This window comes from Adelges cooleyi, unplaced genomic scaffold (genome assembly GCF_023614345.1).
Source record: "Adelges cooleyi isolate 19-005CV unplaced genomic scaffold, UGA_ACOO_1.1 ACOO_flye_CR_arks_rails_tigmint_CR_PRNA_247, whole genome shotgun sequence".
In the NCBI taxonomy this organism is placed as follows: Eukaryota; Metazoa; Arthropoda; class Insecta; order Hemiptera; family Adelgidae; genus Adelges; species Adelges cooleyi.
Window position 1 is genome coordinate 6,452,561 of NW_026095912.1, and position 144,179 is coordinate 6,596,739.

General features: G+C 30.3%; 9 protein-coding genes and 1 long non-coding RNA gene across 14 annotated transcripts in view; 5 read left to right on the forward strand and 5 right to left on the reverse strand.

Moving 5' to 3' along the window:
- Nucleotides 1-21,791: 21,791 nt before the first annotated feature.
- Nucleotides 21,792-28,061, reverse strand: LOC126836613 (protein penguin). Its single transcript, XM_050570177.1, has 12 exons — nt 27,863-28,061; nt 25,743-26,051; nt 25,446-25,657; nt 25,122-25,352; nt 24,831-25,039; nt 24,562-24,745; nt 24,366-24,494; nt 24,149-24,303; nt 23,819-23,964; nt 22,423-22,590; nt 22,249-22,339; nt 21,792-22,161 (listed from the first exon to the last, which is right to left on the reverse strand). Exons 2-12 carry the CDS (start codon nt 26,023-26,025, stop codon nt 22,026-22,028), a joined length of 1,944 nt encoding a protein of 647 aa, XP_050426134.1. The 5' UTR covers nt 26,026-26,051; nt 27,863-28,061; the 3' UTR covers nt 21,792-22,025.
- A 124-nt stretch (nt 28,062-28,185) lies between these two features.
- LOC126836614 (small glutamine-rich tetratricopeptide repeat-containing protein beta-like) lies at nt 28,186-34,226 on the forward strand. Its single transcript, XM_050570178.1, has 7 exons — nt 28,186-28,363; nt 31,165-31,395; nt 31,482-31,609; nt 31,684-31,833; nt 32,265-32,495; nt 32,815-32,880; nt 32,942-34,226. The coding sequence occupies exons 2-7, from the start codon at nt 31,165-31,167 to the stop codon at nt 33,078-33,080; spliced, it is 945 nt and encodes a 314-aa protein (XP_050426135.1). The 5' UTR covers nt 28,186-28,363; the 3' UTR covers nt 33,081-34,226.
- A 6,745-nt stretch (nt 34,227-40,971) lies between these two features.
- Nucleotides 40,972-45,802, reverse strand: LOC126836683 (leucine-rich repeat-containing protein 49). The gene is made up of 10 exons (XM_050570288.1): nt 45,746-45,802; nt 45,492-45,637; nt 45,269-45,400; nt 44,299-44,508; nt 43,935-44,213; nt 43,514-43,878; nt 42,520-43,077; nt 42,067-42,440; nt 41,541-41,765; nt 40,972-41,172 (listed from the first exon to the last, which is right to left on the reverse strand). The coding sequence occupies exons 1-10, from the start codon at nt 45,800-45,802 to the stop codon at nt 40,972-40,974; spliced, it is 2,547 nt and encodes an 848-aa protein (XP_050426245.1).
- A 21,368-nt stretch (nt 45,803-67,170) lies between these two features.
- On the reverse strand, nt 67,171-70,246 carry LOC126836567 (uncharacterized). 3 transcript variants are annotated; one of them, XR_007685343.1, is made up of 3 exons: nt 70,051-70,246; nt 69,386-69,453; nt 67,171-68,258 (listed from the first exon to the last, which is right to left on the reverse strand). It is a non-coding gene; the product is annotated as an uncharacterized LOC126836567 (long non-coding RNA). The 3 variants fall into 3 exon arrangements; XR_007685342.1 differs by having other exon boundaries at nt 70,046-70,246; XR_007685344.1 differs by having other exon boundaries at nt 69,386-69,697; nt 70,046-70,246.
- A 2,893-nt stretch (nt 70,247-73,139) lies between these two features.
- Nucleotides 73,140-83,584, forward strand: LOC126837010 (sodium channel protein Nach-like). The gene is made up of 10 exons (XM_050570734.1): nt 73,140-73,234; nt 73,808-74,008; nt 79,922-80,081; nt 80,291-80,433; nt 80,809-80,962; nt 81,445-81,745; nt 82,330-82,383; nt 82,669-82,804; nt 82,891-83,015; nt 83,147-83,584. The coding sequence occupies exons 1-10, from the start codon at nt 73,140-73,142 to the stop codon at nt 83,395-83,397; spliced, it is 1,620 nt and encodes a 539-aa protein (XP_050426691.1). The 3' UTR covers nt 83,398-83,584.
- A 1,615-nt stretch (nt 83,585-85,199) lies between these two features.
- On the forward strand, nt 85,200-93,227 carry LOC126837011 (pickpocket protein 11-like). The gene is made up of 7 exons (XM_050570735.1): nt 85,200-85,330; nt 85,856-86,056; nt 90,178-90,331; nt 91,368-91,605; nt 92,643-92,781; nt 92,855-92,973; nt 93,061-93,227. The coding sequence occupies exons 1-7, from the start codon at nt 85,200-85,202 to the stop codon at nt 93,225-93,227; spliced, it is 1,149 nt and encodes a 382-aa protein (XP_050426692.1).
- A 183-nt stretch (nt 93,228-93,410) lies between these two features.
- Nucleotides 93,411-98,403, reverse strand: LOC126836532 (dentin sialophosphoprotein). Its single transcript, XM_050570030.1, has 15 exons — nt 98,119-98,403; nt 96,657-96,840; nt 96,546-96,591; nt 96,099-96,298; nt 95,953-96,040; nt 95,783-95,874; nt 95,538-95,677; nt 95,095-95,275; nt 94,814-95,013; nt 94,584-94,752; nt 94,374-94,463; nt 94,152-94,247; nt 93,982-94,076; nt 93,767-93,915; nt 93,411-93,708 (listed from the first exon to the last, which is right to left on the reverse strand). The coding sequence occupies exons 2-15, from the start codon at nt 96,822-96,824 to the stop codon at nt 93,662-93,664; spliced, it is 1,761 nt and encodes a 586-aa protein (XP_050425987.1). The 5' UTR covers nt 96,825-96,840; nt 98,119-98,403; the 3' UTR covers nt 93,411-93,661.
- A 287-nt stretch (nt 98,404-98,690) lies between these two features.
- LOC126836809 (transcription elongation factor SPT5) lies at nt 98,691-104,178 on the forward strand. Its single transcript, XM_050570457.1, has 14 exons — nt 98,691-99,263; nt 99,370-99,473; nt 99,545-99,602; nt 99,662-99,894; nt 100,003-100,140; nt 100,202-100,527; nt 100,596-100,717; nt 100,799-101,209; nt 101,271-101,524; nt 101,725-101,920; nt 101,984-102,115; nt 102,194-102,857; nt 103,426-103,560; nt 103,618-104,178. The coding sequence occupies exons 1-14, from the start codon at nt 99,210-99,212 to the stop codon at nt 103,941-103,943; spliced, it is 3,153 nt and encodes a 1,050-aa protein (XP_050426414.1). The 5' UTR covers nt 98,691-99,209; the 3' UTR covers nt 103,944-104,178.
- A 24,652-nt stretch (nt 104,179-128,830) lies between these two features.
- Nucleotides 128,831-142,844, forward strand: LOC126837147 (uncharacterized). 3 transcript variants are annotated; one of them, XM_050570976.1, is made up of 8 exons: nt 128,831-129,297; nt 138,083-138,171; nt 138,655-138,817; nt 138,902-138,950; nt 139,822-140,020; nt 140,096-140,261; nt 141,303-141,430; nt 142,284-142,836. In XM_050570976.1, exons 1-8 carry the CDS (start codon nt 129,240-129,242, stop codon nt 142,437-142,439), a joined length of 1,008 nt encoding a protein of 335 aa, XP_050426933.1. In that variant the 5' UTR covers nt 128,831-129,239; the 3' UTR covers nt 142,440-142,836. The 3 variants fall into 3 exon arrangements, with proteins under 3 accessions (XP_050426933.1, XP_050426932.1, XP_050426934.1); XM_050570975.1 differs by lacking the exon at nt 128,831-129,297 and adding an exon at nt 131,942-132,230 and having other exon boundaries at nt 142,284-142,844; XM_050570977.1 differs by lacking the exon at nt 128,831-129,297 and adding an exon at nt 136,836-136,993.
- Nucleotides 142,845-143,552: 708 nt separating this feature from the next.
- Nucleotides 143,553-144,179, reverse strand: part of LOC126837149 (heat shock factor-binding protein 1) — a 2,632-nt gene continuing 2,005 nt past the window's right edge. The window contains exon 3 of the mRNA XM_050570979.1: nt 143,553-144,140. Within this exon, the coding sequence (XP_050426936.1) occupies nt 144,052-144,140 (89 nt within the window). The 3' untranslated portion in view covers nt 143,553-144,051. The remainder of the gene's footprint in view (nt 144,141-144,179) is intronic.

Here is a 144,179-nt window from a genome sequence, read left to right on the forward strand (position 1 = left end):
TTTATTTATGCATTTTACACCTATTTAATATTTTTAATTTTAATTGTTTTTGAGTGACACATTTTAGGAAATTCCGTCCACAAGTGTTACAAAATATGTGACTATTTCTTCATTAGAACAATAGAAAAGTTTTTTTAAAGATGTATAATTATAGATATTAACTATTTAGGTAGGTATACATGTACGATTCAATGCATTAAATTGTGATAATTTTATGTTAAAACGTTGTTTTTAATTTTATTTATTCTAACATCACACGAAATTAAACAATTTTTATTGTAAAAGTTGTTTTTTTGTGGAAACTCAACAGACCGGAATAATTATTGTGTACACGATGCATGTACGGGCATGGTTATTTGTTTTGTAGGTTTACGTAATAACAATGGCAAATTATTTAATGAGATTTAACTCTTATATAAGTAGATACTTATATAGTTCCACACCATATGTGTCACGTGTACATGATGATTTATTAACAACGATAACAAATTATTCCTACAACTCTACATAATGTATAATTACACTATTTCTAATCGTAATTTGTATCTATTATAGTAAACGACTATAGGACATACAATTCTACAAAGATGTTTTATTAAATTGTGTGAAAACATCTAAGTTGATTAAAGCGTTTTAATTTCCAAATGAGAGATTACATATTTAAGTATTTTATAAATATCACTTTAAAAAAAATGTAAATACCTACCCTCTTATTATATTAATTATTATTGAAACATTTTTGCGCTGTTAATGATTGAAAATATCTTTAAAATATGCTTTTGCTTTTACTATGAGAGAATGAATAAAATAAAATATATTCTTAGTGTTATATTGAAAATAAAAGATGAACTTTTTTTGTATATGTAATCAATGATTACATATTATTTATTCTTTATTTAGGTATTGGGTATATTTTTTAGGAAATCCAACACTAAGGATGTCCGGGGTGGACAAGCGTTTTTGTGTAGAATTCTCTCACAGAAATTGAAAGTGAGGGGGTGAGAGGATTTTTTTTTAATACACAATACCACATAACATTGAAATCCGGGTAGCCCGATTTTTTTTTTTGCATTAAACCTACAAAACTGAGAATCATAAAAAAAAAAGAGGGCGGAACAGATATTGCGGACAGTACAGGCGGTCGTATTTGATTTCACTATAAAATTACTGCAGCTGAGTCCGTTTGTTTAGTTATTGCTAAAAAGAAACCCAATAGTTATTTTTTATAACCTTTCTTTCACCTTGATGGAAAAAAAAATCGCTTATGCATAAGCAGAATTGGGATTGTACCTGATAATCAATCGTATTGTGTTCTGTATAGACACAGGTAACCACGGCCACACGGCAATATAATGACGTTATTCATAACACTTCAAATTATTTTACTCACAACATGAACAGCTACTACTTGTTAATATATACTTTTTTATTAATTTAGAAAACGTGTTATCCTAAGTATGGCTATCACGAAAATAATAATTGCTTTAATAAAAGTTACATAAAATTAATTAATACCAATTTAGTCTGACATAATATTATAGTAGTTATGATTATTTTTTTTTACAAAATTTAGAGTTTTAATGAATTAGGTATTATAATAACAAATTTCCTGTTATTTAACTATAATGAGTCATTTTTATTATTTATTGTAAATGTCGTCTGTTTAGTTCTAAAATGTTGGTTAAACTCAAAGAAAAATAATGTAAAATACTAGTAAGTGGTTTCCTTATATTTTATATGTTGACAAATATTATACTGTTTGAATATTGATCAACAAAAGCCTAATTGGATACAATCTCCGAGATCAATCAAAGAGCTCTATGGTAGAATCATAATCAATCTACCTAAAATAGCATTATAATATCTTGTGTATCAAAATAAGTCATTGTCGTACTAAAATGGAACGATACTAAATTATTTGATACAACTCCATTCCTGAGAATTTCCAAAATTTGTCACCAAAAAATACAGATACAAATACTGGACATGATATCTTTAAGTATAAGAAGCTTACATAGATAATCCTCAATTTTAATGTTCACGAAATTGGCAAACAACTTGAAAAAAAAATCTAGACAAATTAGCAGATAATACATTAATGCCGTCTCTTACAGATAAGAGATGGTATAATCATTTGGTAATTACTATAACTTACTAATACAAAATGAAAAAAATTGTCTTCATTATTTTTTTTTTTTTACAAAACGAAATTATCAATAAAAAGCTTACATATTACTTTGGTAAACATTACACTGAATACAGTAATTAGTACCCAAAGAATACCATTAAATGTACATTATATATACATTTCTAATACGCATTTGGTCTTGACTGTTGCTTATAGTCGTAATCGATTCGTGTTAGCGGTTTCAGAAAATCATTGTATTACTATTAATTATATTATAATACCAATTCGGCTCATTTCGTTTGCTTCCTGATTAAAGCATTATGTAAAGTGTTCATTAAGTCTTGTGGTTACTAATATGTTATCATCGTATAGATAGGAAGACTAATAATTTAATAACTATTTGCACTAAATCAGATTTCAATGGGAAAAAAAATCTCTGTAAAAACGAGTTAAATTTTGAAATGTAATGAAAAATCCTAAACACTGGCAACATATTTAATTTTGTATTTCATTTCTGAGCCGCTTAAGGGTTGTTGAATTATGGCGGACCCTTTTTCTCTTTTTTTATTATTTCACCGCATTTCTGTTAACATGATGTTTTGTTGCCAACAGCTGCGATGGCTCATATGAATCCTATAATGACGGGCAGTACTAGGCAGTAATAGGTTATAATAACGAGTTGCTAATCGATGGCCATTAAGTTTTGTTTAGGTGCTTGTTGTCCATGTGAACTCGAAGTCCTATTGATGATTCATACGGTATTTAAGAATACTCTTATCTTAATTTGTTTTCAATAGCATTGTCATGACCTATAAGTTGAACACGGATCAATTAATATGAATTTAGTTTTGTGTAAAAACAAAAAAATAATATTTAACTCCGTGTTCATAATTATTACAATGAAACATTATATTAGATATTTTATTTCTCATCTCGTATATTATAGTATGGAGTTGAATATTGTTTCGTTACAAAATTTGGAATAATACATTGTTTATATGGGTTTTGACATGACCCATCAACAGTCTAAGTGTAGCTGTTATAAACATGTTTTTATCCAACTCATAATAGCATTGAAAAAATGTAATCCAAACCGGTATGTTCTTTATGTTACTATATTATTTATCTATGATTATGAGTAAAATAAGGTGGACACGTGTCTTGTCCAGGGTCCTATTACCGGTCTATAGGCCTGTGGGCAGACCAATTTGGTTGTATCTTTCCCAGCGAAAATACCTACTGACATTTAATAACTAGTGAACTATCCAGATGTTTTCATATCAGCTACTGCCCTCCAACTGTCCGATTGAAAATCACAGCTACAACGGATATCGCGTTAATTGCCAAGTGGTCTAGGTAATTACCGGTCGTCGACCGATAGCCGTCGCTGTCGCAGCTGTTAAAAAACGCACATACTAAGAAAAAAGTACTGAACTAATTTTATTATGATATTTTTATCTACTTCTGTTATTTGGTGCACTCGTCGTTTGAAGTGGCTCAAATCCTATTGAAACTTTCGAAGAATTATAAAATATATTCCAGTGTCATTTGACTATTGTTCTTTGGAATCCAAGTCCGTAACATAACCAAGTCATGTGTTTGGATTCAAGCTTAGCGGCCCTACACAATTTATTTAACGACCAAGAAAATAAACTCTCAATCGTTGTTAACTCAACAGGTTCACATCAATGCGAAATTTTCTTAAGATAACGTCATGTAGCCAATTTTCCAACGTTAAAATATACCTACGCAGAATGTGTTTTACTCGCTCCATGATGTTATAATATGATTGATGTATGCAATGTTTGACACAAAACAAATCGTTGTAAAACCATATTCATATCAAAGTAAAAATTTTCCAAAGATGTACGATCATATTGCAATTTGCACGGGATGTGTTTTGTAAAGAAATACTTTTCATTGCCGAATAGTGTAGGCATGTAATTTGAGTTGCTGGCTTTCAAGATTCCAGATGCTAAGATTTTGGTCTTTTTATTTTGATGTTCGCCAGTTGCAATCCTTTTTTACTAAAAACCCGTTCGCGATCACTGAATGGTTGCTAAAAAAAAAAAAAAAACTGGGCTAAATAAACTACACAATAAAAACTTATTCACATAAGTCCTTACTCCTTATTCATTTAAGAAAAGAAAATCCATAGATTTTAACCGAATCGTATCGAATGACGACTAGGGTTCGTAAAAGGTGCAAAAGGTGTGTTGGTCTTAAAGTTTAAGAAATCTATAAAATTACACGTAATGTAGGTATTTATACTTATAAAGTAATTTTTTTTTATATCTTCTACCATTAAAGTGAGACTGAATTCGGTTAATCAGTAATGTTGTGTTTTTAATTCGATGTATTAAATTTATTACAGTTGATTTCGGGAAATGTGTGATCAGTTTTCTTGGCGGCAGCCTGACCGTTTGTAAATACTAAGTAAATATTGAGAAATCATATTATGATTTGACCACATCGTATAATAACATTATATGATAGAACCCGTATTAATTGTTGTTATGAGCAGTTTATTTGAATTTAAATCTCTGTGTAAAGATCTTAATGTGTCTATTGGATCACTACGATTGTTGTCGACTCTTTTTAACATTTAAACCCTATTGATTGCACCCTATCCTAAAATATGGCATCGGCAAATACGTTTAAGGCGTATGGACTACGTCTTCCTAAGCCGATTGATCGATGAAGATACAAACAAAAAGATAATAAAAAGGTTTTTCGCTTACCAGGTGGCGATTTTTTCCTTAATCGCAATCCTTTATTTTTGCATCGAACCCATTCGAACAAAAAATTAATAGGCGTGTTTCGGCGAGGTGAAAAGACCGTCTGCCGCGCGAATAGTAATGTAATATATAATAAATAAAAAAATTCTACACCCAATATCTCGATCATTAAGGGCTGCACTATAAGATGTATCCCTTATGCTGTTATCATCACTTTCGATATATTATTATATATATTTTTTTTCGCTGTCGATAGCCAGATGTTCTCGAGGTGTATGGGCCAGCAGTTTTTGCCCGAGACGATGCGAACCCTTTAAGGCAATACACCATCGGCGCGTTGTATATTGTAACAAGTAAAAATATTATGTGCTCGATGGGAAAGCGTAGGAGTCAGGTAGCCGGTTCCCATGGTCCTTGGCCGGGTGTTGCGGCCAATATTGTAAGTGTGATGATGCCACCACCACCACCACCGACCCTTCGCCCAAGATGCCCCCGCATCCCTTGTTCCTTGATTTTCGCATATAATAAGGTACTATATGTATACCACGGTTATTACTGTATATAGGACGAGGTCGAATTACGGTTCCACACACACACACACACACGGAATAGAACCTCGGAAAGCGATTAAAAAATCGTTACCTAAGATAATTAAAAGAAGTAAAAATAAAAAATGGGGTAATCGTTTACGGAACGGGATGACGAAAAAAAGATGCATTTTCATTCCCACACACTCTGTCTCTGTCTTTTATGAGAGATTGTTTTTTTTTTAACTCTTCGATGCATAGATAGTTTTCAATACGATTCGCAGGAAAGGTTAATGGTTTTGATTATCAACAATATCGCATTATGCGATTGATGCTGATCAACAGATATAAAAACGCGGTGGTACACTTTATAACAGCTAATCGTTTGTACGTTAGTTTGCAATTATTGTTGTGAAGCAAAGTAAAAATATGCAGTATTTAATACCGTACCCGTCTCTCAACCTAAGGAGAAGATCTAGGGTAGATTTACTTATTCTGGATAATCGGCCTTCGTCAGATTTCAAATTGACAACGGCCGTTAATCTGCAATGTAATCTTGGCTGGTGGTCTTTTAATCAGATCGAGTTAATGACTATAGGAACTTAATGACTATATACTATAGGAAAACTTACAGCACAGTTACGATCAACGCTTACCAGAGCCGTCCCTTGTTTTTTTAGTTGACATCAACGGGTATAAAAAATATATACTATTCTCGGTCTTCCTACACAGCCATTAAAATATATGATACTTTTCGTCATGAATTATTAGACACACCGAATTGTCCGGACTTCCGACTAAAGCAATCGACTTTTTGTTTTTTAATCTACAGTTGCGCTGTAAATTTTTACCACCCAAATTATATACCTGGCACCGTTAGTGCTTGTGTGTTCCGTGTACCGACTACCAATAGTAGTAAATTCTCAAATAGCGTGCCTCGAGGTTGAGATATACTATTATTTCCCGACGCGGTATTTTTCTTTCATGTTATTATAGTTCCTAGTATTTTCGTTTTACGTGAAACTCGCAAGTAATAAGATGACTCTTCGGCGATTGTCTTAGGAAATGTACACGGTTAGGTACTATGGAAACTTCACGATAATATTTTTGTAGGGTTTGAAAATCTACGACGTCGGATATTATTTATATTATTGCCCGTGTCCTTTGGCCGGAACTCCGTGAGCATGACATCATTATTATGATATATCCAACCGCGACCGCTGAACAATACAACATATAATCAAATTCCTTCTGGCGTACTTGTACATGTACTTATATACATATATATATATATATATATATATATATATACCCATTAATAGATAGGGTCCCATTAGTCCCTGACATCGATAATGGCTCAAACACAGCAATGGTTCTATCTTAATATTGTTGTATACATCACAGTAGGTACTGATCTCTTGACTTATATCGGACCACGGCAACTCGACTGTTTGTTTGCTATGACGAAGCAGTACAAAATAATAATGCAATAATACAATAATAATGCAAATTACCTAATGTATAGCGTAAGTCATATTTTGAACACCACAACGCGTACTGGCTATAAAGCCGTTTAGAGGTGGCTTGTGTGCATAGAATAAACAACATTTTGTATAATACAAGTCAAAACATTACATTTAAGTATTCGAAGCCACGCGCACAATAAATTGTTATTATAATCATAATAATATATATGCGAAACTTATCCAAGTTAATTAATCTCGCGATTCGATAGCCAAGTATTCCGGAAGAGTATTTGTTATCATTACAATAATAATTTAATAAAATATACAATGTACCCATCTACTCTGTCTGAATAATAGAAAACTGTCAATTGCCTTTACCAATAATAGCTGTTGTAACTATATAATGTATAAATTAAAATGGGTAATGGATAAAAAATGAAAAAGATGAAACAAAAATGTCAATACGAAAAAACCATTCAATTTATTAGATTCATTCACATGTAAAATAACGATAAATTAGTTTAGAGAAAAACTTGAGAAATTCGGCAAACATGCGCATTAAGGTACGTTAAAAAAAAGAAGGTCACGAAATAATGCAAGGCGCCTAATTAAAAAGAAGTAAAAAAAAAAAAAAGAAAACTTAGAAGTTTTTAATTGAGACAAAGAGAAAGGTAAAATATCATAAGAGATAAACAAATGCCTGGTTAATGAGATAAAGTAGAGAAGAATTAATTTCAATACATAAATCAAATTTTAAACAGATTCCTTGTCGTTAGTTTCTTCTTCGGCTACATATCCTTTACATCCCTCTATTACAATACAAACCACAGTACAGTAAAAAATTGGCATTTTATTTTTATTTGAAAATGTTAATAAATCAGTACATATAATCAGTTTTACTGGTGTCGGCTTATTCAATTACACTTTGTCAATACTAATTCGGTCATATTGTATACATTTTAGTAAAAAGTATTGACAAATAAACATTGTAAACTAGCTTGTCTGTGGGAAATATAGAAACGATGTGAATGAACAACGCGCTATATGTTTATATTTTATTAACGGTAAAAAGGCAATTATTTATCCGTCAACGGTATAAATAAGTCGCCAATTAATTGATGATTTCCATCAAAATATAATTAGTATAGAATTTCACATCATCAATATGACATAGAAACGAGGATTTTTCTGTTGTAATAATATAAAGAAGAACGTCACGTCATATCTAACGCCCAGTTCAGACTAAAATTCAACAGAAAGAGTTTTTGAATTTTTTTGGTGACTTCTGATGACTTCTAAAGCAAAGCGATTGAATCCGTTAATAAAAATAGATAATATTTTCATTTAGGCGCTTATTGAGGGACACCGTCAATAATAACAGCACATAGGTGTATTATCCTTTTTCTAAGAGGATATGTGTGTCGGTGTAAACGGTAGTGTGGGAATCTTCGAAGGCGGAACGGGTTCATCCGTTTTTTTTGCCATCCTGTGCACCACCTTTTGCGACAATTTCGGCTACAACAATAAAAGCGGTATACCACCGCAAACACTGAACCTGGATATTAAAACGGGGCAACCCTATACACGACAAACCGATTTCAGAAAAGAGAACAGCTATCGGGTGTCCCACGCATATACATGCACACATTGCTGACAAAATACCGATGGAATAATATTCTCACAGAATACTTACATATTTTTGGTGCCCTTATTCGCGCGACGATGAAAAGGTTAAATCCTGTGCAAACCGTTTTGTGTTTGTCTACTGTAAGCGAGCACAAATATAATATATACCTGCTGGCGCCGTGGGAATTCGCATCAGGTGAAATATACATTTCAATAACCGCTGAATTATTGTTGTCTGTACTTGTTTATTGTAGCTGATTAACGTTTTGGGAAGATACTAAAAAAAATATAATTCGCATTATATTACGATTAAAAATTAATTACCACGCTATTCTCCAAATAACTTTCAAACAATTTCCCTATGGTTTAAATTTAAAAAACGTACTTAGTCGTAGCTGCAAATGCATTGAAAAATTGGCGGTGTTTCTCTTGGTTTGTTTTTTTTAATTTTTTTACTCTTCACCGAAGGTTGTGTAAAAGCAATTGTAAAGTCAGACCGAATTATCATGCGTAATCGCTGATTACTCGACCATGGTAGATGTGTTCAATAAAACTGATTTCACTAAACCAAAAACTATTGACTAAGAATTTGGAATTTTAGATGAGACTATGTTCCAATTGTCCTAGTTTAGGGTATATGTTTTAAATGTTTTATAAAATATGTTAAACCAAAGGTTGTATTTGAAATTGAACAGTGTAGACATTAAAAACGCAACGTTTAAAATATGTATTATCGTACAAATATTATACAAGTACTCCCTAAAAAATAAAGTAATTAAGTAATTGTTTTTTTAGATTTCAGCACATTTCGTATTTATGATTAAAATATAATACTTTTGTATTTGAATGTTTTTTTTTCAACTTCTTATTTTCGCTATTTAAAACAAAATATTAATTTGCACTTTTAATAATTATCTTATACATTTATGACGGTCGGGGTACATTGAACTTAGTTTAAAAAATAACCAAGGTCTACGAATAATTTCATTCGGTCATTATCATTATCACATATTTGTGCGCCCTTCAAAAATGTTAAAACTCGGAGAGTTATAAGTGTATAATTTATAACATTTTACGCATTATTGTACAGTCAAACCAGTCCGGTTAATAGTAATTAGAATTTACAGTTTCATATGAAATAAGTACTGTTCAATAATTAAAATAGTTGAACAAAGATACACGGGCCAATTCAAAGTTTTCTTTATCTCTAAATTCCTCTACACTTATCTATTTTATCCACTCAAAAGTCAAATGTATTATCGAAAAATTGATATTTTATATAATGAGTACCAAACAACTTGGTCTATGTAGCACATAAAAAATATACTTAAAATATTAAAGAAATTTTTTGGTCAAATTTTTTTTTAAATTTAAATATATTTTTAAAATGTTAATACTTAATTTTATGCTTACTTAATTATTGTTTGAGTAGTTTTGTGGAATTTGTATTTTAAACGGGTAAGCAAGAGAAAGAGCTTGCCGTGGCTTAAGTTGTGAATATATAATATAAATAGATTATATTTTTTTATAAAAAAAAAATTGAAACGAATGAAATAGCAGAATTGTAAAAGACATTAATAAGAACAAGGCCAATATTTTTTTTGGACCCTTGTAAGCGTCATAATTTCAAGATAGTAATGTATTAAAAAAAAATATATTATTCTAGCCATACTTTAATCTTCTAAATACTAGTTTTGGATTTATATGACAAACCCTATAATATTATCAGCTGCAATTGTAAAATGTTTTTACTGTAATACCTACCTTCATGTGTCGGAATTATTAGGAACATAAAAAAATGAGAAAATAGAATTGAGTAATCCGTAGTTCAGTAATATTCATAATAAAATAATATTATATAGGTAATGTAATAATAAAATACTAAGAAAAATGGTATTAAAGAAATGGTAGAGAACGCACATAAAATTGTTCAGGTCTTAGTCCTAAATTAAATACACTCACTAAATACTGAATGTGTATAAAAACCTGATAAAAACATAGTACATTTAATTTTTTGTATATAAAATGGTATAAAAAACAAGATTTGTTGTTAATAGTCGGATTAAGAACTTGAAATATGATACAGCTGTACTAAAGTTGGTCTTGTAATTACAACACATTTTTTTACAATACTCGATAACGCAGATGTGCATATTAGGACTCTAAATTTAAACTTTAATACTTGATATAAGTTACAGTTACTAAATAACTAAAAATGTCAATAAGTATAAACAAATTAACCGGAAAAAAAATACATCTAACGTATTGTTTCCCTTCACAGCAATCAGTATAGACTAAGCAAATTGAATAAATAAACTTATAAACAACTCTAGTTGGCGGCCTAAACTTTTTTTTGAAAACAAGTTTTTCTATATGCTTTTTTTTATGCTGGTGACGATTGTGTTTTTCAATATTTCTTTTCAACTTTCCGGATCTCACTTTACAAAGAGTTCTAACTTAACTAAAGTAGCGTACCTATATTGAAATAGTTTTAATATCGAAATTGGGTTATTATAAGTACACCTACTTGTTACTTTTAAGTAACAATATTGATTAAAAATCGAAGAAAAAAAACACTTAACACCTAATAGATAATATTGGGCAAATTTTATTACTAGTAATTTTTACCTGCCAATAAGTAACGAATAAACTTTTTATGTTTCGCTCACTTCCCGTTTAAGTAATACACATTAACAAATAATTTATTGGTATTTCAGTAATTCAGATAACATCTTTCATCTTTATAAACTACAATAATCAGCCAAGTACATCGCGGCTCGCGAGCTAGAATAGTATTTGCAATTCAGTCGGCATAATTTTTTTACAAACGTTTTTCTTTTTTATGCTTATACATATTAATAGAGATACCGAAATCACGGTTGAAGGGTAATGGTTTATAGCATAGTGAAATTCTCATGACTTTCTCCTGAGCCGATTATCCAACAGTCAGCTCCAGTGTCCAGTGACCTCGAAAATTGGGGATATAAACATACTCATTTTGTATACCTGCATATTCATTTTTATCCTTACTAAAATTACAGAACATCATTGTTTCTGGGTTCAAGTTTATGTTGTTTGTACGGCTGAAGTGATTAGGAGGTACCAGCGTGATTCGAGTTTCGTTAAAAGTATAACTTACTTTAGCTCAATAAAAATCGACGACAAACATAAGACATAGTTATTTTGCATAAAACGCTGAGCTAAAAAAATATTCTCTGATGTGGGTTTTTCATCTATTATATTTATATTATCTGTAACAGACAAACGGTGTTATTCAAACATTATATCAACCTAACCTTCTGTTAATAGATCATAAATGTAACAAGTCTATAAATTAAAATCATACCTAAAAGGTACTGTTTTTGGCTATATATTTTAAAAAAACCAGTACAGTGGGGTCGGGGCATAGTGGGAACGGAGCATAGTTGGGTTGGGGCATAGTGGGGACGGGGAGGTCACAAGTTTACAGGAATTTTTAAATCTGAAAGTGATAAAATCACTTTCGAAAAAACGCTTCGATGCAAATCGCTAGTTAGTATTTTCAAGCCAGTACAGTCCAAACCAAGCACAGTATAAACCAGTTAAGTTAGAAAGTTTTAAATTAAGGTTCTGTATTTACAAATGAGCATCAAAGCGTTAATTTGAAAGTGATTTTATCCGAAAGGACTAGTACAGTAGAGTATAGGCATAATGTAATCAAAGCAATGAGGAAACAGAGAGGTCACAGGTCTACAGGAATTATTATAAATACAAGTGATAAAATTGAATGCTCCGTCCCCACTATGCCACTACCCCACTGTACTGGTTTTTTTTTTTTGCAAAAACATAGTGGACCAAATATCACATATACAATGTCTTGTTATATTTTGTTAGAATGGTCGACGATTCATGTTTCAATCGTTTGTACCCCATTTTTTAATAATAGCATAGGAGCAGTATCATGATGTTAAATGTTCACGATATTTGATCTAGTCATAAAATAAATTATTATCATTTATGACTTAATTATTATTAAAATTTATCTTAATTTGTACATAGTAATAAAATAATGAAATATTTTATACAAAATTAGAGCTACAAGTTGATAAAATAAAAAATTTAAATTAGTACGAAGCAGATTATCTAATATTAGACAATTTAAACAATCAAGCTTGAATCTCTTTAAATGAATAACAGTATAACAATATGCAAAACATTAGTTTTCCTTTAAAAAAATTGTGTAATAAAAAATACATTTTGAGGCGGTATTCTGCATAAAAACCAACACTTAATCTGAATCCAAAAAACAACAGTCCTCTCCTTCGGTAAGGTTATATAACGCAGGCTATAAAATAACGAGATAACGACAGTGGTTTTGTCGTATCAGAATCATTAAGTGTCTTAATAAGTAAACGGATAGGTTTTTTTCCCAATAAATCGAGTGTCTACTAGAATCAGTTACACGATTTAGTCGTCTGTGATATCATGTAATAAACCCAATATTATGATACCGACATTATTGGGCCCTAACCTAATCTAACACGGATAGACGTTACCAACTGATAGTTTTTAGTGTCTGTTCGTTTCTCCCATCTGGTACACCGGGTTGTTAAAAAAAAAAAAAAATTGAATTTGTGTAAACTTAAAGTCAAAATTGGTACTTGAGCACAAAACTTAATAGTATCATTCTGCATAGATATACATACAATTGTTTTAATGGTTTAATCAATTTTTTTTAAAGATTTTAGGTGTTTTTATTAAAATATACGAAATCTGCGAAAACACAGTTTACCGGCAATTAAAAAAAAAATGTTGTGCCGAATTTTTTTCCCGTTTAATATGTTATGGATACATATGAGTTCCAACTACTGGCAAATTTTCAACCCAAAAGTTTTAAAATTACGGCTAAAAACCCCGAAAAACAAAAAACTTGTACCCCCCCTAGGGGGGTGGGAAATGGGTATAGTTTAAATTTGACACAATTGACGTGTGCGGGCATACCAAATAATTATTTCTTATGCATTTCAACTCGATCCGACTCTTTTTCTCGAAATTATAGCCAGTAAAAGTTCTAACTTTAAAACTCGTACGGTTTTTTTTTTGTTTTTTTCAAATTTCGTCTGTGAAGAATTAAACTTTTTCAACATTTACCCCCTTCAAAGTACAAACTAGATAAAATTTGTGATTTATAGAGTTGCTATTCGAAGGAATTGGTCTAGTATTAAAAAAGTTATGGTGTATACAGCTAAAAAAAAAGCCCATATCAGAGTAAAACCAATTCTCGCTTTGCATCGAAGCTAAAAATTCACCACTTCCCATTAAAATTAAGAAAACACTAGCAATAATTTCTATTGATTGAAAAAAGTAAACTAAAACTTCAACTTAAAATTGCCATGCGCTATAACTTTTTTTTTAATATTTGAATTAGTTCCAAATATGTATGGAATATTCTTTAAATATAGCTAGATAATTAATTATTGGTAATCAATTTATCAGTTTAAAAAGAAAATTAATTACTTATGTTGCTAACGAGGTGTGTTATACTTAAATTTTTGAAATGTGATACCAAGGTTCAAAAAAAAATCAATATAGTTATTAAAACAAATTTTTAATTTAGGTATCTAACATTTTTAAATTGTGTGTACTCAATTGTAAAATTAAAAAATCTGTTCTTCTTTTATCAACGAAAATGTAAAATATCAGATTTCATAATTTAACACATTTATTGTTTATAAAATAATTCAGATTATGTTATGTAATAGATTTTACTGTTTGCAGAATATTAATAATTGATTGCCATCAATGCTTTTTTTTAGTAGTTTTATTAATTTTAGTAATTATAATAATTCCCAAATATCTGTGTCCTGAATAGTTTTTTGTTTAGCTCACTATAGATTTGCATATTTTATTAGATAACTGTTTATCTATTCATTAAACGCATAACATCCAATCTGCAATTTTTTATTTATTTTAGTTTGTCATTTTTATAGTTGATGAAGAAGATTCATTACTCGTGAGTCAGTAATAATGACCCTGATTATTGTTTTTTTTTAACTGTTCAACAACCTTACTAACGAGGAAGTCGTAAAACAACCATTATTTTTAATTCATGTGTCTACCTACGAATTATAATCATACCGGGTACGTTTTAGAATACACATTAAAGTAGCAATCATAAAATTGTAGTTATAAGTTAATTTTATAATTGTGGGAATCTAAGTGAAAAGGCGAATTTTCAATAACTTAAATTAAGTTATTTCCAAGGATGAAAACATTTTGCTTGCTTATACATTAGTCTGGTTAAAACAGAGGTCAGCCACGGCCCACGTTTTTCGCAAACTTGCTGCTAACTCACGTGCAACATGTTTTTTTTTCAAAACAAATATTACCGAAAGAAACTCTTCAATTTATGAGGTTTATATTTGAATTTACGAAACTCAATAGTCTATTATAACATATGTACTTAATCGAATAAAAAACGAACTTAGCGATTTTGAAAATAAATTAATAAATATTGTTTTAGATAATTTGCTAAAAGTTATAATAATTATTAGGGCCCCAACTTTGTTATACTTACACATTTTCATGCACCATAACGTACTTTGTAATGGGTACATCTAATCAAATTTGAATTAACCTTTGGGTTTAATACAATAATCATTTCTCTTAAATAAATATATTTAAGACTATATAATATTATGGAATAGTGGCTAGAACAAACCTATATTAATTTACTAAAAAATTTTTAAATGGTGGATTTTTAATTCTTTAATAGTAATGATAGTTTTAATTATATTTTGGAATTTAAAACAAAAATCATTTTTGTGTGTAATTCACATAATTTAGTGAACTATCAAATTGCCAAATTGATGAAATACGGTAAAAAATAGTTGTTTTTCATATAGCTAAAACGTTTTAATAATTGTTTTAGCTATTAACCACTCTTTTCTCCACCTCCTTTCAACATTTCTGCAAAAACATTCCTTCTACCTACCTATACGGCCAAGTATAGGTACCTATTTAAAAGTATAACAATGATTAATGATTCCAAAAATAAATATTATTTTCAAACAAACCACTTTTATTCTACATATTGGATAATACTGTTGTAGCACGATCACGTCATCAATATATTTAAATCGAAAAAAATATGGATAACTCAAACTAAACAATTTTTTTTTTTTTTTTAATGACAGAACGATTAATTTTTAAAATCATAGTAATATAGAAAGACACAACATTTCAATATTCATCGTTAGTCGATTTCGGTATACCGCATGTCATCAGTCAAGAGTATTTAACTATCGCTGTCCGTTTTCAAGGTTTAAGTTCAAGAGTTTGTTGATTCAACATCTTGTGCTACCCGTGTCTTGCACATTAGTTCACACAGTGTGTGCACCTATTTCCTTAGGCACTCATTTCTATGTATTGCTATTCGGTCGCATCTTGTATCTATCTATCCTACATTCTTTATCTCTCTCTCTATTTAGTTCACTGTAACGTCAGCTCTTCGACATTCGCTAGCCGTAACACCGCCGGCAAATTAATCAAGATGGGACATCTCTATCCAGAGCGAGTTTCTCTCTAATTTTCCAATAAAGCAAACATTGATTTCAACAGCGTTTTAGCATAAACTTAGAGAAAAAGGAAAGAAAAACAATTTTTTTGAATAGGGTAATGATGGTTAGGGTGACGTATAAAGTGTGTTATTGCAATTATGATTAATAACTTGACCCGGGTATTATGATGATATTAAGAAATATGAATATTACAATAAGTTTACCTACTATAGTTCAAACAACTGTTAAGTATTAAATTATGCCTATGTAATAACACCAATTGAATTTAGACAGTCAAAATATGGGGAAATAATTTTTGTAGTGTTAATGAAAAAAAACCAAAACTTTGGAAAAATTCCAAGTATAAATTGAAACTTTTGTGTCGATTTCAGGAAGGTAAGTTTTTTAAACACAAAGCGGCCGTTCCTAGGGTAACCCAAGTGTTCAACACGGACGGGCTAAGTTAGGCTGTATTAAAAAAACACACGTTTTCCATAAAACGTGACCAGTTATAATTTGGTGGTGGAACTGTGTACACAATACCGACATTGTTATGTAATGAGAATCGCTAAAAAGTCCAGATAACTATTTACTCGAGAGTTGCATAATATATAAATGGCATAAAAAAAAATGTCATTATAAAGGCGGACGGATGATATCGGCTTCATAAACAAACAGAAACGCTTCTGATGAAAACCGATTTTTCCGATTTACGTAATATAAATTGCCCAAAGACAAACACGAAATTCCTTGGTTTTTTTTTTATACCTCTGCCATTTACATTATACCTATCAATACAATATATTATATTATACTGTAATCATTTTATTTGTATTCAACCTTGACTTAGCACGTCAATCGGACACGCGTTTCAAAGCGATAGAGGTATAACACTATATTATTATGGTTTAGAATTTAAACGAATTCCATCTGGTCATCTCCGGTTAAATAACACAATATTATGATCGATTAGTATTACATCATAGTGCAATGCACATAGTCGGACATTTTAACCATAAATATATACCTAATAATTTATATATGATTACAAACTACGACTAAGGTGGTTTAAAACGGCTAGGATTTTTTTTTGAGGGGCAATTTTATTGGCGCAATTTCAATTATTAACTTGGGGGGGGCTGGAATTTTTTCAAATTATATATATAAGTAAATATATTTTTGTATTTTAAAATTGTATGCATAAACTAATTTTTTTGACGGGGCTATGTGTAGCATTGGGGGGGGGGGGCTAAGCTCACCCTATCCCCCCGTATTTGCGCCTATGGAGGGGGGATAAAGTTATGCTCATTCTTTAAATAATGGTTCTTGATAGTATAAACATAATGATATGGAAAAATAATAAAACGATGTAGTCTAACTTACTTATTTAATTACAACAGTATTCACAAATTAATAATATGTACTGTAATAGTAAACTACCCTTTAAAGTTATTCAGTGTAACTATATTTAAGCTATAGGAAAATAACTTTAAGGTTAGTGGATAAAAGATATTTTCTATTCAATTTTACATTTTTTTTTCAATGTTTTGTTTACTAAACAGGTAAATTTGTTGACTGGGGATACTTTAAAAATATTTTTATTGTGCTATAAAAAATAAATAAAAAATAATGCATAATGTTTATAAATGACATTTCCAAAAAGAAAACTTAACTTTTGTAAGTTTTTTGTTTTTGACATTAAGTGTTGGCGCTAAGTAGACACTAATTATTTTGTATTAAATTTGGGCAGTAGATGATGATGTTTTATTGGTGAAATTCTCCCCAAACGTTTGCACTAATGACAACTAATTAAAAAAAGAAATAAAATCGTTTTCTTAGATACAAACGACATTATAAGTATATCATTGTAATATGGTTTCGTTATTTGATTAAAATATGTTAATAAAAAAATATTCAAATATTTGTAAACAAAACATCTGTATTTGTAATTATAGGTTTTTTCTCTTGGTTATTTAGATAAGTCCTAAAAATATAATTCAAAACGTACAAGTGAAAATTTTACAACACTACTCGATAAGTATAATACCTACCTACTATTATAAGTTGTAATATTACTATGATGTCATTTTTTTCTTTTAAATATGTTTACTGTTACAATAATAATAATCATATATATGTTATAACTTATAAGATATAAAACGAATGATACTTAATGATACCTACTTGATATTTTATACATTCGTTTCTTTGTAACAAAATGAAAACAGTAAAATTCAATGGGAGTTTTGACTTGATCCGTTTGCCCAAGAGAAAAGTACAATAAATGTGAGAGTGCAATTTTTTTAAATAGCAAAAGAAAAAATAACGTACCTATCGTGATTTTTCAACCATTCCAAATGCCTCCAGGCCTACAGCTAAACCTGGATTATCAGTACATGTACAATATAATGTATAAACGTTTCTATATATAATATGGTCCAATGTTTATTAGTTATGATTGTAAATTGTATGGTTCATTGTTCTTTTGTTAGAACAATAGAGTCATTCTGTATAAATTATCCACAGAGTCCGCACTCTAAGAATGTAAAATATTAAAAAAAATTAAATTACAGTTGGGTGTGGTCAGTTTTACGAAGAAATGTTTGCTAATTCGTTGACGGAGATTTATCTGTTTTTTGTCATTTGTGGGTACAACAGGTGACAGGTCCGTAGTGAGAGTAAGAATGGATGGGTTGTTTTTTTGTTTAGAAATAAGCTTTTAAGTCAAGACATCTAGACAACGAAATTCCGAAAAGATATTACTTGCCACTTGAGGCATGATTCCATATACAAGTTTAATTAGGTCAGGTTAAGAGGTTAACCGGGTTTAAAAAATCTTAAGCAAACTTAAACTTTTAAGGATTTTTTTTCTTCTAACACAATTTTAAAGTTTACATAGGTACAGATTTTACACAAAACATGTTTAAAAATAATAATTTTGTCAAAGTTGTAGGTATACCTATGTGTATAAACCATAATCATATAAATGCTTCGTCAACGACTTTTCTATCTGCAGGCATTGAGGAACATCAAATTATTGATTGGAAAAATGTAATCAAAAATTGTATTCCTTATAGTATACTTGATTTGGTAAACAAATACTTTTTTTTCTTTTTTCCCGCAATTTTAAAAAATACACGATTTTGAGAAAACCATAAAAAATATTATTTAGATTACAAAATATACTGATTTTAGTGACCGTCGTGTAAGCAATAACACCTCTGTAATATGCATATAAATATTTTAAATTTCGATTTAAAAGTAAATGTGTGTATTCACAAAAAAGTTTTAGTCTATCATTAAAAAACAAATCTAAAATTTTGAATTTGTTAGGTAGAATTCCCGCTTAAGTAATATTAACCCAAAAGCACAGCATCAATAAGACATCCATATGAAAGAAAAAAAAAATAAGATATCCGATTCAAACACAAATTTAATATTTCTATTTACTTTAAAAATAATATTTAGACAACTATTAAAATAACCTATTATAACAGAAGTTGTATAGTTTATCTAATTTATATTTATTTGTATACACATATTTTTGAGAATAAAATAAAGGAATCTTACCAATGTATTATGTTAGTTGTTACCTTTACTAACGAATATAGGGAGAATTTTCTCAAATGTATTATAGATACATAGACTATAGTGTTAGTAGCACGATGACCTAACCTATAGCGGACGTGTCAGGCGCGGATTCAGGGGGGGCGGTAGGGGCGGCCGTCCCCCCCGTTGGCTATATCATAGTATTTGCTATTTTAATTTTGGGGCAAAACTTTTGTTTTTTATTGTTCATAAATCAATTTTATGTAATATTACAAATAAAATCTCTATCAGAGTGAACGCAGACTAATATTCACACCGGCGGCCGAGGACTGCCATGTGTCTTCTTTTTTTTTTGTCGAAAATAGAATCTGATTTTATATTGTTTGGTCTACAAATATTATCTTGTACCTATCGCTAGCTGCACAACCCGTGCCGTTCATATTGACCGCAGGGTTCAATACTTCAATAGGTCCTAATGTCTTATTGGATACGTTGTATATATATATATATATACTTATAAATGCATTACTAAACCGCCCCTCCCGTTAACACAAGCTGGATCCTCGCCTGGGACGTGTAGTTAAAACTACTGCTGTACTAACTACAAAGTACAAACTACACTGTTTGAACTTCGTTATTGGTATTGTTGTTTATGTTATGAAGTATGAACTCTCGCTAGCGTTTCTTTCTCCCCCTTCATTGTGCCGGGTTGCGCGTATTAAGCATAAAGGCCAAGGTTTACTTTCACGATGAAAAGGAAACCGATTGCGCTCTAAAGATTTTTTCCGATTTCCGGTGGGTCGATATGATAAAATTCTTACACGCGAACCCCATCAAAAGAGATGAACACCTGTTGCCGACCGGATGGTATCGCAAAACACCAACCCCATTTGTTTTCATACTTGTCGACCTGATCCGAGTAGGTATTAGTAACTACCTATATATAATATAAAGAATAGCAGCATCAAAGTCGTAGCCCGTAGAGGCTAAAGTACCTATATATTATTAGGGAGTTCGTAATTTTAAATTTGTAACTGGTGCCCCCTCAAATTCTTTATTATCTTAAAAAAATTGAGTATGTCAAATTCCATCTGCATTTAACGATGAGACACGTGCCCCTAAGTCTTCGAAACTCCAATTATAGTACTCAACTAGCTAAATAACAAAAATGTTGAAATTAGTTATTTGAATTAAAATTTTGTTGGATATCATTTTATTGGAACCTAGGTAGGTAATAGGTATATGAAATCATAAGTAAACTAGTTCACTGATCTCACGATTTTAGCAAAAAATAATGAGGTAGGTATAATTAAACATAAAAAAATATGAACTATCTAACTTTATAATAATCAATTTATGATTCGGCCTTCGATGCTGAGCTGGTAAGGTATTGTTTTTACAATTATGTGTTATAATTTTTGGTTTTATAGTCTGGACGATACCTTTTAAACCGCTCAACCAATTTCGTCGTGTAGCAAATCTATACATCATAAATCGTACCTAATACTTTAAAAGGTATTTGGTTACGCCAAAAATCTAAAATGGTCATCCCTCAATGGCATCATTTCAGTTTTTGTAAGGGGGAGACAAAGTTCTGATGGCCTATATACTTGAAAAAAACTGGCACGAGCTTCTTGCCACATTTATACCTTACATAATTTTCGGATGTTTTCATAACTAGCTCAACACTGGCATTTACCTGACCAGACACCGGACCCGCTGTCTATAAGGGGGGGGGGCAAATGTTCACCCTGCCTACCCCCCAAATGACATCATTGCCACCCCTTGCTCTTCAAAATCGAGAAAATCCTTAAGCAACTTATATATTTTTTAACTTAAATATATTTTATAACTTTTAAAAAAATACATTTGTATGGAATATTCTTAAGAAATAGTATTATGAATTTAAAATTGAATATTCATTGGAGAATTAACTATAATGAGCAAATTAATACAATTTTTTAAGTCACGTTTAAAGACAAAATTGTAATAGATTCAAAGAACACCTCCGTCAAATAAAGAAAAAAACATTACACAAATACAAAAAGATACCTCTTCTGTTAGTTTGGAACCTCATAATATTTTTTTTTTTTTTTTTTTTTATGTTTAAGACAATATGTTGATAATATCAACATTTAAAGAGTAAAAAAAAACCCCAATTAATTGAATTAAATAGAAAAAAAGTGAGTGAGAATCGATTCATTATAAATACAAAGTAGCATAGTCAAAATTCTATTTGTATTTATTTTTTACAATTGTGTCATATTGTAGAAAATATAATAACATCAAAAATAAAAATATCACAAAAGTAAGAATATAATATTGTTTTAACTTACAAAAAATTAAATCTCTACCTAAAAAGTAATATTATATACCTTACATAAGTGATTTACATTAACAATGTAACACGTAATACATTTAGTAAAAAGTATTAACAAATAGGATTATTGATATTATGCTTTCTCCTTAAGTTTTTTTATTAACACTTTGGCCCCTGAAAAACTATTGGTTTGCAATGTTTTCATCAAAGTCGGAGTCATTAACGATTTTATGTTCTTTATGGCCGAATCGATTTTGGATTCAAAAATACTAGAAAAAATATAATATAGTATATTAAATACAAAACTAACATAACTGTTACATTATTTATTTAGATAAAAGTATGTCGAAACTTACGCAACAAGCAAGAAGCATGTACGATTGCACTGCACCCAGGATTTCAATATATCTTTAGTCAATGACAACGATAAAATTTCGGAAAACGTCGCTAAAAATAAATAAATATATTATATATTTATTATATAAATATAATTTATAGTTAAAATTAAAAAGTTAGTTAACTAGTCTTACTTTGATCTTTGTCAACTATAGCCTGGTCGTGGCCTATCAGTTTTCGTAACATCATGTGAAGACCAGCGTGCTCATACATCGGGACTTGTTTTTCTTTTTCAGTTAATTGATTATCCGAATTCACTATATGATTCGCAATAGCTGTCATTGCTTCTTTTAAATTTTCACCTATACATCAAATGTACCCAGAAGTTCATTTATCGACATTCGACACATACTACATTACACAATTGTGGATATCAAGTTTATGTTAGTAATGTAAGTTATTTTTGAATTATTTTTTTCCATAAAATCAAATAGTTCTATAATATTTATTTTTTGATATTAATTATTAATATTTATCAATTTTCAAAAATATGAGTTATATTCTTTACGTGCATACCCGACAATATTTACTTATATATATTATAAATTGTTCCCTATATTTAAGGTTGACCTAACTTAACTAAAAAAAAAACCACAAATAATTATTTATTTACTTTTTTTTTTTAAATCATATTACTACAACACTAGTTTGGTAATTTACAATTATTGTAGGTACAATTTTAGTTTAAAGCTGCATAATGTATATTTCACCTGTTAGGTGTTTTTCAACCTAGACCCTAATTCTACTACCATAATACCCATTACAAGGATTAGACAATTTAGACTATACATGAGTATAACATAGTGTTACTTATCCCTAACTTGTTTTATCCTTTTAAATTATGAAATTGAATTCTAAAAAGGTGGTGATAAAAATTGCTAAGAGAATAATTATAGGACAGAGTATTTCTTATTTTGCAGAAAATTATATGCTTAAGCACTTTACCAGTGTGTGATGTAGTATGTAGCTGAAGGATAAAATATTTAAAAGAAGTCATGCCATACAATATTACGCCTAAACTTTAATAGTACTTATGTATGTGATATCTTTAGAAGAGTACATTCAGTCAGATCTAAGACCGTTTGTTTTATAACTTGCCTTCCATTGTTCCCCCCCAAAAATATGTAATGTTAATGATAGAATAATAATCATTTATCAGTTTTATTATTCTAAAATAGAGGTTTGAATTTATTTCTAAATAATTATTATTTAAAAAAAATTAAAACTAAAAATTGTAAATATAAAAAGTTAACATTTTTGCCGATTCTGTTGAAAAGAAAATATTTTTTCTAGTATGTCTTGGATCAAAATTGTACTTAGACATTTGTTTTAATCAAGAAAAACAGTGTTCAGTACTATCTTTAAGCACATAGGTGGTTGTAGGTATCGTTTCTTGTTTGTGAAGTTAGGTTTTTTATTTTAGGTGTTTGTGAAAACCATTAATGGACATTCTATTTTGGTCATATTGGCTTATAGGAGGTTTAATTGAGTTTAAAGGACAGGTAATAATTATAAAATTATGAACATTACCACTTCCTGATTTCAGAATTCCTAGCAAAACCATTGCTATTGATGAGTTACTTAACCAAAACTGTGGGTTTTCTTGAACATGTTTGAGAATACGATCAGAAACAGCATTCAACAATTCTTTGACGCGTATCTCATCTTCTTTTTTACTAGGAACAATCAAAGATAATACAAAATACAGTTGAAGTTATTAAAAGTTTTACTATGGACCTGTAGGTCTGAGTGCATGGGCCCATTCTGGGCCCACCCGTTAACTAACTAAAACTAAGTATACTAAAAGTTTTGTCATCTCTAACTAAATATTTATCGAGCAACATGGTAAAAGTAACATACCTGTCTTTAACAGAATCGCCCCTCTTTAATTCTTCAATATCATGTGGATGAAAATATGACGAATCTCTCCAAGAAACCAAGTACAATATGACTCTACGACCATATTCATTAGTAGCAATAGTGTCTAAGTTATTTAATATTTCTGGAATAATTGTCTGAAAATGTACAAACAATTAGTCAACTAACATAAAAAAAAACTAATTAATTTTTAGTATACCTTTTTTACAAGCACTGTGTCATCAACAGAATCGAAAAGTGCTAACAAAATTAAATGTCCAAATTCCATATTTACTAAATCATTAGTAGCTCCAGTAGTTTTAATATGCTTCAGAATAGATTTTTTTTCCTAATATGACAAACAAATTAAAAATTTATTTTTAAAAAATAAAAATGTATTTGAAATATTATTTTACTTTAGGCGATGATGTCCACAATATGTACATAGCGATATGACACCCACTCTTGGATGTATAGAAATGTTCCAGCGGAAATTCTCTAAGTGATGTAAAAAGTTCACCACAATCTTTACCACCAGTATACAAAATGTACTCATAAATCAAATTGTGTACCAACGTGGTCTGCATGGAGTTCTTCTCCCTAAAAACAAAAAAAAGTATTAATAAAAAAAAAAAAATCGAACATTGTTTCTTATGAAAAATAAATTTTTTTTGGTTTTTATTACTTTAACATGAATTTTTTAATGTGTTCTTTAGTCTTTGCGAGAATAATGTCTTTGGTGTTTGGGGAATTCTTTAGAACATCAGCAAACGAGAGCACATTTTGCGCTTCACATAAAATGTTTGATGCTCCGTACATTTCGTGCATCATTGAATTCTGCTGCTCCGGAGTTGCGTAAGTCGTGTAGATCAAATCCATTATTTTCGAAGCATTCTATATGCCCCATTGACAAACAAACCATTAAATTATTGTTATTTCCTTAGCATTTTTTATAACTGATATCACCAATACTTACGGTACGCAATGTAAGCTCATACGTTTTTCCTTTCAACGAGTTAATCATGAGTTTTCGTTGTTCAACATCTCCGTGTTTCAACATGTTTTTGACACACAAAGAAGCGTACTTGGAGAGTAGCATTTTCGGAACATGTTTTATCAACTCGTTAATTACTTGTGTACGAATTTCAGGCGTTCCTAATTTCAACATCCATTGAACGATACGCGATGTATCGTGTGACTGAACCATCTAAAAATAACAGCAAATATACTTTATCTGTCAGGATAAAATGTTAATACATTTTAAGCATAATTTGGGAAATATTTTCTACTAGGCACATACAGGTTCTAAGTGAGACTTGGAAAATTTAAGAAGATCGTTCAACAATGTTTCTTTTTTCTCTTTGGGACAATCCTCTCTGCGTACGTTTTCCCATAACTGTTTAACTTTTAAGGTGGTCTCGTAAAATGGACACCTTTGTTGCTTACGTTTCACTCGCAAGTCTTGCTTTTCTTTTTTAAACTCTTTCCAATTAGGTTTTTCTGTAGGTTTATCTAATGACAAATAAAAAAAGGTGAAATAATATGATTTTAGGTTCTTATGTAAATTAATGTTATAATAACATCAACACAAAATTACCTTCTTTTTTGTCTGGTTTTCCTTTTGGTTTTTTAGATCCTTTTTTGTTTTTAATAGATTCTGATGTAGTTGATATTTCTTTTTTCTTATTTTCTTTTTTTTTAACCAATAGTTTTTTAGGTTTTCCTTCAATTTTAGACAATTTTTCATCTCCAGATTCAATCAAATCGACATCCCCTGATGTTAAAGATTTAGTATAATCAATAGTTGTTTCTTCATCCTTTAATTTTGCAATTTTTCCTTTGAGATTATTATCTTTAGCTGATGAACGTTTGACAGTCATTTTAAAAACAATTTTTAAGAATAATACTAAAAAAAATTGATGAAATTAATTATTCAGGAATGTGTAACACATAACAAAAAAAATATATATAAATATATTATGTAATATACTGCTTTAAGTCTTTTAAGTAGTTCATGTTTTACTTATTTACTTCATACATCTTAATTATTTTTAATAAAACTTTTTTTATAACCAAAATCGGCCTAATCTAAATTATGGAGTCCTGATTGAAGAAATTAATATAGACATAAAATGTTAAAAAAAGTATTTTACACTTTCTAACCAGACAGATTTTGTTTCTATTGTTAAAGACTAAAATAAAAAAAATAACGAAGTCAAAATAATTTATCATCACATTTATGTTTTTACAATATTAGAAAATGTTACTCTCATTATGTTAATTAATAGTCCCAAGAGGTCACCTCTCTGGGACCAAGCGGCAACGGATACAGCTTAACTTCAGTTGCCGAGTATCAACTAAGGTGAAATGGCCATAATTATGAATATTAGAACATTTATACTTATGGGCATTTTACAAAATAAATTTAGTATTAAGATATTTTATTTACAAGATCAAATTTTTTAAGGTGATGCATAAGTATGTTTTTTAGACTAGAAAAAATTATTAAGTAAATTTCATGGAGTTTTTTGTTTTCAAAGTTGAATATTAAATAAGATATTTATAGGTAGTAACAAAACTTTTTGGTTTAAGTGTTTAAATTTAATTTAAATTACTTAGAAATAAAATAGTTTTTTTTAACTAATTTTTGTGTATGGACTGGAAGAAGGTTTTAAGGCTTAGTTCTTAAAAAGAGCATAGTAGTCTCTTTATCTAAACAGTTGCATTCCCAAAGGTCAAGAGCGAGACCACTCGTAGCCAAGTCTTGAACCAGCAACAGTAAACTCTAATACACTGCCGCCCTACCTACTTAGTCCCCCATTTTAATAATTAGCATTAATATGGCACAGAAGTATAGAGCAAAATTTTTCTTTTGTGTTACATTTTTTTGTATCTCCGATATTTTATAAAAGGACAAAACATTAATAATCAATGATTTTTGTTTTACTAAGAACTATGCGATTTTTGCTTTTACCTAATAGCCTTTTAACCACCAAATTATAATGGTACAACATAATAAGACGTGTTTTGTGACCTTAATATGGCTATCAAAGTGTCAATAATAGTTTCGCTTTGATGTAGGCTATTCTTAATTTCCTCAAAATTGCACCAACTAATTGTAAGGGATAGAGCATTTAAATCAATGTCTTGTGATACTATGACCAAATTACATCACTGGAAATTAGGAATTAATAAAGACAAATTTGTTCTCCAATAAGTTCAACTACGATTAAACCAAACAGTTGTGTTGTTAAATAACTCAGCAGTTATTTACAGGAAGAAGTTTGATTTTTGTTTTAAATGTTAAGAAGTATATCTGCGTAACATATATTGACCACACTTACTTATCTATGTAATACTTATTCAAGTGATGACCTTCAAACATAATTTATAATTCTTACATACAAGATATGTGTGTATTTATGTTATAAAACACGTGTATATAGCAGACAGACAGTTTGCAAATACAATGAAACCTGTCCTAGACGAAATCGCACAGGACCAAAAATAAAATTCAAACTACACAGTTTTATTAGGAGTCTTTCAGTAAAATATACATGAGAAGTCGTTTGGCAAGACCATAGAACAATTTCGCCTCATACGGTTAATTATTTATTTGCTGTGTCCGTTTTAGACAGGTTTGACTGTATTCATTTTTTCAACTACAAAATCCTGGTACGTCCTCATAATAATGAATCGACAAAATGATTTACTTACTTGATAATTAGTACTCGGTTGTCAATAAGATCACCAAATCGTTTATATTCAACTGAATGAATAAGTTATTCGTTAGATAATATATATTTTGCAACGTGCAAACACGATGTAAACAAAGTTCGAAACCAAACCTTACTAGATTCGAGAATCGAGTCGAATATACAATTGCTCGGACCATGTGCATTTGCAGTGTTTACAGTTTTTGATTTGATAAAGAAAATTGATAACAAGCCAATAACTGTTATCAAACAGAGGGCTGTAATGATTACGTGGTTTTCCTTTTGTTAGCTTACCAACTAATTGTTATCTACAAAATATGGATCGGCCGTGGTAGATACTAGATATCAATCGCACAATACTAACGCATCATTGTTCCAAAGTTGAATTTAATTCACATAGTACTGACAATTTTTCAATTCATTCCCATAAACTGTTGTTGAACCGCGAAAAGCTTTATTTAGCAATAATTTACTCAGTTCCATTGACGTTCAAGTCGCAGAGGTAAGTCACAAGAAATGTTATTTGTTCTTGTTGTAAAACACAATTTTTTGATGTTAAGATTAAACTTAATGACACGAACAACAGCTCTTCGTAATAGTAAAATAGTATGAAATATGTTAATCTGTTGTGCATAATTCTTAAACTGTACTCAAAACCAAATACTACCATTGTTTGCCGTTTCGTTTATTACATTGTTCTTGCACTTTCATGAACTAATTTTCAATGTTTTCTCAATCAAGTTTTGTGCTTATTAATGTTTGAAAGTTGGACTCCTTTATAGTTACTTTATTCTTCTTCTGATATTTAACCCTAAGGTTGGCTTTGTAGTTTCCCATATTCTTTCTACTCATCTCTAGTAATGTCCATCTCTTTGTCACCTTGATCCATACTGCTTTACTAGGAATTTAATGTGTTGGTATCCTTCTTCCAGATCTCATGGAAGTTGATAAGCCAATATTTGGAGTATATCCTGTCTGCCATCCAGTGTCGGCCTGGCTGTGGCCATAGCCCCCATTTATGTTTAGGCTCTGGGATCTGGGCATTTAACACATTATGTGGGATTGCTAGGTTAAAACAACTGTAAAATATACAAATAAAGTTGTTTTTGGGAGCCCTCTAAAGATTTAGAGTCCGAGGCCCTTTAGATACCATGCCAACCTTGCTACCATCAACAAATATTTCCATTGCCATAAGTTCTGTTATGCAAATTGCCAATGGTCGGTAATAGTGGTAACTTCTGCCCTCCACTACCTCATTTTAATCACTTCTACGATAAGCAGGAGTTACTGTAGGCCTATTCTTACCCCCAGTCCACAGAATAAAAAATCATTTTACACATAATTGTAGGTTTTACTTACTGTTGTGATCCTAAAATAATATAAACAGTTTATATTGACAGTTGTATAACCGGATTTATTTATTGAAGTTTAAATTCTAGAAATAATTTTGAAAAACAAACTCATTCTTTGCAGTTTATTTAATACATAATTATTTCTTTATACATGTAATGTATAATATACGTGTTAATAAATAACAAGTGTAATTAGTTGAATGCAAGAAAAAGCCATGTTAAAAAACCATTTAGAAAAAAATTGTAGTATAATTTAAACAATTAATGTTTTTCAGTTAAAACAGCTTATTTTATATGTATTATATCCTTTAAAACTCTTCAACAAATTAAATTTCCACAAATTATAGAGTTATAATAATCATATAATAATAAGCTTAGATCAGTGGTGCAAATTAAGTTTGGAGTCTTAGAAGACCATAAGACCGACAATAATAATTAACAAAATTTTCCTCACTGATTTGAATCCAATTTTAACTAACCAAACAAATTTCACATATAAAACATTACTAACAATTTTACATGAAAATGGTTTCTTTTATCAGTTCAAGCTAAAATGATGTTTGCTTTTTAGTGAAATCAGTTGCCGTTAAAAATGTTGATCGCTATACAGCCGCCGGTGGCTTCAAACATTTGGTTATCTATTACTGAATTTTAGGTCGCAAGCTGCAGCACTACATTATTTTTAGGAGGCCATACAGTTGCTGGCGGCCGTATATCCTATTTTATTATAATTTGAAATCATTTTGATGGCACTGTTTTAATGTTTTATAGAATTGTATCATGGTGTAGAGGGGGAAAAACGATTCAAACTATGTATTATTTACTTTAATATGATTATATTAAATGGCAATTTTGACTATTTAAATTTTAGTCATTTTAATATTAAACAATATTGTCATTTCACTCAAATTCCTAGGGTGGAACTTACGAATTAGGTTATTTATTGGTTAAACTACTTTTTTTATATCAATAAGTAAAATGGACAAAAGTGTGGGAGGGGATTCAAAGATCTGAAGAGGTGCCTCCATAGCATATTTCTCCTATTGGGCCACTGGTGTATATTTATTATTGTGCAAATAATTATTTGATAACTAAAAATACAAATTATAAATTTAATTTGAGGCTGTTATAATTTTATATTGTTTAAATCTAAATTTATGGTTCAACTGGTGTCAACATTTATACAACACTAACACATAATACAGGGTGCGGCAGGGGGTATGGTGATTTTGAAATGACTGTTAGGCGCGCATTGTGGTTACACTGTTTTCAAAATGTTCAAAAATTTCGCCACCAGTCTACAAGAATGTGTCGACAAAAATTGATGCCACCTAACTGATGTATATTTTCGCAGTTGATTATTTTATTTTTATTTTTTGCAAATGGCAATGTTTGAGTAATTTATGAAAAAAATAAATTTTAAATTTTAAAATTATTTTGAAAATAAATATGTGACAGTCATTTCAAAAACCCCATACCTCCCAGCCGGCCCCTGTACAATACAACTTCTTTCTGTAGTATATAAAACATAACATATATGTATATATGATGCTGAAGGTAAACGTTTTCTTCCATGGCTTTTCCAACCCTCCACCCTTCATTGTTATATTATGTTATATTGATCTGTGGTTTCCAAAGCTTTTTTCATGGCTAAATAAAGTTATAGAGTTCATTTTGTTTTCACTTTACATCTTAAAGGGTGTGGTATATTCAGTTCAAAGTTTACAGGACTATAGTTTAATTGTTTTATCCGAAGAAATCATTTCTATCATTATCTAAAGTTGATAATACTAAAAATAACCATATAAACTAAAGTATTATTGTTAGAAGTAATTTACTACGTGAACATTCTTCTATAATATTGTTAAACATGAATGTTAGTTATAATCATCATATTAGTTTATTAATTCATGTCAGTAAGTATTACATTTTGTTTTATTCAATTTATTAGATGGAGGAGAAAAGGAAATTAGCCATACTGATTATAAATCATTTGAAGAAAGAATTAAACACAGCAAGATTTTCTAGCGATGCCGAAGAAAGTTTAGAAGTAGCTGTTCAATGCATAGAATCGGCATACAGTATAAGCCCGACTGAGTCAAATGGTGTTTCCATGGAATTAGAAACTATAATGAAAGAATATATTCATGGAGATGATAATATTGAATATGTTTTCGTTAAGGTAAATATACTTCCTTAAGAACTTAAAAAAAGCACTAATAGTACAGAATATATAAAAAATAATGTTGATAATTGTTTTTCCTACAGTCAAAGAGTTCAAAAGCTCCCGAAGCAGCACCTGAAAGTAACGACCAAGTTGCCGAACATAACAAAAACTGTGGAAATGAGTTCATGAAAAATCAGGAATATGAAAAAGCCATTGATGCATATTCAATGTTTGTTTAAAAAAAAAAATGCTATTATCATATTTTTATCCTGTATATGTATACAGAATTTATTTTTATTTCAGCTCAGTAACATTAAATCCTACCAATCCCATTTATTATTGCAACAGAGCTGCTGCTTATAATGCAATAGGAAAATACAAAGATGCCATTGAAGATTGTCAGAAAGCAATTGAACTCGAACCTCATTACAGCAAAGCCTATTGTCGCTTGGGGTATCTATCATTATTTATTTGCACTAATAATAAATGTAAAGTATAAAATCCGTTTAGCGTCAACTTTAGCATATTTACCACTATTATTAATTTAGTACTAGGGATGTTCAACAGCTAACACAAATTGGAGCACAGTTAGAAATTAAAATACACAAACATATTTGTATTATACACATCCATATGTTTGAGTGCTTAACTGTATTCAACTTCAATTGGACAGTTATTTATGAAATTGACTGTTCAATGTTTTCTATTACATATAAGACGTTTTTCGTATCTTTTAACTAATAGTTAAAAGGTTTTTGAAACAATTGTAAATTGAACCGACCTATTTATAAATATATTATATGTCGACTAGTGTGCGTTAAGCCAGCAAGGGTACTGAGTTTACCCTACAAAAACTGTTATTTTAATTGTTTTTTTTTTATCAGACTTGCGTTTTCACAAACAAACGATTTTCAAAAGGCTGCATCGTGTTATAAGAAAGCACTAGAATTGGATCCGGAAAATGTCGGTTATCAAAGAAACTATCAGTTGACACTAAATAACATGCAGTCGAACTCGGGAAATCAACAACCAAATGCAGCTGATTTCAACATACAAGCCCCAGATTTGATTGAAACTGCTACCCGTTTAATGAGCGATCCTGAGGTTTCTTCAGTGTAAGTGTTCTACATGACTTATAAAACGGTGTATTTGATTAAACACATTTTTGTTAACTAACAAGAATGACACTAATAAGTTTACTTATATTAAACAAAATTGCTGCGACTATAATAAATTTCAAAATATTTTAATAAAAATGTGCAATTATGAAAATAAATTACTTATACATTGGTAGATTATTCTAAAAACTCTTAATAAAAGTCTTATTTGTCTGATAATTTTTTTAAATTGTATCTCAGCCATTATTTTAACTTTAGTACATGAATTATAAAATAAAATGATGGTACAATATTTTAATTTTTTTTTTTTTTATAGTTTGACCAATATTATTGGAGATGTAACACAATCTGGTGGTGCTGGATTAGATAGATTAATGCAAGTGTAAGTATATTAATAGTAAATTAAAAATTGCATGACATTCAATATTTTTCTGTTGTTATAGAGGGCAAACTATAGTAACACGCTTGCAAACATCCAACCCAAATCTGTTGGACGGACTTCGTATGCAATTCCAAAATGCTCAAAACGAAGGACAGCCGCCGCCTCAAAACAGATTTCCTAACGATAATAATCAGTCTTAAGCATTATAACCCCTTAAGTCCGTCGGTTTATTACTTTATTTTCTCTTAAACTAACTATAAAACTTTTTATTAATCATTATTATTAATAATTGGTGTTGTATAAGTGTGTAGACATTTTTTATTGTGAGAGTATCATGATGTAAGACAATTCATTTTGGCCATGGATATCTTAGGATAATATATTATACAAATTATTAGAATATTATAAAAGAGTGTTTAAGGTCGTTACATAAAGAACGTCCATATTATTGTAATATATAATTCATTTTAAAAAATTAAAAAAAAGATTATTAATATTAATCCCAACCAAATATTATAATTTTTTTTTTTTTATTTATAAAAAAATGATAGTATAAAAATTAAAATGTGTTAAACGTTTTTTTTCTTTTACTTTAAGCAATACCAAACTTGAAAAGAATTCAATTATTGGAGAAATTAAACTTTAATATAAATGATAGAATTTGTGTAAAATCATCGATGCGAACCTGAGAAAGTATTGTTTCTACAATAATGTGCTTTCATATATTATTTTTAGTCTGGGCCCACGATATCTCTTAAACTGCTAAACCGATTTATTCATGTAGCAACAAGTAAATATAGAGTGGGATTATAACATATACAATTTTCTCGGAAATTTATCGTCAAAATGGTTTCTTATTAAAGAAAAACCGAATAACAATGAAAAAGTACGCTTGACTGATGTAAATTGCTACGTGTGATTGTGAGTCAATTTGTGAAATATTTAAATTATACTGTTGTTTACGATACGTACCCATAGCTGACAACAGCAACAAATAATCATAGACAGACGATCAATCCACTATCTTATACTAAAAATAATATTCTAAGCATATCATTGCCATTACGATGCTTTTATCGACATTTGTAGGTATTAATACCATCAACAGATTCGCATCGAAGCGTTTATTTAAAAGTGATTTTATGACTTTCAGTTACAAGAATTCCTGTAGATACGTGACTTCCCCACTAAGCCTCGATCCCTATGTACTGGCTTTTGTATTCTTATTTTGAAGTTGACTAGAAATTTGTTATAAAATGATTGTGGTTTCATTAGTATTAATATTAGTAATTGAAATATTTTTTGTGACTTAATTTTGAATCTAATATATTTTAATTTTTAATTTACCTGAGCATTTGTACGGTTTTTATTTATATTAACACTGTTATAAGTAATTCACACAGTTCACAACAAAGTGTACGGTTTTGAACAACGCCGATAAAGACTATGAGGATTGAAATTTTTCTTTACAACAGTAACTGATTAAAATTTGATGATGATTAGGTTTCATTTTGACGAAATTTTTCTTTTTTATACGATCTATCGAACATAGACGTCTGAAATTCAAACAGTTTATATATGGTTGGATAAACTGGATAAGTGTTAAAAATTTCGGACCTGTGATTTAATTTCTATAGTAAAAATAAGATTTGTCTTTGATGAAGTATTATATAATTATTATCATAGATCATATTTTTATTTGATTTTTATATTTTGTTGTGCAAAAGTAAAAATATGAATATATATTATATACCTACTTTTTTTTTGTCAGATTTTACGAGTGTAAGAATATTTGAATTAAAAATTATTTGAAATTGTTTTAAGAGTACTTAAAGTGCTTCGGTAGTACATATAGGCACTAAAATTAGAACGATACAGAGTAGATTAGCATATAAGGATAACACGTGAAATAGTGCAAAAAAGAGTTACCGCCTTGTAAGTCCAGTTGTGCAAAACAACATCCTTAACTTGTTATTACTTTATTATTTCGGCGATTTTTTTGTTCATTATATATTATATAAACAGAATATTTTCAGATCTGTAGCTAAAATTAAAATGATTTCGGTTTAATTTCCTAATTGTTGTTTTTAAATTTTCTGTATAGATAGGCATAGCATAATAATATAATATGATAGTTTAAAGTACAATAAAATCAATCGGTGTAGCATTGTGGATATTTTATTTTATTTTAAGTAAACAACCCACTAACAATATGTTAGGAAACTTTAAAATGTTTTTTTTTGATATTATAAATGATTGTTTTTTTTTTAAATAATGTTTCGACCATCACAGCGTCAACTCTGTTGTTTGTCGAGTTGTTGATATGAGCCGAAAACGTATTACACATATTACCAAAGATGAAACTTACATAGCCTCATACATTCTTAGTGATACCCATTTAAAGAATTTGTACACAATTTTCACGATGACCCCTACCGCTTTCTTAATCCAATACATGATAGATATTTTTTCCAATATACTAGGTTCGTTAGAGGAAGCCCGACGGAGACGCAAGTATGGCATAATGGCGGTCTTAGCAGAGTCCATAATTTGAGGGAAGCTTAGATCTTCCGACAACAAGTCGCTTGAGACACTGTTCGACAGAGAACTGTCTTCGGTTTTGGATTCGACGACCGACGATCCGTAGATGCTAGCTGCTGCGAAGGCGATGAGCATCACGAACAAGACTTGCTTTCCCATCATTTCTGTGCGCAGAAAACAAAAGAAAAACGGTTACATTATAGCTGGACTGATCCAAAGCCATATGCACAAGTTCACAACACGGCGGCCATAGTATCTCACGTACAAACAATAAGTAGGTACCCAAGGAAGGCCGAGTCAGCTCAAAAATATTGATATTTTCAAAATGCCATGTAATCTTTTTGAAAATATTCATATTAGAAAAACATTTACACGGAATTTCTAAAATATCAATATTATATTAATTGAATAAAACCCGTAAAGAATGTTATTTCAAGCAGTGCAAAAATATAACAATATATTACTACCGAATATTGTAGTTCAGTTGGTAGGTAGGTAGATCAGTAATTATCATTGAACACTATTCTACTCTCCTATCGAACCGCGGGTCTTAAATACTTAAAAGATTCTATCGCTATTATATTGTAGGACATTAATATTTTTTATTATAGTTAAGGAATGAATATAACACTATCCATTAATTTGAATAACTTTGCCATGATTTATAATATTCTTAAAAAAACTGTTTCACAAGTCATTTAGTTGTAACATTTAAATTGTAATTATTTTTTTATTTTGGTTTGATATGCACACTTTCAGTGAATTTTGGTGACTTGTGCATATAAAATTGGATTTACAGTTAAACACATTAAAACATTTAACGGCGTAGAAAATTTAAATTTTTAAAATTGAACAGTCTTTGCGTTCAAAAATAGGTTTGTATGTTTTTTACAATATGCCTCCACAAAGAATTTCTTAGAATAATGTGACTGTGAAAAAATAGCGATACGATACTTTTTCAAGTTTTTTATTGGTATAATTTCATGGTTTATTTATCTTATCACAGATTCAAATAAAGTTTTCCTGTCGCTGTTAATAAGTTGATAATAGTTAGTACCTACACAGTACACATACTTTAGTTTTACAGAGCTTCCGAATGGCGTTGTCGTAAAAAAAATATTTATGTGTAACGTTTGAACGGCGTAATTTATTTAACACAGAAAACAGTACAGTAGAAAGTATAATTATGTCAATAATGATCAGATAATATCAATAAGTAGTTTAAATTAATAAGTATATTAATATACAAATATTTATGTGGGATTATGATATGGCAAAAAAAAATTAATATGACATAATTATAAAATCTTAATATGCCTAATTGTGTTTTAACCTGAAATTAATTTCAACTATTTTTTTTTTCGTAATACGGAATAGGGATGAAAATATGTTTATTATATTTTATATATTATGCTTATCTATTAATCCTTTCTTATCCTTTCTCTATTGTAATATTATTAGTAGTTACAAATTTACCAGCTCTTCGGTATAAATCTAGCGTTTACGTCCTAAGCTCGCAAAATGGGTACACATTTTTCATGTTAAGGTTTCGGTTTTTAAATTTTATCATTTTATTGTTTTCAGGTATTAAAACGTTTATGTTTTTTTTTTGTAGTTTTAAGTTTGATAGGCGGAACATTTTTTTTGGATTTATTTGGTTTAATACCCGTTTTAACGGGTGTTTCCGTTTTCCGCCAAAATGACCCTCGACCGTTATCAGCATTTTTCCTCCAAAGGTTGTACTCCGATTTCCGCTAAAATAAAAAAAAAGTTTGTTACTTAATATTTTTTGAGAACCCCTGTAAATAAATCTATAATTTTAATTACTGCTCTCCGATTACAGGCTGAAATAATAATTTGTCTATCGACTGCTATATGAATTATGATTAGTTATTACCCTATATTCTGACGAGAGCAACTTTTTGTCGTAGCACCTCGATCGTGAATGCCATTTTTAACTGGTAGCTAAATTTAAAAATGTTATAAATTAGCACAATATGCCCACGGTTACTCGTAATTACTTATTTTTTTTCCTATATCATAAAAAAATACATAAATTCAATTTAGTAGACTAAAAAAAATGAAAATGTATAAATTAGATTCAGGGGTTCTTAAAACATATTAGGTAACAAATTTTTATTTATTTTGACGGAAAATGGTGACGCTCGTTTTGACTCCAAGTAAAACGTATATTAAATTGAATAAATCCGGTAGGTAAGTCTTATATTATTAACAATTGTACTTATTATGAATGTGTTCACAATTTATAACAAACGATTATATTAGATCATATCAATCGCTATGGTTTCGCCGTGAGTAGTTTAATTATTTGGTCATTTCTGAACAAAATGTCATTATTGTTCTCGTCATTCATTTCCGATGCTCCGTCGGTGTGCATTCCGAACAAAAATGTAAGATCATTTGTTTTAGAATAAATATTAATTTATGCATCAATAGTGCGGGTTGACTGGTCCATTTGAAAAGTAATGAGTACATTTTTCCGATTATAAGTTTAGTGTGAAACAGTAAAATACGTATTATGTAGTTAGAAGTCACAGGCCATGACTTATGTAGTGCGATGTCCCTAAAAATAAAGTATTTATAATAATATGGTACAACAAGTTTAAATAAAATGTTTGTTTTTTTAAAACAAAACTTTGAAACTCGTGTTAGGTGTGACAAAAATTAATTGTCATTAATAATTGTCCTGTGGCCATAATGTTTGACTTTAAATATTACATTTTTAAAGGATAAACTGAATTGTTTATAAGTATAAACTGTATATTTATATATAAATGTAGATTATCGACAGTAGTGCGAAAATGTTCTGTATGTGTGAACTATATTGGTGTCAAATCATATTTGGAGCCATTGCCGGCATAGTCATTTCAGTGATATTGATTTTTGTTTTCTATATGTGCCGGCCTTTCAATATTGGCAAGTTCAAAAAATGCAACTGCAAATGTGCACTATGTCAAAGGTGTAAAAACAGTCAAATTCCTTGCCGTTGCCCGCCTAAGTGTCGTCACAAACCGCATAATAAGTTGCAACAGAAATTGGTAATTCATTTTTGATGTACGATTATACGATTAGTAGAATGGAAAATTTAGTAGCTGTTTGGACCAACTTCTAATTAAAGTATATTTATTAAATAAGATTAAGTCATTAGTGCAAAAAATATGTTTAAAATTGAATTTCCAGTATTAGGGACTAGGGTATGTAAAAAACTAATAAGGTTTGTTGTCTCATGTCTGTTTCATTTAATAGGTAGTTGCCGAATGTTCACTGCGGTCAAAGTATAATTTTCCATTTTTTTAATTAATAAAAACAGTTTGATAGGTAAAGATTTTTAAGAAAATAGTATATTTTATATTCCAACTCTATCTAGCTACCTTTACACTAATTTTCAGAATTGAAATCCTAAAAATTCGCTTGAAATATGAAAATAAAGAAAATGTTCCCACTTCTTCTGGGAGAAGAAAAGGGGTTTTTGATCTAGCTACGTATATTATTTATACTACGTCATAGAATATTCCATATAAATTTGGAATTACATAAATCGATTCATTTTCAAATAGTTATAGCCAATAAGTAATTTTTTTGTGCTTTTTCTCAATTTTGAAGGGGAAAAGGTATACTTTTATTTTATGCCCATTAATGAAAAAATCAGTCCAGACACTCTCAACTACGCATCGAAATTAAAAATGTACATACATGTATACTGTTTTAAATATGTACAATGTTTCAATAAGTATATATATATATATATATATATATATATATCTTTTTGGCGCAATAAAATTAGTGAGTTGTACTTGAAGATTTTATTTTTATTGCAAAATTTAAAAAAACTATTTGCTTAAGATTTCTTAAACGATTGTTTTTAAATATACCTATACATTTTTTCTAGTACAACGATTGTTCCGAAAAACTGATTTATAAAAACATACACGTATTACATATTTAGCCTTTAGTTTATAGTTATTTCGTTAGTAATACTTATATATAATCTTAGAATAGTTATGTGTAAATGTGTATTAATTATATATGGCATATGCTCATTAAGTTCATTTTTTTTCAGTGCCCAAATTCAGTCCACTATAACTCAGTATAATACAAGAGCCGTGAGTATAATCATATGTATAAAGTGTATATATATATATATATATATATACATACAATTTCTCTAAGGGTTTAATCATCATCATCATCATGTAGCTTAACGGGCCATGAAGGCCCAACGCTGCCATCATGAGATGGTTTCTTGACGAATTCGCTTCCGGGAGGGGTCGTCAATCTGTCACCGGATTAAGGGTTTAATAAGAAATTGAATTTTTTTTTTATGATGATTTTATGTAATGTGTTCTTAATTTTTCATAATTTTTATCGTTTTTATCCAATTGAGTTTTTTTGATAGCAACTTTTGAAACTTAAATGATAACGGCCATAACGCATATTTATCTATCGTGGACTTATATCTCCAAAGATAATTTAAATTTTTAGCTGTCGGTTGCTGCTAGTTATTTTATTTTGATGACATTTTTAGAGGGAATCGGCGCACAGCCCGACGTCAAATCAAGTCGTTGTATAACATTGACCGTCATCATTGCCAATGGACGTAATGTGCATTCAATTTTACTTTTAAGTAATTATACTTTTCATTAATAATCCTATCCAATAAATATGTCTTTATTGTTTTCACTGTAAATGGCTTATTTTAAAACGATTTATTGTTAAAACAGGAATAGATCGTTTAGTTATTTGGAGACAACGCCAGTCCAATAAAGTCGACACTTGGCTTATCCGCAAACTAAGTAATTAAATAGAATTAGTTATTGAAATAGTTATTGAAATATTTCACTGAAAAAAATTTAAAGAATGCAACTTTGTATAAATACATGAAATCAATATGGTGGTTCATGTTTAATTTTATTCGTTCATTTTTTTTATTTTGAATAATAAATAATTTGATTTATTTTAGATACCTACTTCTCCTTTTTTATCCTTATAAAACTGATCATGTTTTTATGGATGCGTGGAGCAAATAGACTAGGGAATGAACTAATAGGACATGAAAGACGAAAGTGAATATATTAAGATACCTAGTTTGGGCGTACAGTAAGAACGAAAAGCAATGAATTAGTTAACAGGTAAGGAACATTAATGTAGATCTACACTTCTCAAAGGTCTTAGAGACAGGAAATCTAAAAAAATGGATGGTTGTTGATGGCGATGAAAGAAAATGTGAATTGTGATTAGAAGAGTCAACTCAAGTTCAATGGGATAAGTCATATTTTAGCATTAAATTTAAATAATTAAATTTATTTTAATTACCTAAATTATATTTAAGAAATTTATCTAATTATATAAAAAAAAATATTCGGATTTAATTAATTTACAACAATTAAGGTTCAGAATTTATAAACCTATTGATAATAAACATTACTTTTATACACCTTTTAACTGTTAAGATTAAAACAGTTTTATAATGCATAAAAAAAATGTTTAACTATTAATTCAATACAAAAGCGACAAAGCAAAGAAATTATTTCAAGAGATACGTAGTTCGTTCAATTTCTTCTTCATGTAATCTTCCAATTGTGAATAATCGACCAATGTATTTTGAATGAGCTCTTTGAGAACGTGTGGCCATTCTTGTTCCAATAGCAGAAGTTTGGCCATCGCAAGGCAAGTCGTATTAATCAAAGCGTTAAAATGGACGATTCCTTTATGTCTCCAAATACATTCGTCCTAATTAAAAACCAGTTATTTTAATTGTATGAGCTTTTGTAAATTATTTTACAAAGAATATTATATATTTTATTATTTTAGTGTGTTATGTTTATTTTTTTTTTAATTTTCGTTATATTTTCATAACAAAATAAATAAGTATTTACAAATAAAATAGTTTTCCGAGTAGTCACAAACTAAGTAGGCTAATTGTTATTGGCAATTATTCTCTTAAATTTTATTCTAAAAAAATACTTCTCTCTAGTTCCTAAATTAAAATTGCAATATAAATTCACCATCATGTAGCTTAACATACCACGAAGGCCCAACGCTGCCATCATGAGATGGCTTATGTTAATTATTCACAAAGAAATATTGCTTAAACATACTTGAGCATTGCCGTTTTTACGCCACTGCAAGGCTTCTTTGCAGACTACACTTCTCAGTGCTGGGTCGGACGACTTAAGCCATTTGCACGCATTTTCTTCTGCGCTGTAGTCCAACTGTAATTTATTGAGCAATGGCGTCAACAATGATTCGGGAAGGGAACTCAGAACCAAATCGCTCAGTCCTTTAAAAGTATCTGATGACTTGATTATTTGATTGTCATCAATCTGCAACGTGTTTGAAACAAACAAAAATCAAATTTAAACACCGAGTTAACTATTTACTGCTTTTAAGTGTGATTGAAGTTTGATGATTCATTTTTTTGTTTCAAATAGAAGACCCTTACGTACAGTCCATATAGATTAAAACCGCTTTAATTTTAAAATTTTGTTTAGTTTTATGAAGCTTAATGTTTTTTTTACGGTATTAAATAAAATAATTTTCATATTTTTCTTATATAAAAGAAAACGCTGTTTAATGAAAAATATTTTTCGTTTGCCTCGTTTATTTTAGATATTGTGTATTTACTTCGACTTCGTTTATGGATTTTAGACCCCAATGCAATAGTCGGTAAATGGCATACGGTTGCCAGTCCTTTCTACTGATGGGATTTCCGTCTTCGTGTATGTACAAGGAAACTATGCCTTGTAAGTCCGCCAAAGCGTTGAGCTGACCGAGGCAGTAAATGTTGGTATCTCGGAAAAAATAGTTTTCAGCATTAGGAAAGCGGTTTTTGATTTTAGAGAAAACCGGCACCAGGGAGTTGAAGTTCACGTAATTGAACTTAATTGTGGTAACGTCGTTTGCATTGGACTGGTTCCACGGTTTGTCAATGTACCGCAAGCTGCCTTGGCCGTAGACGTTCAAAAATATTCCGGTGATTTCCACCAAATAATCTCCACCTGCGATCACACAAATATTAGCACAGAACAAAGCATCCAACCCCAATCAAATGAAACAAAGTCGCTGCCGAATACTCGCCCTGTTCTTTGTTTTTATCCTTTGGGTTGGAAGACGATCCTTTTGGTTTTGGCTTGGACGTGGCTGGCCTGAAGTCTTTGTCCTGTTTATCGCTTATAATAGGAGCTGATACTCTAGGTTTAGCGCTTTGTATTGGCCTACCGCGGCTGACGGGCTTTTTCGGAGGTAACTTATGTTCAAAAGACACATCACTGCTGTTGCTATCGATGTCGTCGCTACTAGATTCTTCTCCATCCACGCTGCCCAGACCAGAAACGCTTCGTTTGCTGTTTACACTGTGATCGGACATGTCTAAGCTGCTGCTGTCGTTGTGGCGGAATTCGCTCTTTCGTCGGGTGTCCGGACTCTGGTTAAGGTATTGATTGAGTATTGGTGGCAGCCGCGTGACGGGCACCATTTCACTTTTACCAGTCTTGGGTCGCTGGCAAAGTTTCTTTTCCACAAACGTTCGGTTTTTGTACAAAAAATACATTTTCTTCTTCCGGTGTTCGGCAACCGTTGCTTTGTGCTCATGATTTTGTGTAGTATTTTTACACAAAGCCGAATCACTTTTCGTACCTGGAAAAAATTGGCACCATTAGCATCTTGCTAGGAAATACTTACATCTTGTAAGTATTTCCTATATAAACAGTCATTATGCTTAACGATGCGATGATAAAAATTAGTTCCCTAATAACATCAAGAATTCTTGTAATATTCTTGTAAGATTCATACTGGAATGACAAAACATTAAGGATATTCTATAAAAGTCCAATAATAGCTCACGTCCCAATTCAGCTACCTGAATCTACAAATTTCCCGATTCAGGAATTTTTTAGATGTACACCACACCTTATTTTATTTTTCCCATATAGCCATCCAATCAGACAAATTTTAAATTATGAGTTTCCTTAACGTTTCCTAAGAATAAAGTGAGGACCCTTAATATTAAACACTTTAACGGGAAACCTCACCCGATGTAAATTAGGGTTGTTAAAGAGGTGAACACTGTTACCGTCTTCTGTTTCCGTAGAGCTCCTGAGATCTTTCAGCGAAGATGCCAAACTGGGCTGTATGGTCTGATGTGATCTCATCAATTCCCAATTGGTTTTAGCGTTGTATATGATATTATCGCGACCTTTCTTTTCTGGTTCGTGCATCGAGTTGGCTGCTACACATTTAAGACTCTCTCGGGTTTCCTTCCACACGACGGCCGCACGTCTCATTTGATCGGTTATCTTAAGACGGTTAAACGCTTGAAGCTGTGGAAGATGCGATACCAAAAACGGCACACATTCTTCGGTTATCGACACCGGATTGTTGTCGACGGCCAACTCTTGGAGTTTGTATAAATGCACAACACTGGGCATGTCATCGATTCTGTAAAGAAAATAAGAGATAAAGTAAACATTTTGTTTAACTGTAGTTATACTCACGTGTTAAGTTCGTTGTTGCTGAGAAATAATTTCGTCAGCTGTTGGGTTTCTGCAAACCCTAACAGACATTTCAATCGGTTTCTCCGGAGATTAAGTTCTCTTAGCGACCTCAAGCCAACTAAATCCAATGACCCCAGAACTTTGATTTGGTTGCCTGCCAAGTTTAACACTTTTAGCTCGCCTTGACTCTGTAACCCACCTACCTGAGTCAATTGGTTGCCGTGCAAATCTAGAACTTCCAATCTGTGCAGCGTTTTCAAGCCTTCGATGCGTTTGATTCTAAAAAAAAGAATAATAACATATTTCAGTAAACCTATACCAATTAGTTAATAAATCAATTTTACAACATTCTTTTTTTTAATACCTATTTTTTCCCAGTAAAAGTACCCGTAGGTTGCTCAAACTCTCAAGACCTGTGATCCTCTCCAGCTGATTACCGTAAATATCCAAGAACACCAATCTTGATAGGCCTGCACTTGAAATACCGTCTAGTTTTGTCAGTAAATTATGCTGCATCGATAAAAGCCTCAAACGCGCTTCGCCCGTAATCACAGGAACAGACATCAAACCTCTCCTATGTATAATTATAAATAAGTTAACGTTAAGTTATCAACTGGATTATTTTTGTTTATAATCTACGACCAGTTTTGTCTAATAACTTTCGTTTTTTAAATAATAACGAGTTGATTGAATTGTTTTTTAAAACGCATAATTAGTTGAAATTCTGTGGTTTGAGTCGAGAAGGTAAAATCTAACTTTTTGTAGTTTGTCGTAAATAAGCTTATATTTTTTGTTTCCATAAAACTGTGATTTTTTTTACAAAACTTTAGACCATTTTAAAATTTTGTCCCAGGAGTGCTATTTTAAATTGAAAAAAAGGCCACTCGTACACAAATGAACCTATTATGTAAACAAAATTAAATATGGATTACAGTAAATAATTCTTTACACTTCAATGCGAGAAAGTATTACATTTTTAATTATGTCTTATTTTATTTTTTATAACTATAGTTCTAAAACTGAGAAAGAATTAGGTAAATTTTATTTTTATAAAAATTTAAACCTAATATATAATAATATTTTCAATATGATAATGCACTTTTTAATTCATCTTTCTTTATTACATAACAAGAAACCATTTAGGACCTCAGAGTTGACTTACCCGTGACCGTCCCAAATTGTTATTATCAATTACGCCACGGCGAAACAAGTTAAAGGTAATGTTTTAAGAACTATGTATACATATATGTATATATTTATTTTTTTAAACGGGTGGTATTAGCCCATGGTACACATGGTATTTGACCACATCAATCCATTCCCGATGAACCGACCTGTCCAAGCTCATTCGTTCGGGGTTCCGGCTCTTAACGCCCTGCGACCGGGTCGCTTGAATTTTACCATCGCTCAACGTCTGCAGCGACACTACGTTCGAGGTGTTCATGTTTTCGGATAAATTGCAGCCGCTTAAAACAAAACGACGAATAAAAAAAAAATTCCACCATTATTTGCTTTAGTCTTCCTGAACGGTAAGAAACAAACTAATATATGATATACCCGACAAAAGTTGTCCGTTTCTGATGGAGCCGCGGTTGAGGGGCGGCCGGCAACAATGGGATATTAGTGCATGTCTGCCGTTTTCGATGCGAATCCGTGTCGGTGTCTGCGTTTGTTCCAAAAACGGTAAACACCGGGTTCTCGTGCTTGCGACAAACAATCAATAGTTAAACGCAATAATAACAATAAAATATTACACAATACTTCTGAATAAATAATAATATCAAAATAAAAATAAAAACCATTCAACTCACGTCTGAAGTCCCGTAGTTCGACGACATCGATTCCGCCATTTGTGTGTTTGTCGTCATAGCAAAGTAGGTACCTGTGTCGTATAAGCGTGTCCGTAACTTCCAATTATAATATATATTTAAAAGGGTTCAAGCACGACACACGACCCGAGTACTGCTATGCCACAGTTTTACCCTTCCCTTCTTTGTTTATTTATTCTTTTTTTTTTTTTACATTAAAACATGATCGATTGTGTCTGTCGACGTTCCGTTCTTACAATAGAAGCATACACTGTATTTGTGTAGCGTTACAGTACTATGGAAAATCAAAAATCAAAATCGCATCGCACCCAGTTCATAATACTATATAATATGATTTACATTCAATATACGATATTAATGACTTTTACGATAGACGTGATAGTCTATTATGTTCCATGGTAAACAATCCAAATGTGGACTTGGAACTCGATTCGCTCAGATGTAAAAACAAAAAAAATATATAAAATAATATTATGGAAAATATTTTTTTTTTTTTACTAGAAAAGGTAAAAAAATATAAAAAAATCTACTAAACAAAATATAACCATCTTAGAAGGTATTCTAAGTAAAAAAAAATAGGAAAATTATTATTTATAGAATTTTAAGCAGGGTAATTATACAATTTTCAGTATTCTATATTTCAGTATTTTGTAACTTTAAAATATTGAAATTTTTTAAATGTAATATCTTTTTAATATCCTCTAAATATTATTTTATTATATATATCCACAAGTTGCTCAAGTTTTTTCTAGATTAATATCCTTCAATAATTTTTTAATTTTGTACTTTAGAATATGTTCATTCTTGCGGGTACGCACGTATTAAAAAAACTAGAACGAGTTATGTTTAATTCAATTTCCACGGAAAATTGTAGGGTACTTAAAATAAGTCATGCAGGTCAGATTAATACAATTTACTTTAACAAATAAGTTTTCTCACATAAATGATGCCTAACCTTAGAAATATGACATAAATATTATTAAGTTACCTATGTAACTTCAACGTAATACATTTTACCATAATATTTTGATCAATTTTAAGAGGAGATGAGACTAAATGTACCCAGTGAATTAGAACCAGCTCCATCCCAACAAATTATTCAGAAAATCATTAAATTTCAACAATATTGACATAGTATTTCGACTTAACACATCACGTCACCTACGAGTAGGTATGTTTGTTTAAGGATACGGTGTAAGTACATTATTATTGCAAAATTCAAGTTTAGTATCATTGTAATATGTAGCACAGCAATGAGGACTTTTTAATAGTATTGATAATGCTTCAAGTCAACATTTAACAGTTTACAATTAACAATTATTAGACTTTCCTAAAATATTTTTTCAATGTATTGTTATAAATTACACGTTTCATTGTTAACTGTTAAAAAAAAAAATGGCAACATGTTGATAACATTGTATTTTTATAATGTTTATATCTGGCTGTTACTTTAATACTAAAAAAAAAACAATTTGTAATCAGATATTATTTTTTTTGTTCATGATGTATTTTTTTAAATTTTTTTTACAAACGTGTACAATTTAAAATAAGTAATTAAAAAAAACAAAACACGCTTACAATATTGTATCGATCATCCGAACAATAGTAGTGACATCAAACCGATCGCGTAGGTGTTAAATAAGAACAACGTCTAGTCGTGCTTATGTATAAACACATACATCAGTTTTTGCATCAAGAAAGCAAAGAAAGTATTTGCTATTTCTATGACTTTTGTCACCACTTGCATGCCAACATTTCTGATGTTTTCCCAAACCGATTGTACAGACAGAAACGACGAACGATTAGGTCTTTGTGTCCCCTTAGACGCAGTGTCGGTTTCTGTTGGCGATGTCGAAGGACTTATTATATTGCGGAGAAAATTTACCCCGGGCAAACTTCTTTTCGACAAGAACTTCTCGTCTTCGTTGTCGGCTGATTCATCAGCCTGGATGTGGACAGCTATCAAGGCACAGAAAACGATCACCAAACAAATGCACTTCCCAACCATGTCTGTTAGGTACAACACAGAGAAATAGTACAGCTGTTATTAATATTAGCATTATTAACCGCAGAGTTAGGCAGGAAATCCCCCCCCCCAAAAAAAAAACCATTCATACTATGAACAAACGACTGTGTTGTTACTTAAATCGTGCCCTTAATTGGCATTTGAAATAGGTGCTATGTCAATCGCATCGCTATTAAAATGCTCCACAATTATTTAATTTTTTTTATAAATAGGTACATCTATGAATAAGGAGTGACCATTCAAAAACATAGTAATTAAGGGCTAGACAAAAAAAAAGGTTCTGTTCAGCGTGATTGATTTTAGGTGTTCAGCTCATTTTCTGGATAATCATTGAAAATTTGTGTTTTTTTACTCTTGAAATTAGTTCGCGTTTAATGTATTTATTGTTGTAACTGATGTATAACAATTTTTATCTTATGCCTACTAAAATTCATCACATCTAGCTAATATTTAAACACATATTCTTTAATACTATAATGTTCCCAAAAATAAAATAATGTTTCTAAAAGTAAATATGAAATTGCTTATTGTTCGAAGGACTTGTCAGTTGCCCCACACATGACTCTGTGGTTAGGTATCAATATTACTTACTTGTTTGTTTTATAAACCGATATTTGTGTAAAGGTAATTGTGTGTGATTAGACGAACCATAGGAAAACAAATTTAAGAAGCTGAAATAATGTTACAAGATGGAAGGTAATGTTAGTAATGGGAATCCGAAAATCCGGATTTTTCAAAAAAACGCTTTTTAAGTCATTTGAAAATCATAAAAATTGTTAAATACTATTACAATATAAAAATGTATACCTAAGAACAATTTGTTGATAAAAATTTTTAAAAAAAACTCTGTCTATAAAATGCTTTCGGATTTCGGATTCTGGATTTTCAGATTTGTTGAAATCCGAAATTCAAAGGCAGTTTATCTCTTTGGTGTTTTGTTTTATTTTTAAATATTTATTAAAAAATTGTTACTTAGATATAGAGCTTTATATTGTAAAATTATTTAACACTTATACGATTTCTAAGTAGCTTAAATAGCGTTTTTTTGTGAAAATCCGGATTTTCCGATTCCCATCACTAGGTAATGTATAGTAACAGACTTTTACCGACACAACGTACTTTGGTTTATTTATCAAGAACACTGTAGCCGAACGTTCCGATTTATAATTCTTAAATACAACTGTTAGCATTATTAAAAATCATTAATAATTAATGGCTAACGATAAGTTTTTATTTTCAGCTATCATTAAAAATATTTATTCCATTTTTTTTTCGGTAATATTATGTACTCAATGGCAAGTCACACATAAAAGTACATGCTAATGGTTATGCATAAATTACGGATTTTCTTGGAAAATAGAAATAATCAACTTTAAAAAATTTTGTATCATAAAATAGGTTCTAAAACACTTTTCTGCATATTTTCTGATTTGTATGTTTCTTTTGTTCAAAATAATTACCAACTATATTTTTAAATATGATTCATTTACACGGAAAACGATTTATACGACCAACTTTGAAATTTGATTATTTATATAGTAATACTTTCTTGAAAAATTCATTTGTATATCAAACAGTAATTAAACATTGTGAACACGTTTAAGAAATATGTTTTGTGAAAATATTTTAGTTGTTACAATATCGTTTTATGAAATACTTTTTGGCCCGAAATTCAATATTTTTGCAATATTATTTACTAATATGTCCACAATGGCCATAATGTTACGAGAATATTTTACAAACATTTAAAATCCATAATAAAGAAAGCAAATAATTTACTATTTAAATAAACCCGTAACCACACAACTTTACTCAGTCTGTTGTATTCGCTGATGATGGTAACTCTGCTGCCGAAATACGTACACACTATGGAGTATTTTATAAAAAAAAATGTTTAAAGGTTTGGCTTCAACATTAATCATTAGCCGTTTGCATATGATTTATATGATGTTTAGATACTTACAATAATGGTGTATAATTTATGTATTTTACAGTGTTTTAATTAAATTAGTTTTCTGTATAAATTGTATTATTTTGTTTATGTTCTGGATGTTTTCAGATAGTGCTTCTTCGATCTTGTTTGGAATTTTATACTGAGTGCGCTTTTCTTCATATTCCTTACATTCTTCGATTATGTGTTTGATTGTGAGGTCATTCAAGTTTTACAGTCGTCTGCGAAGATACTTAGTTTTGTTTGGAGACTGTTTTGTGGAACTGGCTTCGTTTATTACCACTAAAAAAAGGATTACACTTAAAGAAGAGCCTTGTGGAAGTCCATTGTCATTCGTAAAGGTGATTCGTATGTGTTGTCATTGACTTTGACAAAAACGTTAAGAAGTTTTGAACGAATTTTAGCGTGGATCCGTTGATGCCCCACTTTAACAGATTATTTAGTACATGTCTGGCCCATACCATATCATACGCTTTTTCTAGATCTAGACATACGGCTGTTAGTTCTTGTTTATTTTGAAATGCACTGCATATTTCATTATGTAAGTAAATTAAAGGGTACATTGTCGTACGGTGTTTTCTAAAACCACTTTGTTTTATAGCTAAGAGTTTGTTTGACTCCAAGAACTATCTGATTCTAATGTCAAATATTTTTTTGAAGTGATTTACTTGTTGAGCATAATAGAGATATTGGACGATGATTTTCGGGTTGAAACTTATCTTTATTTGATTTCGGTATAAGAATAATTATAGCTGTTTTCCAGCTGGAGGGGAAGTTACCTGATGACCAGATTGCGTTATATATGTTTAGTAAGATTTGTATGCTGAGCAGTGAAAGTTTTTGTAAGAAAATAAATGGTATACCATCTGGTCCGGTACTTTTGATTTTTCTGTCTTGGAGTGCTTCATATATTTGTTGTAGTGTAAATGAGCTGTTAAGCGGATGTGATGGGTCTTCTATTATGGTAATCGGGTTTAGTTCAGTTGTTGATTTGTATTCCTAAAGTTTTTATCGTAATTTATGTTACTACTTTTTTTTTTGGAAGTTTTGTCAAGTATGTCCGCTATTTCGAGGGGGTTGGAATTCATTACTTTATTTATTCTCAGTGACCGAGGGAATGGCGAGTAGGTGTGCCCTTTAACTTTTTTATTTTGTTCCATATTTCCCCTGCGGTTGTATTTGTATTTTGTAGATGTAAAGTCATGCCATGATTTGGTTTTGCTTAGTTTTGTTAGTTGTCTGGATTTTGCCCGGGTTTGTTTTAATTTTACGTGGTCTTACATTATATGTGTTTTTCGGTATCGATTTAATGCTTTCTTATAGTCTTTTTCTGCTACTGCACAGTCATTATTCCATCAAGGTACTGTTTTTGGTCTGTCAAGGTATTTTTTATATCCAATTGAAATATCAGCGGCTCTAATTAAAGTCTCCTGGGATGATGAAAGGGGGTGGAAGTTGGCTTATTAGTTATTACGTTTCTAAGGTCGTTGAAATTTAGAGAATTTTTTGTTTGAGGTGTATTAAAGTGGTTATATTTTCTATTGGCGATAAAGTTTGTAGTTTTTCATTGTATATATCAGATTTAATGGTTGTGGATACTCCCCCGCTAGCTCTCCGGAGGTTTAGGCGGATGTTGTGATAACCGGTGTAAACTGTCGGTTCGGATGAATTGGAGTGGTTGAAGTTGGTTTCTCGAAACATATTATGTCAGGATTAGTTTGTGTTATTAATGTTTTTGTATCAATGAGCTTTTTGAAATACCCATTAATGTTCCATTGGATTAGGTTGTTCGTCATTTAAACTTGTGGGGGTTTTGTTTTGAATTTGGTCTGTATGGATGGGTTGTGTGTTGAGTTGGGTTTCGATTTTTTTGTAAGTTTTATTAATGCGAATTTTAAGGCTACAGTCTGTTATATATTGATATACATCGTCTAGAATTTTTAGTAATGGTTTTGTGTCATTATATTAGTTGGGGTTACTTCAGTTTCGTTAAGTAAATAGATTTATTTGACGAATTCTTTACAGTGAATAGATGTATGGTCCGGTTTTTTACATGTAAAACAAGTAAGGGTGTCGTCTGTTAAGAAGATTCTATAATCCGTATTGTCAAAGTTTATAAGAAGGTTGCCTGGGTTTTTTCCCGTGTCATTTGGATCAATATAAACTTGTCTTCTGAAGCTAACTATGTGTTCTAGACCTTTTATGTTGAATCCTGCTTTCATGAATGATATGGGGGCTCGGATTTTTATATGAAGGTCTTTTAACTTGTTTTCTATGATGTTATGTGGGATTAATGGGTGTTGGATATTATGAGCCTTTTTGCTTGGTTTACTAATCTACGATAAGTTATATTTTGTTAATTTATGTTTATATAAGGCTGTTCACTTATTAATTCATCTGCTATGTTTTTGCTAGAGAAATAAATACAGAATATTTTGTGGATAGCTTTGATGCATAACGTATGTTTGTAGGTTGGTTTTTTTTTGCTAAATGCTAGGATATACTCAATCTGAGGGACGCCTTCTAGTGTATTGTATATTATAGCTTGTTCCTTTTTAGAGAAGTCTACCGATGTTGTAGTTTCAGCGAACGTTTTTGCTGTGGTGTTATTCACTAAAGGGATCGTTTTTGGCTGGTTGGTAAGGTTTTTGACTATGGAGTCTTTTTCATTGGTTTTGGTTGCACTTATGCTGTTTATGTTTTTTTTATCATTGATCTGCATGGTCTACGAGCCAGTGTTTTTGGATGTATTGTTTTGTATAGTGGTTTTGTTTGAAAGAGGAGGTTTGCTTTGTGAATGGTTGTTTAATGTCATTTTGGTTGACGGTGTTAATTTGAATATAGGTATTTGTTTGTCACCCATTGTGAGCGTGTTTTTTTTATATTACCGTGTGTATGCTTTCCACCTATGTGAGAGTAGATGCGCAATTCATACCTGTATAATGTGCTGGTTCTATTGCTATCAATAGCTAATAAAAGCGCTTCGCGATAAAAAAAAACACGAGTGGACTGAACGACTGTCTAACACGTATTGTGCTATGGAGTATTATTTTTGTGGTTAAGGGTTTATTTAAATTAATTTAATTTTTTTTACTATTTATAAACAAAAGTGTTGTTTAAGTGCCGGGCCAGATATTGCGTTATCACCGGATCCGGTAAATTCAAATGCGGTGTCGCCGCATGAGCCATAATAGCCCAAACGAAGCGGCACTGCCGGATGCGGCAGATTAAATCTGTACCACCAACTACCAAGTAAGTGAAGTAACGCAAGTCCCAAAATTCAAGTTTTACAAGAGAGACAAAACAAATAATATTACACCTACCGCAGATTAGGACTAAGTTAGTACTTCTTGCTATTGATGAGTTAATGGTATGTTGGACTTCGGTTATAATACTACAGAAAGGATTTTAAAAATAACCTCATTTTGTGTATTTTATGACTCGCGTTACTTGACTTCTGTGACTACAGAAATATATCAAACAAGAATAAATAAATAAAATAAAAATACATTTGTCTTATGATAATAATAATAACTAAAACAATTTAAGTTGAACATTTAATTATAGTATTAGTTAAGACCCATTGAACTGATTATATAAAACCCGTAAATATATCCCGACTTAGAATGAAGCCAGAGATTTTCAATCCGGAATCCTGGATATCATGGAGTATATAGTATTATCAAAAATATCCCAACGGCCATCCCATAAAAATAAAATAAACATGAGGGCATAAGGTGTTATCTTAAATGAACATAAAAAAATATGTGTGTGAACCAAAATAAAATAACAAACCTATGATAACGATAAATTTGCCACATCCGGCGTCGCCGGATCCGGTGATAACGCATCGTCTGGCCCGGGCCTAAGTTTTTTCTAGATTAAAATTCATATTAACATTACTATTTGTAATAAGTATACAAGTCTCGGTGTCGTTGCTAGAATGGGGGTTGAGTAATTATACTTGTACTAACTAAACTATCCGTACGTCGATGGGACCTAGTTTGGAACTTGCTGAGTACTCAAAGATAATTTTAGTTTGTAGCTCACTGTTTATCAAAAACGCTCTTTAGTAATTTAAAAAGAAAGTAAGAACAAACAATACTACAAATATTAGAGAATATTAAAAAATTATAGAATCGATGGTGCATTAAAAAAAAAAAAAACAGTGTAACAAAACAAAGATCTAGTGAGAAGTTAAGTGTGCAACATAAAATATATAGTTTTGATACAATTTATTTGTATGATATAAAAGTAGGATGTACGATATACCGTGTGAAATAATTTTATTATTTTTTTTGTTCATGATGGTTTTTTTTTTTTATACAAACGAATTTTTTTTAACAAAACACGCTTACTTAACCCTTAACTTGGCAAGTCTACAATATTTATGTGAAAATTATGAAGTTTGGTTTTCCTTTATATTTTGAGGTCTCTCGATTAAAAAATGAATTGTAGGACTTAAATTTTTTAAGTTATAAGAAGTATCCTGTGAGATACATTACCATAATCGTATGATATGTACTGTGTATCTGGTGGAATACCTTACCATTAGTTTGTATTATAAGAGTTGTATCTAGGGAGATACATTACCAAGGATTTGTATATAATTTTTGTAGTCTGCAGTACCTCAGGATAATGCAAAAAAACTAATCCATAATACTATATTTAATTAAACTGAAAAGTACAAATTGGAATTAAAGTACAGCCCAAATCTGGGCTGTACATTTACGCGGGAAATAAAAATATAATAGCAATCAAACAGTATGGCACTATCAACAACGTTAAAATGTATATTAAAAAAAAAATTATATTTATATTATTTAAAAATAAAAATATAATTTAATAAACTTTATACATAAAAACTTAATATTACTGGCACAATATACCTCTCAATAAATTTATTCAAGAAGACAAAAAAGGGATGTACTATTTTATTAACTATCGTCACCATGGACTTGCCAAAATTCCTTATCACTTCCAAAAACGATTGAAGTGACGAACGATTAGACCCCCGTGTCAAATTAGACGCAGTATCGGTTTCTGTTGTCATCATATCGCGGAAAAAATTTAACCCGGGCAAACTTCTTTTCGACAAGAACTTCTCGTCTTCGTTGTCGGCTGATTCATCGGCCCGGACGTGGACAGCTATTAAGGCACAGAAAATGATCGCCAAACAAATGCACTTTCCAACCATGTCTGTTTGGTACAAAACAAACAAATTGAATAGCTGTTATTAATATTATCATTACTAACCACAATGTTAAGCTGGAAATCCCCCCCCCCCTAAAAAAAAACTCCCAAATACTCCATAAATATTTCATTTTTTTTACTCTTGAAGTTATTGTCGCGTTTAATACTTTGATGTACCTATTGTTGTTATTGATGTATAACAATTTTTATCTTATGCCTACTACTATTCATCACATCTAGCTAATATTTAAACACAAATTCTTTGATATAATAATGTTCTCACGCCTAAAAGTAAATACGAAATTGCTTAGCGTTCGGTAGACTCTGTGGTAGTAATCAATATTACTTACTTGTTTGTATTATAAACCGATATTTGTGTAACGGTAAATTATGTGCGTTTAAACGAAACCTGGAAAAACGAATTTAAGAAGCTGAAATAATGTTACAAGTTTGAAGGTAATGTATAGTAACAGACTCTTACCGACACAACGTACTTTGGTTTATTTATCATGAACACTGTAGCTAAACGTTCTGATTTATAATTCTTAAATACAAATGTTAGCATTATTAAAAATCATTAATAATTAATGGCTAACGATAAGTTAGCTATTTTCAGCTATCATTAAAAATATTTATTCCATTTGTTTTTCGGTAATATAATGTACTCAATGGCAAGTCACACATAAAAGTGGAAAATCTAGAAGTTATGAAAATTAAATTGCAGTAAATTACTTAATAAAAATCGTATAAAGGCGTATACATGCTAATAGTTATGCATAAATTACGGATTTTCTTGGAAAATAGAAATAATCAACTTAAAAAATTATGTATCATAAAATAGGTTGTACAACAGTTTTCTGCATATTTTCTGATTTGTATGTATCTTTTGTTCGAAATAATTACCAATTTTATTTTTAAAAATGATTATATACACGGAAAACGATTTATACGACCAACTATAAAATTGTATTATTTATATAGTAATACCTTTTTGAAAAATTCGTTTGTACACTTTGTGAACACTTTTAAGGAATGTGTATGTGAAAATATTTTAGTTGTTACAATATTGCATTCAGAAAGTTGTTTGGCCCGAAATTCAATATTTCTACAATAATATTTATTAATATTCTCACAATGATCATATACCATAATGTTATTAGAATATTTTCCAAACATTCAAATTCATAGTAAAGAGATCAAATCACTCAGTTGGTTTTATGCGCTGATGATGGTAACAGTGATAAGGAATCTTTGTTGATTGGTATTTTTTTTTTGTTAGACTATCACAGTCACTTTGCTAGGATAAATAACAAAAGATTTCCCATTGAAACTGCTTTGTGCGGGACAAGTATGAAGTATGCGAGCCCAATATTAACAGCAGATCATCTAAATTTTAACAATTTATACGAAAAAAACGTTATCTATGCCGTAGCGTTTTAATTTTTTTTAAATATATATACTTAATATATTTTTTTAAGCAAATTTTAAACGAAAAATAATTTCAATTTTTTGCAGTTTCCAACTGTCTATAGTTTAGCGGGGAAGTGTTTACAGTATGAATGCGTTAAAACTTTCGTTGATTGATATATCAATTGAGTAAGTTTCGGATATATCCACGTCACATGTTTTATGCCGACGTTTCAGACTCTTTGCAGAGTCCGTCTTTAGGGCAATAGTGGTCTCGACTGTTTAAATGTATGTTCAGTATGGTCACGGCATAACGTCACGGTCGAGACCACTATTGCCCTGAAGATGGACTCTGCAAAGAGTCTGAAACGTCGGCATAAAACATGTGACGTGGATATATCCGAAACTTACTCAATGAAAGTGTTTACAGTGTTAAATCTAAAAACATCAATTGCACCTAATATCGTTAGATTTGTCCCGTCGAGACTGCCAGCAAATTCAATAACTTCGTTCATGACAAGCTACTAGAGCTGATTAAAGTGACCAAACCACCGCCGGCCATGTACGAAGTACCAACGTTTTTCGGGCCGGACAATCAATTTCCACGTACGCGACATGCGACGTGTACGCGCCGCCCATCATAATGCATCGCACCAAGCCTGACATACAATTGCTGTGAGGGATTTTTTTTCTTCAGAATATCCCACTATATTTTTAGTCAATGTCTTTTTTTCGTATAAATAATATAATTATTAACGTATTTATAAGTATGTGATGTTTGTATATCATCCTGCACGATCTGTGTTAAATTAAATTTTAAATTGAGTTTTATTAGGTTTGGTCGGAACCAAACGTTAATTTATTCATTGCTTGTTTAATTTTGTATCTAGTTGTAAGTACAAACTAACAGTAATCAACAAGAGTAGTTTTGATGAGATGGAGGGATAAGTTTTATTAAATCATAATTGTACTTGTCTAAATTCCGGTGTCAAATGGTTAGTCTTGGTATAAATATAATTGTTATATTTTCTACTGAACCATAAAATTAAATTACAACTTACTGTTGTATAGATGGTTATAAGAAAATTGTATGTGGACATTTTATTGAAGTGTAACTTTAAGACTTAAATTAAAATCCGCTAAAAGACCTGTTGAGCTCCTTTAGGGTAGTAAATCTGCAGAATAGGCCAAAACTTTGGTTGGAAAAATAGCTTTCATGAAAATGCTTATTGTGGTACAATTTCTAACTGTCCAAAGTTTCGTGGGGAAGTGACTGCAGTGTTAAAACTAAGTTCGGGCACGGTATGTTACTAATAGGCATTTTCAGCAGTTCAGTACCGTTGTCCGTAAAAATTGGAATCCAAAAGATAATAACTGGCTAAAAGAGAGTCAACTCTTGGAACATAAAAAGTCGTCGTGATGGAGGAATATTTTTTAATGCCCGAAGGGACACCGGCAACTAATGTGATAACGATTCAATAATGCACAGTTATGTTTTGCCTGTTAAACCTTTTATAACAGATTACTTAAATCTAAAATTATATTTGTATTATTATTAAATATTAAAAAATAGCTATGAAAAATACAATCGATCACCTCTAAGGCCTAAAATAAAAATGTTTACAATTAACAGATTTCCCTGAAATCTTTTCCCAATGCATTATTATAAATTACACGTTTTATTGTTTACTCTTAAAAAAAAACAAATAGAAACATGTTGTTAACATTGTATTTTTTCAAATGTTTATATCTTACTGTTACTTTGTTACTAAGAAATAAACAACAGTTTGTATTCAGATATTTTATTAGAAAATCGATGGTGGATTAAAAAAAAACAGTGTAATAAAACAAAGATCTTGTAAGAAGTTAGGTGTGCACCATAAAATATATAGTTTTGATAACAATATATTTGTAATTTTCTTTTTCATACAAACGTATACAATTTGCAATAAGTAATTTTTAAAAACAAAACACGCTTACAATATTGTATCGACCATCCCAATATTAGTAGCAACGTCAAACCGATCGCGTAGGTGCTACTTGTGGCTGCCCCACCGAAAAAACAGGTTTTTTACCAAGAAAAGAAAGACAGAATGTACTATTTGTTTGACTCTCGTCACCACGTACACGCCAACATATCTGAACACTCCAAAAAACGATTGTTCAGCCGGAGACGGCGAACGCATAGGTCTTTGTATCGACTTAGACGCAGTGTCGGATTGTGTTGCCATCATATTGCGGTAAAAATGTAACTCGGGCAAACTTCTTTTCGACAATAACTTCTCGTCTTCGTTATCGACTGATCCATTGGCCCGGACGTGGACAGCTATCAAGGCACAGAAAACAATCGCCAAACAAATGCACTTCTCAACCATGTCTGTTAGGTACAACAAAAACAAATAGTACGGCTGTTATTAACCGCAGTGTTAGGCAGGAAATTCGGCTGTATGTAAACTGCGCCAAAAATGACCCTTTTTCTATAAGCTGATATGTAAACTGCGGCAAAAAAAAATTAAACATTATACAAACTGCGACAAAGATGATAAGGTACATTCTACAAACTGCGACAATTTATTTTATATACCTACTATATAGTATATAATATACTAGAATACATACCGAATACTTACCGAATACCGATAAGAATGCTATCTTGTACCATATATTATTATAGATCTATGGTGTGCACATTGTCAATAGGAGTAAAGGTGTAAAAATTAAAATAAAAAAACAATTTTAAAATACATATTAAATTGAAAAATATTATTATTTAACTAACATTAAATTGTACATCTAATAATAGTAATAAGTTTTATAGACTACTGTAATATAATACTGTCTAAGAAAATAAAAAATTTAAATAATAATACATTTTTTTTTTTTTGTTGTTCGTCTATAAATTTGTATTTTTGAGTAGTAATTTTGTTTCGTTGTTGTATTATACCTTCTTCTGCACTCTTAACTTTTATGTATGTATCAACTTGAATATATTGTAGAACATGTATAAATGTATATAGTGACGGATAATAATGATGATAAAAATATGCATTAAATTTTGAAGGGAAAGATTCACTTACATTATTTGTTAAAACTTCTGATGATGATGCCCACAAAGAAGGAGGGAATATACCTTCCATATAAGTTTCTGTTAAATAATCGCAAAATTGTACTACACGAGTATATGCTACCGTATCAGTATGTATTATTGTACATAGCTAATATAAGTATATTATATCCTATATAGTAGGCATATAAAATAAATTGTCGCAGTTTGTAGAATGCGCCTTATCATTTTTGTCGCAGTTTGTATAATGTTTAAATTTTTTTTGCCGCAGTTTACATATCAGCTTATAGAAAAAGTGTCATTTTTGGCGCAGTTTACCATTTCCCGGAAATTCCTCCCCCAAAAAAAAACCATTCATACTATGAACAAACGACTGTGTTGTTACTTAAATCGTGTCCTTAATTGGCATTTGAAATAGGTACTATGTTAATTGCATCACTATTAAAATGCTGCACAAATATTTCATTTTTTTTATAAATTCATCTATGAATAAAAAATAACAGGTTTTATTCAGCGTGATTCATTTTAGGTGCACAGCTCATTTTCTAGATAATCATTGAAAATTCGTGTTTTTTTTACTCTTGAAATTCTTTTTGCGTTTAATGTACATATTGTTGTTATTGATGTATAACAATTTTTATCTTATGCCTACTACAATTCACCATAACTAGCTAATATTTAAATACATATTCTTTAATACTATAATGTTCCCACGTCTAAAAGTAAATACGAAATTGGTCAGCGTTCGATGAACTTTGTGGTAGTAATCAATACTACTTACTTGTTTGTTTTATAAACCGATATTTGTGTAACGGTAATTGTGTGTGATTAGACGAACCATAGGAAAACAAATTTAAGAAGCTGAAATAATGTTACAAGATTGAAGGTAAAAAATAGAAACATAGTCTTACCGACACAACGTACTTTGGTTTATTTATCAGGCACACTGTAGCCGAACGTTCTGATTTCTAATTCTTAAATACAATTGTTAGCATTATTAAAAATCATTAATAATTAATGGTTAACGATAAGTTTACTATTTTCAGCTATCATTAAAAATATTTATTCCATTTTTTTTCGGTAATATTATGTACTCAGTGGCAAGTCACACATAAAAGTCGAAAATCTAGAAGCTATGAAATCAAATTGCAGTAAATTACTCAATAAAAATCGTATAAAGGCGTATACATGCTAATAGTTATGCATAAATTACGGATTTTCTTGGAAAATAGAAATAATCCACTTTTAATACTTTCTTAAAAAATTCGTTTGTATATCAAACAGTGATTAAACATTGTGAACACGTTTAAAGAATGTGTTTTGTGAAAATATTTTAGTTGTAACAATATTGTTAACAATATTCAGAAAGGGTTTTGGCCTGAAATTGAATATTACTGCAATCATATTTACTTATATGCTCACAATGATCATAAACCATAATGTTACTAGAATTTTTTTCAATCATTCAAATTCATAGTAAAGAAATCAAATCACTCAGTCGGTTGTATGCGCTGATGATGGTAACTCTGCTGTCAAAACGTATACGCTTTGAAGTGTTATTTTTGTGGTTAAGGGTTTAATTATGCTGCCCTACGTCTCGAAACAATTAAATTATGCCAACTAAGGCACTTGTTTGATATGCATTGCACCTCTTTAAGGAGACGTTGCGCTGCCTATTTCTAAGGAGTAAAGTATAGGCCATTTTTCGCAAAATCTTAGTTTTGAGATTGAACTATAGTGTATACTACTAAACAATGTACTGAGAAAACCCTTATCAATTCCGTAGCGTTTTTATTTGATTAATATCTGTAAATAATACATTTTTTGAAGCAAAATAAAAAACGCATTTTTTTGCACTTACCAACTGTCTAATTTTCGTGGGGAAGTGATTGCAGTGTTGAAGCCAAATTTAGTAATGACTTTGACCTTACTTTTATAAGTTCCAAGTGTGCAAGGTAATAGTATATAATTTATTGATTTACGTTTTTCTTGTAAATGCTTTTGTGTTATTTGTTGGCTATTAGTTATGAGTCATAAAAAATTTAAATCAAACTATTATTTTCTATTAGTCATCTTATGGTAAGCGGCACGGTTTTCTTGCCAATGCGCATTTCAATAGTTCAGTACCTTTCTCCGAACGGTCGTTAATAGTTTTTTGTTATACTGTGTTATGTGTATATATACATATATATTTACTTAATATTTTTTTATGCCTACAAGCACCGAAAACTGAGGTTCTTTTGTTAATTTATTTTGTCCATCATAACCATGTCAAGAGTTTTGATTTTCCTGTCCATGGTTTTGTTCAGTATTTATCAAATTGAGCAAGCACATTTTCTAGCAGCTAATCAGGTAAACACAGATGGTACCAATAGCTATTATTTAATATTATAATGATTAAACAAACGATGGGTTTTAGCGCTAAATATAGGAAAAATGAGAGAGAGTACAATGATTTTGAGTTTCATCATGTTTATGAGTTGGAAGAAAATTCAAATGTAAACTGATAGAGAATGGTGGTAGTCGGGTGATTAAAATAAAGATTGCTTTATAACTTTTTCATTTTGGGTACAATGCATAATAGCTTATTTAAAAAGACTGGTTATATAAATTTATACTTATGACTTTTATTTTACACACGTTTTTTAGGCCGTCCAATTCCCTATCAACGGTCCCGATGATGATTTATTTTTGGTCTGAGTTTTTGGCCGCCAAATCAACGATTCACAATAAAAGTTTTATAAAATTCTATAATCCAAAATATGATAATTCAAGAACAGGCTATCACACCAGCATGATTTACACTTGACAACTGGTATATACTGAACAATAAGTATCACTAATGTTGAAAAAGTGGAATCCGAAACGCTGTTACTGGCTGAAAGACAGAGTCAACTCGTGCAACATCCAAATGGACGGCGATGAAGGATTATTTTTTAATACCCAAAGGGACACCAACAAATGTGATAACGACTCAATAATGCCTAGTTATTTTTTGCCTGTTAAACCTTTTATAAGTGATTACTTTAATCCGAAATTATATTTATATTATTATTGAATATAAAAAAGCTATAAAAAATACTATCGATTACCTCTACGGCTTAAAATTAAAATGTTTTTTTTTGTAACAGTTATTTCTTTCTGCAATAGAAACGTTTATGCTAACAAGACAATACACATATGAGGCACACAACATTATATTAGAGTATCTTAAATTAATGGTACTTTTTTTCAATTTTTTTATGCAAAAAGTTTCGCAAAATATTCCATAATTTTAAATAAAGGTAATAACCGTTTGAAATACGTACAATTAATGATTAGCATAAATTTAATAAGTGTATATGTAACCCGTGCAATTCTTCAATATTGCAATAATTCGAACTTTTTGTTAGGCATGTAAATTCATATATTTTTCTTTTGATACCAAATTAAGTTTTGCACTATATTCCTATCATGCTTTTTAAAAATTATTTATTATATATATGATCATCATATTTATTAAGTACATGGTTAGACAAGTTTTTAAGGTATTTTTCTTGTCTTAAAACTTCTTTACTTTATCGCATATAAATAGAGTGGATATTATTTCACTGATTGAAAAAAAAATGTTTGTAAAAGGTATTATGTGCTAAATTTTCATATATACATTGGAGAAAATCGATCATGGTGATAATGGATATGGTAATTTTGGCAGAAAATAGAAACTCGCCACTACCACATTCATTATAGTCAATTTAAAAAAAATAGTCGTGGGCAGGCATTCTGAGCAGGTAGTGTAACTCCTATAAAAGGAAATAAATACTTTACCAACTATAAGCAAAGTGAATACCTTTATCCAAAAATTTAACCATTGATAATTATTATTAACGGTTATACTATTTTCTATCAATGGTAATACTATGTAAGGACGGAGCATAGCTAGGTCAATATAGTAACGGGTCTGAAGAAATAAAATCACAATTATTATATGCGTTGTAAAGGTAACAATGGGAAAAATCGGTTAACGTTGTCTTTTTTTTTATCAAAATTCAGATTGTATTTTTTTAATTATAGCAAAAATTTAAAGTATACTATCAATTTATAATATAAATACTAAAGTTTTCAAAACTAGAAAATAAGTTAACTTCGAAAAAAAATTTTAAATAAAGATCATATTTTGTTTAAATACATACATCCCGTAGGTAATGCGATTGCGATTCATTTTTTCCTAACATCCTGTTCGAATATAAGGTTTCCTCCATTTATCTCATATTGAACTATCCTTATAATAATATATATTTTAACAAACGACGGAAAGGAAAATAAAAACACTAGACATGATTAATGGTTATAATGGACAAACAAAATTAATAAATTACTTCCGTTTTTAGTGGAGGAACAAAATTAATCATTTTACAAACACTTCAACAATTCCACCTACAAAACGGCCAATAAAAAATAATGATTACATTGTTTTATCACTAATAAATTATAATGCTTACAAAATTACGATGGTTGTTTTTTAATATATTCTTTGAATTGAGATAAGAATTCAGAGATCAGTTACACGGTTAAGCAATTTTTAATTAGCACACAATGGTAAAGTTTTGGCTTGATAATGTAGTCTTAACGACTTCTAGGTAGAAGATATTATATATAATTGAAGAAAAATAACTATAAGAAATGAGTATTGATACAACAAAAGTGTTTTTAAAACTTAGAGGGCTATAAAAACTAGACGTGCTAAACAATATCTATGATCAGATTAAGATTCAGCGAAAAAATCTAAAAAAAAAATTATGTAGATATTTTTGTTCTTGTTTTAAAATCGTATTGTTATGCTATTAGAATTTTAAGATTAGTGAAAAAAATTGCGTTAGCTTCTCTAAATTCGTTAACTCACTCCTTGACTAAATTTTTAAATGCCCAGAACTCAAAAGTACTTTTCAAAATATGTTATCGAGTAACAATTATTTTTATTATGAGACTCTAATTAAATATTTTAGTTAGTATATAAAAATATACCTAGTGTATAAGTTAGATGAGGTTTATCCTCTACAACTATCCTATAACGTTTTAATATTTGTTGACAATTTGAAATAATAAATACTGTAGAACAATAAATAAACAATAAATCTCTGAAGTTTCATACATTTTATACTTAACTTTCCACGGCCAACCTAATAAGTACTATTTCTTTATTTTTGTTTATATTTAAGAAATTGACCCTTGTAACGTTAAATATTTTGATACATTTTTAAAAAATTAAGTCTCACGATTCACTTTGTGTAGTAGTTTTAATTTTTCTATTAGACACAGCCAACTAAAATCACAATAAATTGTTAAATATCAACAGATAACAATAATTACTAAAAAATTCTGTATAAAAACAATTTTCCATTAAATATCGGTAGTTCTAACCAGAAGAATTACCCACGCAAGTTAAGAACTAATTCAACTATTTTTCAAAAATTATAATGTCATAATTTTAAATTAAAAAATGTGTAAATTAAACCGAATGATATTCTTGATTGTGAAAGGGAATGGCTTTATATTTTTGGTCTTCTTAATTACTTCTCATAAATTCTAATCTATAGACTTGCGACTTTTTTATCCAAGATAATTGCTTCGTTATTTTATCATCATTGAATTCTTAAGACTTTTTATATACTAATTTATTAGTAAAAAAAATATATCTATATATATATATATATATATATATATATATAATTTGTACGAAGCTTATTATTATGCATATTATGATATATAACTATAAACAGATAAACTGCATACATTTGAATATTGGCCGTTTTATAGGCGTAACTGTTTAAATTTGTGACGTTCAATACTCATTCTTCATGCTTCTTTTCCTTCAATAGTTATCGTTAAACTACATTATTAGGTCGTCCAACGGTGTATATATAAAGCCATCAATTTTCGTCGAACATTATTCTTATACCTGACGTCTGACAGGAACCGAAGTTGTGTTATAACTTTTTATTTGTCCATTATAATCATGTCTAGAGTTTTAATTTTCTTAACCGTTTTTTGGTTCTGTACATTTTATGAGACCCAGCAATTAAACCAAACGTATATAAACCCGTATCTGACCGAATACATTGAGGAGTTAAACAAGAGACCAAAAAGAACATGGACGGTAAAAGTTAAAATATGTAACATATTATAGTAAATTTCCCTAACCTCCTTATCATTGTTTAAGTAAATCAATAAATAATTTATGATGGTAAATTGATTAACATTAGTCTAACGATATTGGGTTTACATTTTTAATTTTACCAATATATTGTAATGGTAACCCGTATACATTATTAAATAGTATTATATTAATTTTTTATGAAATAAATAAAAAATTATGTCTGTCTTTGATCGAACTTCATACCATAAATCCGATTATTATCTGTATTTTAAAATAACTAAAAAACTAGCTTGTTGTGTTACCTAACTTGTTGTCGCATTATTTGCAGGCTGGGAGAAATTTCCCCGTCAATACTACAGAGGAGAAATTAATCAATATGATGGGGGTATTGCTCGACAAAGTTTGCAGTTATCCAGCAAGTCCTGATTACGAATATGGCTATAGACGTACAATGAATGAAACATACGAACCGTCATATACAGAAAAACCCGATTATGGATATGGATATAACAGTACAATGAATAAAACTTCCAAATGGTCTAATATAATAGGACCCTGTTTTAGAGATAACAATACAATGATTGAAAATTTCAAACCGTCAGCAAGACCTTGTCATAACCAACATAATCGTATTGTACAATATTGATCTTAATATAAAAAATCCACCTAAAAGGCATTAAACGATTTGTAATTGGAAAAACTTTATATCCAATTCAACTTTCAATTCAATTATACAATTATTATTACACAATAATCACAATTATTTTTAAACATCTAAGCTAAAAAACTAGTCAGGAAAAAATATAATAATTGTGAATGTGATAATATTGGGAGGTATTGATTTTCTTATTTTTTAAGATTTAAGATTTTAAAAATTGGTATTTAACGGTAAATCATTTTTTTTAGACACCGTTTGCAACATTTTACAAGTAGAAAACGCTTACAGAATTATATTTTATTTATTATGTTTTTGTATATATTTATATTAATGTGCTTAGGCAACAAACATATATGAATTGTTCATCTAAAATTTTATATGATAAAATTATTCTTTATTACTTTTCCCAAAAAGAGGATCGTGCTTCTTTTGTAGGTTCAGTGTTCTTTCACGTCCATTTGAAAAATTACCCATTTTTAAAAATCGTTTCCGACATTTTGCTGTTGTCGCATAAAATCAGACCACAGAAACATAATCAACTTTTAAAATTTTAACAAATTATATGTATATAAGACTAGCATATAATTATCACAAGTGTATAAGTAGTAAGTAAGTATTCGTTTTTATCGAAACAGTGCCAATTAAAACGAGGCGATACTTTCCAATAACTATTATCCTCACAGCACAAGGATATTGAAAGATTCTACTGAGTTCCTGGGACAGTCTTATAAGCGGTCTCTAAAGTGACGAATGTCCTAGTTGGGAACATTTATCGGTGAGAATTTTCATTGTCCTTATGCTGTTAGTGTAGAGACACATGAAAAATTTAATTTCCCGGTTTGGTAAAATTGTATAAATATATCTTATTAAAATTAAAAATTGTATATGCTTTACAAAAATTTACCTGAACGCTGTACCTAAACTAGTATAATACAAAAAGTTCAAAGTAGAAAGTAAAAAGTACAAAACTGCTTAAATGAAAAGTATTTCTTTTCATCCAAAATAAAACAATACAACGTTTTGCTATTTAACAGTTAAATTAATTACAATGATTGATTGTTTGTAACAAAATAGACTTAACGTGACATTGATTGGCTGCTTCCTGTTACAATACGCGGTCGTCGCGCGGGCTCTTCTTTTTTTGCTTAGCTCTGCTGTATAATTATTTTATAAATTATTTTACAGAAATACAATTTTAGTTTATCATTTTTATTGTATCATATTTTTTTGTTATTTCCATTCAAAATATATTTTGCTTATTTATAGTTAGGAATGTAAAATAACTACTACAATTAAATTATAGTTTTAATGCTCCGATCAACCGTATGTTAACGTCATAGGTTAAAAAATTGTATAAGTAAATCTGAGTTAGTAATTTTTGTGTTGTATTTGTATTTTATTATTCTGTTCGTGTAACTTGTCTACTTGTTATACCTACTTTAATCATGTTGTTATTATTTTATAGTATTCTACTATACTCTGTGCCCATTGTTGTTAATTAGTTTAAATAAATTACTATATTAAAAATATAACCTCGCCGTTTGCTATCAAAATAATTAGCTCATTATCATTAAGTTCATTTTCCACCATAAAGTAGTATTGTTTTCTACCAATACAATTTAAATTCCGTTCTATATGTAAAACAAATTTCATCCCAGATGTGAGAACCGCTGCATTTTTCTTAACGCAAAAAACTTTATTATTATTGTTAGTAACAATTACTTCTAATACCAAATTAATACATAATGGTTTAACCTAAAATTTTAATCGCATAGTAATGTGTCATGTGATGTATTAGTAAATGTTAAGTTTACATGCATGAAACCTTAAATTCCATCGCAACTCCTTGTGGGAAAAGTGTCATAAGCCGAAAATATACGACCATAACCGAAGACATAACTTCAACATACTAGTAGTCAGGTTTGGTCTTTATATTCAATAGACTGATTCTACCGATAATTATAATATGTATTATAATGTTTAGTACTCGGATTTTGAATCGGACAACAAATAATATTATGCAAATATTGATAGTATAAACACATTTTCACGCAACCAATCTAAAAACATAAATATATTATTTTTTTTTTAAAGGACAAACTTCACATAAGGACAATTCAAGTTCTTACAATGATATAACGAATAATGTGATCTAAATATGATATGATACATAAGCACACTTGGGAAATTGTCTTTAAATTACATTAAACAATTTGCTAATAATGTGTTATTTGAAGTCATTAGGTTATTATTTAGTTACTATAGTATCATAAATACATAATAAGGAAGTTAAAAGTTTCATTTGTATTTGAAAGAATCCAAATTCAAAATTGTATTTTACATAATTTAGGGGTTTTCTATTTTTACCTTTTTTTATAAGTATTTTTATTTTGTATTATATTTATAAATAAGTATTGTGTATTTAATTAAAAAACGTTTAAACACATAAGTGTTAAAGAAAACGTCAGCACATATTAAATCACAACAATTTTTTTTAAATATCTGATTTTAAACTATGACGAATTATATCATCAGTTTTTATTTTTTGGTAAAAAAAAAATGTTTATAAAAGTAATTTGTTGTGCGTGAAATTTATAGAATTTATTAATTAAAAAAATAATCAAAACTAGTTCACAAAAAGTAATAAAGGTAACGTTCTATAGCTTACATCTCACAATTATTTTCTGCTGAAATTATGCTTGTGACTTTATAACAAGATATTCAATTATATTATAAATTCGATTTTTGCTAACGTTTTGGGTTTCCACAACGCATAAATGAATTTATAATATAATTGAATATCTTGTTATAAAGTCACAAGCATAATTTCAGCAGAAAATAATTGTGAGATGTAAGCTATAGAACGTTATCTTTATTACTTTTTGTGAACTAGTTTTGATTATTTTTTTAATTAATAAATTCTATAAATTTCACGCACAACAAATTACTTTTATAAACATTTTTTTTTTACCAAAAAATAAAAACTGATGATATAATTCGTCATAGTTTAAAATCAGAAAATAATTTTAATTAACTTGTCAACTATACCAATAGCGAATTGGTAACAATAAATACAATTAATGTTTACAGTAAAATAATAATTACAGTTTTTAAAATTGAATTATAAGTATGTTTTAATTTTGAATATATATAAATATGATAAATATATGTTATAAGTTGCTCTTACCGGCATTTTGTATGGTTCTTAGCATTCAGTTTTGGAATGAATAGTTTGCACGTGGAATGAAGTGCACTCTGATAAAAATAATATTGGATTATACTAATATTTGCAGTGGATTGACTCACCGCTATTGTTTTTGTTATTCTACCTATTTTGTATTCATTTTTTAGGTCGTAAACAATTTTCAAGTTTATACGTGTTTCCCAATATTTAATATGCTTAAATTATAGACGTACAAAAATAATATACGTTTCTTACAATTATTGGTATAAAATTAATGACTATTCACGTTTTGTTATCTACGCATTATCGTATAGTCTGAAAACATTTAAATAATTTATAGTTATATACAAAAAATAGTTTTTTTTCAACAACAATAGGTGTTGTAAAATTAATTTTTTTTTACGTTTATTCGAATATCATTGAAAATTAAATAACTACTCAATTAATGTATTATATGTATACATGATTATCAACTTAACGTAGACACAATTTACCAATAACTAAAATAACCAACTGATCCGTGGTCTGTTTCCACATCACACAAGCTCTGTTTATTTGGATAGGTTAGGCGTTAGAAATTAAAAAAGTTGAAAAAACACCGAGAATGTGCAATTAAATGATTTTTTTATACTGCTAATTTACATTAAAATTCTAATTTCTTACCATACCGTTACTCATATCTTGACCAATACGATGGAAAGAGAAATAAAAACTCCAGACATGGTTGTAATAGATAAAAAAAAAAATAAGAAAACTTCCATTCCTTGCAAACGTTAGGCATAGGAATAATGTAAGTAATTTTAACGTATTTTAAAGTATAGTGTACCTATAATCTAATTGTTGATGTTATGCTTAAGACGCGACGGCTTCTTTACATATGATTGGTGTTTTATTCAGACCGCTGCTTTTTCTGAGCATTCTACTATATTATGACAGATGTTTAATTTAATATTGCATGTTTGGAAGTGAAGTGGGTTTTTTCCATTATGTGACGTGGGTGAGTTATGAAAGGCCGAGTCGATAATGACTAATAACAGTTTATTCGTGTAGGTGGAGTATGTAGGAAGAGTATTGTCTGCGATTGTTTGAATTTATGGTTTTTACCACAAACACTTTTACATTACCACCAACATATGATTTACAAATGATAACCTATGTACATGTTTGACAACTTTAATCTTTGTTCATAGTAGAAGTTCAAGAAATAGTTTTTATGTTCTAGTAAAAACAATGATGACTTGTCTATAAACAGTGTTGAGTCTTTATTTTAGTGCATTTTAAAAATTATATAAGAAGTAAAGCACGAGGTGAGTAGTTCACTTGTCACCTACACGGAAAAAATGTATAGTTGGATTTACCATAAACATGGTAAAGAAATAGTTAGACCAACTATAAGTTTAGTTAAAGCATTCATACATTTTACTGTATCTCAGTTTTAACTACTTATGTTTCAAATATTTACTTGGCATTCAGTTACACCTACATTTACAAATTGTTTTTGTCAATGTTTCGGAAACCTTTCGTCATCCATCTTCGGGGCTGTGTTGCGTGCTGGTTACTTATTGTTATACAAACTTAAACCTTAAAAAATCGCACTCATCGAATTCAAAACTCAACTTTTAATGTCACATACATAAAGCCAATCCAGAAGATCAAATTAAAAATAAAATAATAAAATTCCATCATGAAGCACTATCATTAGTTTCCGGTTCGAACGATAGTTTAGATTTTCTGTAATATTCCAGTTCCAGTGAGAGGCGCTGTCGTTTTCTCTTGAGGAAATCGAACATCTCTAATTTCTCGTCAGTGTCTCGAATTTCTTTTTCAATATCATTGATGAGAGTCTCATCCTGGTACGTTGTGTCTTCCTTGTTGTAGCTGCTACGGGAGTCTTCCAGTTGGAACCACTCTACAAGGTAATGAGAGAAAATTTGCACGCATTTAGAAAATCCCATGCTGATACCATCTTTTAAATGTGGAAATGTCATGTCGAATTAACTTAAAGCCCGTGTCCAGTAGAATATTCACAGAAGAATGACTGTCAATGACGAATGCGATACATAGCAACTGTGTTAAATAAACCGTAATATCACCGTATTTATATTTTAGCCAAAATGAGGTTTAAATATTAAAATATATATATAATTTATTTGTGCTTATTTCAGTTTAACCATAAGGTAACCGTAAAATTATTACTAATCAGTAGACACGCTGGATTCTATCACTGGATGACCATTGGCCTCCATCGATCATCATATTATACCACGGTTTTATTCGCCCTCCAAAACAAAAACGATTGATATCACTTAATATTAAGATTTAAGTACAATTCATACAATTACTGAATAATAATTTGTTACCCAATAGTTTTTAAGTAACTCTAATCCTAAATTTATAAAAACTCGATGTTTTAATCCTCTAAATTTATGTATTTTTTAAAAATAACCTAAATTAGTTATTTAGGTCATATACTTATGATGATATCAACTCGTCACCCAAAAATTACCCGACTGTTAACAGTATTTTGGCTTCGATACAGAGCTAAAAGAGGTATTGTTTTTACAAAGTTTTTTTGTGTCTGGACTAACGATATCTTCTAAACAGCTGAATCGATTTCTTCGGATAGGCTCTCTATAGCTCAGAAATCGTGTAATTTGTGGTACTGGATAGAGATAGAGAGTTTAATTATTATATCATCATCATCATCATCATTAGCTTAACTGGTCATGAAGGCCCAACGCTGCCATCATGAGATGATTTTCTTGACGAATTCGCTCCCGGGACGGGTCGTCAATCCGTCGCCGGAGAGGGGGATGGCGGTTCCTTTTTACCGGACGATTGCTCGCCCAGCAAACGGAGCGCCTGTGACCGAGTGTCGAACCGGCGACAGTGAGCGCTAACACACTGCCGCCTTACCCACTCGGCCACTCCTCCTCCTCCTATTAATATAATCAGGATAATTCTAAAAACTTCTAACGATTTTCAAGAGTGTCATAGACATGGTTAATTAGCCATTTTTACTATTAATAATATTATTTATGCAATGGGTTATAAAAAAATTCAAATAAAACATTTTGAGAGTTTAGTAGCTCAAATTCTTATGAATTTAATTGAAGTTATAGCTAATATTGCTTTCAGTGGGCGAAAACAGTTTTCAGCTAGTAAGTTTATAATATAATAGTTTTAACTGTTGATTTTAAAATAAAATAATAAAGTATTCATACTCAATAGATAGAATAATATATTTTGTTTGGTTATATTTATATTTGTGCAAGTTGTTTGGACAAACAGCGATGCGTTGAAACTTATTTTTTAAAATATTAATTCTACCATTCAATGCGAAACCATATTATAGGCAACATACAAGATAAGTTGGTATGATAAAAATATTGAATGCTTTCACGCTATTTGCTTAGCGGTTGATCTAGATTGATCCCATTTGGTTATTTACACGAGAACGACACGAAGCCTATGAATTTGTCCATCACTGCTTGGCGTGTATACCACTCACGCCCATTCGTCTGCACATTTTAAAAAACGCTATTATACAAACGTCAAAATGTTCTTTATTTTCTTACTTTTTACACCACAGTGTACTTATGTACATACCCATTGCTTTGTGTACATAAATGTGCGTTCACCTTGAATATTCCGCATAAACGATAGGTGGGCTTGTACCGGCAAGAGCATATTATTACACATAGGTAGTATTAAATGAGCATTCACAGCGTTGGCTTTTTTGTCCAGACCTTGAATTATGGCAATGAAAGACATATGGTGCGAGTACTGCGAGTATAGTTCTATTCACGGTCTTCGGCACGTCGTCCAGAAAGATGCTAAGCCGTGGGAAAGGTACGCATTGCATAGAACCATTTGTAATATTTTGCATTTCGTTACCTTTAGAATAGTTGTTGTACTAACGTCGAAGCCCTGATTTGAAAGTTAACTTTAGTTTGTTTTGATTGGCTATAGTTTTGAAGATATTTGTCTGATTGTAACGAGTAATTATGAAATTTCTATAGTACATTTATAAGTATTAAATTATTCACTTAATGTAAATAGAACGTGTAGAGTGATTGTTCCAGCTAGCAAAAAAAATATATTAGTATTATTGCAACATAAAATAAAATACCTAATACATTTTTCATTTTTATATGTATGAATTTTGATTCAGACACTATAAATCAATGTGTAAGGCAAAATCTGTAACTCTAAAGCGTGAGCCAATCAGAATAAAATTATATTGTAACTAAAAGTGGGGGCGGACACAAACAACAGAGTAACCTCTATAGTGTCCCAACTCTCACCCCTAAAGATATGTCACTGAAATTAAAACAAAATTTAGGCCTGTGTAATAAAGAAATACGTTAGGCTCACACGAACCCAACCTAACATATTAATCTAACCGGATCGCTTGTGCATTAGGGTCACTTGGGCGCTATTGTTAGTGGCTGCCAGTTTGGCCATTTTGGTGCTGCTCAACGTTTCGTGGAAAAAGTACGTGCACTCGCCTATGCAAATCGTAGTCGACGACCCACGTTATCCGCTAAGCAAAATCGACTTTCCCGCCATCACTATATGTTCCATCAACAAGATAATGTACTCCAAGGTCAACGCATTAATCAGGTATAAAAGGGGGTTTAAAATGAATTATTGACATGCATACCTTATGGCTGAGGGTCAGTCGAAAATATGCGACATTAATTTCCCGACAGTGATAAGAAACAGCTGATTACGGATGCTGATAAAAGACATCTGATAAAGGATACGTGAACTAGAGTCTAGAGAATTGTGTTATTAGACAGATGATACGAGATCAGTAAATGGATGGAAGAGTAGAATATTGTAGTCAGAGGGTGGGAAGGAGAGGTAAATGGACATTAATACGTTTGAGAAATAATTTAATAATTAGTAAAGAAATAAAATAGCTAATTAAATATTTTAAAAACCCCTTAACCAATGACAAACTATTGTATACTGATGTGACTGGACACAAAAAATATGTGTTTTGATTGCTGATACTTACTCTAAGAAATATATTTATTGGGTAAAAAGTAAAATTAAGTACATTTTTTATGGCCACTAAAACATGAAAATTCAATTTTATAGCAACTGTAATTTAAATAATGTATTTCAATGCAAATAATCTATTTAATCATTTTTTTACACCCTCAATATTATGTAAGAAATAGAACTTCTAAGTCGCCTAAATATAAATTGTTTTGTACAAAATTTGTTTTAAAGCTATTTAAAAAATATAAACTTATATTGACTTATGCAGAAATGTAAATGAGAGTCGAGAGGAAATTTATTGGAACATGCATGTTCCACTAAAATTATGCTTGTTTAATTTTGATTTTTTTTTAAATTAAAACAGCTAAGCTAGTATTTGCAAATAAGTATATTTGCATTTAAGTGCTGCGACTTATCCGTTATGAACGGTACTTTAGGTATGCAAAATACACTGGCTCTTTAATACTAATTCCTCATTGGGAGAACAAACCTAGTTTAGCGACCACACGTTTTTTTTTCAAAATGTGTGTTTTTTAACACTGAATATGATGATGAAGTCAGATTTGGTCGGTCGGACTACTTTTGAAGTTATAAGCAAAAACTTGATTTTCGGAATTTTCCTTAAAAACGCAATACTGCGCTAAAAAATTATCGGTTTTTCATTTTTTTTTATTCATTATATTTGTCATTAGATTTGAAAGTTTTTGGTAAAGTCAGAATTCACCTAGCATACTTACTTTTTATGTTATAAGCAAAAACTTGATTTTTGTAATTCAGCGGCAGCGGCGGCGCGGCGGCTAGAGTTTGCCGGCGGCGCGGTGCGGCCGCAACAGCTCGCCGCTGCACTATACATTTGTCGGCTACGCGAGTTCGCGCTGCTACTGTATTATTACTATTAGTATATTATTATTATTATTATTATTACCTTTATTACTACTATTAGAATACTATTACTATTACTAATGATTATTATATTATTTGAATAATATTATCAACGATGTGATATCATTATTGTAATATAATAATTGTCTATTTAAGTATTAAGAAACAATCGATTTCCACAACACCACAGAGGTACAATGACAAATATAATGAATAAAAAAAAATTAAAAACCGATAATTTTTGAGCGCAATTTAAAAGTTATTGCAATTAAAAAAAAAAAAATTCAGTTTTTGCTTATAAATTCAAAAGTAAGTACGACCGACCAAATCTGACTTCACCATCGTATTCAGCGTTAAAAAACACACAGTTTGAAGAAGAAAAAATTCGAAAAAAACGCGTGGTCGCTAAACTAGATTTATACCAAACATACATATCATTATATTTTTAATCTATGTTTCGGTAAGAAGTTAAACGTCTCAAAAATGTTATTTACAAAATATGTACAACATTTTGAATATTTTTTAAAATGTAGGAAACATTGGAAGCATACTGTACCTAATCGTATATATTTTATATGACAAAATATTAATTTTTATTGTACAATTATTACAGTATTGTTATAACATGGTGCCATTTTTTCATTTTTAAAGTAATACAATGTAGTATGTTTAATGTTTTGGAAAACAAAAAACAAAAGGACCAAATGATAATATCAGAAAGGTTTACATAAGGTAATACATTATATGATATTTATAAAATACTCAAAAACGTGCGGTGGCTTCAATACAAAAAAAAACAGCATCTATGAGTATACCTTCTGGTTGAAAATGTCGTAAATATATTTGGCTATTGAAGTCACAAGATTTGGAATTCCTTTCCAGGCTCGCTCAATCCAGTAGAGTATAGAGAACTTTTTCAAGGAAAATATGGCTTCCCTGACTTTCCTGACCAGAGTTTTGGGCGCCTCATCCGGCGACACTGCCATCAAGTCCTTTACCGGGTTCGCTTCTCGCGGGATACGCTGTATGACTTGCCGCCTGCCGTTTTCCATGGAATACTGGACGTATCGAGCCTTCCAGTTTGCCGGGAAATATCCCAGTTCGTTGTTGGCTCTATCGGGAACAGCGACGGGTTCCCCCTGGATGCTGATCGTCTGGATCACGCCCAGGACGAGGACGACCACGAAGACAATGAAGTTTTGTCTGGCCATTTTTGTTTAAACTGTGGAAATGATCAAAAACGATCAGTTTAGGTTAAGTAAGGTGTATCGCCCGAGTACAATATATAATAAGTATTTTTCGTACCCAAAATAGGTACCATCCGTAAAACTATTGGAATACAATAATATTGGACATATTTCCATTTTTTGAAAATAATTATAAAAAAAAAAACTATTCTGCCGCCATAGTACCCACACTAGATAGTTTTACATACCTAGTACAAGAGTGTTTTGAGTGTGAAAAATACTTCAGTTTTCTAATGTCAGAATTAATTGGGTCGGTTGCCTTTTATATAACGCTGTTTGCCTATGCATTATCGGTTATTGCTGTTTAATCGTGGAACGTTTGATGTGCCAATAAAATGGATTTAGTCGGCTTACAGCCAAAAATCACCACTACATATTTTATAGTGTCTTTCTCGGTAAAGATAGTTTTAACATCGTACTTTATCGCACTGAAAACAGGCCAGGCGTGCTTTGTTCGCTATGGCTGATAAAGTTTGCCTAGGTTTATTTATTAAGCATTATTTTACCGGTGGTAAGTAAAACGCTGGTTTTTTTACTATTTAATAAACTAATTGGAATTGTATCGTTTCAACGGGAATGTTTTACCCTTAGGCGGATCCGGTTAAATAAAAAATTTAAAGTGTAAGATGGATAGGAAGAATTCGACTAACTATTGCCCAAATCAGTTAGAGTTACACTTTCAAATTTTTTTAATTTTTTTTTTTAGTAATTACAATTAAAAAAAAGTTTTTCAGTCGAGTCTGCAACCACGAAAGAGCATTTTCATGTCTCGTTGAAGTACCGAATAAATATAGATTAATTGTGGAATTATAATTTAAAAAAAAAAAATTACATGGAGCTTCCAGTTACAGCATAAGCCAAGGAGATTAAAAAATTATGTACAATCATGTTTCTGGCTAAAATTGCACTGTTTATTATCTGGCCAAAAGTAACTTAACATAGTTTAATATATAGAGAATTAAACTATTTTGAATTTATTATTTAGTTCTAATTTGAACGTTGAACGTACAACATATCTCTTATCTATTTCTTACCCCTATCCCCTACCCACTATCTCCCGTCCCTATCACTCACCCCTATCCCCTACCCCTAGCACCGGCTAATTCTCACCCCTATCCCCTACCCCTAGCACCGGCTAATTCTCACCCCCATCCCCATTCCCACCCCCAACCTCATCATCAACCCCATTTCTTTTTTGGTAACGCTTTTTTCGTTACGCTCTTTTGGTAACGCTTTTCTCGGATATTTGCCAGGGTTATGTGCTAGAACTAAGACATGAAAATGTCAAAAAACTTTGGGAACTTTGCATCAAACTAATATAATAATAAAAATTCAAATAATAAAGTTAATAGAAATAATATAAGTCATAATAATGTAAAGTTACCTGAAGTGAGGTCAAAGTCTTCTTTCAAAAATAATTTTAAAAAGATGTTTGATAAAATAACTTAGCAAACGTTGAGGTTACGCAAATTTGGTCAATGAAATTTTTAGGGGTAAATGAATTTTCGGAGGATTAGGCATTTAAGTACTATTTTATTTACACTAATAACAATTTATTTTATATTTTTAAATAAAGTTGAAATAATTAGTATCAGATTATAAATTGCCATAATATATTTTTACTTTTATTTGAAACTTGTACGACAAGACGTAGGTAGGTATCACATTGTTACTAAATGTATAAAAGTCTCTTAACAAGTTATTTATTCATTGTAATATTTTTAGTAGCTCCGTTTAAAATTTAGGCATATACGATATAAAATATAAGGGTTCTTACTCTTTTAAATTACTTACATAGTACTCAAAAAATTGCGGCCAGTTCTAATTATGGCTGAAGTGAAATAATAAGAATTGCACACTATTATTCGAATTACCTTGTGTGTTGTGTTAATTGGAATCAAGCAAAATATGGGTCGGAGTGGCCGAGTGGACTAAGGCGGTTCCAATGCGCGCAAGTAAATATATTTTTTGAAATTTATTTTCTTTGTAAGCATTTCTGTACCTACAAACAATTTCTATTTTACCTACATAAATAATATGATAAATATACCAAATAAAATATTGCAAACGTGTTAGAGTACAGCAAATAAAGTACACAATAAAGTTCAGCCGTATTGAAGTATAAACTATATTTTAATAGTCGTTTTTGAGAAATGTATTTTTGTACATTTTATATTCTAACAGGAAAGTACGCAGTGTAAATACTTACCATAAGATATGCGCGGAACGCTATTCTACGTATACCTTGAGTCATTAAAGTGTTTTAAAGCGTTTAACCGCCTTATTGTACAGTAAAACCGGACCAACATGCGTGAATCAATGGTCTTGCATTGCACAGTCGCGTATTTATAGGGTAGGGTATGCGGATAAATCCTCTCCCTTGAACTTTTTTTTTTGTTTTGTGTAATTAAGATTTCCGTATTTCTCAATATAATATTACTATTAAGTATATTTGTTTTCTAACTATTATAAGGTCAAGGGGAGACATCAAGGAGAGATCTATCCTCTTAGAGGATACGCCACTGTCATAGTAAGTGAACAAAACAGCATTTTTCAGCCGAGTCTGCAACCACGAAAGAGCATTTTCATGTCTCGTTGAAGTACCGAATAAATTTAGGGTAGTGGTGAAGTTATTAGTATGAAATAGTATATTAACAAGCAGTAATACAAGCTAGTATCTAAGGTAGCTAGTAAACATATCATGTTTCTGGCTAATATTTTAGTGTTTTCATAATATCTGGCCTAAAACAATTCATAGGAAATATGTCCATCCTCATAACCACCCCACTCTCATCCAAACAGTAATATTTATTGTATATAATATTTATACTAGGTAGGTACAGTAAAATTATTCTTATTATTATCAAATAAAACAATAGATATTTTCCCCATACCTTAGTTAATAACAATACAACGTGCCACTAGATCATACATAATATATTATTATTGATACTCAATAGTTAGAATACCTAATAATGTCTAATTACCCAGTACAAAATAATTGTAGTTAAAAATACATCTAATTTAAATATATCTATTAGAGAACGGTATATTGATAGATTTTGAGGAGTTTTTGATGTAGACAATAGATTTAAGAAGATGTTAAGTTTTAAAAAACGTTGCTTGTAAGTTCAGCAGCACGGCAATTTATTTGACAGCTACACATTAATTAAATATTATTTTCCTATATTGTTATAAGCGCACGAAATTTGCCGTAAGACATTATAACTTCGAGATCTCAGCCTAAAAAATTAAAGAACATATTATTTTGATTACTACACTATTCTTCAACATAGCGTTGAGACTGAAATTGCGTACCGCATTGTTTATTATAACACATCCAAAAAGAAGTCTTGGCTTTTCAGATCATTTAACAACTGTCTGTATTTGTTTTTAGTACGTTTACGAATGACACCGAATTGGGAAAAAAGTACATGAACTCGTTCCGAGCAATGTCGATATTACGGTTCCCGTTTTACAACGAAGCTGTTTACTTCATACGAAAATATCCCACTGTTAATCTACCTTTAGATCAAATTACTACCATGATGTTGCAAGTAAGTTGAAAATACAAATAAACATTATCACTATATTACACATGTTAATCAATTTAATGAGTTATATTAAACATAAAAATAATAAAATAAATTGTCCACCAGAATGTAAGCAATGATGTCACAAAACTATAGCTACAATAAAACTTTATCATAAAATGTATGCAAAACTTTTTTTAAAATTATTTATTGGATTATACTTTTTCATGTAGTTGAAACCCTCCATCAATGAAATGTTTAAAAAATGTTATTGGAGAGGAACCAATTACAACTGCACGGACCTCCTTCGGTTGCAGCGCACCGAAGAGGGGTATTGTTACTCGTTTAACAGCAAAACGGCCGAGAGAAGTATAAAGTAAAATACTTATTTTACGAACCTATTATATAATTAAAAGTTCGATCAATTAAAACAAAAACTATTAAACCATCAGTAGATCGTTCAACGATCCTTACTGTAAAGGTGGCTTTTGGCCTGACATCTTATTCTTAGCTAGCTATGGTTACTTTCGAGTTTGAATCCATTGGATTGCATGTCGGACAGTACACTGGAGCTAGAAGCACAGTATTAATAATAAAGGGTGTCTAGGAATATTTTAGGGTAGATTAACAGGGTGGCTTCCTGCTTCGTACCCGTTCTAGGGTCCCATAATTTAGTCATATCGTACTGCACTGCAACATACAACAGTACAGTTTTATTTCACTTTTGACCAGTTAATTTATTGTTTTTCAGCGATAGTGACATAACACCGCCGGAGTCTAAACCGGACGGAAGCTTGGTACCGCTCAGGAACAATGCTGGAGGTAAAGTCACCGGATTCGAAGTCGTCATGAATGATATGGACAAGGAATATATACCTGACGACCTTCGACCCAGAGGATACAATGTACGTAACAGCAATGAGATTTTCTAAGATTGACCCATATCTATTCCAAAGGAGTCTGCGGACTTGGAGCGTAAAGTGTCTAAGGTGTCTAATACAAGGATGTCTTATGTAATCATTTTTAATTTTATAAAAAACACTTAGCTGTTTTTTATCATCCCGCAATAATTCATTAATTGACCCAAATTATCAATTGATGATATTATTGAAGATCCAGTGAACCATGTATAGTGTATTCTTCGGATGACTCAATACTAGTTCATTAGGTGTTATTAACGGACCACCATACATAGGGGGATATGTGTTGAGTAATGTATACGAAACTTTAAGCTCGACATTCAAAATGAGTTTGTCGTATCTCTCTTTAGCATTTTTTATTTCTGGAATATAAAATTATATAGGAATCGGATCCTTATCACACTAGACTCGGCTATGTAGGTAATTTTCTCTGAACCTAACGTTTTAGAAATCCGTTTCGTCAATAGGTAATTGTGCACACACCCGATGACTTTCCGGATGTTTCGGACAGCTACAAACTATACCAAGGGATCAATAAGGTATCGCAGCTGTCGGTATCGGTGAGCAAAGTTAGTGCGGACAAGTCGCTATACCGGCTCTCCGAAGACCGTCGCAATTGTGTTATGCACAAAGACCATTTGGCAGATCAAGGGATCATATCGCAGCATGGCAGCAGCGACAGCGAAAATAACTGCAAGAGCAGATGCCGGTTGAAGACCATCTTCCAAATATGCAATTGCACGCCGTACTTCTACAATACTAACAAGAGTATAATATGTTTTTTTAAAACCATCATTATATACATCTATCACCATACAAGCAGCGATTGGAAAGACATGAATTTCTCACGTACTGATTGCCTTCTACTGCAATCAGACTTGATTCTTTCTGAGTTGAGATCAGCGTGACGACCTTATCTTAAGTTAAGTCTTGAGGATAAGACTCTTAACCTTGAGAAGTTTTAATCTCTTTATAAATACTCCACTTTTTCTCTTTTCCTTAGACATTGTTACTCACGTTGATGCTGATATTTTTTTATTTTTCCATCCTAAATGGATCTGTCAGTGCTCTCCATTTACTTTCTATATTTTCCTGTATACCAGTCTACTCCACAAGAAATAACTCCTTATTTTACATCATATCTCCTGTGGTCATAAGTCTCTTCTCCACAAAATGCTCTATCGTCTTGATGGTTCCTTGTGTTTAGCTATTTTGCTGTTGAATTAATATATTCATACCTTCCTCTTGTCACTGTAGGTACTTTATTTCTGACCAAACCTGTAAACTATTACCTGCTGGTTGGCGTTTAAAAATAATATTAATAAAGTAAGAGTGTTTTTTATTATTTTCAGAAAACGTGACTCAGTGTGGGATACAACATATGGCATGTCTAAGAAAAATCAACGGTAAACATAAAATAACAAAATATAATAACATCCGTGTACACAATATATTCCAGACTATATCTTTTTGTATTCTTTTATTTTCTACCTACCTATATTTAAATTGCAAATAACTAAACACCATAATCTACAATGCAATATATTTGTTAACGTCGAAAAGTGTATGATTTTATCATACTTTCATATGGACTCATGCACACTAGTCATTCTGGAATATTTTGAGTAGTTGATTAAGTATAAAAAAAAAAAAAACCGAATAGGAAATTTTAATTATGTGTGGTTACTCAGTACTTCAGCGCAATACCCAGCCTTTGAAAGACCAACCGGGGTTTCCCAAATGGAGTATTCCGGTGTACATGAACTGCAGCTGTCCGCAACCGTGTTCATTTCTTACTTATACAACGGAGATCAGAAACAAAATAAGGTATTTATACCAAGTTTCCTGGTTATAACCAAATACCTGGTAGCCTTTATTACCTTTTATGTACGTTTATACACGTTCTCATGCAGGGAATACGTGGACACGAGCAGGCTGAGCGAGTTCATCGGCCCGATATACTTAGATTTTCACTTCAAAGAACACTTTGCCATTAGTTACATCCGATCCATGAAGTACAACACACAGGATTTGTTGGGTAAAACAACCGACTGACTCGGAGATAGACTGAGTACAGATGGAAACAAACTCTTAATTCTCTTTTTCTACTCAGGCTGCCTCCGAACAACTTTAACTTACAACTATTTGATTATAATATTGTCGTTACAGTGTCGTTTGGAGGAGTCGCTAGTCTCTTTCTAGGCTGCAGTTTGGTCAGCTTAATAGAAATAATGTATTTCATATATAAATCCATTTTGGTCCTGAGACAAAAACCGATGGACCCAAAGAAGGACAATGACCCCTTACAGCAGGTCCTCTTCTACCGTCGATACCATCACTCGTGCCATCTCAGGAAACCTCTCTACAGGATACCTCAGCCGGTCAACATCAAATCGTCAGACAACCAGTTTTACTATTGAGACTTACCAAATTTGCACATTTTAAAACAATTTGAAACACTAATTGACACACTCATAAGGGATAGAATCGTAGTGACTCAATATAATATGCAACCTTAGTCATTTTATTACTAGACTTAGTAATGATTAGTTCATCATTGTTGTATCAGTAGAAATAAAACAATTATACAATACGAGTATGGTTTAACTATTGTAGAGAAAATTGAACAACGATTGGTTTAAATTTGTTGTCATTCAAAATGGAAACAGAACAAAATTCTCCGTGTCTTAACAGCTTTCCTCTTATATGATTTTCTGTTTGGTTGAAATACTCGTTAATATAAATAATAAATTCATTATATATAACTATTATTGTTGTTTTGTTTATTTGTCCCCATGAAGTTATAAGGTTTGAATTATTATATTTATTATATGTTTGGTACAGCTTATAACTAAAGGCGAAAAGACCTGTTATTTTTTTAAAGATTGTATACTATTTTTTAAAACTAATATAGTTATTCTAATTTGGCTAAGATAGTTTGTATAGAAAGGGTTTAAAGATAAAGATAGATCGAAGATAATAATAAGTGGGTAGATATTATAATATAAATGACTTAACACGTTACCTATATGATATAACAAATAGAGATTCGAGATAAGTTTATAGATTTGGCAAGCTGACCTAACTTGGGATATGGTAAAGAATAACTTCATTTTATATGTTCCTAATAAAAGATTGTTGTTAAAATGAGAAAAATTACGCAACCTATCAATTTATATGAGCTTCATACTAAACCACGTGATGTCATTATGACATTGTTTATCATATTATTTGTTTGTATTAAGAGACAAGTGTATGATTAACAACACAAATAATAGAAACCTTGAAATGAGGAATTGAAAAATAAAAATATTACATATTCAATTTTTGATTATTCTTGGAAACTGATGAATATAAAATCCTCCGTATTTTGCAAATTTCAAGCAATCTTCCTCTTTCAAACAAAATTAATTATCAAAATCCTACCAGCAATAAAGCGTTTTTTATCTATTATAACTCATAAAAAATGGTATACTTTAAAAATTACACCCTAAAATTAATATAATTTTAAAAAATGACGTAAGCCATAATTGAAATTGATTAAAACATATTTTTTTGTGAAATATTGTTTATATTTTGCCCTTGATGAATAGCTGGGGCGGGTCTTTTATATGTTTGTATTTAAACAGACAGTTTACAACCTATATTATATAGATTATACTATACTACAGTGACATGTTTAATATTTACACTACATTTAGCAGGTACAAGCTTGGTATTCTTTAAATTTCAAGCAAATAGTCCTTGGATAGTTGAACAAAACAAATAACTATTTCTCATCGGCATTCAAACTAGTCTACTATTATTGTGTTGAATTTATATCCAATGAATAATGAATAGAAATCAAGCCGTGTAAACCAACATAATATGTGGGACTATATTATATTATTTCAAATGTAATTTAGTATTTTCATATTTTTTTAGCTGTTATATTTTTACAAAGGTCTAAAAGCGATTTTTCTATTTTTTTTTTTAAGTTTAAACAATATTGTAAACACAACAAAAATAGACCTGGCGGGCGTGTTCCTGTATTTAAACATAAAGCGATGACTTCGCTGAATGTATGATATATTAAAACAAAATGATGGACATATTCGCCTAATCTGATCAAGCGATGAAAGTATATAAATATGTACTAGTACTTGACTTTGAGACATTGATATTTTTTAAGGTTGGCCTGTACACTATAACGCTTGTATGCCGTACAGATCAACTGTAAACTATGATTCAACAAAGAAAACGGTGTACTGTTGTTAAGCCAACCGAGGAAACCATCTGGGAAGAATATATCGAAAATGTGTCCATTCACGGTCTCCGGTATGCCGTTCAGAAAAAGGCTAAACCTTGGGAAAGGTAACACTGCTATCAGGTCTTTTCTTCTGTTCTGGTATTAGCTTTAGTTATTATTACACTCGCATTAATGTAATAAACACTATAATTATAAATTCGGGAAAATGTATTATTAAGATTAAAAGATCATATACTTAAACTCTAATAGTCATTCCCTGAAATCTCATTTGGATTCCTACTTCCCATATCGTTCTTGTTATGGAATTTCATAGCCAGAGTCTGACAGGACTCCGATTGTTCGTGGTTTTGGTTCATTTCAATATAATTTCGATAGGTGTCAATTATAAATGTTGACCCTCTCAACAAGCTATTGGAAATGTTTAAATTTAGATGATTTCAATTGGAATACGAGTTTTCTAACATTCTTACCAAAGTTACTAGAGTAGTGCTTTTTAGGCAAGGAGAGATGTAAATATTAGTATTAAAAACAAATACATTCACTAATGGGAATTCCTTGAAAAATAATCTGTCTACTTGCAAAAAAAAAATTTTTTCTAATTAAATTAGTCATATTTTGTCGATTTGCAGAAGCGTGTGGGTCGTATTGCTGGCCATAGCCGGTATTGTCATACTGCAACAGTTGTATCGATCCTGGAAGATGTACACCCACACTCTGACCAATATAGTCATCGAAGACCCACGTTATCCTTTGAGTGAAATCGATTTTCCAGCTATTACAGTCTGCTCGAACAACAACATAATGTACTCCAAGGCCAAGGCGCTTACCGAGTGAGTATAATATAATACAGCCTTATCCCATAAACAGCACAAAAAATAAATGTAGTAAGAATGTTTTTAAACATTTTAAACTATGCGTTTAGGATCAACAAATATTTTAAAACATTTTCACGGTATTTTATATTTCACGTTATGTATTATATAGTTTTTTGAACATACTTTATTTTCAATAACGATTGCTAATTTCGATAATTTTTTTAAAATATTTAAATAAAGGGCGCATACTCTGTACGTACTTAGATTGGCTTTACAGAAACTAGACATAAACCAGAGAATTTATTTTAGGAAAATATCCAACGATTCGGATGTGCGGGAAATGTATGAAAACACACTGGAAGCGTTGAGCATAATGCGGTACCCTCATTATAATGCGCTGGAGAGCAGAGTGCAGAACAGACGCATGTTCAATATCCCTCCGAAGGATATCTACGGCATTATGATGGATGTAATATAATACATAATATAGGAGTGGCCTAAATGAGTCAAGCAAAGTTTAAAGCATTAGTCGTATATTTATAATGATTTCTAGCTGGGGCCGACCATAGATGACATGTTCCTGAAGTGTTACTGGAGGGGCATGAGACTCGAGTGTACGGATATGTTTAGACGACAGCGCACCGAATTGGGATTCTGCTATTCGTTCAATAGTAAAACCGCTGAGAGATATGCCAAGTAAGTAGGTATATCGGACTTTCAAGACCTGTTATGTTATATTAAGTATAATTTAGTATTGAAAAAAATCATAATATAGTATTAATAATCATATTTAAAATAAAATCTAAACAAATCAATCAAATTCTGTGAGCTTATTTTTATACTATGCACTCGAAAAAGCGAGAGAAGGATCAAGGGCCTACCAGTGCAGATGCCAAGTTAATCTACTAAGAGCTCAACATTGTTGACCTCACATGTAGTGCAAATAGGGCCGGTATATCTGCACTACCCGAGCCTACACCTAGTTTCTATAGTTAATATACACAATTTAAAATCCCTTCTGTAACGGTCACATTTAGCCGCCCGTTACCACTCGCCTCCAAATATGCATTATTAGCAGTTTACCCCGATTAGCATGTAAGCCATTATAGGTAGGGGAGACAACAGACACACGGGACAATGCCAGGGGCACCGATGCCCAGTTAGTTGACATACTACCATCTTCGGACCGCGACCTAATTATTCTAAAGCCATTACCTATATTTCACGTTACATTACTATTTTATATTTCTTTTAACTTTACCCGTACTCGTGTGTCCGTTCAACTCCGCCATTACCTGGACTAACTACAGAGAACGCTTTAGGATCCAGGTAGAGGTGTAATATATATGTACATAGCTTTACTTATTTAATAAACCTGTTTTCGTTTCGTTGCACACTTGAGAGTTAAGTTATTTAGAGGTACGATCGCCTGTTAAGCTCCTCAGGCGATATAGCAAATATACAAAGGAGACTTTAGGGATATTTAAGTGTAGATACGGCCTAGCCATCCGTCCCGTCTTCGGGTCCACTAATTTAACCCTATCGACTGTCGTTTCGGCCTAGCCTAGCCAACTAGCCAAGCAGACACGTTACAATTTGGTGGAGGCGCCGATTTTCGTTAGTCTTACCTCAGGGAGGGACCCTAACATTTTTAAGGGAATAGACGACGGACACGACCCCATATAATTGTACCTGCTATTTTTTGATTTAACTCTCAGGTTGTAGTAAAGTACATTTTTTTTTTTTTATTAAGTATCAAATTGCATTTAAATTCTAAATTCAAATATAAAAATCGATTGTATTTTTTTTTTAATACAAGAAAATTAATCATTATGGCTGGTCATAACATATGCGAACCCCAAATATTTTCGGGGCATATAACTGAAGATGTTGTAGATTACTTTTATACTTTTGAGAAAATTTCTGCCGCAAACAACTGGGATGACGAAAAAAAGACAATTATGTTTCCATTATATTTAAGAGACCAAGCCAAAAAATTATTTCAATTTATCGAGGTTGAAAATATAACTTTAACGTGGGAAACTTTAAAGAAATCCTTTTTGGAATTTTATAATACAGAGGATAAATTGGAAATATTAAGGGGGAAACTAATGAATAGGATAAATCACGGTACGAGTTTTAACAACTCTATGCATAGTGCTCGTAGGTCTAATAATAATATTAATAATAATAGTATTACTAATAAGAATATTAATTTGGGTAACTTTAATTATAATAAATACAATAGATATCCTAATGGAATAAATAATAATAAGGTTAGAGATGTATTCAATAGGAATTATAAGACAACCCAAAATCGCTATAACGGTACCAGAAATATTAACTTTAATTATGCCAGTAACAATAATAATAGGTCTACTTGTAGTAGTTTTAACAGTCAAAAGCCCTATTTTACTAGAGTTCCATATGTATCTAATGAGAATTATAACACAGGGAATGTAGCCTATAATCCAGGAAGGGAAAGTTGTGTCCAAACTCCAATTCCCTTGTTTTCCCCGTCTTTTTATAGATATTCTAATAGGCATTAAGTATAAGAAAAAGGAAAACATTTTAATTTTTTTTTTTATTTAACTTATTTTTCATTTGAAGAGTATAGATATACATAATTTTTTTTTTTTTTTTAGGAATCTTTTAAATAATACTATTGCGCACAGTTATATAAATTGTTAGTTTTCTAGTATGGCAGAAACAACAAATACAGTGTACGACCTGAGCGGCCTATACTATTAAGGATATGATAAGATAGGTATTGCGTTATACATTTGTTAGGTAGCGTTTTTAAAACATACATAATAACTCCCACGATGTAATTACCAGGAATTCAGTCCTCAACTAGTATTTTTTTTTCTCTCTCTTAGCCTTTATTTAGTTATAATATCGAAATCCGACACGCTCTTAGTAGAAACCATTTGATTAACACTTTGGCAAATAGAGTCGTGATTTCGTTGAGTATTGTTCTCACGAAATCGTTGGAAACCGTTAAATTTTAATCCTGACATAAACGAAATTTATAAATTTAATACAATATTAACTTAACTAACCGTTATGGTACTTGACCGTTAGGAAAAATATTTTAATACATGTAGAATAAATGACACCGCACACATTTTTATTAATTTATTTTTTTTATTTTACTTTTTTTTGTTCAAGCTGACAATGGGTGTTGTGGAATTCCATACAACTGTTGATTATAAATCCCACGACAAACTATAATTGTGTTTTATATAACTTGAGCATTTTAACTTATAATATATATTTCTTTTGTGTGCCATTTACTTATTGTTAATACTATGTATAATTAAATTGACGTTAACTCTTTACAAATATAAAAATATTAAGCCAGTAATTAGAAAATATTTACCTTATAAAATTTAATTTAATTAATGATAGATTTAACAACTTAGTGATATTTAACGTAACGTAACGATAATTGTAACGTGTCTGCTTGGCTAGTTGGCTAGGCTAGGCCGAAACGACAGTCGATAGGGTTAAATTAGTGGACCCGAAGACGGGACGGATGGCTAGGCCGTATCTACACTTAAATATCCCTAAAGTCTCCTTTGTATATTTGCTATATCGCCTGAGGAGCTTAACAGGCGATCGTACCTCTAAATAACTTAACTCTCAAGTGTGCAACGAAACGAAAACAGGTTTATTAAATAAGTAAAGCTATGTACATATATATTACACCTCTACCTGGATCCTAAAGCGTTCTCTGTAGTTAGTCCAGGTAATGGCGGAGTTGAACGGACACACGAGTACGGGTAAAGTTAAAAGAAATATAAAATAGTAATGTAACGTGAAATATAGGTAATGGCTTTAGAATAATTAGGTCGCGGTCCGAAGATGGTAGTATGTCAACTAACTGGGCATCGGTGCCCCTGGCATTGTCCCGTGTGTCTGTTGTCTCCCCTACCTATAATGGCTTACATGCTAATCGGGGTAAACTGCTAATAATGCATATTTGGAGGCGAGTGGTAACGGGCGGCTAAATGTGACCGTTACACTTCTATAAGCCCAGACACGTAACCGTTATCCATTGCAATAGGACTGGATAAGAGGTGATCATATTGTATTGACATGGGCTGTATTTAAGTTTAGCGGTTTTCTTACAGTGACAGTGAAAGGAATCCTCCGCTAATTGGATCGGACGGAGAATTGGTGCCGCTCAGGAATAACGCAGCGGGCAAAATGTCCGGCATTGAATTGGTCTTGAGAAACATGGAGGACGAGCATTTCCCAAAAGACCGCAAGTTAAAAGGCTACAATGTAAGTAAAGATAAAACCAACGTGTACAATAGTATGTTAATGAGGTTTTTTGCGAAATTACAAGTATAGCTTTAAGCGGCATTAACAAAAAAAAAAACCTAATTAGGACAATAAATGGTACGTAAGCGCTTGCCAAATATTTTTTGTTACCTTTTCAATAATTAAAAGATTATATGTTACTTATACATTTATAGTTGAGTGTTGAGCAAAATATAATTAAATGTTTAACGTATTAACTGAATAAAAAGATAATATTATGTTCCAATGAATCACAAATAAATTGATTTGAATAATTACTACATAATAAAGTAATTAGGTACCTAATTTTGTTTGCCTGTAACTCATTTTGTTATAGCAACATATATGTTTAGGTTAAAACGCCAAATATAAACGAACTTTTAAAGCACCTCCCCACGGAACTTTATGAAACTTACCCTGCATGTCTGTTACGATGAAAAGAATGTTCTCACGTTATTTTTTTGATTATTTTGGTTATGGTCGTAAAAAGTATTTTTAGTTTTTTCTGTTCTTTTTAATCGTTTTTTTGTAGTCTGACCATAAAAAAAAATAAAAAATCAGTTTCTTATGTAAAATAATCTAGAAAAAGTAAAAAAATGGAAAATTATCTTATTTTTACACGTAATTATTTGAACTAATTTTGTAAAATGGCGTTTTTTCGAATTTTCTATTGATTTTCACCTCTTTTTTTTTTTTTGTAATTCTAAGCGTTTTTATGGAAAACCCAGTTTGAAATTTACACATTTTATGTAAAACGTTCTAATTTTTCTGAAAGAAATATTAGAAAATTCTCAAATTTTGAGCAACAAAAAAAAAAAAACGTTTTAGATTAAAAACTCAAATTCTGTTGATTCTGTTGCTTGAAAAAAATCAATTTTTTTTTTAAAAAGCTAAGATTTTTTTTTCACATAACTGATTTTTTTTAGAAAAAAATCGTTTTTGACGGTCGAAGATACTATAAATATATTTGGTTAAATGATAAGCAAAATATGTATTTATATTTTGGTATTTTTAATAGATTATGGTGCACACCCCCGATGAATTCCCGGACGAGACGGTCAGTTATACTGTACAAGTGGACATCAACAAGGTGTCACAGATATCGGTGTCTGTAAGCAAGGTGTGCGCCGATCAATCACTCTATTGGGTCAAAATAGAGGATCAAAAGTGTTCCATGTATTATTCGAATTTGACCAATTCGCAGCAGTCTTCGTTGTTTTGTAAAAGTCCATCCGAAGGCACCTGTTTCAGGAAATGTCGGTTGGATATCATTTACAAATTATGCAACTGCATCCCTTACTATTGTAACACCGAAACAGGTGATAAAAAATCTTAGTTAATCTATAGTCATTAACAAACAACGATTTCTATCCATTTGTATTTAAAATATTAAATAACTGTGGACCACAACTAAATAGCATATAAAATGTAGTATCTTAAAAAAAAAAATTTTAAATTCGAAAGGAAAACTTAAACATATCTTTATACTTTTTAAAGAAATTGTTCTATTCGACTGTAGACATTATTATTGTTTTTTTTTTTTAGAAGTGAAACAATCTTGTGGAGTTGAACACATGATGTGCTTGTCCGATCTTAATAGTAAGAATCCATTACTATAGTAATAATATTAATATATGATTACTGACAAATACCGATATTTGCAATATTTCTAAATTAAACTTTTAATTTTCATTTATTGAACAAAATTGATTTCTCCAATCATTTTTTCTTGGCTTAACACAATAGTATCTAGTCTTTAGATACCAGGACGGAAATATCAATACAGTGGGGTTGGGGCATAGTAGGGGCAGAACGTAACGCGGCTAACAAGTAACAGGCCAGCCACAAATACAATGTTTAGGAGAGCCAAAAAAACATTTTTTCATCATTTAATATTATTTTCATTACCTAGTTGAGCCTAAGCTTCGCTTATAAAATGTACGTGGTGAACTTGTACGAAAACAATTTTAGTGGTTTAAAAGTTATTAAATTAAGTGGCGCATACACGTTTATTAATATTTCATACCTAAATTTTTTTTTTGGCGGATACGTTTTTAATGATTAATTGGTTATTTGTCAGTAGAAATCGGTCAGATGGTTTTAAACCACTGCGGATAGTCCAAACACAAAAATGTATATATTGTTGTAAGACTAATATCTTCTCAGTTCCGCATTGTAATTAATACAAAAAAAAAACACAAAAGCTTTTTAACTGCGCATCTAAGCTAAATTTAGTTAATAGCCAGGATAACTTTATGCTTGGATGTCTATGCATAAACATTTTAATCCACAGTACGTCAGCGTAACGTCCAAGCTCCGGAAACCGAACGGGCAGCCTTTCCCGAATGGAGCTTACCGGCATTCATGAACTGCAGCTGTCCCACACCGTGCTCATTCACCTCATACACCACAGAGAACAGAATGATTACAATGTATGTAAGCGCTAACAAGTTCTGTTTTCATTAAACCAGTTAAACAACACTGCACGATAATATCATATCGTAGGTATACGGTCAGCAATATGACCTTGGGTCCAGATCACATGTATTTGGACATTCACTACAAAGATCCATATGCCATCAGTTACTCGAGATCGATTAAGTACAGCACAGAAGACTTGATGGGTACAGTTATTCAACATTGAACAACTTATAATCGTCAATTTTAAGATTTTCATATTGAACTGTTGGCTATATTTTAATGTGTTCTAGTGACGTTTGGAGGAATGGCCAGTCTGTTTCTAGGCTGCAGTTTAGTCACCTTGGTAGAGGCCATTTACTTTGTCTACAGATTATTAGTCACATTGAAACGGAGATGTTCTACAGTCGATGTAATACAGCTGCAAAACAATAACGTGAACTATCCTTTCTGTCCATAGTGCCTACTACTAAGTCATAATGAATTGTCAACATTAAAATGCAAACTACTGTGAATTTTTTTCACATACAAAAACAATATATATCAATTTACATTAATGGCTATTACTCATAATAGTATGTATGTAATCCTACGAATCCTACAATCCTGCATACAGTTTTGTAATTGAGAAAAAGAACAGAAATTATAGTTTCATCACTTATAATTATAATAATAATAATACTGATGTTCATGCATATTTCTAAATAATATGTGTTATTTCAACAACTAATATAATATTTAAAGTTAGGATACATATATTTTTAAAATTAAAATCTTAACTATTATTTGGTATCACACAATAAATTTGGCATTAGAGAAACATAATATTGACGTAAATAAAAACAGTAATAGGCATAACATAAATACCAGAAGCGGAGGAGCTCAGTTGTCTCATTAGGTGTCTCCACTTTCGGTACCGTTAAACAACACCATTTCGAGTACTGCAAACAAAAAATTACAAATAATTATTTGTTGAAACCAAAATCTTATGCTTCTTACGTCCAAATATGTTATTGACGCAGTTAACGTTAGTCGCCGCTACAGACATTTCCCAAGACTCCATGGGTACATGGTATGCGTCATCGTTTAAATCAAATTCTTCAATTCCTCTAGTCAATTCTACATAATCATACTCTGGAAGTTCGTTTCTGTAATATAATATGATATATTTAATATTCAACCATATTTACTAATCACAAAAGGTATTTTTATACTTTATTCTTTTCAGAAGCTCAATGCCCCGTTTCTTGGTCTTGTAAGACAACTGGACCATATTAGATGTGTCTTTAGTGTCGAAAAGCGCTTCTCGCTAGTTATGTCATAAAGAACGTTTTAGTAAAATTGATAACAACAAACTTTTAAAAATTGTAATATAATTAATTACCATCGAACTGACATCTAGAGATGAACTAGTAGAGCTATTAAATGCTGTCAGAGATTTATGCATTGGCGTCGGTAAACCATTATGTGTCGTTACCATCTAAATATTCCAATGAAAAAAAAAAATTTACAAATCAATTTATAAATGTAATAAATGTATGTAAAATACAGATGTATAAATTTAAAAAAGGTTTATAATATTATTTTTATATATGATTTCACTCACTCTAGTCGGTAGTGAGGCTAAAGACGAACTTGTTGCAGAAGAGTGAATATGGTTACTTTTCAATGGCTGTGGAGAATGATCTCTGGATGTCTGTAAAAAAATTAATAAAAATAATAAGTATACCACCAGACCTGGCGTTGTAAGAATATTTTTTTTTTTTTAAGTGTATTTATATAATATTTTAAATGATATTTTTGTTGAAAAACTTACAGCAGGAGGATGAGGTAATTTATGCCAATTGTCAACGGGTTCGTAATAATTCAAACTGTTTTGATCCCATTGTTCACTGTCATCATCATCGTCGTCTTGACAAAAATTATCGCGGCCATGAAAAGATGCAGACCTTAAAACTGGGTTACTTGAAGTAGTGGCACATTTTCTAAATTTAAAATGTTCACAATTAAACAGGTTTATTAAATAAATAACAGCAGATGACTTGCCCTTTAGAAAACGAATTTGTTTGTTTTTGTAGTTCCTTCTTTTTACCTTCGGCCGCTGCCTTCATGGGATCATAGTTTTTACGCCTCTTCCAATTTTCTAGTTCCGTTTCTTTGTTTGGTGGTTGAACTTTATTGCAAAGTATACTAGAGTTCCATTTTTTCTTTGCCGATAAATTTTTTCGTGCTGACAGCAAAGGCGACTGATGAATTATAAAATTAATTTGTTAATATATAAACATGTACGATTAGCGCTAACACATAATGTGGTAATAGAATCTTACTGAATTCGGCTGTGGTACTCTTGATGTCCTTAAACTGTAACGACCACAATCTACCCTTGACATAGACGAACTTAATGTTTGAGTGGACGGTTTAGTTAAACCAGATTTTCCATTAACAGCCTTGATGTCATTTTTCTTAGTGAAATCATCTGAAGCTTTTGAAAACCTATCACGACGCAAACTACACAAAAGTAAAAATTATACAATTAATCATAATTTTAACAAATTATTATTTTTTCTATAAAAAACAATCAGAATTGTGTAAAGTATTAACACATGTATTTATGAATACTTTTTATAGGCTATATTTTTAAGTAACAAAATACTTTTATGCATTTTAAATATATATATAAATAAAGATAATACTAATAAATATTTAAATCTATATTTTATTTACTTAAAATTATTTTAAATCATTTTTTCCTAAACTGAAAATAACATACTTAAACGTTCGGTTATACTGTATAGATGTATGTCCACCAGCTTTATCCACCTTAGCTTCCATCATATTTACACAGTTTTCAGCGTCTTTCAAAATCGATCTGGTATCGTCATCACTACTTGTATTTTTAATGCTATTCTCCTATATTATAATAATTTTAATATAAATATTAATTAATGTAATTTTAAGGGGAACAGAAAGTGCCCAATTTTATACAAATAAAGACTAAAACAAGAATTCACTTACACTCAAGTCTTTTATGCTTGATGAATTTAACAATGGTATGTTTGATTTCCTTGTATATCTTTTTAATTTTGGAGATGGTGGTGGCTTTATGTCTGTAAATAGAATTGTTAAAGTTACATACTGAAATAACTTAAATTTTAAACGTGTTAATACTATTAAAATGTTGGCACCTGTTTTTGTCAGTGCAGCAGTTGATGAACATGTTTGGTTTTGGCTTAATTTTGAATGCCATTCATTGACCCAGCTGGATCGTAATTTCTAAATCAAATAATAAAAATTATAATAAAAAATAATCAAAGTAATTGATTTAACTAACCTTAACCATTGAATTAGATTTCTTAAACTCATCAGTGGCATTTTCGAAATTATGTAATGCGTCAGATTTGTTATCGTCATAAGAAACACTTTTTTCGATTATATAAGTCCCCGTACTACCTGTGTCGCTGTTGGATGAATCATTATCACTATTGTTGGTATCCTGGTAATTTCTTTGAACTGGATTACAATAGTCATTATCTATGGTAATAAATAAATTAATTTAGTTAATTATTAATTTAATTTACTCGACAGTAACAAATTTCTTCTGAAATCAGTAAACAACATGCAAAAATTGCAGCATAAACTTGTAATAACTTGCACTGTAGTAAATTTAATATGTATTCAAATTGAATGTGACAGGTTAGGTTGACAATTCCAGAAGAAATACGAATAAGCGAATACTATGTTTATTATTTATGTGTATATAATAATAATTTGTGCTCACCATGTAAATAAGGTGTTGCAGTTAAAGATGTGGATTCATTGTTAGGCTGATTAAATGTAAAAATATTAGTATATTAATTTTTAATATTTTTTAATTAATTTTAGTAATTACCGAAGCTGTTGGTTTGAAAACACTATTGATGGGTAGTGAAAGGTTACGTTGATGGGTACGAGTGAATGTTTTTGTAGAAGTCGATTCTTCATGTCCTCTGAAATTATTGGCATTTGGACCTCTCAGTCTTGTAGATAATTGCTCTCTTAATTTATAGTTTGAATTCATTTTGAAGCATAAGAACCTAAAAGTAGGAAATTGTACGTGAAAATCAGAAATCATATTTAATTTAGATAGTAAAAAGTACAAAAATTATAGATCAAAATATAGCTAACAATAATCACTTTGTATTATAACATAATTTGTTTAATCGTTAATTAAACTGTTTACAATTTAAATGTTTTCTTAAATTAATTACACAAACGTTTCATACAAAACGAGCTTAGTTGTACTTAAGTCTTTGAGTCGTTTAGGATTTTATTTTTATTCAAATTTGGCGTTAATCTTAGAACTACTAGTTTAAAAATAACAATTGCATTTTATTCAGTATTAGGTAGATTTTGTTAGTGTTAAATTTAAAGTAAAAAAAAACAGGTGCTGTCAACAGATGTAAACAATAAGAAATGTAAGAAGAACCTGGTATAAACAAAACACTCATGATATTGTGTAACTAATTTCTGACAACATAAAACCACTGAACAATATAATTAAATATTAAATACTGAGAAATAGAACTAAACACCAAACCATTTTCCCATGTTAAAAAAAAACTACTTATTTTAAATTAAAAAATTATACTTGTTAACTTGTATAATTAACACTTATTAAACTTTTAACTAAAATGTGAATAACTTATAAAAAAGTTCAACAAAACAATTTTTAAGACCTTAATAGTATATAATTAAAAAATTACTTAATTACTTAATAGACTACTTAGCCTGGATGGACAAAAAAAAATTCAATAGCTGTTCTCACAAATTTGGCTTAAAATTTAAGTTTAATTTTAAAAAAGCAAATAGTTGATAAGCATTTTTTTCCATAACACCATGAAAATAATTAAGTATAGAATAAATGTATAAAACTAAAACTGTCCAATTTCTAAATTTTTAGTAATTCATATTTTTTTAGTAATCACACTGATCTGTAACATATTATACAAGAAAACTGTTTTGAATAAAAACATAAATGTTCAATGCAAAATTGTATTAATACTATCACAAATCAATGCACACTGACTATAAATAAAAATGAAAGATTTTAAGCATTCTAGGAAGACCTTGGCCCCCGACATTTGTTTTTGTATTATTTTGTGATTTACACTGAATTATGTCAGTTTGCCAAAAGGAATGACACAAAAACGATAGGTCATTACAGAAAACTAGGTCTATGGGAATCGTTTTTTTTTATAAATACCTCCCAAAAAAAAAAAAGCTTCTCTCGGCCAGCGCCCACCAACACAGAAATAGACTTAGCGGAGGCAACCCGCAACTTATAGATTAGTCGGTCGCCTCCCAACACTCACCAGTGTGGCTGTAAATCCTGGAGAATTCAGTGTCCTTCGCGCATTCTACCGGGTTCTTTCCTTTCGTGGATATCACTACCGCTGCGCAATAACTCATAAAGGCGACGAGATATGTTTAATGGTAGTTAATTCATAAAACAAAATACGGAATACGTCGTCCCGAGTCGATGATTCAATTGTTTGTTTTTTCCTCCTCTCTTAGACTATCTACAGCTTTTCAAATAAAATACTATCACATTGCGTTCGGGGGGAACGGCAACTGTGCGGTGGTCGAGTAGCAAAATCTGACGCGTTATCACTTATCACCGACACGACCATGGCCTGAGCGGGCTTAGAAGCTGCAGCTGCTGCCACCGAATCGCTTATCAGCTGTTGTTGTAGTGATGACCACACGACTGACGTCTGCTGCGGTTCACACCGATACCGTAACCGTGGTTGCCAACGACCGTGACCTGCTGAAAATTACCTCCACCCGCGGTCTCAACAAACGGCGCCCCACCTACTCCGTAATGTACCGCGGTCGGCCATCTTTTTTGCCCTTAAAGTGTAAACAATTTTTAAATATAAACATTTTAAAGACAAAATTATTTTTAATCCAAAATTGAAATTAAATTTTTATTATTTTGTAATTGCTGATCGTGATATTGTACTTCAGGGTGAAGTCTTCCTAAAACCTTCCCCGTTTTTTTTCTCCAGTATAAGCACACTACAAAGATTTTTCATTTGAAAAATAAAAAAAAACCTTAAAAGCATAGCCAAACATTTTCCGCTCTTTCATATTCGTCCTTCGACATTTTTCGTACCTCTTACTGCAGAGGATAATGTAAAAAAAATACTTATATAATATTATATTCAACACTGTAATAATTTGTTCCAACGCCATTTTATTATCAATCCCTTATCAACGCGGTAACGTACTTAGTGGTTGTCGTCAGTCGGTGGGTACAATCAATATTCAAGCTGTCTGCTGTAATCGATATTCGATGTTCAACAGTAGCATGTTTTGTTTCTGTCTGACATTGAATTTAATTCCATTAAAAATTAGTTTGTAGTCATAGGGTTTGAGTTAAGTTCTTTCAAAACCAAAAACAATGTCGGATTATGACAGTGACGTGGGCAGTTACCGTGGCGGCAGCGATAGTGAGGTAATTAAGTCTGTGTATTTAATAGTTTTTCGTCAATAATAATATGATGTGATGCTTGTAAAATTGCATAATAATGATTTTCCTAATATGTTATGTTCATTAACAGGAAGAGTCAAATGTATATCACAAGCATTCACCGAGCCGCAGTGCCAGCAGAAGTAGAAGTAGAAGTCGATCGGGTAGTGGCTCGGAAGCTGAAGAAAATAACCAGTAAACATCATTAAATAGCAACCACATAACTTTGTATGATTGTCATCGATTCTTATCATTTTTTTTTCCAGAGAGGAAGAAGTCGCGGATGAACAAGAACCTGAAGGCGAAGATTTAAACTCGGAGGATGTACGTTTTTTACTCAATATTTATTTTTTGGCTCTTTATTAATTAAAAATACTTATTAGGAATATGACGAAGAAGAAGATGAAGAAAATGATCGTCCAGGAAAGAAAAAAAAGAAGAATGAACGTTTTGGTGGTTTCATTATTGATGAAGCTGATGTTGATGATGAAGTCGAAGAAGACGAAGAGTGGGAAGACGGTGCCGGTGATTATGGTATTGTTGCAAATGAAGTAGATGAATTAGGTCCTACTGCTAGAGAAATTGAAGGACGCAGACGTGGAACAAACCTTTGGGAGTGAGTTTAGTTTTTAAATTGTCTTGTAATTATATAAAATACTGTATTCAAAGTATTACATAATAATATTTTAATTGGTGAGTTAATAATTATATGTTAAAATTTTAGCTCTCAAAATGAGGACGAAATTGAAGAATATTTAAAAAAAAAGTATGCAGACGCTTCTGTAGCAATTAAACACTTTGGAGATGCAGGCGATGAACTTGCTGATGAAATCACACAGCAAACGCTTTTACCAGGCGTTAAGTAGGTTATCAATTTTTGAATAAAAAAATTAACATTCAATTTAATTTAAATTAATTTTTAGAGATCCAAATTTATGGATGGTCAAATGTCGTATTGGCGAAGAGAAAAGTACGGCTTTGTTATTAATGAGAAAATTTATCGCTTATCAGTTCACGGATAACCCATTAAAAATAAAATCAGTGGTTTCGCCTGAAGGGGTAAAAGGTTATATATACATTGAATCGTACAAGCAGACTCACGTTAAGACAGCCATAGAAAATGTTACCAGCCTTAAAATGGGGATTTGGAAGCAACAAATGGTTCCTATTAAAGAAATGACTGACGTACTGAAAGTGGTCAAAGTTCAAACAGGTTTGAAACCGAAACAATGGGTGCGGTTGAAAAGAGGTACAACAACTTTTATTCTGTCTACTTTGAGTAAAATTGATTGTAATTTCGATCTGTTTGGTTTAAAGGTTTATACAAAGACGACATAGCTCAAGTAGACTATGTAGATTTGGGTCAGAACCAAGTGCATTTAAAATTATTACCAAGAATAGATTACACCAGGCCTCGCGGTGCGTTAAGGTCTTCAATGGTACGGGCTTGCACTCTTAATAACTAATGTTCTCGGGAATATTACATTCATATTTGGTTTTTTATTTTGTTATCATTTTAGGATTCAGAAGCTTTAAAAAGGAAAAAGAAAAGACGTCCAGCCGCCAAACCTTTTGACCCAGAAGCAATTAGAGCTATTGGTGGTGAAGTAACCAGTGACGGTGATTTTTTAATATTTGAAGGAAATCGTTACAGTCGTAAAGGGTTTTTGTATAAAAATTTCTACATGAATGCAATCTCAACTGATGGAGTTAAACCTACATTGTCGGAACTTGAAAAATTTGAAGAAACTCCCGAAGGCATCGACATTGAATTGCCTAATGTCAATAAAGATAGTTCAACGAACAGTCAAGCCTTAAGTGCAGGTGACAATGTTGAAGTTTGTACTGGAGAATTGATTAACCTCCAAGGTAAAGTGATATCGATCGACGGTGATATGGTTACTATCATGCCAAAGCACGATGATCTCAAGGTAAATGTATTTATTATAATTATTTATGTAACTCTAAAAGTAATTTTTTTTTTCATCATAGATGCCGTTGGAATTTACCGCTAATGAACTCAGAAAATTCTTCAAACAAGGTGACCATGTCCGAGTAGTTGGTGGACGTTACGAAGGAGACACAGGTCTTATTGTGCGTGTTGAACAAAATCGTATCGTGTTATTCTCCGACGTGACAATGCACGAGCTAGAAGTTTTACCTCGTGATTTGCAATTATGTTCGGATATGGCTTCTGGAGTGGATTCACTTGGGCAATTCCAATGGGGCGATCTTGTTCAATTAGAGTATGTATTTTGTATGTTCAAAAACTTGTTTTAATTTTAAATTTGTGTTGTCAATTATTTGTATTGTTTTAATCAGAATTGGCCGCAAATAATTTAAATAATGAATAAAAGTCATTAATCATGTTATTTATTCATAACTTTTTATTTTAAGTACTTATTCAAATGAAAATGATTTTAATAATGCCTATTTCTTATTTTAGTCCGCAAAATGTGGGTGTTATAGTGAGAATTGAACGGGAGAAAATGCACATACTTAACATGGCTGGAAAATTAGTTGAAGCAAAACCCCAATCTCTGAATAAAAAGAAAGAACACAGAAACACTCTTGGTGTGGACGCACTTGGCAATTCTGTGCAGAGGAAAGATGTTATTAAAGTCATTGACGGGCCCCATACAGTAATGACAATTATTTATATAGGCTAATTTATTATCATTACTAATTATAATTTATGCAAATAGGGAATGCATGGAGAAATCAAACATCTCTATCGGCACCATGCCTTTTTATACTCTCGTTTAATGACTGATAACGGAGGAATTTTTGTGTGCCGTCTAAGACATATAGCGTTGGCTGGAAATACAACTAATAAAGTAATTAACTTACATCAACCTTACATTACCTAATTTTTTATTGCTATGATTTTTGTTTTATACCATAACTTTTAATAGGCTATAACTGCTCCACAAAATGGATTCGCATCTCCACAAATCACATCACCTCGTCATACACCCGGCAGTCCATTTGGTGCTGGCGGACGTGGAGGTGGTGGTGGCGGCGGTGGAGGTGGAGGAAGTAGATTTGGTGGAGTACGCAGAGACCGAGACCTAATTGGTCAAACAATACGAATCACTGGTGGTCCTTATAAAGGAGCTGTTGGCATTGTTAAAGATGCGACTGAGTGTACGGCCAGGGTTGAGCTTCACTCATCGTGTCAAACTATATCGGTCGATAGGAGAAATATCACAATAGTTGGACAACAACAGAAGGATGGAAGATTAACATCGTCATACTCTAGAACACCTTCTAATGGCATGATGACACCTGGATATCGTGAAGGAGGCAAGACGCCTGTGCATGGCTCGATGACTCCTAATTACGAAGCTGGAAGCCGTACTCCAGCCTACGGAAGTATGACACCTTCCCACGATGGATCTAAGACGCCTACACAAGCTTGGGATCCTGCTGCAGGATACACTCCAGCTAGAGACGACGAACTAGAATATCCAATGGACCCTAATACACCCTATGCTCAAACACCAAACACACTATTTGGATCAGATCATTCGTATTCGCCATATCAAGCAGTATCACCATCTGGTAGTGGTTATACTAGTAAGTATACAAATTAATTTTATTGAATATTATTAAATTATTATTATTTATGGTTATCCTCATACAAAAAAAAACTTTTAATTTTGTCCAAACATTTTTTGAGCATTTCAAAAATATATTTTGCTATTTTAACAACATTTTTTTAAATCATTAACTCAGTTAGCAAAATGCATGTTTAAAAAAATATATGAAGCTTAAATTATTCCCTGGATAATGATTGATTGTTTGAAAATTCATAAGCGCCCAAATAAAATAGGATAGATAATTTTATATTATTAAAAAAAAAATTATTGTCGTATAGGAGAGTGAAAATAATATTTATAATAATACAATCATAAATTATATATAATAAATGAATGTCATTTATGAAATCCTAAATTTTTTCGCTGTTTACAAAATAAAAATAAATTTTAATATGCTGCGGCGCATATTAAATAAAGTATGCCAGCAATTTTGAGATTATTAACCTTTTATTTTAATGACAATTTAATTTGGGCTCAATTGTTATTTGGTAAAATGAACAATATTTGTCTGTTAAACAAATTAACCGTTTATATTTAAATTCTAGGCAGCGCTGCTAGTGTTCAGTATCATCCTGCACCGTCGCCTTCAGGTTCGTACACAAGTTTAATGACCCCGTCATCAGTGTCTTCTCCTGGGATCGCAGCTCCTTCTTTGTCGTCATTTGGTTCAAACTTCAATGGTACATATATCAGGGTTGTCTATAAAATGTATATACTAAAATTTGTTTGTATTTCAGGATTACCAGTGGGTTGGCACACTACAGACATTTATGTACGTATAGGAGATTCAGATTTGGCCGGACAGACAGGAATTATTAAAGAAGTGGGCGAAGCGATGTGTATATTGTATTTGCCAGACGAAGATCGAGAAGTGACAATTGAAAACGAAAATCTGGAGCCGATCATGCCCAAATTAAATGACTACATCAAAGTTTTGGCCGGTCAGCACTTAGGCAGAACAGGCAGTATGGTAGCACTAGAGGGCAGTGAAGCAGTAGTAGTAATGCCGGACGAAAAGAACCCAATGCTCGTTCCATTGTTATATTTATGTAAAGCAAACTAATTTTTTTTATAACTTATAAGGAATGTAAGAAATAAGTACGTAAATAAGTAATATGTACTAATAATTGCAGGTTTTTCTGTTAAGTATATAGTATTACTAAAATAATTATTGCAAACAATTATGTTCAATTTAATTATTGACAAAAACATTATTTTATAAACAAAAATAGGAGCCAGCGTACTTGTATCCAAATTGTATTTTAATTCTGATTTGTTTCCATTTTTTTTTAAGACTAAAAATATATTTAGTAATGAATAAAATTAGATTACAGCTACTATGGTTTTGTGTAATTTGTGTATGATTGACTGAAGTAATTGAATGTTTTAAAAAATTGTAACATGTAATAAAAAAAAAGACATTAATGATGTAGAAAAATAACCGTAATATTGTCTTTTTGATGTTCTAACACTTGACGTAGGTATCCAAGTTATTATTAGATACATTTGACTTAGATATTAACTTCTTTAGTGGATTAATTATCTTTATTATACTACTATCAGTATAGTTCATATAATTTTGATAAAAAAAATTATTAAAATTGGACAATACTCGTCAATACTGCACCAATAAAAGAAAACTGAAGTTATATTTTAACACAAAGATTTCAATAAAAATTACCTATATCAAACTGTTGAATTATCCAAATCCAAAATCCGGATATCAATTTTTATAAAATCGTGACCCGTAAAGAAGTCTATATAATATTTATAAACTAAACCAGGGGTCAGCAATAGAAGGGCGGCAGTGGACCGCCAAAAATATTTTACTGTTTTCAAATTATCCAGACCTCATTAGAAACAGTTGCCGATACCTGAACTAAACCTTATCGCTATATTAGTACTTAAAATCCAGCGAATACAACCGTCCGTTTGTCTCTAAATATTTAAACATGAGGTTTAGTTAAAAATAAACAGTCGGCACAGTTGTTGCGGTTATAAATGTTCAGAATAAATGCTTCGTTGTAAAAATTATTGTGTGGACTTTAAATGTTCTTATAATCGCATTTTTTGAATTTTCGCGTTTCCCAAAAATATTTTCCATCGCTCTACAGGTTCATGATATTTTCTTGATTTTTCATTGTATCTAATGAATTTTGCACGCAAATTGGGTACACGAAAAGTTAAAGCGGGCCGTAATTTTAAGTTGACGAATTTATAAGTCTTTCAAGAAGTCCTTCGTTTTAAGGGGAAGGGTTGAATATTTTTTCAATATTTGGCCTATTTACCTAGAGCGAGTCTATAGATATAGACTGACTACATAAAACTAGGTGGTAAAATAATCAAAACTATATCTATATATTTAACAGTTTCTGTCTACAACGGCACGCTGACGGCGACTAACATGTACCGCAGAACCGAGTACTGCAGGCTGAAGAAAGGAGCGTAGACCATGATCCACGCCAAGCCCAGGAGGCCGCACAGGACGACCATCTCAACCAGCAGCAACGCCACCCTGGCCAACCGTTCGTCGGGATTGCGGATCACGCTGACGGCGCACGTCTCGGCCAAGAAGAACTTCACGAAATTCACCGTCACGTTGAACATACCCAGCAGCAACAGCATGGAGTTGAGCACTACGAACACACTGTACACCGACTGCCACACCAAGTAACGGAAAGCGTTCAGGAATCCCACGTGCTCCGGACCTCTGTTCTGCTGGAACGCCTGGACAGTGCACAGGGCCGACCTGGCCAAGTCCAACGTGAACTCCGACAACTGGACCTGAACGTCGAACAAATAAATCAAAAACCCATTCACAAGTTTAGGAGGTCTAAAGCAATAAAAGAAATTGTTCTAGTTATGGTTTTGGAGGAGCCTAAGTCATTTAGCCCCTTGATTTCGATTTTCGCCTATGTTCCCCAACCGTAAATAGATGCTGGAACCGCCCTTGTAGTCAGCGTGGCCACTCTGACGCATGCATTGGCAAAACTTCTTATTGTAAACATTTTGGTTTTTGTTATTTTAAAATATTATAACACTACTAAATATGTAGAGTGTCCTATATCAACTTTTATGATAACGTATATATTTAATTAACCTTGTAAATTACGAATAATTTTGACATTTAAAATTTTAATTGGTCGATAGCCAGTTTTGGATAATCTCTTCACTTGCTTAGGAATGGAGGGGATAGAGAGCGGTAGAGTAATGTGCACAACAAAAAAAATACTACTCTCCAACCTTTCTCCCGTCTTGAATTTTAAACTTTACAACTTTGAAAGTAATTATCCAAAACTAGTTATCGACCATTCAACATTTTCGGAAAATAATTCTTAATTTAAAAAATAAATTCTATTTAGGTAATACCTACGTATCCTTTTATTTTTAAAAGTTAATAAAGAAAATAAAAAAAGATACAAAATGGAAAATGGTATATTGTAAAATAAGATAAATTACCCTCTAATTGCTAATTTTTTAAAGAAAAAAAGAATATCTTATTCTTAATGAATTACCTTGACCTCAGGCTCTGCGATTTCTATTTCCTCTACATAAAAAAACATATGTCCTAGGGACGTTTAAGTTATACTCGTATAATCGCCAATGACCCATTTAAAAACGCCTTTGTTATGACGTTTAGGAACCTTTATGTAGTTAATGTAGGTAAAAAACAAATTCCAATTATTTTCTCAAATTATCTGTGAGTAAAACATAAAAAATAAAATAATCCTACTAAAATATTAGTTTATTACTACAATTTTTACTTTTTAGTGAATAGAGTGTGATTTATTAATACTCGCTTAACAGAATACTATGCCCAGGACGATAGAAAGTTGTTCTTGGCCTTAGCAAATGTAAAAACCGTTAGTGTCAATATATTTTACCATAAATGAATTTACTGAATTCATTCTGCAAGTTTTAATAATTATTTTGCACTTGGCTCTCTTCCCCGGACATTAGATAATAACAGGTAAACGTTTATAACCCAAACAAATACCACACAAATAATAATAATAATAATTACAGACAATTGAAACTTACTTTTTCCTTACATCGAGACATTCAAACTCTTTTTAAAAAATATTAAAAACAATGACTAAGACATTTTACTCCAAAAAAATCATTTATTATTGACATCGGTACAGCGCAGTTTATTATTAAAGAGTAGGTAGGTGAATATATTGTATATAAATACATTTTTTTTTTGGCCAAATATATATTAGCCATTTAATACTTAATTTTACCAAAAGACAGCTATAACAGAAAACAGCAAATTAACTAGTAATAATTGAAATATTAGATAATTGGCTGAAACACCGTTACGGTCACAATGATAATAATTAATCGGTTCCATATATTTTTTTAAATAAATAATTTGATTATTTTGTTACGTTTTTATAACTATTATTGTCGACTGTGAATTGCTATTGATGAATTCAGATTATTTGAAGAGAAATGAGAGTGGGAGGTCAAGGTGTGCAACCGGCTTTCTTGCAAGACATTAATGCTGATTTTTGTTTATCCTTTTAATAAATAGCTTAATTAGTAGCCTATGCAATAAATCCCAAAACATTTTAGGTCCTTAACTAAACTCGTAAGTACTTTCTCATGATTTTGTTTGCATTTTATTAACATGGACAATTTTTCATTTTTCATTAAACAAATTCAAACTTGAAAATAGCTAAAATATGACATTTGAAAATCCTTCTTTTGATATTTATTGATAACAACCGTTTTTAACAAGTTATAATATCGTCAGATTTATCAGTTTCAATGACTGTAACTTATCCATATAATTATGTTTGAGATAACCAAAGATTAAACTGATGCATCAAAGCGTAACAAAGGAAATAACTTTGCGATCCGTTTATTGAAACGGTTGTATCTTTTGAACACAGAAATCGTATATTATCTTAAGCCCAAGGGACGAGTCGTGCAATCTTTGTGGCCTTTCGTTTCAGAGATCACACAATGGTTGTTTTAAACATATTGAATATTATTATCTCTGGCCGACCATCTAAAATGTTTAACAAACTCATATCGTTATTTGTGTCGACTAGATTGCTAACTAGAGGCCAACTATTTTGGTTTTTATACAGACTACTAATAAACATAATAGCTACGATACTATCATCGGGTCCATATTGTAAATACAAGTGCTTCAAGTTAGATACCTAGTATATATTTGTTTTTATGATAACGATGATGCCGTGCGTTGACAATAATGTTCTTAAGTGTCTTTAGTTTTGTTCAAACTTGTATACTTTATCGCAATTTAAAAACTAGCATATTTCTTTTAAATTAGACCGGTAATTTTCATGTCATAATCAACCTAATCTTGGAGAGAAAGTACGATTTGCAGTTGTGTATCCATTGAACTATGTACTTACCTATTCACCACTGATTACCAATAAAATAAAACTACAAAACATTAATTTACATAAAATATTTCAACACAATACAGTAAAATGATACCTTCTTATCATACATAAGTCCGAATAAGAATTGATTAAATTAATATTAGTGACGAGAACACAAAAATTCAGGGCTAGACGTTATTTATTAATTTGCACAAAAAAAGTTTCGTTTCAAAAGTTATACTCAAAAATAGTTATTAGAAGTTTTGAAATAAAAGTTACGGAAAACTATTATAAAAAAAATTGATAGGATCGATTTAGTAAAATAAATAATAATAATATATTCAGACAACTAAAAAAAACTTGTCTATGGAACTTTTATTTTATAAGTAGTGACAATATCTTTTTTAATACAAATAATTATATAAGTTGCACGAATTTGTTTTAAAATAAAACTTAAAATAACAAATAAATTATTAAAGTATAAATTTTACTTTTTTGAGAAAAAAAAAAAATTCAAAAAAATTCAAGTCTTGTAAACGTTTTAATTTTATTAAAAAATACGTAATTTTATTAATTTAAAATCCGTTTTAAACATTAGATATAAATACAATTTAATTATAAATATAGTTTTAATAATTTTGAAGTACAAAAAAAAAACAACACCAAGAAAAATTGCTACTTATTTCAAAATTATTACTATTTCTCTTTCAATCATTGTATCTTATCTTATACATAATATCAGGAGTGTAATTTGGTCCATTTTATTTATTATTTGTATATTGACCTTTTAAATGGCAAAACAAACATTGCGCAATTTTATTTTTTAAACCGACAATTTTTAAACAGCCCACAAACTATAAATCAGATGACTACAATCCCACTTGATTTTATTAGTTATAAATACATTTTAATTTTGCTATTGTGTTTTACTGTTAGTTAAAATATAATACTACAAATCATTAAAAGTGTTTTATCATGTAAAATAATAGACTGGTAACAAAAAAAAAAAAAGACATTAAATTCGCTAAAAGAGTTACCGAAGGTAATTAAATGAGTGTATTTTTAAAAATCCCTCTTCCCGGCTGCCTGCTACTATTGAATCTATTAGCTCTTGAAAAAACATTAGCAATGAATATAATAACATCACATAATAATATGTGTATCCAATATAGTTGTACCACAGAATAGATTTACTGAAAATAGCAAATACCTAATATCTCATGTGTTATAGATTAAACAAAAGTAACATTCGTGAATCAGAATATATATATATATTAAAAATACACTGACCTTAAAAATGAAAAAAAATATCAATAAAATATTTTAATAATATACAGTATATACGAAAGTGCAATATGTTATATTATGATTTATGGCGTTTATGTTTTTTATCGTTGTAAATGTATTTCACTTGTACACCGTTCATATATATAATACATATTCTGTAGTAACAATATAACGCATCGATTCATTTGAATAATGACTGTTGAAATGAAGAAAGCAAAATACATCAAAATAATAATATTACCGCATCGATGTACGTCGGATGAAGCAAAACGAGTTATAAATCAAAATGCAAACAATAAAAAAAAACACAAAGAAAAATACACGTGTAATGAAATAATAAATTGAAATTATTGGACTAAAATAACGGTAGGTGGGTAATGTGATATTTTGGTTTTAAAAATTTTTGAATTCAGTATTCGCATGGAATTAACACAGTTTTTTTAGAATTTTCAGTCACGTGTTTGTTGCAATGTGGTTGTGTTGAGTTCCCTTGAAACAATAATCAAAATTAATCCTTCGAATAGTATTTTTTTTTTCTTGCTAAACCGAATTATTATAAAGTGAATTGTATTTGTTTTTATAACTTGAAAGAAAATATGTAACATTTGATATCTTAATAAAAAGCTGAGTTCACTGTATAAAATCTAAGGGCAGATTCGGATTGAACAAGAAAAATAAAACGTGATATGTTTCATAATACTGTGATATGTAATATTGTCTAATTTACACATGAAATATGTATGTTAATGATTAAATTATAATTGTGTTGTATAATGTAATTATTTGGACTGACAAAACAAGACAGTTAGTTTTATTCGATTGTAAGTAAAATTTGGATTTATCATTTTGTGGATGTCAGTAGGGTAATGGCAGACCCAATGACCTTTTTTTTAAACGATACTGATTACAAAATATAAGTATAATAGCACGTGGAACAAAAAGTAACCTTTTTTAATTTATTCAAGAGGACTAAGGAACTTAAATGTCAAAGGACATAAAAGTTCACTGGAACCCCATGACCTCATTTATGACACTTATATTACATAGTATACTTATATAATATAAAACAGTATAACTGGTGTACAGTATACATCAGTGATATTAGTACAACAGTTAGGTATAATAAGAAATTTATGAAATAATATTCAACTACGCGAATTATTTTATGTTTTTTTTTCATGCAATATGTTACAATACAGAACAATAAGCATAACAGATATAGTATTTAGTATATACAGAGATCAGATTGACAGAGTGAAGATGCCTCCCAGCTGAGGAATTTCAGATAGAATTAATTAATAATATTGTTTACATGCATTATTTAATGAAAAAAACACAGGTTAAGAAAATAAAAATACTCAGACATATATTTTGATTGATGATCATGCAACCAAAAAGGCATTTTCCGTTTAAATTAAAGAATTATGTTAATTTTTTAAAATTAAAGGTTTCAATTTTCACTGTTTCGATCGATCATGCGTAAGAAAACGGTTCAAACATAAAAATACAACACCGTAAGACCGTATATACCTTTTTAGCTCTGCGTCGAAGCTAGCCCGGAGCACTTTAATTTCGTATAATAAATAAACAGCAGCTGTCACTGGTGATTAATTTGAAAGTTGCACAAAAGCAAAATAGCACTTTTCGGAATACCTAATTGGGAAACTTAAATTAACGTAGACTTCCGCCAAAAACGACACGATGACAACAGTTTGAATATTCAAAATGTTACAACAAGTCGAGTACAAAACAAGTAATGACAAAGTTTTTAAACAAATGAAAAAGTTATTTCTTGTGTATGTCACTATTGTCTTAAATAAATATGAAATTACAGATTTAATTTGTTATTTGTAAATAATAAATTAACTAATTATCTTCAACTACCTATTTGTTGAATTATAAATAATGTTATTCACGATTAAACAGAACATTTATTATTCGTAAAATTATACATTACTTTTTTATGTTATTCAAATTTTTCCTAACTCTGGTAATGGCCAACGTGCTTACCAATTATAAGTTTCTTATAAATGACGAATAATATAATGAATAATATTATATTGTTAATTATTAACCGCACAATATCTCGGAATACAAATATTATCATGCGATTCTTATGAACCAGAGAACAACAAAATAACTGTCAAAAATCCGAGCAGACGCGGTTTATATTAGGTATCATATAATATCGTTATTTGTTTCACTTGTTGTATAGAATCTAATCTAAAAAAGTACCATAAGTCACAGCTGGAATACCAGCATTTAAAGGTATTGTATGCCTAATAATTGAACAGTGTTTGAACTTTATATTTGATCAACCTAACCTAATATTTAGGACTCTTGTATAGATTCTTTGGTCTGCTGTTTTATTAGCTGAAAAAATAATTATAAAACAATGCGATACACAATAATATAATAGTACATTTTTTAAATCTCAAAAGCCAAACTCGTGTTACTCATACATTAGTACATGCTGCGATGCGGTTCATTAAACCACAAACATATTATAGTATAGTATATTACCTATAATATAAGGTACATAATATTTCTATATCTATGTTATACACGGTACAGGAGAATGCAGATGTTCCTTTGGAAGCGTTATACAACATGGGGTTATAAGACAAGCGACGAACCATAGAACAAATCAGTCGAGCATAATAACATAATACTAAAATACCTAATAGAATATTATACACGAGAATGAGCGACGTGTCGCGAAATAGAATCAACGCAATGGAATGACTTAAAAGGAAATGTGGATAATGATCATATGAGGTTCTACATCAAAGAGGTGCTTTAAGCGTAAAACTTCAATCCTTTGCAAAGGGAACCCGCTATAAAACGTTTTGACATTATTATACATTTCCTTATAAATTACGAGTATGACATAGCTATTATAAAATGTGTACTTATAGTGTTACTATGGTTTAAATATAATATGAGGTATCTGAAGTTGGTGACCTAAAAATACAACTTTAAAAACAGCTAATATATTATGACCTAAATATTGCTTAATGGTATAAAATAATGATCGTGAAAAAAAGCAAATAAAAAAGATATTGACTTTTGTTCAATAGTATTCCGTTTGACTTTACTATATAACAACTAGTTAAAGCTTTAAATTCAAACACAACTACTGAAATATGTTATAAAAAAAATGTTTAAAACATTGAACAACATAATGTAAACACTAATGTTACATAAAAGATAAAATATTACACCCTAAACAAATTACACGGATAACATGGACAAAAATAGTTTTCAAATAATATATCTTTTTGAATAACATTTTTATATTTTATTGTTTGAAATATGTGTATTTCAAATAATTTATTATTTAGATTTTTAATCAAGTGTTATTTTAAATACATTTTTATTATAAAATGTATTGTTTGGCTGCGTTGTTTAAGACAATTTTTTATTATTATTTTTTAATAATTACATAAATTATTCATTTTGTACGAGTACACTTCCACATACATAAGTATGTGTAATATACGTCGATGCGACGCTTAGTAGGTTTTATAATGTTTTCAATAAGTATCGATTTGATTACAAAAACTAAAAATAATTCTAAAACATTATGCATTAATGTTCAAATAGGTGTACAAATATTTATTTTGTTTAATTAGGTACCTAGTCTTATTTGTATTTAAAAAAAAAAGTTATGAGTTAATAATTAATCATTTTTTTAAATTTTTATTAGGATATTTAACCTTACTCAAATAAAAATTTTTAGTCAATGTTTGCTTTTGATTATAAATTAAGCTAATTAAAACGATTCGAGGTTGTAAAATACATATTAAACATAATTTGTATATGTGCTATTTTATTGTAGACAAATACAAAAATAACTTTGTACTAGTAATATTGTATTGTTTTTACATTTTGGCTATTTAATAATCTTAAAAATTTAAAAACCCAAAATAAAAATTTGAAAATATTTTTTTGACTCTAAAAAACAGAATGTGATCTTGCAGTCGAAAATTATATACCTAGGTAACGGTTATTGTAAATACTGAATACATTATGCTTAAGGGCAATATATCATGTAAACAAAACGTGCAAGTATAATATTTTACACGCCACTTTTCGAGGGGTTGGTAAACGGTTGGATTTCATTGTCTATTAAATACGTTTACCGAATTTTCCTAAACGTTAAAACATAAAACTGTAAATATGCTGTAGGCTTATAGTACCTATAGCCCCTATTAGAAACCGTTCTACAGTCTACGCTGATGAAATAATATGTAGTCCGGGAGCAATGCAAAGTAAATATTTAAATAACCCTCGTCCTCCATCAACCGAAACTGTTTAACTATAGGGGTATAAACACATACGTACCCATATTAAGTTTTATTAATATTATCATGCGTGTCTTAATAATTAATAAAATATATTACCTCTCGAAAAACACCACCGTACAGCTGACCGTTAGCAAGTACCTATTATTCCAGTTCATAGACCGGAGTTAAGACTTAAGACTTGTTTTTCCTTTTAACTGTTGCTGTTTATTAGACATTACTACGCTGTACAGTATATACTACGTGTAACGGATACATTAAGGTGAATAATATACAAGTGTATGCCGTCGGCCACGTGATTTCATTAACGGTCATAAGCTCTATTCGGTACAGCTATATGTATACACCACGGTCGGGTTACATAAATAAATTATGGAAAGCCAAACGGGATAAGGATACTGTTTCTTCGGATCCACCCGCAAAAGTTCGTTGCTATAACGACACATGTGTAGCAAAAATTTAAAATATATTATGCTCAACTACGGCACAGGTCGCATAATGAAACTAATTGTAATTCAGCAAGCACTACCGTGTTGGAACGCACTAGACAACAAAACCACTACCACAAAGAAAAACAACAATAACGGATAGAACAGACACTACAAAAAATTTATATTTCAGCCAGGGATACACTATTGATCCCAAACACTTTCTCTAGGCTAGCCCTTGTTTGGTAGATCAGCACAAATTAAGATTTTATGGATTTTTCTCGATACATTTTTTTAAAAAAATATTTTATAATTGCACACTAGATTGTCTAATTTTTAGATCTCGAGTGCAAAAACTACACCCCCCCCCCCAAAAAAAAAAAGTAAATTAAAAATAACTTCCACCCCTACTGGAGGAAAATGCTGTAATTAAAAAATACCCTAATTCATTTTGGAATTAACGCGATAATTTTTAAGAAAGTTATAATACGTAGTATTTATTTTGAAAAAGTATGCCAATTTTTAGATAATTTTTCTTGATCAGTTTCTTTTTTATCTAAGTTTCTATAAGTCAACCGCTCCAGTAAAATTACAATTTAAATTTTGATTAGTTAGCTATGACTCGCAGTCAATATCTTAGAAAATATTGGACTTTTTATCATTTGTTATTATACTTTTTTAGTTATTAGTTAGCCCAATTTTGATATATTTTTAAAAGTATGATCTCCCCCCCCCCTACGTGTTATTTCATATGCTATAACTTAGCTTTTTTATCGGTAACGTATGTATTAACTTTTTCAATTAAGACTATTTTGCTGAAAATGTAAAGTAAAAATTTAGAAGGGGAAGTGGATTGCGGTTGAGTGACCCGAGCAGATAAATATAATACTACATTGCACTTCCAGTTCGTTAACCAATCAGCCTGTATAATATTATGATGAATAATATACAAAATAATAATTGCCGCCGGACTACACACCTCGCATAATTGAAGAATCGATTATAATAATTAATAGTATACTTCTTTGTCGTTATTTTGGCGCAGAAAATGGAAAAAAATTAATTAATCTGTAATGGGGGCATCCTATTATGCAAGGTATTCCTAGGCTAAAGTCTGATAGCCTTAAGTATCGAAAATCCGGCACCGAGTATGCAAGGAATAACATTTTATTACAATAATAAGAAATGTAGTAAAATGGTTTTCCTATTAATATATATGATACTACTAATTATAGTATTTAAAAAAAACTTTTTTAGAATACTATAATTTTAATTTCATTCCATTTTGAAATGAATGTGAATGTATTAAATGTTTCACTATAGACACTAATTAGTAGTTAGCTATAAAATTATACTATAACGATGATGATTAATGTATATGCTATGATATTGCTGAGGAAAATTCATATTACAGTTACTGCCCAACAAAAAACAATTTATTTCATTATACGGAAGACAGTTTAATAAACTTAACCAAAAATGATTCGCCTGTAAATAAGGTGGACCCCTCCTAGATGGGTAATAAGCAAACTCATGTTTTTTTATTACCGGAATGTCACGGCTAATGAAAATAACCGTTTTAATAAAATGCAGAACAAGTCTTAGCGTTACTTTTACAAGTTTTATACATATTTAATAATACCTATATTCTAGGGGGGGGGGAAATCAAGTATTACAAAACCAATAAAGTTTTAGTTTATAAAATACATATTTTTATATGCTGTAACCATAAAACGGTAATATTTTTAAAAGGAGTTTAATATTTTTTATTCTTACCTGTTTTTTTATGTAAATTTGGTTTAAGTATAAGTGTATAACAGAAAAATGAACAGTTATATATTTCATAGTATAGTTAATAGTAAGTGGGTCATTAAAAATTAAGATAAACAACAATTTTCCGTCATATTTAATTTGGAGAAAAAAAGTTGGGATACTTATTACAAACTCTAATCAAAGTATACTTGCATAGTTTTATTGTCCTTAATTAATTTTTGTATGTTTATTTCACATAATACTTTTCCTTTTTTTATGTATTGAAATTATGAATAATTACATAAAACTATAAAACTTAAAAAATAAAAAACTAACGATGTTATATTATTTTTGTAAAATAAAAACATATTGTTACATAATATAACATATTTTAAAGCCAGCTTAGATTTTAATTAATAAGAGTTAATGTGTGTGTGCGTTTTAGTTACTTAAAACATTAGAAGTTAGTTGCAACAAAAACATTTTTTTCTTCTCAATTATAATGCACAAAAACGTCGGTTTTGGTCAAAACGCTTGAAGGAATATATTTTATTGTGGGCTAAAATTGGAATCTGAGAAACCCGGTCGGATTTGATGGCTCTCGTGAGTCATTTTCCAGATCGAGGTCATTCTTAACATGTTTAAAGGGCGGATTTCCTATAAGTTATAAATGTATTAGATGTATAGAAGTTAAGACTTTTCGTTGAGACCGTTGCACCTCAGTAGACACTTATATTACCCTGGGGTCAAACAAACCGTATTATATAAGTAAGTCACGCATTTGTATATATTGGCATCACAAGACTCGTATAACTTTTCACATACAAGTAATCATTTTTTTTCTTTTCGAAACCCCTTAACTTACTGAAAACGCAATAATTTATCATTTTTATCGTATTGAAAAACCGAGATAAGATTTTGCGCATCGTGCCTAAGTATATTATATAAGTTTTGGGATGTCATAATTTCTAATCTCGACAACAACACCTCTACGCGCGCCAAGAGGGAGGGATATTTTACAATTCTCGTGGACAAAATACAATAAATATTATTTTAATGGAAATGCCATGAAGTATACACATATAAGTATAATTACGTATATATAATTGTCATAATGCTTTTTTGGAAATTATATTATTAGGTCTGCACAACTTCATAGACTATTATCTTTTCCCAAAAAGAAATCTGTGTAATAACAAAAGAAAACATGTATTAAAAAGTCGGCAAGCCAAACTTATAGTGAAGAGGACGCCACACCGTTTATACTGAGTAAAGAGTATGGGCAACTATTTAATAAAACTTGACCTGAAGCTAAAATTTGTGTATACTGTATACTTTTACATTAACATATCAAAGGAAATAATCTGTGTTGATATTTAAATTAGTTTTCAACTATTACAGCGCATTTTTTTAATTATGATCGTGCAAAGACACGTCTCAGGAGAAACACTTATCTGCAGAACTGAGCAGTTTTAGCATAATAGTATGTACATCAATAAACAGTAAAAAAGATCAACACAATATCTCAATTATGTCATGAATGATTTTAAAAAAACTATTCAGACAACGATTTAAGCATTTAAAATGTTTTTTTAAATACAATGTCCTATATCCCAGTATCTAAATCTTTTTCAAAGATTAAAATATTTAGATTTGAATATAATAAGTATGTACTTTTATTACATACTTATTACTTTTACTTACTTACACTTTTACTCAGTTTCTCAAAAAGTGCATCAACTGAGACAGTTAAACAAAAAGTATAATGACGTTCAATTAATGAGCCCATTTGCAAGTGACTTTTTTAGCAATTCTTTATTGGTGACTCTATTGTTAAAACTTAAGACCTAGTACAGCATACTTAAGTTAAATATTTTATCCTAAAATATCATATAGGTTTAAGTTTTACATTTTTTTAATAAATATAACTAAATGTATAAACAGTTTAGTATGGACGTTTTTCAACAGGTTAGTATTTTTAAATAATACAATCTATTTTACTCTCGGAACGCAAATCAAATTGTTTATTCATTTTTTATTACGTAGAATTATATTCTTATTTTGATAATGCTGTATTGTGCTACGTTTTTGATGACTGTCGACAACAGGGATAACAGGGACTACAATAGACTATTGCTAACGCAGCTGGATGCCGCGACCGATTTAACGTGGACCCGAAATAAAAAAAAATCCAAAGTAATTTCAAAAGTTGTCATTTTTTTTTATTCTGGTTCGAGGAAAATGTCTTTTTAAAAAAGATATTAAAAGAGTAAAAGCATTCTGTATTTACGCACTAAATCCACATGATTTATTACGAATAATTCTTAAGTGTAATTTGAATCATTTAAAGTTTTTCGAAAAAACTAATGGTTAAAGCTATACTTTATATAAAGGTAAAGCGACGCTTGTTCTTTTCGCTTTACTTATCTTTTATACATGGCGTAACAAGTTACTTAGGTATAATAGCGACAAAGATATCTTGATCCTTCTTATTTTGTCCCTTAGATTTAATATTTTTTTGATATTGTTTTTTCGTATACATGAAAATATAAGATCCATACATATAAATGAGTACATATAATTTAAGATTTCTCATAAAACATAACATATGACATAGGTAAAATATGAAATATATAGTATAATAATATAAAAAGTACTAAGTAGAGTTCAACATAAGTTTTTAAGTAGGTACTCTGAAAAAAAATAAACGTTTAAATTCGGTAACCATATTATAGCTTATTATAACATTCCTAAGAATGAATTATTTTTATGACATTCTCCAATCGGCAATCTTCTTTAACATAGGCCGAATAACTTTCGACCTTCCATCCTTCAAAAACATATAGATTGCTAGCAAATTCTTTCCTTTTACTAATTAAGAAAATCAGTTTTCTAAATTTCAAAATGCAATTGCCAATAATCATAATTAATTCTTTGGTTAGTACGTCTTTATAATACTTTTCATTTTTTGCTTTATACGGTAATCAATATAAAACTGGTCAAGTTTTTCACAACTGATATCTTTTAATAGTTTTTTGAACTTATAGGCGGTATTGATTTTACAATTATAAGTTTTCTTTTGGTATGCTTTTTTTTATCCGTACTTGAATCAACGGTCGTAATGGCTAGTTATTTCAATGGGTAGAGACAACTATTTCAGAATTCATTGGCTATCAAGATTATTACAGTAAACGAGTCGCATACAATTTTATCGATTATGGAAAGCGCTATAAAGCTAGCTTCTGTATAGTTGTTGGTTTTTATGTTATAAATAAATGTTTCCCTATAAGATTGTCAAAAATCAAAAATAACGCAATTAGGTAATTTATATTTTATCAATAATGTGCATTTTTGTAATAAGGATATGAAAATTTTTAAAGTTGTAGTACCTACTTATTTTATGACTTAAATATCGGGCTAAGATTTGATAGTTAAACTTTAATAATCTCATTAATGTGTAATATAATATATTGTCCCCCTTTTTTTAATTTAAAGCTAGCACGTTTAGTAAATAATATATTTTAATATAATATTAAAAGAGCGTTAACCTTTTTTTTTATGCCTAATGTTCATAATAGACAATTCTAGACCTATCTCTACCCAGACAACAAAGTATACAATTAACAATTCAATAATTTAGCTTGACGACCGCTTACACAAACTATACTTCAAATTTAAGGTTAGTTTAACAATACTCAAACTGAAACTCTACTAAGAATTAGTACAATTTGTATAATTTGTATTGTTAATAGTTAGTACAAACGGCAATAAGTGTGTAAACATATTTGTTTGGATATTAACATCTTAAAACATTTTAAGAACATATTTAAAAACATATCTAAGTCAGTAACCTTGCTAGCTTAAAAGCTAAAAAAAAGTTGATTCTGATCATTTTTGTTTGGTAACATTCAATTTTTGATTAAAAAAAAACTAAACAAATTATATGTTTTATTCCTTTTTATTAACCAAAGTAGGTATAATGTTTTTGTTAAGCACGTATTTTGTAAGAAAAAAAACAATCAACTTTGTAAACATGCCTAGCTTAATTATATTTAATCAAAGAAAAATGATTTTTTTATTCATAAAATCATTATATTCGTGGATATTTTATTCATATTATATAACAAAATCATTGTAATTGGTTTATTCGTTTTATGGATTTAAACCCTAAGTGAAATGATTTTTTTGTGCCGTATGGGCAATCCAATTATTATGAAATCTTTCCAAACTACCCAGAAACCAGAGACGAGATACTTTTCACTACTCACCGAGTAACGTTATTTCTGCTCGTCGATGATGCCGCTAAAACAAAAATCCAATTTAGCGTGCGCATCTCGTGAAAAAAAACAATATCTATTATAAGCTCGGCATCGATGCTAATACGTATTACTATACCGTTGAGGCAATTCGGTGACGTTCAAATGTAATCTGCTTATGCTGCGAGGAAACGAGTGGGTGAGATTTAACATTATCCTACAGCCTATAATATTAGTAGTACACCGTCTACCCCAGCATTCTAATTTCCTCTAGACAATCTCGACCTCCTCTCGCGTGCACCCCGGCAAAGAGCCGACGACACTGGAGATTCATGACGTCATCGCTTCCGACGAGCGCCCACGCACTATAAAAATGGTAATAATAATAATATGACTCACACAACGACGCCAGACGTCTGTTTGGGGTCGTCCACAGCTGACTGTGTAACTAAAGGGGGGGGAAGAGAGGACGGGGAGAATCGACTTTTGAAAATTGTGTGCAATCATAACACAATATTGTGTTGTACATAGTGCTTCAGGAAGAAATAGAACACATGTACGAAGGTCGCCAATGACAAAAACTAAACTTCGATACAACAACACCGCAGCAAATAATTGGAAAGTATAATAAAGTATCATATTTTACCATCCGGCACCACCAAAGTCCAAGACGGGTCGTTTAAAATAATAAACTCGACGGCTATGGTTTGGAAATTATTTACTCTAAATGGGAGAAATGGTTTGGTTCAAAATCGTAATATAACAGTAATATTATAGATATAATGTATGGATTTCCAATAAATTATCAATGATTAATGAACCGTTGATAACGTACAATAGTATTATAAATCATTAAAACCACATTAAAAGAAAAAAATAATATTTTAAAAAGTCCGCAGCGCTGGGTAATTCGTATTTAACCCCTTTGGTAAACCTATTGGGGTTATATATTTAAATTCTAGGTAACAATATAACCTAGGTTATGTCTTTGTCGGCGGCAATAGTAGTTTTATAATTATTAGCAAACATCGATCTTACAAGTTATGCGAGTAAAAAATGTATGGAACTTGTAAAACAGATTTATTATTTATACGTGTTGTATAATATCATAATATTGTAGGTACACATCCGTCTTGATTTTCGGGATCCGTGACTCTTCTTTTAAAATAATCCAGGTGCATTTTGAGGATTCATTGTTGGGGTAAAAAATTGTTTGTACACAGTCAGTCGTCCTAATAAATGATTCGAGTTGTCTGATTGCACCGACCCCTATAATCCTACATAAGAATTCGCGAGAATATCATTTATACAAACACAAAGAGGCTTAAGTGTACATAATACATTCAAAGCGCAGCTCCCAAAATTGTGTTCTCGGAATCGAAATCCGACGAAATTCCACACAATACATTATATTTTATTGATACTCTGCCCTCGAAGCATACCAAAAAAAAAAAAAAAAATACCATACTATAATACAGGTTTTTTCAAGCGAATTAAATCGGGTTTTGTGTACTTAATAATAACATATATTTTCCATCACCGCGTGGCCGGTGATGGTTTAAAGATACAAAGAAAAATATGTGTCGACAGGATTTTATTAATTTTTATTTTGCTGATGTTATATATGTTTGGGTTACAAAAATAAATAAGCGCGCACACACACACACACACACACACACACACACGAGAGTGTCTGGGATAGACTTAGAAGCAAGTATTATAAGTTAAAAGGCGCCTTATGTATTCTTGGCGCCGTCAAACTTGTATGTCTATTGTGTATCCTGTGGAATCAAGTAATTGAACTTTGGGTATAAGTTGTGTGCACTGCGATTGTGTAAACCAATACATTTTAGCCGAGTATAGTATATAATATGTATATATATATATATACACAACGGTTTCCCTTGAAACACTTCCGAAACTATGTACATGCTGTCCGGAAAATATCTTTACTAAAGAAAAACCACTTTGCTGGCTAAATGTCTTGGAAATCTCCTAAAACGTTTTTAATGTCTGGGAGGAGATGTAAGGACCTCTCGTGCATCTATACTATCTATAACACAATGCGGTAATGCTCTATGTAAAGATCATACCTATAACGGGCAATTTAGTGTTTATATATGATTTTGAATAAAAAAAAACATACTTTGGGTCGACAAAACAGTTGTGTCAATATAGTATGTGAGAGATTTGTATTCTAAGAGTTTAAATCTAAATATTAAGTCTATACATTTTTATAACACAAGTTTTTTGTATACATATCGGTTTTAGACAAACGTTGTTTTTGAAAAATATCCATAATTGTTAAAATTAGTATCTAAAATGGTTAAGTATAAAAAAAAAATTAATTAATTGTAACCAAAATTATTTTGACTGAATTCTGAAAAAGATTAAATCATTATAAAAAGTTAAAAAATACGCTTCATTCCGAATACGACACTACTCAGTTCTGCATAGAACATGAGTTTTGTGAGATCAATATTATAATACCCTATACTTAAACAGAACAAAGTTAAGATTAAGAAGTTCATTGTTTTGAGTAACTAAAGTTTATACCTTTGATCTGTAAAAAGACAAACAAACAATATACTTTTTTATCTTATTTATACATTATTCAAAAGAAACTATGCATAATGCATATCTTGGACAGACTTCTTGGTTACTTATGGCCTTATTACTTTGAGTGCTTTTAATACTTTTTTTTAACATCAAAGATAAAGAACAAGTATCACTTTAATTCTTTTTTTTTAATTTTGGCAGAACTTAAATACATAAATACAAATTATTACATGCTCAGCTTTGCATCGAACCTAAAAACATTGTAGTAATTTGTTATATTGTTTATTTAATAGTTATTTAATAATTTAAAAAAACGAATTAAAATGCCTGTTACAATAAAACATAACATTTGTTGGTAATTATAATGTCAATAATAACATTAATATTTATATAATTAATTGAACAGATCATTTTGTTTTGCTAGAAACTTTTAACCTTCTGTTTTAACTTTTCTAGTAGAACCTCTTTTTTTTGGGGGGGGGGGTCTTTTGGAAATACAATTTTACTTCTAAGAAAATAATTTGTTTTCTATTTGTTTACAACAACTAATTAGCTTATTCATTAAATTTGTTCACGACGAATTTGAAACAATTTCAATATTTCTATATTATCATAAGAAAATGTTTTAAAAAATATCTAAACAATGACGTTTCTAGTGTGTTCATCGATAACGGTAGTTGTTTCATATGACACAGGCACGCATAAACAATAAGTGTATATTGGGCCGTTATAGGTCACTGGAGGAAATGGCACATGCGGGTTGTGAATAGTAATTTATATCTACATTGTAGTTAGTGTGTTCACTGGGATTTATAAAGCATATAATATAATGTTATTTTCTACTCGGATTAGTAGCAGATACATATTGTATTTACTATGATTTAATGTGTTCTGATAAAGCTGTTGTTGGGCCGCCGACAATGTGGGTAGTACATAAGCCAGTTTCGATGCCAACCAAGTTCAAATTGATTTTAAAAAAATAACAACAACGACTACTGCTTAAGTCAGCAACGATGGTGGTAAATTAAAGTAAGCACTTTTTATTAGTTATATTATACTTAAATAGTACAAACAGTATTATAAAATAATATGATCACTATTTGCGCCTGTAAACAATAGCGGTAGGAAATTATTACATGCAAACGCAGAGGTTCTCATACATATATACCTATATTTTAAATTGTATATATTACTGAAATAATAGGTAGCAATAATAATTGTGGATGCCTAAAAAAAAAAAATACATGTTTTCATCTCTAATTTATTGAAGCACGGTTTGTATAGGTATAATAATTCGTTTGAATTATTTCTTAGTTCCGTCTTGTCGGGCAAAGAGGCGACCGTTTCCGGATTTAAGTGAAACTGAAATATATCATTAAGACATTGCGCAATAGTTATAGCATTTACTCATACCTATTGTTATAATTACTACAATAATATGACGATAATTAATTTAATGAGTAGGTCGAAGCGTAAATGAACGTTAATATTTTTACAATGTACCGGTAATTAGTAATTACCCAAAAACGCGAATTTTAATGTACTTGAAAAAACCCAAACTAATTATTTCAGCAACGATAACAGAAAAACAAATAAATATTGTTTTGAAGTTAATTGATTGGTAATTTAGTGCTGTGTATTTGATATGTTCTAATTAAACTGTCAGTACAAGTCAGTTCGAATTTAAATTATAAACAAATTGTCCAAAAAAAAATCAAAAGTATTATTTGTACTACTCGAGTAGGTACAATTTAATAATTAAAATAGGTTTATTTATAATTACTTAACATTTTATTTTGTTAACATACGGTAATAACATTTTTTAACACTTTGTTTGCGTTCATAAAGTCGAAGGAAATGAAATCGCTTATAATTTTGGAATGACATTTATGTTTTATGGGGAGAATAAATCAAAGAAGTCGAAACCCGAGGAAAATCGAAATCTGAGAGTGTTGCGGTTTTCAAAAAGGTACTAAATTTGAAAGTAAAAATATTAATAATTATGTGCGTCTGTAAAAAAGTAGTATGTATTAAATTACACGGTTATAAAAAAAAGCGAAAAAATGCCTTCTCAAATTCGCAAAGGAGGAAAAACGTTTTATTCTTGAAGAAACTGAACTATTCACATTTAAGGAAGATAGTTAAAACAAAAAACCTTTAAACGTCTCTTATTTTGATATATTCTTCAAAGCTACATATTTACAATGAATGACAATTAATACCAATAAAAACTAAAATGTGTAAAAATTATATTTTTTTCACGCATCACAAACGACAAACCCTGATCTAAAAACTAAATTTATAGGTTATTAGTTTTAAGAAATTTTCCAAAGAAAGTATGGATGTTATATTAACTAGAATTTGTTTATTATTCCAAATAAATCGTAATTTGTATTTGGAATGTTATTTGTTTACCAACACGTTTATTTAAAGAAGGTAACTATTTCTAATATTATTTAAGATTAGTCTTTATCCTATGTTACTAAGATAAATATTTAATTTGTCTCATTGTTAAACATTTCTCACGGTAGCTTACTATATTGTTTCCCGTTTTCTGTCCTATCAATTAACAAAAAAATAAGTCTGTAAAACCGATAAAACCTTCTGTTCCCGTGTCATAGTCAAAAACACATAAAATGTATATAATTTTCTAACTAACAGCTAATACTTTTATTGTAATACTTTTGTCGTAATACTTTCAGGTAAAAAAGAAAAACTTAGTCAAAAAGTCATTTTTTTGTAATTCCATAAAGACAAGTTTATATTATATTGTATATGTATTGGTATCATACGATTCAATTGAAAGTATTCCTAGACAATCATACTACCTATATTAGCTTCGATGCGATAGCTGAGAAGGTATTGTATTTACAAATATGTGTTTTTATTTTTTTATTTAAGATCAGAAATCGTACCTGTAAGGAACTTTATTAGATCAACAATTTTAAAAGTCCATCCCTTCCCCTTCAAACTCCTTTACATATCTTTTTTAAATAGTCTAACTAGTTCCAAATTTTTATAGAATATTATTAAGACATAGAACTACCGACAAACGTTGATAACCTAAATAATAATCGTACACCTTTTCTCCCAGAAGGAGTGGAATTTTTTTCTTTTTATCGCTTTTTCATGTAAAATTTTAGGGGTTTAGGTATGGAAATTAGACCAGTAGTAGATCTAGAATACAGTAAAACATATACAATTTCCTTAAAAATCTGTAGTCAATTTTTTTTTTTTTATTAAGGAAAAGCCAAAAAATAGGGGAAAATTACACTTTGACCGTAGTCAGTTTTAGGTTGTTATGTGTGGTTTATATACATACTACCCACAGATTCGCGTCAAAGCGTTTATTTAAATTTTAGAATAGATTTTATCACTTTTAGTTATAATAATTCCTGTATACCTGCGACCTCTCCATCCCCACTATGCCCCGACCCCACTGTACTAGCTTTTTTTTCTTTTTAATTTTCTCCGACTCACTATTGACTTGAACAATACACGAGTGGCTAAATAAACAAAATATAAAGTTATTACCGCTACACTTGAACAACAACTTTGACTCGACGGATTGTAACAATACAACGTTATTTTTTGTACATTGAAGACGTAGCAAATTAATTGTTATTTACAGAACAGCAAACGCAGTAGAAAATAAACAAACATGAAGACATGTTACCTATAAATCGTTTTACACAGTACGCTCTAACGGAAATTAAAAAACAACATCTAATTAGGTGACATATTCTGGAGGTTGGGTAGTTAAATAAAACATGTTATATTATTATTTGTTTCGCTGCAGAATTTCCAAACATTTTTTTTCCACCAGAAATATCTTTTAAAAATCCAATAAAATATTGAATGGCTTGATAAATGACGTTGAAATTTGATAATATATTATTTTACATTTTTTCCTATATAAACGCGTCCGAACAAAATATATTAACGTTGACAATAATTAATAATATAGTAGTCATTATTGTTTAATTAAAAAACGAGTGTTTACTATGCAATTCAACCGAGGTTTGTATAAATATTTGGTTATTTCCGTGACGTGCTCAACAGACGGCGTATGCACACTTCTCGTTTATAACAGAACCTGATCATATAAGAATAATAATAATAATAATATAAGGTCAAGTAAATATTTCCAAATAATATAATATAAATAGCCGGTTCTATAATTAGTTTTTTTAATTTTTGTTTTATTAGATATAAACAATCTATACATAAATCTGTACAATAAGCTTATATGATAAGAGAATAAAATTGAAATACAGGCTTGTTAAGAAGTCACCCATTAGCAACACTTATAATTTGATCTATAATTAGTTACGCATAAAAGTAAGCCGATTATCCAATATGCTATATTTAGCTTATTCTCATGGACTATATTATATGCAATATATTAAAACTTTATATTATAAACCTAGCTTAGGTATACTTTTATGTAAGCTTCGTTTTTTTTTTTAATTCGGGTTTACAAAGTTTTTTAACAGCTAAATAAACGCTTAAATTGCCTTATTAAGTGAATTTAAAATTAAGTATCAAACAACATAATATTGACGTAGAAAACGTCAAAGCAACTATATTAGGTTCAAACAAAAAAAAAAATGGGGAAAAAAGCATACTATAATGCTTAAACTAGATGCTTTCTGTGTAAACTGATTTTTCAATGAACATGAAATATGTATTACGCATTTATATTTTAGAAATTTTGGTTTAGACTGTACTGTAACAGATATGAATGTCATGAGTCATGATGCTATAAACACAATAACTCTTATGGGAAATATATTACCATACTACATTAAGCCTGTTTAAGTTATTTTATTCATAAATGCTTGAGAAAACAACAATAACCCGTTAAAATATATTCAGTGAAGAAGTAACTTCGTTTTGTTTGATTCATAATAAATATATTTAAAAACAAAACTTGATTTATAGGTACAAGGAAAATAGAAAACAGTAATGTAATTTGTTAAATATTTAATTATACTTAGTTATTTTTAAAAATGACTATTTTGGCGAAATATTGTCATTTTACTACTTATGAAAACACATGCCAAATTCCCACCAAGCTTTCAATGAGATTTTCGTTTCCAAGGAGCACAAACTTGGAAGCTCATTATGTATGCGACGTGTTCGCCTACAATGACAAGTAAAATTTTAAAATATTCTTGTGCATTATTCGTGTTGAATTATAATCAGCTCATTATTAATCGTATGCAAGAAAAAGAGGCTAAATCTATAAAACTCAATTTTGTACAACACCAAAGCAAATTTCAAATAAATAATAGGCATTCCTACAAGAAGGAAAGTTAAGCTGTATGGGCATTTCAAGTAGCAAAGTTATATACGTTTTGGTAACTTAATAGGTACTAAAAACATTTTCTGGACCCAAATACAAAAACCTACCCATTAGATAGGTAAAAGAACCCCAAAAAAGATTCGAGGTTTTTGGCCAACTCTATCCTAGAGCCTCCTTCTCCACCTCCCAGGACGTGAAATCCTCGATTTTATGCAACTGCTCTAATACTACTGCTGATGTTCATTTCTGATTCACCCTTCGATATGATTTTACCGTCCTCGTTGTCCGTCGGGACACACCTGGCACGATCGTACCTATATTGTTAAATCCCGATGGGTGGGCGTGAGTGAGATTATATATATATTTTTTGTGTCTTATGGAAAAAAAAAATCCTGACAAAATATTGAAAAATAAAATATAAACACATTGGGCGGTGCAAATCCCCGTTGTATTGTGATTGAACAGCGAACACAGCAACTGGTACCTGTACCGAACGCCTATATAAATAGACCATAATAATAAAACATTATACTAGGTATATGTGATCAAAGGTAAAGCCACCGGACGGCGACAATGATATGATACAGAGCCGAGGAGGGAAACCAAATCTAAAATTATTATTGTGCCCGACGACGGAGGCGGCCTCTGTGCCGGTGGAGACGGTCGCCGACCGCTTGTACAAGTTTCGGTACTAGCAACCCTCATCAGTCCACGGTCTCGCCGTCAACCGTCCGGTGTTGGTGAATGTCGTCACCGCCACTGTTAATTTTATGTGCCTATTTTAAAACTCACGTGTTTGTAATTCGATTCGTTTAATTTTTTTCAACCGCAATAATATTTTTTATCCATTTTTCATTTCTTTCTTGACCGTCTCGATTTTTTATTAAAATTTTATTGTTTTTTTTAAAGGTGTTGTACCTAACACTCGAGTGTTAGATTTACCTACCAACAGCAGTAAATCGCTGTTGATCTGTGCGTGTTACTGTCATCGTTCAATTTCGATAACATTACTCAAAACGGGCGGTTTAATTGGATCGCCATAATAATATTATAGACAGTGTTTATCTATTATAATATTTTATCCACATCGAGAGCGTCCAAAATGGAAGACGCGAGCGATTACGATTATCTGGAATACACTTACCAAGACTACAGGAAGAGTAAGTTGCCTACATAAAATCATAACGATGTTTTGGGTATATAAATATTCGATTTACCCCCCTCCACCCTAGAAAAAAATTCAACATATTGAGTACATACGGTACTTACGGTCCGCGACGATGTGTAATTCAAATTTATTTTACGGTTAGTGTAATTTCGAGTAGGTACGTTATCTGTTTAATATCAGTCTTAAATTTCGTCCTATACACATGATTTATTTTAAATTTAATTAAGTAACTTTAAATACTATTGGTGTGGCACTGGACTTTTGGAACAACTGCGTTTTCTACTTTTTCAAGCATTTTTTTTTTTAAAAACTTTTAACTGTCGTTCAAAATAATCGTACCTAGTGTCTATAAAAAGATTAGAAAATCGATCTAATGCCTAATCGTGTAAACTAGGTATTGTATTATCAATTACGGATCCATAATTCAATAATTACCTACGTTTTTTTAAGTATATATATTTATACATAAGTACAGTGACCCATGTCCAAGTTTAATAAACTTGACATAGACTCTACTCTCTAAGAGTAAATGTTGTAATCTTAGGCTTTCATATTTGTACACAACGAGTGTAGAAGTGTTGATAATATTCAGTTTATCAAAAGAGTGCACTCGTCACACCTGTCTAATTATACCAACAACATTATATTCTATACTTTGTGTGCTCTTATGGAAAATGAAAAATCTAATTAACCATAAGTAACTTAATGAATTATTGTGACATTTTGGACTCAAGGTATAGGTCTAACCATGAGTTTTCAGTATTGCAGTATATTTTGTATGCCTATTTTGTTGTTTAGATACTAATTTTTAATGTACAGTTTAAAAGGATAGTTTTGGACTTGAAAGGTCTGAAAATTAGGCTGATGTTTAGACCTGTCTATACAACATAAGATATTATGTTATATAGACAAATTTCAAAAATCTGTTATCAAACGCTGTTTGTTATAAAGTTGTTTGTCGAGGAAGTAGTAAAACCCCTAATTATATTGTAATTATAAATACACTTTTTGTTGGTACATTATTTTAAGTCGATATTTAATTATTTTACAATCCACAAATAATATATTATGAATTAAATAAATATAGCATACATAAATAGTTAATTGACAAATAGCTGTTATGGCAAGTGGCCACCTACTTGAAATTATTTAAATAAATATTTGTCTATACTTCTAACAGTTCGGATGACTAATTATTGTTTACAGACTACAGCTGACAGGGTGATAAGAATTATTAATACTATTAAAGTAATTATATATACAGCTGTCGTCAGATAGTCAAGGGAAATCCGTTTGAACCGTTCGGTGGCATCGACGTTAAAATAGAAGTTGGAACCAAAAGTGTGCATACTAGTGACTTTTCAGCCTACCCGTGTAAACTGTCCAGTTGGTTTTATAAAAAATATATATAATAACTTTAAATAATTAGTAACTAAAAACTAATATTTTTGGATTTGAGACACGATTTTGTTTGATTGGAAAACTACACAGCGTAGAATACTAGAATCGATGGGAGTTCCGTAAACGACTAAATCAGTCTTTAAAATTATTACATATGTATTATATTTTCTATGTTTATCAAATTTAATCATAATGCCTTGTTTATCTTTTCTGTGCAGAGTAGCTCTGTTTAACGGTGATTATCTGTCATCGGCGTGTGTACAAAAATAGAGTTACCGCTCCCATCGCGTCGTTAGTAGTCTGTACTCGCTGTAGGTTATATGTATTCATTTATTACAATTTATGTGCATACTCCATACTAAGTAGATACATTGTATTTAAAGTAAACTTAATATTATGATGTGATAGTGATAAAACATTTTTGAATTCTCACTTAATGTGTCACATCTCGAAAAGTGCTCGGAAGTTGATGTGTTTTGCATCACAATGATTGCAAGAGTTAATTTATCAATATCCATATGTCCATTTATGGGAGTTAAGAACATACTTTCGAATAATTATTTTGCATTTGTGTGGTTTTTTTTAACCTTACCACCGTTGTACTACGGATCTAAAATTTTTAAATATTTTTTTTTTAGGTCGACAAGATACGATTAGAATCATTATTTGAACGTTATCGAACAGTCCGAGTTGAATAATTTCAAAATTTAATTTATTCGGTTTATGATTCTTTTATTATGAACCACTCAATATCTCATAGGGTTTAATAAGAAATTACAATTTTTTTTTCCATATTGTTATACAATGTGATCTCAATTTTTCACAATTTTTTTTTTGGTTTTTTCTTAGTTTTTTCGATAGCGACTTTTGAAACTTAAATGGTAACGTATATATTTTATTAACTTTTTAAATTAAGAATAATGTACTAAAAATGTTGACTGGTCGATAACCAGTTTTGGAAAACTATTTTTAAAGTTAGGATGGGACTCCTCCTGAGAAGTGAAGTGCGGTTGGGAAATGCGCGAAGATAAAAATAATACTAAACCCTATGAGATATTGAGTGGTATATGATAAAAGAATCACCCTGTATTGCACGCATTGATAGTAAATAAATAATAAATAATAAATAATTGCCGTATTGAGATTACTTCGAAGCATTATTCATCACTTGTGCTCTCGCGCGTTCGGCGTAGCTGCTGTTGTTTTAGTTGATTTACGGACGCTTTTGATTAAAAAGAAGAATAAAAAAAATGCAATTTACTATACTACAGTACCTTGAGATAATCATCTCGTATTTCTTAAACTACGGAGAGCATTGGGATACCATTAGGATTTCGACGTCGCAAAACAGCAGTTTTATTGGTGTAAGTTTAGATGAATTGCATCCGGACGTGTCGGCAGACGAAAGTGATATTGGTATTATAATCGATGATGAATTACATCCGACAACGTCTACGCTCTATGGAAGTTCTGAGGAATTCGATTTGGAAACATCCACCATGTCGCAATACAAATCCAATAGTGGTATGTACTGTACTTGTCTTTATATCTAAATGATATCAGTTCCAAATTATTTTGAAATCCATTGAAAAAAAAACAATAAATAAGAAGTACTACGTTTTCGATCAGGTATAACTAAATTTAATCTTAATTACTTTTTGTAGGTTATTTGTTGTTGTATTATTTACACTTCAATATGTTCTATCTCGTTCATTATTCATTATTTCGTTGTTCTTTGAACATAATGTCACAGTCAAGTAGCATATTTTGGAGGATTTGTCATTGGGTGTCTATTGTGCCTACACCCTATTCATTTATATCATCGGTTTTCAAGTAAATAAACGACGGCTAACGAGGATGTCACGTGACCAACAGAAAACAGTTCCCCCTCATTTGTTTTGCATGTAAAAATATATATTACCAGTTTTCGAGATAACTGGCTAAATACTTAGTCATTGAGCAATTTGCAGTTAAACGTTAAAATAATCTTGTATGAAAAAATTAATCGTCAGTTTATACTTATGTGTAATACAATTTACTATCACATTCGCATTGGTCAACACAAATAAATTAATAGATAGATTAGTGCATTTTTGAGAAATTAAGTAATACTTTTTACACATTATGTACAAATATTGGAAGCGAAATATTCAATTGTTTATGTGAAATTTAAATGTTTGTAAAATTGTAATTAATTATTCGACATATAATAATTTTACAAATTTTTTTCAATACGCACAGTGTATTGTATCTACCTAATACCGATCGATAGATCCAAAATATCGTTTTTCTCTATACGTACTTTTAAGTACAAAAATACCGCTATCTCAAATTTGATATTCTTTACCAAAGCATTCCTAAGTGGTTTGATTTGTATTTTACCACGTACGCGTTTTCGTCAAAGCGTATTCTGGTTTAGTTGGTATCTTTGTGGAAATTGAGAAGCGGCCAATTATTTAAGTACCTGATGTGTAGTGCTCATGCTTTAACTTCAAGTACAAGCCACCCGTTCTCGTTGGATGTCATCGTCGGAAAAAAAGATGAAATGTGATATGTGTGGTTTTTTTTTTAAACACTACTGGGGGGACTTATTATTCTCGAAGAGTTTCATATTTCATTGTTATTTAGTCATATTAGGTGTATATAAAAACGCAAACGCTATTGTTGTTAAATTTTTTCACCACAAACAAAAAAGTCGATTTGACCCTCGTGTGATAAAAAAAAGTGTTTGAATACATTTGCCGTAGTTAGGTTTAAGCTTAGGGTGTATAGTGAGGTTAGCATTTACATATTTAGCACAGTATCTGGCTGTAATTGTCGAATGTTAAGAATTTGTTGTCAGTAGGTTGATTGTAGTATTTGCAGTAGTTGATTGGAGTGGTACTTACAGTTTTTTATGTAAAAACTCAGGTTTCATGAATTATTTTTGCAAAAACCAATGGCATAATGAATTTTTTTAGTATTGTTCAAATATCTTCCGTCATCAATTAATAATGTATACAATTATACGGCGGAAACGAATCCATCCGAGTTCTTTTACCAAATCAGTTTTATTTCTCAGTGTACTTTTTTTCTAAGAAAATATTTCCGGGAACGAAATCAATTGTTATTTTTTTACTGTGATATTTCTTGTTAAGTCATATTTATCATAATCCATATACCTATTGGTATAGGACATAGGTTAACGTTTTTTCATGCTAGAATATAATACTCTAACCGATTTTTACCACCCTGTTAGTAAGGAAAATTCAATGCAGAATTTTACTAGTATAGCACATTTTTCTGAATTAATTACAGTATTTCTTCATATGTAATAATTGTTTTAGTCATAAAAATAAAAAAAAAAATATCGCATTTAAAAATAATATAAAACATTTACGCAGCTGAGCGCTTAAAGTAGTTTAGGTGAAGGTTAGGTAAGGTACATTGATTGTGCACACAGAGGACGGCGTAACAACGTCTATTTGATATATACCTATTTAATAATACTGCATAAATCCTTAAGTTGACAGTTGCGGGTAATAATTATCAAGAAATTCTGAGCCGATTTTGTCCTAAATCAACAGCCTGGGACTTTCGCACAAACTAGGGCTTAAAGTATAACTTAACATTAATTTTACGTCTCGTTCAACATTTAAGCGGTTTAATCAAAAACCCAACTGTAAAAGGATTGAAGTTTAAATAGCACCCGTTTTAAATTATTTTATACCAAACAATGACCAGAATAACCAAAGAACATTGGACCATCACTATTTATTAAAGATATCGGACGGACAGTAAAATTATTATACATTTCAAGGAAATAAGCACTGTGGGGTTCAGGGTTGAGAAATTATAGTGAGATTAATGACGTCGCTAGTCTTTTGGAGTTATTTCTTATTAGTTATTATTAATACGGAAATGTTATCATTAGGTATCAACATGATAGACATTTAACAAAAAAAAGTTTTTTCTCGAGTCTAAAATATAAAAAAAGTGGAGAATTTATAAAAAATGAATTTCTGTAAGCATACACATAATTTTTTTGAAAATTAAGACTTATTTATTACTCTGTCGAAGTTCCTCCTCTATGAGGCCTCTTCACTCCATCTGACTTTTGTAAGTACTTCATCTATTATGTTAATTATTCTGCATTGTGAAATATTACATAAATACAATTTAAATAAACAAAAAAAAAATAATAGACAACTTGAATCCAGAATCACATTTAATTTTATAGTAAATAAAGCAGTTTGATGTTTTTTTTCTAGATTGGATTAACATTTTATTTATAGTAAGAAGGTCTTAATTTTCTCGAAAAACTATTTTTAGGACATTTTGAACACAAGAAATTACTGAGTTTCCTGAACGATTTTGGACATATAAGTTATCTTATTATAATATAATCATCGAGCAAATTATTTGTATATCAATTGTTTTATATTATTTTCTACAAAATATTCGTATTTTATGCTCTTAAATAATATTTTAATAGGTAATAAATATAATGTGACCAAATGTTATACAACTCTTCAGCAACAAATTTCGGCCAGTGTGGTAAATAATTAGTACAAATTAAAATAATTATATAAGAGCGTGAATATGTTACATCCGACAAATTATACAAAAACTTGTGTTAACTTTATACAACATAAAAACTCGAGTCGTCAATGGCTTTTGCTTAAGTACTATACACATCGCGTAGACTTTAACGGAAGGATGTAATTATCCTTTTTGTTTTTTGGTTCACACGTCTTTTTAAACGTCGTAGGTTCTCATAGAATTTCACCGTTTTATTTTTCCGTTGAATCATTTAAACGTTTAAGCGTGAAAGTTGACCGAAAAAAAGTAAAATTACCAATGTAAAATATAAATAAAACATAAAGATCTTATTAAAAACATAATAGACCATGACACGGCAAAAATGGTTCATTCTACATTATTTTATTTTATTAAATTATTATGTATTCACAACATACACCTTAATGTAATTCTCTAAGAACCAAGTCAAATAATCTTTTTTTTGTTTCCGGGGAGAAAACAATTTCCATAGCTTTTATAATCATTCTCCTCTTCCTCTGTATCCGCGCGGTAAACAAAGAACCAAGGCCGGCGTTTAGTGAGGGGGAGGGGAGCAGGAGTGTTAGCTGACAGTAATTGTCTTCAGAAATGATTGTAGTTTTTTTTCTTATCTCCGAAATTTCCAAAACGGAGTCGGCAACAAAAACCAATCGGGTTAAGCCCAGCAATGTTTGGTATTTACCAAAAAATATGGGTATTATGAGGTTTATGCAGAATCAAAAAAATCTAAGCGAGTTGGGCTTTTTAATAATATAACCCCAGATTATTGTCAACTCTAATGACAGTTAGTTTTTAGATAAAGGTAGACTTCTGGACTTTCCGCCTAAAAAAATAATCCCGACGGCGTGAGAAAAGTCAAATTCAACACGGTAGCCGTTGAAGGTCAAATACGGTCTGATCAACGAACGGCTTATGTGTGAACCACGGTTGTCTACATTAGTAGACAACCGTGGTGTGAACTCAGCCTCTGTCCACGCTCCATGGTGTAAACGCAACCTGTGCCTTATCACAACACGGAAACAGCCGCGGACGAGAACATAAATTAATGATAACAAACCCACATAATAGATACACACACACAAACAAAGACATTCACATACACACCAATTAACAGGGAATAATGACTGATATTATAATTATTATGTTTCAATAGTTGCAAATTTGTCTCGTAAAAAGTATCTACCCCCCATTCGCTTGTCTGTACGTTTCTCGGTAGTTCGATTTCATCATGTAATTAAAACCGCAATAAAAATAATCGACCAATGCTGTATTTATCAATAATTGACTATAATTTATTACTTTTTTATTTTGTTGTTTTTTCTCCATTGTTCTTGACTTCAGTCGAATAAACACAATAAAAGTGTCGCCTCCGAGACGACAACCAACAACGTAAGTGGTTTACTAGTAATAATAATTATTAGTATTACTATTCTCTAAAATGTTATACTATATAATTCAAACAGTAGTCTGTAATAATAGCTAGTCTAGATATTATTGTTGTGCCCTGATACATTACCAATCGTTTTTGTGTTAACAAATTCATATTGTACAGTTCAAGTTGTAATAAAAAAATATATTGCATGGTACTTTTTGAAACATTAGCGTCAGTGATAAATCCTTAGCCTTAAACGTACCTAGGTAGTGTTTAAACATTACATATAGTTAGCGCTGTTGTACTAATTTCTTTCAGTTTTCGATGTGTCTACCGGATATAACTGAACGTAATGGTATGTTAGCTTTGTTTTATCTAATTAGCAATTTTTCATATTATTCCTTCTTGCGCAACAAATAATATTTTCAATTGTAAAGTCCTTATCTCAAAGGTAACTTAATAAACATTTGTGTCATTGTATCATTTATTTCTGTATAAATAGGTTTCAATTTTAATTTTTGGTTATTGTTATTGCATACTGCTATTTTCAATTTAATTTGGTTTAATGAGTTGAGCATATTTTGCTGTTGGGCACAAATTATTTTATGTTTACTTTTTAAATTAATATTTAGTAAACTGTAGGGGAGACCTATATTATAAGTCATAACAGTAACAAATGATTGTGTTAAATTTGACTACTAAGTTTGATTCGTTCCTATTGCCCCTGACCTACAGTAATCTTTTATTTTTCTTCACAATAATACATTTTTGGTTACTTGTTGCCCAATTTCCTGGCTATTGTTTCTAACTATATAAACATATCAACTCTTATAAAACATTTCCTGTTGCCCTTTTAGACATGTTATATTTATGTCATAATCATTATAGGTATACTTATCTCGGAAATATTATCAGATATTATTGTATATTAATTAGAAGTAAACATTTGAAGGACATATTCTAATGTGCCTTATAAAATAATAACTCTAGTTCTGAAAACAGGTTGTGTCTAATATAGATCTAAAATGTATCAACTAAAAAACTGTACCTACACCAAAAATAATTACCCTTTACCTAAGCAATTGTGTTATTAAAATATTTATAATGCTCTAAGATATGATTGTCTTCAGTCTATTCAAGTTAACAATTAATCAACTTGTTTATTGGGTTAGTTTTGAATTTAAAATTTTTCAACTTGATTATTTTAAAACGAATGTCATGAAAATGTATTTTTATCAATTGTTAAAACTACTGACTGTAAGTAATTGCAACCATTTGAAGTTTTTATTCGAAAAAGAAATGATTACAGACGAGTAAAATCTATAACAAATTGTAATGTGTTTTAACTATCTAAAAAAACAAATAAATTAGAAGGATACAAAATATATTTAAGCTAAATTTAAAAATAAAAATTGATATTTAAAAACATTTGTTTTTTTTTCAGATGAACTCATACAGCCAGACATTGAAGATAAATCAGGTGCTACAGTGTTTAAGCAATCGACTACATTGACAGCGAAAATGTGGCCTCCAGTATGTAATTTTGTATGATGCAAAACTATTTTAAATAATATAAAATTGTATTCTAAGCCGATTTTTTTTTAAACTTAAGAATACTAGCACATTCAATTTTCTTATGATAAACGGTATTTAATTTTGTCAAGAAAAAAAAATATGAATTAACTTATCATAATTGGCCGTCATCTGAAAATTTTAATTTTAACATATAAGGTCATTAAATTGTACATTACATCATTGAGTGTCCGTGCCAAAACATTTTACCCTTAGCTGAATAGTTGGTTTCAAAATTTGGCTAAAACTTCAAATTGGAAACCAAGAATTAGTTGTTTGTTCGCGATAATTAAGATAAGATGCTAGGGATTTCCAAAATATCTAATATTTTGTGCATTGCCTTGTCAAGCCTTGTCGGTTTCTTTTGCAAAAATGGTTATTTTCTATTAAATTTACAAATTGTAATAAAAATGTGTAATAATAAATTGTTTAACATTTTTATAGGATATGTCCAATAATTACAATTGGGATTTGGACATTCTAGGATGGCAACTTGATAAAGATCAACTTTTAGTCCTTATTATATGTACCATAGTAGTTATAGTATTGATTTCCTCAACTCTCGTATTCACAATTTGGTATTGCTGTTTTTGCAAAAAAAAAACAGGTATAGTCTAAATGCAAATACTCAAAGCTATTATAATATATTATATTACTACATTGACATTTTTTTTCCAATTTATTTGTTTAGTACATAGCAGCGATGAAGAAGAACAGAGGAGTAATTCTCATATACCCGGGTAAATATTATAAATATAATGTGTGTTAAAATTGTAATTTTAACAGTGATATGCCAGTTTTTGGATAATTATTATAAGTTAAAATAAAAATGATTTATAAAATATTTAAAAAAATATATATATACATGGTGTCTCAGAAAGATTTAACAAATTAAATAACTTTTGTTTTAGTGATTGTTTTTAAGATTTCTTTTGTTAAATTGATATAAATTAATGAGTCTAAACGCTATGGTTTGTATTGCTCTTAATTGTTTTACTTTTTTTTAAATTTAAGATAACCTTTTATTATGAATAATTTGCTGAAAATGTTGAACACCAGTTTTGGATAATTACTTTTAAAGTTATTGAAGTTATGAGTGTAGGATAGGAGGTGGATGCGGTAGAGTAATGCGTTCAGATACAATTAACTCGCACACTTTACCGCACTCCACCACCTGTTTTATATTTTACCCTTTAATAACTTAAAAAGTAATTATCCAAAACTAATTAATGACTATTCAAAATTCTCATATAATTTTTATAATTATTTTTAATAAAATGGCTATCTTGATTTAAAAAAAAAAAAAAAAAATTAATAAAAGTAAAATAGTTAAGTGCCATACAAAACAGTGTTTATAGCGCCAATGAGTATAAATCAATTAAAAACATATTTACTAGAATAAAAGTTATTTAATTTGTTAAATATTTGTGGGACATCCCGTAAATACATATTATATTTATATTAGGGTGGTAAAAAAAACGTTAAATTAGAATTTTATTTGCAAACCCCTTCCCATTTTTTTATGATAAAAAATAATTCTGTGAAATTTGGGTTTGATTACCCCAATTTCTTCAACACCGATTAAAAATTAATAATTATTATTTTTTATAGGTACTCCACTGTGTTTTTAGATCCGAAAACCGGGAATTTTGTATATAGCAATCGAATTGTGGAACTGTTCCCTGAAAGAGAAGGTTCTCCTGATAATTGGTTTTTCAACGATCAAATAGACGAGCCTCCCACGTTAGTGACTACAACTTGCGTACCACGATCCGCATCTGTGCCTCCGGTGAAACAGCTTCAGTCTTTTGTAAGTGGCAACATAATATGCAATTGTAGTTTTGCGCCTTTAAATGTTTAGATGTATTTTAAACTTATATTTTAGGATCCGTGTATTCGGGAAATTAAAGAATCTTTGAATGACCATACATTAGAAGAGCCGGATTTACAATATGCCGACAACGACACACAACACGACCCCAATTGCCCTATTCCAGATACGTTACCTGAAATCTCCGAGTTTAATCCCAATCAGTTTACTTCCAGCAGTAGTAAGTGCTTCTTGTACATCAATTGATGCTTATCAAACAAATTTTCTCTTTGTTGCTATTTGTTTATTTATTTTCTTCATTATAATTATCGAAGATTTTGATTGTTACTGATTAATGAAGTGTCAAACCATTTTGATTTAAAATAATAAATAATTACTAGTATGTTGAAGTTAGCTGTATTAAAATATTTTTTTATAATTATTATAATATAATTTTTTATATTGTTTAAAAATTAACCCTTAAATGCACGCTAAGCAGCACGGCGTACCGCATTTTCGCGCCATTTTAATTTACGCGGTTATTGGCCACGTGATTACACCAAGACGCCATTCTATATGTTGTATTATCAATACACTAGATGATCATGATAGCATTGCATTATTTATGTTGTCTTATCAGTGCTCAAATAGTAGTTCAAAGTGGTCAGATCTGACATTGCGGCACTCCGTATCGCTAGCGTAGTTAAACGTTACAATTTAAGACGCGTGCACTTAAGGTTTAAGCTTTATTAAACATTGTCGTATTAAACTAGAAAACAATAGTCTAATCGAAAAAATGATTACATTAATTATTAGATATTTTACTCTTAACTTAGAAAATTTAGTAAATAAAAAAAATTATATTTTTAATATTAGCACTAAAGATCAGTAAGATAGCTTTAATTTATTTCTTTATTAAGTAATTTGTTGCAGACTTCATAGAAATAACAAAATAAATAATTTAAATTTGTCTAAGTTTAGATTTTTCAAACAAATATTTAAACTTCACTTGTAAGTTTGAAATTTAAAAATTTGTATTTAAAAAAAAAAGTGTTTATTTATAATTTTAGAAATTAAGCTAATACATTTTATTTTCTGGGTTTTTTCACGAGTTACTTTATGATTAAACATTTTTCAAGCAAACCAAATCCCTTATAAAGTTTTAACAATATTGTTCTTCAAGACTGTCTTAAGCAAATAAAAACTATATGTTGTTTTTTCTAATAAATACATGGACTGTGTTTAATGTTGGATTATACTCAAATAAATTTTTTACTTTCAGTATTGGACAACTGTGAGATGTGGGACGGAAAAACACTTACATTGCGTACAAGAAGTCTTCCAGCTAATGTTCGAAATAAAAAACGACCGTTTTCGACATCTGATAACCTATCAGAGCTTTATGCCAAGGTATAAATGCAGATTTATTCGAATAATTTCTTATCTAAATGAAGCGATAAATAAAAAAGTATAATTTATTCAATTATTTCTATAATATGAAGTTTTACAGGATTTAATATATCTGAAAGTGATGAAACCACTTGGTTACAGATCTGTAAAATATGGTAGATATACAAATATCGTTAAAAGCATTGTACCTATAATGACTATAAATTATAATGTGCTTAAAATTATATTTTAAGTACTAAGAAGGATACGATAGGGGTGTTCTTACGTCTATAATAATTTGTTGCTGTTGTCACCTCTGTATTCATGGTTTACAATACAGTGAAAATATTTTTAAATATCTGTTGACTGTTAATTCATTCACACATAGCAACCTAGAATATGACTTCAGTAAAAGTACAATTTTCCCTAATGAATTATTGTTTATGTTATAGATCAGATCCTAACCTAACCTACCATCAGACCTTAAGTTCTAAAACTTTTTTCGAAAAAGTGAAATAAAGGAAAAATGTCCACCTCGGGGGAAACGGTTTATAATTTTTTGGTTTGTCAACACTTCTCGATAAAATTTTGTCTTATTATATAAAAATTTGGAACTATTTTAAGAAAAATTATAGAGCAGTTTAACTCAGTTGAAAAATATTTAAATGTTTTTCTAGATTTTGAAGGGAAGGGATAAATAATAAAGTACCTTCCAGGTCGATTTCTAATCTACAGACTTGTTACTTGATCGAATTAGCGGTTTGAAAGATATTGGGTTCACACACAATAAAAAAATATATAAATATTAAATAACATATCCCTATAAAACCAATAAATTCAAAGCTAAAATAAACATTAATTTATTTTGTCGTAGGTTAATTTCAGCAAGAAAAGGAAGAATCGTATGAGAAACGATGAAGCAGCCATAATAGCCATGAGCAAATCCAGGAGTCAGTTCCTCAACAAAGACACAGACGTGCTGGTGGAAAACGAAGCTGTGATCGTTTATGACGAACGGACTGCGTTGTAAATCAATGTGATACTTGTAAATTAATTTTTAAGTTTACTGTTTCGTAGATAATCTCTGTGTTATAACACGTACGTGATACTTATTATTATTGTTCTTCTACGACCAGGGTCGATACAAAACTTGCACAGCCTAACGCGTGTATACAGGTAAAAATAGGTTTCGATTGTTTGATGTAACAATTTGGTATTCGACATTTATTATTAATTTGTGTAAACTAATTTTTCTTTTCGTTAATAACTATTCTATATTTATATGAATCTAAAATAAAAAAAAATATTTCATGTAATCTCTACAGTTTTTACTCTATTCTATATTCTATTGTTTTTTTTTTGTACTATAACCATTTCTTATTATTACCAATTTATATTTAAGGAATTAAAATCAATAAATTGTACAATTATTATTATTATTATTCTACCAAAATTGATTATTTTTACTATTATTGTATATAATATAATATTACTAACTCGTACAAAATAAAAATGTCTTGTTTTGTCTATCACCTCCAATAATAATTAATATAACCGAGGAGACTAATAGAAATCGACAACTGTATGTATTATATTCAGTTTCGGATTTGAAAAACTAGCACCCTCTCTTTGCGGTAGTAATATTGTGGTTTTATTCTCATATTAAGTAATACACAAAATATCTAATACTAACAATTAACATAATAATATCTAGAAATATAATTATAACGACAAGGCTAACAGTATAAACTATGAACTCTATCAATTATATTATGTCCTAAAATTAAATACATGTAATATTTTACTTAATAATTACACGCTTAATATTATATTTATTTTTATATAGTAACGGCTATTATATATAAATACATAAATAATTTAGTCGTTAAGACTGTGTTCAAACATCAGCAATCAAAAATTAAATTAAATATAATTTATTATACCAAAGAGAATTTATTAGGTAGAAATAATTTTTTTGTTTTTGTACCAGAAAAAAATTCCGAGAACAATTTGTGACTACATACTAGTAGTTGATAATAATAATAATGATAATAAAAATAACGCCTTTTAAAATTGTTTTTTGGTTAAAATTAAAAAGGCTAAAGCTACAATAATAATAATCACAAAGGCATCGTTCTGTAAATGTTCACGTTTTACAATACTTTATTTTTTATTTTTATTAATTGATATAAAACAATACATTTGAGTAGTTTAAACAAACTGAACAATTTAATGGGTACACAAATATTTCAAATGGAGGAATAATAATAATAAAAAAAAGAAAACGTAATATTTACTATCACTGTTGGCCATCAAAAGAGTTAAATGGTATTTATAAACTAAACATATATATATATATATCGATTTGCCGAAGACTTTTAATGTTAAGTTTTAGTTTTAGAACACTCGTAGGAAAAAGAATCGTGGCTGAACCGAAAATTATTTATACGTCTTGATGTGATGAAAAAAACGAAGGAAGACGAAACCAAACTGTTATCAATTACAAATCAATAATTACATAAGTTGACTTGGTTTTTTTGAATAAATAACTATGTCTTAGGTACAAAATAATGATTGACGATATATATCCGAATAGACTTGTGTAACTATTCATACCGTGTTACATGATAGTATTGTAAACATCATTTGTCTGGCGTTTCGAGGCCAGCGTTGTTCATCAAGTCGGAAATATTCTTCTCCAAATCTTCAATACGAGATCCCATATCATCTAGTGTTAATCAGAGTTAAGAAAAAATATTGTCCAAACAAA

Bases quoted from the DNA above. Each gene is read 5' to 3' on its own strand.
- LOC126837011 (XM_050570735.1), top strand. From the start codon at position 85,200: ATGATTCAACAAAGAAAACGGTGTACTGTTGTTAAGCCAACCGAGGAA. The intron at 91,606-92,642 runs GTCGGTTGGATA...TTTAATCCACAG, and splicing joins AGGCACCTGTTTCAGGAAAT to TACGTCAGCGTAACGTCCAA. The intron at 92,974-93,060 runs GTACAGTTATTC...AATGTGTTCTAG, and splicing joins CAGCACAGAAGACTTGATGG to TGACGTTTGGAGGAATGGCC.
- LOC126837010 (XM_050570734.1), top strand. From the start codon at position 73,140: ATGGCAATGAAAGACATATGGTGCGAGTACTGCGAGTATAGTTCTATT. The intron at 80,434-80,808 runs GTAAAATACTTA...ATTGTTTTTCAG, and splicing joins ACGGCCGAGAGAAGTATAAA to CGATAGTGACATAACACCGC. The intron at 82,384-82,668 runs GTAAACATAAAA...GTGGTTACTCAG, and splicing joins ATGTCTAAGAAAAATCAACG to TACTTCAGCGCAATACCCAG.
- LOC126836614 (XM_050570178.1), top strand. From the start codon at position 31,165: ATGGAGGAGAAAAGGAAATTAGCCATACTGATTATAAATCATTTGAAG. The intron at 31,610-31,683 runs GTTTGTTTAAAA...TTTTTATTTCAG, and splicing joins GCCATTGATGCATATTCAAT to CTCAGTAACATTAAATCCTA. The intron at 32,881-32,941 runs GTAAGTATATTA...CTGTTGTTATAG, and splicing joins TTAGATAGATTAATGCAAGT to AGGGCAAACTATAGTAACAC.
- LOC126836683 (XM_050570288.1), bottom strand. From the start codon at position 45,802: ATGACGACAAACACACAAATGGCGGAATCGATGTCGTCGAACTACGGG. The intron at 43,078-43,513 runs GTAACAGTGTTC...AATTTTTTCCAG, and splicing joins CTCTACGGAAACAGAAGACG to GTACGAAAAGTGATTCGGCT. The intron at 41,766-42,066 runs GTAAATACACAA...AACACGTTGCAG, and splicing joins AATCCATAAACGAAGTCGAA to ATTGATGACAATCAAATAAT.
- LOC126836532 (XM_050570030.1), bottom strand. From the start codon at position 96,824: ATGAATTCAAACTATAAATTAAGAGAGCAATTATCTACAAGACTGAGA. The intron at 96,592-96,656 runs GTAATTACTAAA...ACATTTAATCAG, and splicing joins TTTTCAAACCAACAGCTTCG to CCTAACAATGAATCCACATC. The intron at 95,875-95,952 runs GTGCCAACATTT...TTCTATTTACAG, and splicing joins TGCTGCACTGACAAAAACAG to ACATAAAGCCACCACCATCT.
- LOC126836809 (XM_050570457.1), top strand. From the start codon at position 99,210: ATGTCGGATTATGACAGTGACGTGGGCAGTTACCGTGGCGGCAGCGAT. The intron at 99,474-99,544 runs GTAAACATCATT...TTTTTTTTCCAG, and splicing joins GAAGCTGAAGAAAATAACCA to AGAGGAAGAAGTCGCGGATG. The intron at 101,525-101,724 runs GTATGTATTTTG...TTCTTATTTTAG, and splicing joins GGCGATCTTGTTCAATTAGA to TCCGCAAAATGTGGGTGTTA.
- LOC126836613 (XM_050570177.1), bottom strand. From the start codon at position 26,025: ATGACTGTCAAACGTTCATCAGCTAAAGATAATAATCTCAAAGGAAAA. The intron at 25,040-25,121 runs GTAAGTATTGGT...TGGGGCATATAG, and splicing joins ATGAGCTTACATTGCGTACC to AATGCTTCGAAAATAATGGA. The intron at 24,495-24,561 runs GTAAAATAATAT...TTGTCATATTAG, and splicing joins TGTGGACATCATCGCCTAAA to GAAAAAAAATCTATTCTGAA.
- LOC126837147 (XM_050570975.1), top strand. From the start codon at position 131,957: ATGCAATTTACTATACTACAGTACCTTGAGATAATCATCTCGTATTTC. The intron at 140,262-141,302 runs GTAAGTGCTTCT...TTTTACTTTCAG, and splicing joins TCAGTTTACTTCCAGCAGTA to TATTGGACAACTGTGAGATG. The intron at 141,431-142,283 runs GTATAAATGCAG...ATTTTGTCGTAG, and splicing joins TATCAGAGCTTTATGCCAAG to GTTAATTTCAGCAAGAAAAG.